The sequence below is a fragment of the Ahaetulla prasina genome, chromosome 12 (assembly GCF_028640845.1).
Source record: "Ahaetulla prasina isolate Xishuangbanna chromosome 12, ASM2864084v1, whole genome shotgun sequence".
NCBI lineage: Eukaryota > Metazoa > Chordata > Lepidosauria > Squamata > Colubridae > Ahaetulla > Ahaetulla prasina.
The window spans coordinates 14533908-14678086 of record NC_080550.1 but is presented as its reverse complement, the minus strand read 5'-3'; positions in this window follow the sequence as shown (position 1 = coordinate 14678086).

Here is a 144179-nt window from a genome sequence, read left to right as displayed (position 1 = left end):
AAAGATCATTCCCAACTGATGGGTTTCCGACCTTTGTTTCAAAGCTTCCAATGATGGAGCATCCCTAACCCAGTATTTTGAGTTTGGGTCACTCTGAAAAGCTTCCATCCCATGGTTCTTGTCATATCTTTGGGTATTATGGAGAATATATTCCGCATAACAGCCCTTCAAGTCCTTCAGCCCTTCAGATTTCGAAATCTGCTATCCTCTTTCCACTCAGCCTTCTCTGCTTTGGCTAAAGGTGCTCAGTTCTGTAGCTTCAAATTTATAATGCCTTGGTAAGGCCACACTTGGAATATTGCATTCAGTTTTGGTCGCCACGATGTAAAAAAGATGTTGAGACTCTAGAAAGAGTGCAGAGAAGAGCAACAAAGATGATTAGGGGACTGGAGGCTAAAACATATGAAGAACGGTTGCAGGAACTGGGTATCTCTAGTTTAATAAAAAGGAGGACTAGGGGAGACATATAACAGTGTTCCAATATCTCAGGGGTTGCCACAAAGAAGAGGGAGTCAGGCTGTTCTCCAAAGCACCTGAGGGTAGAACAAGAAGCAATGGGTGGAAACTGATCAAGGAAAGAAGCAACATAGAACTAAGGAGAAATTTCCTGACAGTTAGAACAATTAATCAGTGGAACGATTTGCCTGCAGAAGTTGTGAATGCTCCAACGTTGGAAATTTTTAAGAAAGTGTTGGATAGCCATCTGACTGAGATGGTGTAGGGTTTCCTGCCTGGGCAGAGGGTTGGACTAGAAGGCCTCCAAGGTCCCTTCCAACTCTGTTGTTATATTATTATATTATAAATTCCTTGCCAGTTTTGTTGCTCTTCTCTGCATTGTTTCCAGTCTCTCAACATCCATTTGATGATCCATTTGATCCATTTATATTTACATTTGATCCATTTACAGACCCTTCTCATCCTGGACATAAACTGTTTCAACTCCTACTCTGAAAACGATACTACAGAGCACTGCACACCAGAACAACTAGACACAAGAACAGTTTTTTCCCGTACGCCATCAATCTGCTAAACAAATAATTCCCTCAACACTGTCAAACTATTTACTAAATCTGCACTACTATTAATCTTCTCATCGTTCGCATCACCAATCTCTTTCCACTTATGACTGTATGACTGTAACTTTGTTGCTTGTATCCTTACGATTTATATTGATACTGATTGTTTCCTGATTGCTTAGTTGTAGCCTGTAGTGTTAAATTTGTACCCTATGACTATCATTAAGTGTTGTAAGTGTTGTACCTTGTTGAAGGTGTATCACAGTGTCTTTTATGTACACTGAGAACATATGCACCAAGACAAATTCCTTGTGTGTCCAATCGCACTTAGCCAATAAAATTCTTTTCTTTTCTGTTCTGTTCTGTTCTATCCTTCTTAAATTGTGACAACCAAAATTAGACACAATATTCCAGGTGCAGTTTAGCCAGATTAGCAATGCAGAGCAGAACTATCCTAGAATCCCCACATTAAACCTACCAGTGGGTCATATCATTTTCCTCCCTCAGTGAATTCATGTGCACGAGCTTCATACCTATGGAAGCCTTATTAATAGCTAGCGCCAACTTAATTAGGGAACCATTTGTGAATAGGTCAAACTATTCCATCCAGCATAGTGTTTTGAAAATGGACTGGGCCCTAGGATACAGAAGTTTATATATGCTTAGCTGTAAAATTAATAAAGTAAATTTCCAGATTCATATTTTGACCCACGTTCCGATTTCAGCGCAGGATGAATAATGATGTTGACTCCAAAAACCTATTAACCACTTGATAACCTTTGGAATTGCTAGTCAGTTTAATCATTTACAGCATATTGGCAATTATTCTAAACCAATCATGTGCAAGCATCAATTCTTATTCCATGCCCCTCTCTCTTTCCCACTGCCTTGGGTAACTATTTTTATTTTTGCAGTGGCTAATAAATAGTAAAAGAGTTAATAACTTCTCATAGTTCTTATCTTTCCTACAAAAAGTAAAGGTTCCAGCAAGTTATATTGACTTTTTAAATCAGTCGGACCCAAGACATTTCTCAATATTTAGTAACTTTGCTGCAGTCCCAGCAAACACATCTGTACCTGATTTGAGAATAAGACTATAAATTCTGGGCAGCCACAAAAAAAAACAAAAAAAACCCCAGCAGGTAGTAAATGCTGCTATCCAATTTTCAACTAGGTGCAGATCCGAAAGGTTTGTTCTCTGATGTCTTGATGATTTAAATGGAAAGGTTTTAAGACTGGTTGATTGTTTCACTCATCAAATGGAACTAAAACTCTATCTGGCATCTATAAAATGTGTGCAGTAGGTGTATTCCAAAATATGTGGGAGTTTTTCTCAATATGTCTGTAGAACAGGAGAGGTCATGTTGATGGTTATAGGAGAATCTTTTTGGCACTGAGTGCCAAAACAGGAGTGCGCGCAGTGGGGGGGAATGCTGGAAACTGGAAGAGCAGCTCCCCGGCACACATAGTATAGAATAGAATAGAATAGAATAGAATAGAATAGAATAGAATAGAATAGAATAGAATAGAATAGAAAAGAAAATATGGAGTGGAGTGGAGTGGAGTGGAGTGGAGTGGAATGGAATGGAATGGAATAGAATAGAATAGAATAGAATAGAATAGAATAGAATAGAATAGAATAGAATAGAATAGAATAGAATAGAATAGAATAGAAAATATGGAATGGAATGGAATGGAATGGAATGGAATGGAATGGAATGGAATGGAATGGAATGGAATGGAATGGAATGGAATGGAATGGAATGGAATGGAATGGAATAGAATAGAATAGAATAGAATAGAATAGAATAGAATAGAATAGAGTAGAATAGAATAAAATAGAATAGAATAGAATAGAATAGAATAGAATAGAATAGAATAGAATAGAATAGAATAGAATAGAATAGAATTCTTTATCGGCCAAGTGTGATTGGATACACAAAGAATTTGGTGCATATGCTCTCAGTGTACATAAAAGAAAAGATACATTCATCAAGAATCATTCGAAAAGAAAAGAAAAGAAAAGAAAAGAATTCTTTACTGGCCAAGGGTGATTGGATCTCCATGGTCATGTGGCCGGCATGACTAAATGCCAAGGCACACAGAACACTGTTACCTTCCCACCAAAGGTGGTCCCTATTTTTCTACTTGCATTTTTTACATGCTTTCGAACTGCTAGGTCCCAGAAGCTGGGACAAGTAACAGGAGCTCACCCCGTTAGGCACTAACTAGGCACTAACTGCTGGACTGTTGACCTTTTAACTGACAAGCTCAGTGTCTTAGCCACTGAGCCACCACATCTAAAAAGTTGCCAATCTATATATTATTAGGATGGACAGTTTAAATAAATGTGCCCTTGGTCGCTACCTAAGGAAGTCAGAGTCTGATGAAAATCCCACCTCGTGTTTTGAAAATACCTGAAACGCTGTATATTAAATTGGGCTCTCTGGTTTTATTTCTTTTCTATCTACTGCATGCTCATTTACCTGCTGTTCATTCTATCTTCATGACTGTTGGAAGAAGAAGAATGTTTCCCTGCCAGCTCTCTCCAATACTCTTATTTCACTCTGAATTAAATGTCATAATTTGCAGGGAGCTCCCTGTTGGGAAACTGCCAGACAAGAAGGAGAATCAAGTGGGGAATTAGCCTTGAATCATTGTGCAGCCACAATAAACCTAAGGCTTAACTTCATCCTTTCTTCAGCCAGTTGCGCCCCTTTCTAGACCGGGATGCCTTGTGCACAGTCACTCACGCCCTTGTGACGTCTCGTCTGGACTACTGCAATGCTCTCTACATGGGGCTCCCCTTGAAGGGCATCCGGAGGCTGCAGTTGGTCCAGAATGCAGCTGCGCGGGTGATAGAGGGAGCCCCTCGTGGCTCCCGAGTGACACCTATCCTGCGCAGGCTGCACTGGCTACCTGTGGCCTTCCGGGTGCGCTTCAAGGTGTTGGTGAACGTCTTTAAAGCGCTCCATGGCATAGGGCCGGGTTACTTACAGGACCGCCTGCTGCTACCGAATACCTCTCACCGACCCGTGCGCTCTCACAGAGAGGGACTCCTCAGGGTGCCGTCGGCGCGACAGTGTCGTCTGGCGACACCCAGGGGAAGGGCCTTCTCTGTGGGGGCTCCCGCCCTCTGGAACGAACTCCCCCCAGGACTTCGTCAACTTCCGGACCTCCGAACCTTTCGCCGCGAGCTCAAAACTTACTTATTTATCTGCGCTGGACTGGGTTAGTTTTTTTTTTTTTTTAAGTTATGGGTTTTTAATGGGTTTTATCTCTAAATTTTAATTGTGGCCAATTCAAATAAGTTTTTTACTAGTATTTTAATTGTATTTATAATGTATTTTCATTTTTTACTTGGCTGTGAACCGCCCTGAGTCCTTCGGGAGAAGGGCGGTATACAAATTTAAATAATAAATAAAATAAATCCCCCTTTAAATTCCATGGCACCTTATCTGTTTGGTCACAAGAGAAGGCAAGCAGTCTGGGAAGATTCTTGTATTATAGGCAGATACAATACAATGAAGTATTTAGTTTGAACCCTACAGGTATGGATCTGACACCTATTCAGCATAGCCTCATCCACATTACAACCGGTCACCACCCTTACACTTTCAATGATGTTATATGCTTGTTGGGGAGGCCCTGCATCCTTTCTTAGAAATTTTATTTAAGAATCAACCTTGTTCTTAAGGCTTGACCTAATTGACTCCAAACTGCTACTGCACACAGGCTATACCACTGCTTCATAATTAGTACTCAATTGGTCTCTCCTGGCAATATGTATCTTGTGACCTGTTCCCAAAGGGTCAGCCCATATAAGTGGATCTTAGAACAGTGGCAGCATATCTTCCTTGAATTACAATTAGACCCAACAGCAGCCTCTTGGGTAAAGTATGCTAAAATGGAAGAAAGGAAGATGAAGGCAGGAGAGGAGGAGAAAGAAAAAAAAGAAGTAATTAAAGAATCTTGCTAATCTCATGGGAAAGAACCGGACCATCTTCAAGTTGTGTGATGCATTGCATTCATTGGGAGCATTCATTGATGCAACGTCCCATTGCTCCCTTCTATTTCTATCAGCCTCTGCAAATCTTTTTTTTTTTTCCCCAAGCAGTTTCAACTTTTGGCTTAAACTTTGTTGGCTTTATCTTGCAATCCCGATTGCTGTCCAGAGCTATTTGAAAGGTTAGCTCCAATGTCAATTTTCCATTTACGGAAGAAATTGAATGCCAGCTTCAGGCCATAATGAGACTGCCTGATTGTTAAATCTCATCAATATTTTCCCTCCTGTAATTCTCTTCTCCATGTATTTTGCTATCTCTTGCTATAATCGTAAAGGCTGAAAGAGATTTAGGAAAAGAAGTGCATCAGAAAGTCAATCCAAGGGACTCTGTAGCATTTGGAAATGACAGATGGCAGAGGTTAAAACTTCTTGCTGTGCTGCTAGAGAAAAGGCGTGCAACTTTTGCTATGGGCCTTGGAAGGAGGATGCGGATGGCCCACACTCTAAGAATAAGCAGGATGAAGACAAAGAAGAATGGAGGTTGGATTTATTTATTTAATTTAATTTAATTAGTTTGTCAAACAGGTAACAGGTATAAGTATAACAGATAACAGGTATAAGTATAAACATGGATATGGACACAGGAAATGAGTACAAGTAAATGGGGACATTAGGACAGGGACGGTAGGCACACTGATGTGTGTCATGTCCCACTCCTCCGCTGACGACCGGGTCAGGAAAATCCGAATCAGGCGTGCCTCTGCAGCTCTGCCAAAATCCTAGCAAAGTTCTCAAGGCAGGCAGGAGACCAGGAAGTGACTTCAGCAAGATAAGGTAGACTTTGCCTGACTCAGAGAATGCCAGAAAGCAGATCCTTTATATAGGCCATGGGGTGTGGCTCCATGACTCAGCACTTATCCAGGCCTGCCCCTCCCTTCCTTCTGTTGCCGCCGCCTATCAATTCTCCTGAAGCAAGGGTCACTCCAGCCTGCAGTTGTTGGTAATTGACCTTCCTCAGGCTCACATGCTGTGGGGGAGGGGGAGGGGGAGGGGTCTAGTTGCTCCATTTGCCTGGGCATGGAGCCAGAGCTGGGGGATGGAGGCACTTCTTCCTCCTCGGCCTGTCTGGGCATGGAGCCAGGGCTGGGGCCGGGAGGCATGCTAGGACATTCCTCAGCGTTCGGAAGCAGATAAGATGGGCCCGGCTGCAGGGAAAGCGGACGAGGCACAACAGTGTGCTTATGTATGCCCCCTTATAGACCGCTTAGGAATGGGGTGAGGATAGTTTAAGGTTGAAGCTGTGAGGGTTTGAGGATGTACCAACGGAGTCAGGTAGAGCATTCTAGGCGTTGACCACTCTGCTGCTGAAGTCATATTTTCTGCAATCAAGTTTGGAGTGGTTTATCTTGAGTTTGTATCTATTGTCTGCCCGTGTATTATTGAGGTTGAAGCTGAAGTAGTCATTGACAGGTAGGACATTGTAGCAGGCAATTTTGTGTACTGTGCTTAGGTCAGACCATAGGCTGTGTAGTTCCAGGTTGTCCAAGCCCAAAATTTCAAGCCTGGTGACATAAGGAATTCTATTGTGAGCAGAGGAATGGAGGACTCATCTCGTGAAATACCTCTGGACCCGCTCAATTGTATTAATGTCCGATATACCATGTGGATTCCAGGCAGATGAGTTTTTATAAATTAAATTATAAATATAAACAGAGTTTTTATAAATAAATTTATAATTTAGATTAAAGTATTTAACCTAAATCTAACTCATTGCAGGTGCAATAATTCCTCAGGTACCTCAGAAGTTCTACTTTGTTACATTTAATATCCCAAATCAGAAATTTGTTGAAAGTGTCTCCGAAGTTGGGAATTCAAGGGATTTGGGAACCCAAATTCACACATAAGGAATTTGGGAACCCCAGATATGGACCTGAATTTCATGCATGGAGAACTAGCTAAAAGCAATGTTTATGGATTTGTGAAATACATCTTGAGTCCTTGAAGCATCCTATCTCTTTGTCAGATCATCTTAAGAACAAGAATGGATTTCTGTAATATAGTCCCACTGTGTGATTTACATTCAGATTAAATGCTCCCGGTTCGGATCGGATCACCCGATCTGGTAGCGATGGCGGCAGGTGGTTCGGAGCAAAAATCCTTGCCCTCCCCCCCCCATGCCAAGCTGAGCCGCGTGATCATCAGAGGCTTTTTTTTTTACTTTTAAAAGCATTTTTCTTCAGCTGAAAAAGTGCTTTTAAAAGTAAAAAAAAAAAGCCTCTGATGATCGCGCGGCTCAGCTGGGATCGTCAGAACCCTTTAAAAGCATGTTTTCTACAGCCTCTTCAGCCAAAGAGGCTGTAAAAAAAGTGCTTTTGAAGGGTTCTGGTGATCAGGCAACTCAGCTGGGATTGTCAGAACCCCCTAAAAGCATGTTTTCTACTACCTCTTCGGCCAAATAAAAAATGCTTTTAAAAGTAAAAAAAAAAAAGTTGGCCATGCCCACCCAGTCACATTACCACCCCCACCAAGTCACACCCACAGAACCGGTAGTAACAAAGTTTACATTTCACCCCTGCATGGGACCCTATCTATGCCAGAAAGAGGATTACTGAAGAAATAGGTTGAATATGCATAACATGGTTTGTCCAATTCTTAACAAGCCCTTTTCTATCCTTTTCCACACACACACACACACACATGAAGAGCTTTGTCTAACCTAGATTCCATCATCTTTGTTGGATCACAAATTTTTAAAGTCTTAATTATATGTATTCCTCTGGTCTTCTGTAAATATTTTTGATTTCCTTTGTCTTCAAGCAGCAGGAAGCAAGAGTAGTCAAAATAAGGTTAATTGACAATTTAGAAGATTTGAATAATACAAATGATGCTTGATGTGTTTTTGCTCTCTGTTCTTGGCATATACTGATGGAATATTGTCTCTATTTATCCTAGCAAAACATGATTGCTTGAAGGTGCTTTTTCCAAGTGCAGCTGTTCCATCAATGCCATCAATATGTAGGTGTTTTATGAATATCCTAGAAACCTGCATGGGATTAGAGAATTTAGAACTCCGCCAACTCCAACAAGACCTGTGTTTAACACACAGAATCATCTATTGCAATGTCCTTCCTGTTAAAGACTTCTTCAGCTTCAATAGCAATAATACAAGAGCAAACAACAGATTCAAACTTAATGTCAACCGCTTCAATCTTGATTGCAGAAAATATGACTTCAGTAACAGAGTTGTTAATGCTTGGAATACACTGCCTGACTCTGTGGTCTCCTCTCCAACTCCTAAATGCTTTAACCAAAAACTGTCTACCATTGACCTCACCCCATTCCTAAAAGGACTATAAGGGGCATGCATAAGTGCACAAAAGTGCCTACCGTTCCTGTCCTATTGTTTCCTTTCAATATATGTTCCTGTATATAATGTTGTGACAAATAAATAAATAAATGAACATTTCCAGGGCTTATTTAGAAGTACCATTCTAACACATGTTTATTGTAGCAATTTTGGACCATGTTAAGTTTATTGAAATATTCAGGAGTATGGCATAGCCACCTGTACCTGAAATCAGATTAACATCACTTTAGAAACTCATTGCCTATGGAGATTGGCAATCATCCACATCATGGTTGTCTCCAAGGTGCTTTTCCAAAAGGCAACTGGATTTTCTTCTTCTTATTTTCTTTGAAAACTTTTTGCTTCTCATCCAAGAGGCTGAACTGAAAAATGCCCCTATTTTGCCTAAGGAAGGTGAGATTGCAATGATTCATCACCATCATTTAAATAGATCCTTTGAAACCAAATCTGTGTTGTATGATGGGAATTGTTTTCATGTAGATTTTGGTGAATAGAATAGAATAGAATAGAATAGAATAGAATAGAATAGAATAGAATAGAATAGAATAGAATTTTTTTATTGGCCAAGTGTGATTAGACACACATGGAATTTGGTGTAAAAACTCTCGGTGTACATAAAAGAAAAGATACCTTCATCAAGGTACAACACTTACAACACTTAATGATAGTCATAAGGTACAAATAAGCAATCATACCGGTACTTGTTCTGACCCAGCCTTCGCAAGAAGTGATAAGATGTTTACTTGTGAGTAAAACAACACCTTTTTTTATAACAGAACAGTAACAGTCTCTTATTCACAGGGATAAACAAAAAATCAAATGTAATTAGTCTCAACAAACCTGGATTTATCCAAGAAATCCGAATTACTTGCTGTATATTAGAAACGAACAGTTATCTGCGACAACCAGCCACTCCCAAACCCCTACTATTTATTCCCCAGCATGGGAGGGACTGGCTAGCGTCTACATCTGCTTTTCCCTGAGACCAGGCTCATTGTTTTCCTTTGCTCTCCTCTCCTCTCTACGCATCCACGCATCTGGGATGGGCCCCATCTGTTCCTCCTCCTCACTCAGCTCAGGGCCCGAAGGCAGCTGCTTCTCCACCTGGGGGAGGACAGAAGGCCCCAGCTATGTCTCTGTCTCAGATGCTGTTCCGAAGCTGGCCCAGGCTCTCCCTCAACCTCCTCCTCGTCTGACTCTGCAGCTAGCTCTGCTGGCAGCCGACGGGCCACAACAATACTTATTTTGTTTGTAATTTCAAAACGTAATGTAAAATAACATGGTTTTATGCTGAAAACAATGTAGAACCTTGTAGGTCAACACTGTAGCTCAAACAAATGCATATATTACTGTATTTTCCCGAAAATAAGACCCTGTCTTATATTTTTTGAACCCCGAAATAAGCGCTTGGTCTTATTTTCAAGGAGGTCTTATTATTTTGGGGCACATGGAGCAAGACGGGGCCCCTCTTGCCATCTTACCTAATTTCCAGCTCTGTCTCTCTAACCCTAACCAGACAAAATGGCAGGGATCAGCTGTGCCTGCGATTAAATATTTTGGGGGAGGGATTATTTTCAGGGGGGCTTATTTTAGCACATGCACTCAAAAGCCCGATTGGGTTTATTATCTGGGGAGGTCTTATTTTGGGGGAAACAGGGTACACGTGCTAGGAAAATGAGCATACTAAGAAAAATATGTGCAGATATGTACGTATTAAGAGTCAGGCACATGCCACTTCCTACAGATCCGCCTGGATTCACTTGCATGCTGATGCAAAATGGAACCATATTGTTAGGGAAATACTACCCCAAGAGAAACTGACAGTGGCTTTCCCCCATTCCGATTAATAGCTTCCTCCAACAGAAGACATGTATTTTTGCTAGGTTATAATCAATGGCAAGCCATATGCTCTTGTAGCCTCTCGCTTTGTAGCTCATTCATTAACTCTCCTCAGAAACAGCAGTAAGGAAACAATTATGTAATAGGTTGCTGACTTTATGTGGGAGGGGGGGAAATCCATTTCACTGTACATAATCTAAAACAAATAAGTCAAATATATGTCAGCTTAATATACATCATAATCTATTATTGCAAAGGTTTTTTACAATCTGACAGAAGATTAACTGGGTATAAAAGCATGCCTCAGGGGAGAATGTAATGAGAGGTGGGACAGAATCAGAGTGTACAGTCCCTATTAGTCCTGCCAGAAAGAAATATGTCAAAAGAAAACCCTCTTAAATTGGTGGAACTGCTTAAAAAAAAATCTTATTTTACAAAAACTGTTCAATGCTCCTTCCTATGATCAAGGGTTAGGCTCAAGGACTGAGCTTTGTAGATGATGGTATGAGAACATCACGGATTGCCTGGACAGCAAGGAAATGAATTGTAGAACAAATCAAACCAGCGTTCCCACTTGAGGTACAAATTATCAGCTCAGATTGTCATATTATGGACAACACTACAGTATCTATAGATAAGTGATGTGGTGGCTCAGTGGCTAAGATGATGAGCTTGTTGACTGAAAGGTCGGCAGTTCAATAGTTCGAATCCCTAGTGTTGCATAATGGGGTGAGCTCCCGTTCCTTGTCCCAGCTTCTGCCAACCTAGCAGTTTGAAAGCACGTAAAAAAATGCAAGTAGAAAAATAGGGACCATCTTTGGTGGGAAGGTAACAGTGTTCTGTGCACCTTTGGTGTTTAGTCATGCCAGCCACATGACCATGGAGATGTCTTTAGACAGCGCTGGCTCTTCGGCTTTGAAACGGAGATGAGCACTGGTCCCTAGAGTCGGGAATGACTAGCACATATTTGCGAGAGGAACCTTTACCTTTACCGAGACCTTGCACCCTTAAGAAGTCCATAATGCAGGAAAGGTGCAAAGAAGGAGAAGAAGAGGATGACCAACAGAAAGATGAAGATGAACAGTAAGATGACAGTGGTGATAAGTGCTTCATTGAAAGACCTAAAGGGCCAGATCGGTGACAGATCATCTTGAAGAAGATCTATTTATACAGTAACCAAGAGTGACACTGAAGTGATGGCACTTGGTAATCATAAAAAAGAAGATGGTATAATTCACAATGATCTGAGCCTCAGAGGCAGAGAAAGTTAGTCAGATGACCCTCTTGCACAGGGATTGGCAACTACGGCCCCCTTACGATGTGTGGAGTTCAGCTCCCAGAATTCCTGAGCCACTTAGCTCAGGAATTCTGAGAATGGTTGGCTCTAGAATTCTGGGAGTTGAACTCCACACATCGTAAAGGGGCCATAGTTGCCTACCAGTGGAGGGTTGCCCCTGGTTTGGACTGGTTCCATACACCGGTAGTAAAAGGGGCCTCTGGTGGCTCAAACTGGTAAGACAGTCTGTTATTAACAGCAGCTGCTTGCAATTACTGCAGGTTCAAGTGCCACCAGGCCCAAGGTTGACTCAGCCTTCCATCCTTTATAAGGTAGGTAAAATGAGGACCCAGATTGTTGGGGGCAATAAGTTGACTTTGTATATAATATACAAAAGGATGAAGACTATTGCTTAACATAGTGTAAGCCGCCCTGAGTCTTCGGAGAAGGGCGGGATATAAATGCAAATTTTAAAAAAAAACGGCGGGAGGCTCCACCCACTGACCCAAACGTCATCAAAACTCTTCTACGCACGCGGGCACGATGCGAATTGATAGTAAAGGTAAGTAGAACCCACCCCTGTTGCCTACCCCTACTCTTGCAGATGGGGGTGGAAAAATAACGATCCGGAGACCCTGTCAAGCCTACCCAGCCTCCCTTGAGTGCCCACAGAAACCTCAGTGTGAATCTGTAAAACATTCAAGCCCCACTCACCCCCATTTTTGCATTTGGGGGGGGGAATTAAGTGGCAAAAGGGCATCCAGAGACTTACAAATATTTCAGGCACCCAGTTTACTCTGTGTAATCCCTAAACTCCCTCTCATAATACGACACAGCCCTTCTGCTCCTTTATAGACGGCAGCCATCAATACCCTCAGCAGATCTGAGGCAGTCCATGGGCTGTCAAAGCCTTGCGCCCTTGATAAAAAGGAATAGTGGCTAATTAACACTGTTGGGGAGAATATAACACTCTGAGAGCATTGATGCAGCAAGAGAAAACTTCTACCTGGCTCATAATTCATGCTAATATCATTATAAATGTTTCCAGAGAGATAGCCATAATGCTCTTTTGCAGCAAAAAAAAAAAAAAAGAGGAAAAGCTTTGTGTTCCCTTTAACACTGAATAAATTTATTACCCTTCATGCTTTCCTATATCAGGTTGAGGTTTTTTTCTTTCACTTTCTTGTTTTCTACTTTATCTTTTTTTTTGTCCATTATTTTCACCCATAATACCGACAGCTTGGGTGCAGGGGTCCAAGTCTGCAAATGATGGATCATTCAAAATCCATCCCTTTTCTGTAGATGCATACAAAACAGATGGATGTAGGGTTCTGAATAACACCCCCAACGAAAGAAGACTCCGAGGTCAGCAATTCCTCAAAGTTCCATTTTATTAGAGATGTCATATTGGCACATCTGGGAACATCTGGGAAAATCCGAATCTGAAAGTCCCTGGTGTTTCCCCACCCAAAACAAAGTCAAAGTCCCATCCTCTGCACCCACATTCCGTCACATGATCTAATCAAATCCACCGTCCCAACTGGGGATGATCCCCAGTCATGCCTATCCAGGTGCAGGCTAAACGTCCTTGACTCCCAGAGAAAAGAATGTTGTTATGGCTATATATCTCCACCAACTCATTGCAAATCCCCCTCCCATTTTCCCAGACCACTAAATGTGGCAGCCCTGAAGCATGGGGACTCCTGGGAGGGGAGGGGAGGGTAGGTGCCAGGAGTGGGATTTGGGGGTTGTCTGAACTGCACAGAATCTTAGCTAGAGGTCCTCCCGAACCCCTGCGAACCCCAAGCAGCCCACCCCTGAATATGGATATATATCTAAAACAAACACATGGAAAATAGCATACTGTGATTCCGAATGTGCCTCAGGGTCAGCCAATTACATTCATAGGTCTTGCTTCATGATTCTCCTTCATGAAGATTCACAGGGTGACAATTTTATTTCTTTTCTGTTATCACACTGTTTCTATTCTCCCCAATCCTTCAAATCTTGCATAGTTCTTCTACGGCTGCTGTTAGTGTTACGGTGCTTTACTCTTTGTTAACATCATCCTTTTTAATATCCATGATTTTAATTCATCTGTCCTGGCAGGCAACAACTTCCTCTTTATATATTTATTTAGGCAAACAAGCTTCATAGAGTTGGCTTGAAATTATATTTGCTCATTTCAGTCCTCTAATTTTTGGACCACTTGCAGTGGTTTCATTGCATTTCAGCTGTTGGTACTATATTATTTTATCTTTATCTGCACGATAGCTGGAGAACTGGTTTTGATGGAATTTTGGACGGATGCAATTAAATAAATAAATAAATATGGCATTGCCTCTGTCTTGGTTGACCCATAAAAGCAGACAGGCTCTCCATGCTTGTGGGCATGTGCCATCATTTCAGAATTTCCTAAGCAGAGTGTACTGATATTGCTGTACTACAACTTCCGTCATCCCTCACTCTTTGCCAGCTGAAACCTTCTCAGAGTTACAGTTCAGGAACATCTGGATAGTCCCAAGTTCCCCATATATGCTCTTCCCTTGACAGTCGCAGGGTGGACCGCCAGATCTATCTCTATGGCTGACGACATGGTGTGATATTGTGTAGGCAGCGACGTTAGATTTGAGAATTGGCAATCTGCACGTACCAAGCACCACTCTGACCAGCAGCCTGCCTTTTCAGCTGTACTCTACATCTCATGCAGCTTTGATTAGAACTCATGCAGTGAAATGCTACCCTCACTGCCAAGATGACTGCAGCTAATTTAAGTTGATCCAATTATTTCCAATTGTTACAGTCTTTAAGATATAAGGCTTATTTAACTGCTGTTGTTCTGCTGCTATTCGTTTCCAGTTTCGTAGTCTTTATTTTTAAAATAGTGAAATACAAAAGAAAAAAAAGTCTACACTGAACAGTGATGATATGGTGAAGGGAAAGAAAAACCTAAATATATTGCAATGGTTAAATGAACTAAACATAGGAAAAAAATAAGAAAGACATTAATTAAGCATAAATACCTATAGGGAACTACCGTATTTTTCGGAGCATAAGACACTCCGGACTAGAAGATGCACCTACCTTTTTTGGTGAGGAAAACAAGAAAAAGAAATCTGCCTCTGCCTCCCAGCAACTTTGCCTCATTGCAGAAAACAGCAAATAGCCTGCTTTACTTTCATTTTCATTTGCAGCATAGCTTGATTAGCACAAGAAAAAGAAAATCTGCTCCCAGCAATTTACCTCCTTGCAGCAAGCAGCAGAGCCCCGCGCAGCAATAGGCAATGGGAATCCCTGTAGCCTGAAACAGCTGAGAGTCGGGAGGCCGATCCAACCGACAATCAACTTGTGCTAATTAGGCTGTGCTGAAGCAGAAATGGGCTGTTTCTTCCGGCTGCTTGCTGCAAGGAGGTAAATTGCTGGGAGGGAGAAGCCAAAGGGTGGGGGCCAGTGGGTGGGCGGGGCTACATTCGGTGTATAAGACGGATCCAAATTTTCACCTCCTTTTAGGGGGGGAAATGGTGTGTCTTATACTCCAAAAAATACGGTAATTGTCAGGCACAAGAAATCAGGAGCCAGGATAGAGTTCAAAAGCACTATAAGTTTATTCCATGCTATCTATACACAAGAATCTGAACTATTAATTGGCACCAGATAAGGCAAATTGGCACCAGATAAGAATCAAAGGACTTTAAAGGGGCTAGACTTAGGTGTCTTAAGGAAACATAGTAACTCCAAACTAATGATGTGTTTGACCCCACCCTCATGCCCTACTACACATCACCTACACTACTTCAGTAATTGAGCTTATTATTAAATCCACGTTATATCACAACACAATGTGCTAAGCACAAAGACTTTTTCACAAATAGGTGACAAACATACATCCCAAGTCCATTCCTAAATGTCAGGAAAGTGCTTTTCTTTCTCATTATATTTTTATTATTTATTTATTTATTTTGTCGCACAGTATATATAAGCATAAGCATGAAATAACTATACAATATATAAGCATATATATAAGTATAAGTATGTAATAACTATATTAATTGGATATAATGAAAAGGAACAATAGGACAGGAACAGTAGGCACACTTGTGTTCTTATGCACACCCCTTACAGACCGCTTAGGAATGGGGTGAGATCAATAGTAGACAGTTTTTGGTTGAAGCTTTGGGGATTTTGGGAAGAGACCACAGAGTCAGGTAATGTATTCCAAGCACTGATGATTCTGTTATGGAAGTCATATTTTCTGCAATCTAGATTAAAGTGGTTAACATTAAGCTTAAATCTATTGAGTGCTCATGTGTTGTTGCAATTGAAGCTGAAGTAGTCTTCGACAGGAAGGACATTGTAATAGATGATTCTATGAGTTAAACTTAGGTCATGTCGAAGGCGGCGGAGTTCTAAGTTTTCTAAACCCAGGATTTCAAGTCTGGTGGCATAATTATTCCTTTCTCATTCTCAGCTTTATCCCCTTTATTGTTTTATTGCTGTATCTCAAGTTTAGAAAGCCAAGTTATCCATAAGAAGGCAAATGTCATATTTTATCAGTCAGCATCACATTGCAACCCTTAATTGGGAAGTATAATATTTCCTCCCAAAGTTATATTGATGTACATGTTAATTTGAATCCAAAACAAAACTATAATGGAACAAGACCAGACTGCACGAATTAAAAATCCTTCAAATTTTGTACGTCTCCAGCATAAGCAGTCTAATGTGCATTCCTTTAAAAACATTCTGTGTTTTGGTTTTTTTTGTTATCATTAATATTGTGCTTTGTGTATATTTTTCTTCATATTTTATCTCTTTTGGTTTTAGCCTTTTTTTTGGGGGGGGGGGGTGCCTAGAGTTACTGAGTTGTGAGATGGGGATTACATAAATTGTATGTATATCTAGTGTCTACCTGTCTGTCTGTCTGTTTGTCTGTCTGTCTATCACCAGGATGAAAAGAAAACAGAACTGAATTCATATAATCACTTTGTTCTTTCATTAAATGGTATAAATCGGCTTCAATCTAATCCAGTGATCATTTAAAGTTCAATATTGAAGAACCTGAATTAAAGGGTCTAACTTAGATTGAAAATGGAGACCTATCACAAAATATAACGCAGGCAAGCCTCATAGTGGTACAATTCAAATATTATACCAGAAAGATTTTTTTTTCTGAAATCTCTCCACCCAGAAACAGCTTAATACTAGATTTATTTTATTGCAATAATGTTTGATTTTGGGAGTGAAGAGCATAAGGAGATAAGGTTGAATAGTACATTTAATGTCTACAATCTTTGTAAAGCATTTTTCACTTCAACCAAAAACCTAGAAATTAAGGAACTGTTTTATACTCAGATTTTGTGTCATAATGACTCCCAGCCACTTTTCCACACTCTTTGTAATATGCAAGAGAAAAGGTTTCAGATATTGTATATTTGGTACCTTAACGTGTACCTTTTCTGTGCCTGGAAGTCAATAGAAGAGGTCAATAGAAATGAATTTTAGTCATGGTTGCCAGAAGCAATAAGATCTTTAACACCAATGGACCCAAAACCATTGTACTCTTTTTTATGGTATGTTATTCAGTCACCCAAGTATATAGAGAAACAATTCTGTTCTGGGTGCAAAGGGCACTATTGGTAAATCACACTCATGGGATTATTTTTATTTATTTATTTTATTTATTTATTTCGTTGAGTACATATTAGATAATATATATAAGCATGAATTGAATACATAAAATGAATACAATTAAAGGGAACATTAAGACAGGGACGGTAGGCACGCTGGTGCTCTTATGTACGCCCCTTACAAACCTCTTAGGAATGGGGTGAGGTCAACAGTAGACAGTCTTAGGTTAAAGTTTTGGGGATTTTGGGATGAGACCACAGAGTCAGGTAGTGCATTCCAGGCATTAACAACTTTGTTACTGAAGTCGTATTTTCTGCAATCGAGTTTAGAGAGGTTTACTTTAAGTTTGTAACTATTGTGTGCTCGTATATTGTTGTGGTTGAAGCTGAAGTAGTCATTGACAGGTAGGACATTGTAGCAGATGATTTTATGAGCTGTGCTATTTTATGGTATGCATAAGAGCACCAGTGCCTACCGTCCCTGTCCTAATGTTCCCTTTAATTGTATTCATTTTATGTATTCAATTCATGCTTATACTTATATATATTATTTAATATGTATTCCACAAAATAAATAAATAAAAATAAATAAATAAATGCTCAGGTCATACCAAAGGTGGCATAGTTCTAAATTTTCTAAACCCAGAATTTCAAGTCTGATGGCATAAGGTATTTTCTTGCGAGCAGAGGAGTGGGGGACTCTTCTTGTGAAATATTTCTGGACGTGCTCAATTGTATTACTGTCCAATATGCAGTGTGGGTTCCAGACAGATGAGCTGTATTTGAGAATTGGTCTAGCAAATGTTTTGCTTAAATGTTTAACAAATTTTGCTGTTAGTTGCAAAGTCGCGTCCGACCCATCGCGACCCCCTGGACAACTTTCCTCCAGGCCTTCCTGTCCTCTACCGGACAGCCTTCCATGACGACTTCTTCAGTGACTCCATCCAGCCACCTCGTTCTCTGTCGTCCCCTTTTTCTTGTGCCCTCAATCATTCCCAGCATTAGGCTCTTCTCCAGTGTGCCTTCCTTCTCATTAAGTGGCCAAAATAATTCAGTTTCATCTTCAGGATCTAAAGAACAGTCAGGGTTGATCTCCTCTAAGACTGACAGGTTTGATCACCTTTGACTGGTTTGATTGCCTTCATGGGACCATCGTATACTATAAATGGCTGTAAATGCCGTCCAATTATTGAGCAATTAAGAAAGCAATCATGTGGCCATGGGAAAGGGCATAGTCATCAAAACTTCAAATATAGTCCTAGGTAGCCTTGGGGAAGTCCACTGTAACTTCAAATGATTACTAAGTCGTAAGCTGGGGACCACCGTTGAGGGAGCTTGTAAGTTCTATTCCTGTAATTTGTATGCACCAAGATTGTTGTGTCGGATGAATGAGGAGGCAGGAGACTGGTCATTAGCAATGACAGCTCTTTATTCTATGGTGAGAACCCAGCGACTGGAGCAGTCCTCTTTATATACCATTCTGGCTGAGGCACCAGCCAATCACTAACGTGCATTTTCCCTCCAAAAGTTCCCTCCAAAATTCAAATACATAACAAAGATCTGGACAGGTCTTAAAATTAATATGCTGTGTCTAAACATATGAAGTTCAAGGATCCGTGAGTTCAATTTCCAATAGAAGGTTTGAACTCCATAGAATAACACCTGGCTACCTGATGGTGACAACTCCCAATAAGAATGAAAGCGTTACTATGGCGCTTTCTGGTGGCCACTTGAAATATTCCTGAAATGTGTGGAATTGCTTTGTGAGATCCGTGATTTTCTTCTCAGCCCCCATCCTCAGCAAAATTCTCAGAGATTTCACATGGGACTGATTTCATTCCTATTCATTAACTAGATGAAGTACAAGTCAGAAAAGCAAATATTTTCTTAATGGTATCTGACAGGCCATGAAAAGTGCCGAATAGACTCTGTTCTGAAAGCTCAGAGGAAAGTCCACTGAGACATGGTGGCTTTCGACATCATCAGAGATATACATTTTAATCTATCAGAAAAGTTTTCATGCACATCCTGATCTCCATATTACAACTGAAATCACATCCACTCATCATTTCAGCTTTAATTCAAATGACTCTATTTTTATTTAGTTAAAAGTTCTATACACCTGGAAAAGTAGGTTCACTTTTATTCACTCGAATACCTACATGGGTTGTGCATGTGTATCACTGGTGTTTTCTCACCTGGAAGTCTGAGTGCGAAATATGAATGTGGAACATATAGATAGCAGGGGTGAAATGTAAAATTTGTTCATTTTACATTTTACAAATTTGAGCCTCTGGTGGCTCAACAGGCTAATCAGTCTGTTATTAACACAGCTGCTTGCAATTACTGCAAGTTCAAGTCCCACCAGGCCCAAGGTTGACTCAGCCTTCCATCCTTTATAAGGTAGGTAAAATGAGGACCCAGATTGTTGAGGGCAATAAAAAGTTGACTTTGTATATAATATACAAATGGATGAGACTATTTCTTAACACAATGTAAGCCGCCCTGAGTCTTCAGAGAAGGGCGGGATATAAATTCAAATTTTAAAAATAAATTGGCTAAGCAGAAGCACCTCACTGAGGACTATGAGTATAGGCTTTCAAGTAGAGGAAAGACCTGCAGGAGTGCAAGGCCAGGTACCAGCACCTGGAGGCTCAGCAGGCTGAGATGGTCAGCCAGTTCCAGACCACAATGCAGTCCCACTAGAGCAAGGCCCTCCAGCTCTTTCTCTCCAGCCTTCGCCCAAAGCCCAGCACCAGGAGGCCGAAGCAGACCCCAAGTCAGAATTTCTGCCCCCCTCTGACCCATACAAAAAGACCCCGAAGGGGGAGACTCTCTACAGCAACACAAACATTCATTACACGTATCTGTCCCAGGCCTTTTGTCTGAGGATCCCTGATTTAGTGCAATATTAAAAATGCAAATAATTTTTCTGCGGACCACCAAAATTTTCTCATGGTCCATGGACCACCAGTTGTTGACCACTGGACTAGAAGACCTCCAAGGTCCCTTCCAGCTCTATTCTACTCCAATCCCAAGCAAAAACTTCAGCATACAATACCTCTAATGGAGAAGTTTGATAGTGGTACTATTGTCACTGCTAAGGAGACTATGTTTCATTGGGTATAAGAGAAATTTTCAAACAACTTTTCAAGACAAGTTGTCTATATGACTTTTCTGGTAGCACAATGGACAATATTTATGTTCTAATCTATTTTAAACAAGAATACTTATTCCACATTGCAGTCATAGCTAAACGTCCTAGATCCCTCATTTCACATCACCGGAACTATCATTTGTGTTTTTAAAGCCATCACTCATGCCATACCTTCACCCTATGGAATGATTCAGGGCTCCACACTCCACACTTTTTGCCACTGTTTATCATGAGAAGTGCTACATAAATACTTCAATCCATCAATCCATACAATTTTGCGGTGATGAAATCTACAACATCCTCACTTGGTTAAGTGATAAATGCACCTCAACAATTCCGCCTCTTTTAAGGAGAGTAGATCCCTTTGGAGAGCCAAAGAGCGCCTTCTGCACTATCAAAGAAAGGAAATCCATCAACTGATAAGATCATATCCTCTTTTTCTCTCCGTTCTTTTTTTTTTTTCCAGAGCGTTAATAAAAGGACAAAACAAACAACAATAGATTGCCCTCTTCTGGATTGAGGTATAATTAACACAGGAGATATGCTGTCTTGCCATCTGCTTTTCTTCTACAGTACTTGCTATTATGTGTACAGGAGGCGGAGGGAGAGAGGGGAAAGTATCTGAACGGGTTTTAAAAGCATCGCTTGCTTTAGTGGGTTGTCATTTCCAGGTCAGCCGGGGTCAATCTATACGCCCGATGTTTTTGAGCTGCTCTTATGTTATGCAATCATCTGTGGCTGGTTGAGCCTCCAGCCATTTAATTTCTAGAGCTCGGTGCTTAGATGACTAAAAAGCAAGCATTAAAAAAAAAAAGCCAGTTCGCAGGAAGAGACCCGTTGTTACCAAAGATGTAGCTGAATTTATAGAAAGCTTGGCTTTCGCCAATCAGTTGAGGTCACACATAAGAAAAGGAACTAAAAGGAGCACCACTCTTTTCTAAAATTGCTGATGCTGATTGTTCAGCAATTTACCTCTTCACTTCACTACTTCACTCAGGGGAAGTAAATTGCCAAACTATCATCATAATCAATTTTAGAAACCCTGTTCATGACAACATTTCCAGCTTTTCTTCTTCTTCTCCTTCTCCTTCTCCTTCTCCTTTTCCTTCGGAATTAGGATTGTTTCATCACAATCCTCTGTGGCTCAGACTGCTAATGTAGTCTGTTATTAACAGCAGCTGCTTGCAATTACTGCAGGTTCTAGTCCCACCAGGCCCCAGGTTGACTCAGCCTTCCATCCTTTATAAGGTAGGTAAAATGAGGACCCAGATTGTTGGGGGCAATAAGTTGACTTTGTATATAAATATACAAATAGGATGAAGACTATTGTTTAACACAGTGTAAGCTGCCCTGAGTCTTCGGAGAAGGGCAGGATATAAATGCAAAAAAAAACCAAAAAAAGAACAATCAATGATGGCGATGAAGACGACAACGGTGTGCATGGAGTCTCTCCTTTCTCCCTGCCTCATCTTCTCCCCATTTCATCACCATATACGATGCACACCTGGTAAATGAATCACTAAACACGATTTCACTTTTCCCAACCAAGTATTTTCTAGGTGTTTTAAAACCTTCAGAATTCCCTGTCAATGTGGCAGAAAGCAGGAAGTCAAAATGAAAGGAGAAACATGTATAGAGTCTTACATTTTTTCCATAAAAGTTAGGACGCTTTTTTAAATTGAGTCGTAAGTGAGTATTGGACTCCTGAAGTTCGGTTGGTAAGATTTTAAAAGTGGTTTGCCATTGTCTCATTCCTAGGGTTTAGTGGAAGTGACTGACACAGAGTCACCTGGCTGGCTTTGTTCGTAAGGTGGGACTAGAACTCACAGTCTCCCAGTTTCTAGCTTGGTGCCTTAACCATTACACCAAGCTGGTTCTCTATAAATGAAATAAAGTACCTCTGTCTCAGTGGTGGGATTAAAATAATTTAACAACCAGTTAAATGCCCTAATGATTTCTTCCAACAACCAGTTCACCAAACTACTCAGAAAATTAATAACCGGTTCTCCCGAAGTGGTGCAAACTGGCTGAATCCCACCACTGCTCTGTCCACTCTGAAGCTGGCCTGACTGAGGCCATTTTGGAGGCTTCAGGGCTGCCACACTGGTGATGAGGGATAGGGAGGGGAGAATAGAGATAGTTGGGGTTTTCTAGCCAAAACAAAATAGTTTCCCCTGAGAGCCAAGGTCATTCTCACAGGTGGCTGATGAGAGGAGGAGTGAAGTTTCCCAGCAACAGGACAGTGATTGGACAATGTGACTGTTTATGAAAGGGGGCAGTGGTGGGATTTAAGTAATTTAACAACCGGTTCTCTGCCTTAATGATTTCTTCCAACAACCAGTTTGCCAAACTGCTCAGAAAATTAACAACCGGTTCTCCCAAAGTGGTGCGAACTGGCTGAATCCCACCACTGGAAGGGGGGGTACTTTTAATTAGGTGAAAACCATGGGAACCTTTAGAGACGGTTTTCACCAGTCTGTGCCAATATGATAGATCCAATAAACTTGTTCTTTGAGGAACCGACTTGCCTGGGAGTTCTGTTTGCTATGGGTGTATCACTTGGAACCTTGACAGTATCTTTAAGCCAGTCTAACATGGACACATTTGTTTTAGGCTTAATTGTGTTTAGAGTTATCTCAGAAAATCAATGGGATCTAAATCAGGGGTCTCCAATCTTGGTCACTTTAAGACTTGTGGACTTCAACTCCCAGAGTCCCTCAGCCAACAAAGCTGGCTGAGGAACTCTGGGAGTTGAAGTCCACAAATCTTAAAGTGACCAAGGTTGGAGACCCCTGATCTAAATAATATGATCTGGGTCAACTCTGTGTCTCACAGATCCAAGTTAAGTGGATTTTCTTTGCCAGGAAAAAAAGAAAAATCTTGACTGGCAAAAAAAAAATAGTATAAAATGTAACAAACAGGTGGGAAAATGGGAAGAGGTGACAGAACTAATCACTCTGATCTTCCAGAACTAAGGCCTGGTTTGCACTAGATGAGAAAGTATGAGGGAACCCTGGGGAAGAAAGCTAAATTGGGAAGTTTAAAAAAAAAACCACATTTTAGAAGGCAGCTGCCATGAAAATCACATGGATATCTCTCTGAAATCAAGCTGAGCTCAACTTGAGAGAGATTTTTCCTCTAAGATGTGTTTGGGTTGTTTAGAAAAAGAATACAAAAACGTCCTTGCATCTAGAGTTGGGGGGGGGGGGGAACAACCCTCAACTTGAGTACATCCAATGAAGCTTGAAGTACAGCTGCCTCAAAGATAAATTGCCTCATACTCAGCAGCAGAATGTTATTCCAGCTTTCCAGCTTCTCTTCCCTTCCAGTTGGCTTGTCCTTTTTTTTTCCTTCTTTTTTTTTCTTTTTTCTTTTCCCCCCAACCTGAATATGAGGTTGTAGGATCAAAAGGCAAACCTTGGGAGAGGGAATATGGAGATTTGATCCAGATCGACCTGATTTCCTCTGTTTTCATAAGAATAATGTTCGGAACTTTTGCGATGCATTCAGTTTTCTAATGTTTGTAAGAATAGTCCACCACTCACAACAGTTCATTTAGTGATTTTTCAAAGTAACAATAGCACTGGAGGGGGGGAGTGAACTATAAGGTAGGTAAAATGAGGACCCAGATTGTTGTGGGGGCAATAAGTTGACTTTGTAAAAATATACAAATAGAATGAGACTATTGCCTTATACACTGTAAGCCGCCCTGAGTCTTCGGAGAAGGGCGGGGTATAAATGTAAACAAAACAAAAAAAACACAAAAAACCATTTTTCACCCTTACAGTCCCATTGCAGCATCCCCAATGCTGCAATGGGATTGTATGTGATCAAAAGGGGTATGTGATCAAAAGTCAGATGCTTGGCAATTGACTCATCTTTACGACGGTTTGCAGGGTAATCCGGGGATCATGTGATCCCTTTTTGCGATTTTCCGACAAACAAAGTCAATGGGGAAGCTAGATTTTCTCTATAACCATGTTACCAATTTAACAGCTGCAGTGATTCACTTAACAGCTTCTGGCAAGAAAGGTCGTACAATTTTTTTTAAATTTGAATTTATATCCCGCCCTTCTCCGAAGACTCAGGGCGGCTTACACTGTGTTAAGCAATAGTCTTCATCCATTTGTATATTATATACAAAGTCAACTTTTTATTGCCCCCAACAATCTGGGTCCTCATTTTACCTACCTTATAAAGGATGGAAGGCTGAGTCAACCTTGGGCCTGGTGGGACTTGAACTTGCAGTAATTGCAAGCAGCTGTGTTAATAACAGACAGACTTAGTCTGCTGAGCCATCAGAGGCCCCCAATGGGGCAAAACTCGCTGAACGTCCCGCTTAGCAACCAAAAATTTGGCCTCAATTATGGTTATACGTTGAGGATGGCCTGTATTTCCAAAATGCCAGTCTGGATTGGTATCTTTTCCCAACTATGGAACCATTGAATCTCAGTCATTAAATATTTCTTACACGTATATCTTCTGAGAAATAGTTGTACGTTAATTCTGCTGATGCTCTCCTTTGTGATGAACTTTGGGAAGGCCTGTACCTTCTACAAATTAACAGCTGGGGGGGGCAGTGGTGGGTTTCAAAAAATTTTACTATCGGTTCTGTGCGCATGGCTTGGTGGGCGTGGAAGGGGAAGGTTACTGCACAATCCCCATTTCCTCCCAATCAGCTGGGACTCGGGAGGCAGAGAATAGATGGGGTCAGGGCCAGGTAGTATTTACCGGTTCTCCGAACTACTCAAAATTTCTGCTACCTGTTCTCCAGAACTGGTCAGAACCTTCTGAAACCCACCTCTGGGGGGGGGCAGTCCTGGGCTGTTGTTTTTGCAGATGTTTCATTACCCAAACTAGGTAACATCATCAGTGCTGGCAAAGATCTAGCAACGAAACAACATCTGCAAAAAAGCAACTAAGCTTTTTAAGAACGTTTCCAGAAATATTTTACAAGAAGAGTTTGCCACTCCTCTGAATACAACAAAATACCTTATGCCACCAGACTTGAAATCTTGAATTTAGAAAACTTAGAACTCCGCCGCTTTCGACAAGACCTGTGTTTAACTCATAGAATCATCTATTGCAATGTCCTTCCTGTTGAAGACTACTTCAGCTTCAATCATAACAATACAAGAGCAAACAATAGATTTAAACTCAATGTTAACCGTTTCAATCTTGACTGCAGAAAATATGACTTCTGTAACAGAGTTATTAGTGTTTGGAACACATTACCTGACTCTGTGGTCTCTTCTCAAAATCCCCAAAGCTTTAACCAAAAACTATCTACTATTGACCTCACCCCTTTCCTAAGAGGTCTATAAAGGACGTGCATAAGAGTACCAGCGTGTCTACCGTTCCTTTCCTAATGTTCCCTTTGGTTGTATCCAATTTCATATAGTTATTACATATTTATGCTCATATATATGCTTGTATATTATATAGTTATTTTCATGCTTATGCTTATATATTCTGTTGTGACAAATAAATAAAATAAAATAAAAATAAAACTCAGAGAGCATCAAGGACCCTTCGTTTCAACCCTGAGCTACAAATATTCTCCTTTAAATTAACAGTTTCTTCTACAAATTTATGGGGAACAAGGAAAGTCAGAGAATTCTGTTTAATTCCACCCTTTTAGTTGCATTCAGGTCTATTTCAGTCAATGCTGCAATTCTACGCTCATCAAAATCTGTGGTGCCTTTTATTCTTTAGCCAGGACAAAATAAGAACAATGATTAAAGAGAAATGAGACAGGAACTTCCTTTATACAGACAGACAGATTTAAATATATAGGTCTTGGTTTTTATTGACCGTTTGGGCTTGTGATTCAGAAAAAAAAAAAGATTCTGTGAGTCAAATTTGCAGCAAAATATTACAAGAGTTGCATTGTTTTGTCCCAGATCCACCCAAAGATTCTAGTTTCTAAGCCCTTCATCTCCTTCCTTAACATGTACCAGTTTTTATATTTCTTTATCCTTAATAGTCCTGTCCCCTGAATGTATTTTGACTCAATCCACTTTCATTCCTTGAGCTTGTTCCATATTTTATTTCTACAAAGCTCTGAGTCTCTTCCAGATTTTGTATATTTTTTCTCCCGTGCATGGATAACGCCATATTGGCTACATCAAGAACAAAATACAGGAACTTAAGTTTGGAACTCATACAAAGGCTATATTATATGGCTCAGAAGTTGTTCAGGATTCCTATAGATATTTAAAAAAATAATAATCACAGAGCCAAACAAGCAGCAATGGGTATTTTATGTGCCCGCTATAATACCAAGCAGAAACATGAAAAGACTGAAGGATACATGGCAAGCATTTGCACTTTCTATTCTTTGTACTCACTGAAGAAAAAATACCTTTTTCACCAACGTGAGACCATGCATTACACTGCAGTATCAAAGACTGCAAGCAATGGATAAATAGCCAAAGCAATTGGCAGCATCTAGACAGCCTTAGTTGATCTAAAAAAATAAAATAAAATCCTAAATAAAATCTTTTGTGTTTAGTATTTTGATAGGAAAGTAGGGAAACACCAGGACTGTAGGAGTAACTGGGTATTGTTTTTACTAAAATACCAACATTAATGGTAAACCATTCCCATATGGTTGCTAAGAAAACCGTAAGCATCTGTGTAAATGTATGTGAATTGCTCAGCAGTCAAACTTGTCTCAAGAAAGGTTTACTTGACCAGACAAATAGCCGTATATACTCGAATATAAGCCGATCCGAGTATAAGCCGAGGTCCCCAATTTTACCCCAAAAACTGGGGTAAACTGGGGACTCGAGTATAAGCCGAGGGTGGGAAATGAGGCACCTACCGGTCGTGAAACCTCCCTCCTCGGCCGAGAAGGCTGGCGGCTCCCCGCCCGCCCTCTCACTGCACCGCAGGGCTTCCCAGCTAAAGCAAAAGCCCGCCAAGTTCGCGCCGGCCGGTATAATGTGAAAAAAACGAAAAAAAAACTCGAGTATAAGCCGTATATACTCGAGTATAAGCCGATCCAGTATAAGCCGAGGACGTTTTCAGCACAAAAACGTGCTGAAAACTCGGCTTATACTAAATATAGGTTTACTTGACCAGACAAATAGGTACTTTTCTAAATAGAAGAGAAGAGAATTCTTTATTGGCCAAGTGTGATTGGACACATAAGGAATTTGTCTTGGTGCATACGCTCTCAGTGTACATAAAAGAAAAGATACATTCGTCAAGAATCATTAGATACAACACTTAATGATAGTCACAGGAATCAGGAAACAATATCAATATAAATCGTAAGGATACAAGCAACAAAGTTACAGTCATGCAGTCATAAGTGGAAGGAGATGGGTGATGAGAACGATGAGAAGATTAATAGTAGTGCAGATTTAGTCAATAGTTTGACAGTGTTGAGGGAATTATTTGTTTAGCAGAGTGATGGCCTTCGGGAAAAAATGTTCTTGTGTCTAGTTGTTCTGATGTGCAGTGCTCTATAGTGTTGGTTTGAGGGTAGGAGTTGAAACAGCTTATGTCCAGGATGTGAGGGGCCTGTAGATATTTTCACAGCCCTCTTTTTGACTTGTGCAGTATACAAGTCCTCAATGGAAGGCAGGTGGGTATCCACTGTTTTTTCTGCCGTTCTAATTCTCCTCTGATGTCTGTGTCTGTCTTGTTTGGGTTGAAAGCAGCCTTTTGGGTCTGTTTCTGAATTCAGTTGGTGCAGATAAATTCTCTTCTTAATCTCATTAAACAGAAGGCGTTTTTCATGGTGACATCACTATTCTTGAAGCTTCAGAAGCTGATACATCATTTCAGATCAGTAATCTGTAGATGTAGCAGGTGGAAGAGCTGCCTTAGATCCTAAGCTGGTTTCTGGATCCCTGTGCCAGGTAGTTCCCACAGACTCAATCCATAACATCCTTCTCCATATCCATAGGTGATAGTGATCAATCCATAGCCACAACTATTGGTGGTGCAAGTATAATTATCTCCCACTTCACTTTTTAGAAGCAAGGCAATACAATAAATGTGTTTAGATTTCTAAGGTGTTAAATTCAATTATCAAAGTCCTATAGTGTAAAAACATTTTAAAAAAAAAAAAAAAGGAGTAAACATTGAAGTCCTATCTCTTTCAATGTCCTTCTTGAATTATTTGCTAATGCTTGCAGGCCAGATCTTGTAAACAAAAAAAAAAAAAAAAGCAACTATTGATAATGTGGATAACTAAGCAGGAAAAAGATTGTCAAGTTTGCCTTAAGATATGGATACAGAATATTATATATATATATATATATATATATATATATATATATATATATATATATATATATATATATATATATATATATATATAGTGAAAACCTACGAAAACATATATATATATATATATATATATATATATATATATGTATGTATGTATGTATGTATGTATGTATGTATGTATGTATGTATGTATGTATGTATATGTATATGTATGTATGTATATGTATGTATGTATGTATTTGGGAACAAAAGGAAAATTTTGAACAGTCAAGGCAGAAACTAGACAATATTGAGAGCAGTGAATATGTAGAAAATAGGCACCGAGAATTTAAAAAACAGATCTTAAACTTATCTGTGATTTTTTTTTACCTCTCCTGCTACCATGTTCTTCTATCTCTTTGAAGATGGAGCTGAAGGCAAAGCAAAGAACACATGCAGAGCTCCTGAAACTTCACATTGTACATCTATACCTTCGGAAGTGAGGAGGCGGAAAATCATTCTTCTTTCATTTTTCTCAGAAGACACGTGGAGTTTCATATGGGCAGTAAATTAGGAAAATGTCCTTCCGTTGAAATATGTACAACTGTGTCCGGGCAGGCAGGCAGGCAGACAGGCTGGCTGTTGTGTCTGGCCAGCGGAGCTGGCAGCAGATTCAGATAGTGAGGAGGTTGGGGAGGAACATGGGCCAGTCCTGGAGTTTGGGGAAGGCTCTGATGGGGGCTCTGCTTTGGAGGCAGAGAGGGGGCCATGGCCAGATGCCAGTTATCAGTTGCCTTCAGAGTCAGACATCAGTGAGGCAAGTGAACGGATGGGGCCTGTTCCCAGTGTGCACATGCACAGAATTGCTAGATGAAGGGAACAGCTAAAGAACAAGGGTCGACTCAGGAGTAAAGTCACAGGTGGACGGTGAATGGCCCCTCTCTTAGGGAATAAAGAGGAGGGAAAGGGGAGTGGAGTTTGCAGGAGACAATTAGTTTGCTTAACTGGTTTGTGACTCTCCAAGGCTCCTTGCCAAGTTTTGAAGATATCGGCCTGGCAGCTCTCCAAGCCAGATAAGGTCCATGACTATAAATTCTCCCTTGAAAGACTTTGCTGAGTGTGAATGAGAGACATTCACAGTAACTTAATAAAAAGGGATTTTTCTCGGGATAAGGAGTCTGCTTCGTGGTTTGGGAACGCCTAAGTCAGAACACAGGCAGGCAGGCAGGCAGGTGAATGAATAAATGAATTTATTTATTTATTTAAATTTTTATACCGCCCTTCTCCCGAAGGACTCAAGGCGGTGTACAGCCAAAGATAAAAACAATAAAGTATACAAAGTTAAAATATCAATTTAAAATACATATTCAATAATGGCCGAATTAAAACCGTCAATTGACCTAACCTAAAATACCCCATATAAAATTACAAATTAAAATTTAAAATTTAAAAAATTTAAAAATCAGGCCAGTCCCGCTTGGATAAATAAGTAAGTTTTTAATTCCCGGCGAAAGGTCCGAAGGTCAGATATTTGGCGCAAACCGGGGGGAAGTTCGTTCCAGAGGGTAGGTGCTCCAACAGAGAAGGCCCTTCCCCTGGGGGCCGCCAGCCGGCATTGCTTGGCGGACGGCACCCTGAGAAGACCCTCTCTGTGTGAGCGTACGGGTCGATGGGAGGCATAAGGAAACAGCAGGCGGTCCCATAAGTACCCGGGCCCTAAGCCATGGAGCGCTTTGAAGGTGGTAAGCAGAACCTTGAAGCGCACCCGAAAGACCACAGGTAGCCAGTGCAGACTGCGCAGGAGCAGTGTTACCCGGGAGCAACGTGAAGCTCCCTCGATCACCCGCGCAGCTGCATTCTGGACTAACTGGCTAACTGAATGAATGAATGAACGAATGTCTTGAACAAGTTGATCTTGCCTATAATCCACAAGTGAAGAGAAACAGGTGAAACTTCCCTGTTCTGTTTCCCTCCCCCCAATACTCCCAGCAAAGAGTCAGTCAGAGGCCTCCTTTTCTCCTTTTATTTACATAGATATATGTCCTGGCCACGTCTACCCACGGGCCTGCCAAGTTTCTGGAGATAACGAGGAAATTATAGATAAGGCCAGAATTACTCACGAATATATTCTTCCCTCTATTGAAATAGTTTGCCCGCGCAAATTCATTGCTTTGTCCAAGACAAAAAACCAGGAAGTCCCGCCTCCTATTTATAGTCTCTGCAGATGTCACTGCATGACAATTATGACTTGGCTTTATCCCAACACTGCTTCTGCTGCGCGCGCCGGTCACGCCTGCGCAGCCTTGCATCACTCCAAAACTGTTCTTGGGGCATTGCCAAATCAGAAGGCGGCTCCAGGGAATCAGGTCTTGCCGGCCCCTCCTCCTCCCTTTGAGTGGGTGCCAGGGAGGGAAAGGGCTCAAGAGAAGCAGGGCTTGCCAGGTCTTCTCCCTCACTTTCTGAATCATCCGAGTCCAGGAGTCCGGGTCCAGGAACCTGGGTCACAACATTCCCCTTCCTCAATATGACAATGTTGTTGGCTTATTGTGTACTGCCTTCTTAATGGTAGTACTTTGATTATGGACCTCTCTCCTAGGTGACTGCCAGGTTGTCTTACTTGAAATGATACCTTTGTTCTTCCAACACTTTTCAAGGACTGCATCAGGAACAAGACTGCCAATAAGACTGGGTGGTGGTGTGTTTTTCTTTTAAAAAAAATTCATTTGCAATCTTAGTATTTTTTTTATTGATTAGATTTACAGGTTTTATTTTTGATCGTTGGCCTGTTTCTTCTGTAGTTATTTTTCTCCATTGCTTCTTTGGGAAGCAAATGTGTTGTAAAAGCAAGCAGATCAAGAAACAAACTGTCATCCTAGTCCCCACAATAGGAGGATGGGATGAAAAACAAAAAGTAAAAGAGCAACTGATGCTCGGCCTGCTCTTTGTGTGAGATTTTATCTCATGGTTGGGGGTGGGAGGAATGGTTGAAACATCAATCAAGGGAGTCAAACTATTCTCCAAAGCACCTGAGGGCAGGACAAGAAGCAATGGGTAGAAACTCATCAAGGAGAGAAGCAACTTAGAACTAAGGAGAAATTTCCTGACAGTGAGAACAATTAATCAGTGGAACAACTTGCCTCCTGAAGTTTTGAATGCTCTAAGACTAGAAGTTTTTAAGAAGAGATTGGATAGCCATTTGTCTGCAATGGTGTAGAGTTTCCTGCCTAAGCAGCAGGTTGGACTAGAAGACCTCCAAGGTCCCTTCCAACTCTGTTTATTCTATTCTATTCTATTCTATTCTATTCTATCCCATCCCATCCCATCCCATCCCATCCCAACTCTACTCTTATTCCATTCCATTCCATTCCATTTCATTTCATTCCTTCTATTCTATTCTATTCTATTCTATTCTATTCTATTCTATTCTATTCTATTCTATTCTATTCTATTCTATTCTATACCATCCCATCCCATCCCAACCCATCCCATCCCAACCCAACCCAACCCAACCCAACCCAACTCTATTCTTATTTCATTCCATTCCATTCCATTCCATTTCATTCCTTCTATTCTATTCTATTCTATTCTATTCTATTCTATTCTATTCTATTCTATACCATCCCATCCCATCCCAACCCATCCCATCCCAACCCAACCCAACCCAACCCAACTCTACTCTTATTCCATTCCATTCCATTCCATTTCATTTCATTTCATTATTTCATTCCATTCCATTCCATTCCATTCCTACTATTCTATTCTATTCTATTCTATTCTATTCTATTCTATTCTATTCTATTCTATTCTATTCTATTCTATTCCATTCCATTCCATTCCATTCCATTCCATTGTATCATTTCACTGTGAGCATATGGACTTCTTTAACCACACCCTGAAGACACTCCAAAAAGAACAGAAGGGTGTTCCCACTTCCCACTTCAGAATAACAAGAGACCAATTAGCAAGCCTCACACTGGGCCGTGCATGTCGACACGGTGTGGGCCCATCCTGATTTGCCTCATTCCTGCTTCATGTGGCACAGGGATTCTGTCTGCCCCTGTTCCCATGAAGCTACTGAAGATGGTGGGAATCGATGATTGCTACACCTCGGCCAGGGGCTGCGCTGCTAGCTTGGTCGATTTTGCTAAAGCCACCGTTGATGCTATCTCTGAGACCTACAGTTCTCTGACCCCTGATCTCTGGAAAGAAACTGTCTTCACTAAATCTCCTTATCAGGAGTTCACTGATCATCTGGTGAAGAGCCACACTGCCAGAGTGTCTGTGCAAAGAACTCAGGCAGCTGCTGTGGTGACCACCTATAGCCATGATGGCGAACCTATGGCACGCGTGTCAAAAGCCCCCTTTCTGTGGGCATGCTTGCCATCTCCAACTGCTATTCTGGTTTCCTGTGCCCACAAGCATGCCAGCCAGCTGGTCTTCATGTGCGCGCCAGCCACCTGGTCTTTGGGTTTGCGGTGCCCACATGCACACCAGCCAGCTGGTGTTCTGGTTTCTAGCTTTCTGCCTCACACATGCGCATTTTGGTTTGGGCACTCAGTGCTGAAAAGGTTCGCCATTACTGACCTAAAAGATCCGGTACATTATCAATAAAGCAACCTTTAAATTTTAAACAAAAAAAGAAAGAAAGAAAGAATAACAAGAGACCAATATTCATAATGACAAAATAGGTTTCAAGGTAGGCACCAAATGAATGTTTTAAGCACCCAAGAGAATGACAGAAAGAAAAACAGAAACTCCTTTTCAAAGGAAAATTGGAGGCAGCATTAGTCTTGTGATATAAACATTTTGACACTTTGGAGCCCTGTTACCAGATTTTTATGCATTTCTCTTCCATTTTCATACCACCCACTCCTGAATGGTTTTTTACTGCTTACAATAGATATGACATTGATTGAACCAGCCACTTGTTGCAGAACTGTGAGTATAAACTGAGTATACCTTGACAAAGGAAGATACCATGCTATTTGTGAATAGACCTGTCTCCCAGGATCACACACAAAAAAAGCCTCCAGAATGATGACATGGTAATTTGTTGATTCCCACTACCCACTCTTCATATTAAAAAAAAAAGACTTTCTTAATTGTTTTTTCTTTCTCCTTGCTCCTAATCAGCAAGAGAGCCAATTATAATCTTCATCTCACGATAAATTCTTTATTTTTAACGATAAGTCCCATTTTACCTTTTCTTTCCCAATACAGAACGGCACAAATGTTCCAATTTTCAAAATAATCTTTTAAAGAGGAAAAGAAATCACTGCTCACATTCTTTAGTTTAATGGAATACACATTTATAGCTTGCCACTTACCAAGGTATATAGTTTGCAATTTTATTGTAATAATATTGAGGATAATTTTATTGTATACCACCAGAGTCCTTCTGTGAGGGAAATAGGTAGCTCTTAACTACAATCAATCAATCAGTAGTAACTCCAACAAGATTAAGCTTACACATTTAATTTTCTTCCTAAATTTGTTTCATCATCCATAGTTAAACTTAATATTCCTTTTACGTTTCATATGTTTAACTCTTCTCCTCTACATACTGCAGCTATATGTACTATGGATTTAAACTACAACTGTTTCACATTAATTCGTCACAAGAATTAATTAAGAGATGTTCACGTTCATGAAATAAACTTGAATACCACAATCTTGTCTTTAAAAAAAACCAATTTTGTTTTTAAACAGCATTGCTTTAATAGGACTCTTTCTGGGTCCAAGGGATCAAATGATGGCACTTTATTATTATCCACAGCTGCGAAAACCTGCTGAATAATTTTGGAGCAGTCACTTTGTCTCTCTTCAGTCTATCCCACAAGTTTATTATGATGAAGAAAGAATGGAGAAATATCTACATATATGCCAACTTAGTTCCCATTCTAGATGGAAAAATGGGATATTGTGATGGGATGTGTATCTACACAGTCAGTGGGGGAGAGTTTTGGGAAAACAAGGCTTTTGAAGAGAGAGGCCCAAAGTAAGAGATTGTATAATCCCGAGCTGGATGGGAGAGAGGGGAAGAGTTTCAGGATAACCACACCTTAAAATCCCTCAGGATATATCAATAACTTAGAATATATAGCTTTAGTCTGGCAAGATTCTGTCCTTTAGCTGAAAGCAATAAGGGAACAAACTTGACTGGATTTCACAGTCTCATCTCTCGGCTTGGATCTGACAGATATAAAATTAATGACTTCATAATATCTGAAACATTTTCAGTTTAAACAGTTTCTTTTATTATTTACAATTATGGTCTGAAATGGGATGTCAGATATCTATTGGTAATTTTTCATGTGTAGTCCTTTCCTTTGCATCTCCAAATCTGAACACCTTCCCTAACTGACCACTTTCTTTCTGGCCACAGCCCCTATCCTAAATCCTATCTTCAATTGCAGCAAAATATTTTTTTTGCTTATTTAAATAAATAAATAAATGAAACAGGCAAGCTAATACTTTCAAACATGCTGATACATGATTCTCATTCTTGCACCAAGTGAAAATGTGTGTTTCCATTAAATTGCAGACAAGATGCTTTTGGAAATAAAATTTGTTGCTTTGCCATTACATATATCTCAAGAAAACCAGTATGCAAATAATAATAATAATAATAATAATAATAATAATAATAATAATAATAATAATAATAATGATGATGATGATGATGATGATGATGATGATGATGATGATGATGTAATAATGATCCCAAATGCAGACTCTGCAAAGAAGCAGATGAAACCATTGATCACATATTGAGCTGTTGTAAGACAATAGCTCAGACTGACTACAAACAACGTCACAACACAGTTGCTCAGACGGTCCACTGGAACTACCATCTACCTATAGCAAAGAACTGGTGGATCATAAGCTTGAAAAAGTGATTGAAAATGAGCCTGCAAAACTACTGTGGGATTTCCGAATACAGACTGATAAAGTTTTGGAACACAATACCCGATTGTGGAAAAGAAAAAAGTGTGGATAGTCGACATTGCTATACTGACAGCTGATAGCAGAATCAATGAGAAACAACTTGAAAAAGTCACCAGATATCAAGATTTGAGAATCGAGTTGCAGAGACTCTGGCATAAACCAGTGCAGGTGGTTCCAGTGGTACTCGGCACACTGGGAGCTGTGCCTAAAGACCTAAGCAAGCACTTAAAAGCAATTGGTGCTGACAAGATCGCCATTGATCAGCTGCAGAAGGCCACCTTACTGGGATCTGCTTGCATAATTAGCCAATACATCACGCAGTCCTAAATGCTTGGGAAGTGTTCAACTAGTGATCCGTGATACGAAATCCAGCATAGTTATCTCGTTTGCTGTGTATACTGTCATAATAATAATGATGATGATGTAATGTAACAGTGACACCCATTGTCATCAGGGCACTTGGCACCATGTCCAAGAATTGTATAAGGTACATCAACAAATTGCAGCTTCCTGCAATAACACCTGTGGAACTGCAAGAAACTGCGTTACTTGGAACATTGTACATCTTAAGAAGATACTTGGTTGATGCCTAGGACACTGGCAGCAACCCATATCAACCATTAGCACCAGTCAGTGGTATTTGTGATGCATTTTTGAATGTTCATTTGACTAATTTTCATATTTAATGAATAATGTAAATAAAGCAAGAGAGTCTACAATCAGCATGTATACAAAAGGAATGAAGTGAATTCCTTTTTTCTATAATACCGAGCTGTGAAAAGGTCCTGTCTGGGCTACTGATGTGAGTGTAATTAACAAGTAACACCTGGAACCAGTCTGACATTGAGCCTGGGAGGGCACAACTGTCATGCGACATGATGGAATGGCAGCAGAGCTGTGACAAAATTCCTTCTACCAAGCCATTGTTCAGTGCACAGAAATCTGTGGAAATCTCTTTAGCCTGCCCTCCAGTCAAAGCACAGGAAGGAAGCCTCAAGTGGCCCCGCACTGCACACACTGCCTATGAATCAAAGAGCCACATAAGGAAATATTAATCATCCTGCTTACCATGGAAATGCATTCAAATCCCTTCCCCAAAGAGCAATGAACCATCCTCAAAAGGTGACACTTGCATCTTAGATCATGGCCCCAGAGATCAGAGTGACCACTTCTGTGGCTGTTCCCGAAATAATTGTTGTCACGGGCCTCATGTTCTGCATTTTAAAGCAACTTACTCTTAAACACAGTGGGTAGCCATCTAGGTGAAGTTTGATGAAAGCCAGCTGGGATCGTTGATCAAAGAGAAACCTTGTAAGAGGGTGGTATCGTATCAAGGAACCGGTATATTTGGCCGGAAGATAAGAAAACAATCTTATATTTTGAAAGTTCAGGACCTAGTACCAACTTACAATATCTTAGACCCTTGTGCCTTTGTGTAGTTGCTAGTGGTACGTATTTGTGTCTGGAAAATAAGAGTTCTCCTGTGCTCACAGAGTTTTAAAGGCTTTAAGGTTTTTCCCTGCATTGTTATGCAAGTTTTGCCCATTCCTTTTTGAAAACTGTCTGCTGCCTTTCAAAACTGGATTTTCCAAGGATGTCTTACAAGACACCGAAGTCATACATTAAAGATGCAAGATAATTAAAATACTTAATTAAAATATAATAACATGATAATTAAATACATGATAATATAAGCACCCAAACAATAAAAGCATCAATCAGAATAGTTTAAACATTTCTAAGCAGCATAAATGTTTAAAATTAGCATATTAATTAGATGCAATGCCAGAGAGACTCATAACATCTTTGCTGATGAAAAGACAAAGGCTGGAATCAGATATACCTTTCTGAGGGGAGGGCTTCCTATAGTTCCTATAGAGGGAACTGCCACTGAATAACCTCCTGGGAAACCTGCATTTGATCAAGGAAAAATCTTCAGAGCAGGCCTCCAAAGATTATTTTAACATCATGAGTTAAAGGATAACGTGTTGCTTCAGACGCTCTATGGAGACCGAGTGGCCAGTTTTAAGTTTCTGGGTGTTATCATAAAAGAGGACCTAACCTGGGGCCCTCACATTGCAACACTGGTCAAAAGATCCCAGCAGAGATTATACTACCTGAAACTTCTCAAGAAACAACAACTGAATGGTGACCTTCTACCGCTGGACTATAGAGAGTATCTTAACTTACTGCACCTGTGTATGGTTTGCCAATTGCACAATGGCAGGTAGGACAGCACTCCAGAGAATCAACGTCGTTGCCCAGAGGATCATTGGTTGCCTTCTCCCCTCTTTGGAAGAGCTTTATAGCCCCCGCTGCCTTAAGAAAGTTCTATAACTTTCTATAACTCTATAACTGTCTGGTTTGGTTATGCAACCCAACAAGACAGACACAGACTTCAGAGGATAATTAGAACTGCAGAAAAAATAATTGCTACCAACCTGCCTTCCATTGAGGACCTGTATACTGCACGAATCAAGAAGAGGGCCGTGAAAATATTCACAGAACCCTCACATCCAGGACATAAACTGTTTCAACTTCTACCCTCAAAATGACGCTATAGAGCACTGCACATCAGAACAACTAGACACAAGAACAGTTTTTTCCCGAAGGCCATCACTCTGCTAAACAAATAATTCCCTCAACACTGTCAAACTATTTACTAAATCTGCACTACTATTAATCTTCTCATTGTTCCCATCACCCATCTCCTTCCACTTATGACTGTATGACTTTAACTTTGTTGCTGGCAATCCTTATGATTTATATTGATATATTGACCATCATTTGTGTTGTAAATGTTGTACCTTGATGAACATATCTTTTCTTTTATGTACACTGAGAGCATATGCACCAAGACAAATTCCTTGTGTGTCCAATCACACTTGGCCAATAAAAAAAATTCTATTCTATTCTATTCTATTCTAAAATATTCTTAAAGATCCATCTCATCCTGGGCACCCCTTTTTTTTATTATTATTATTACCATCTGGCAGATGGTACAGGATAATTAAAACAAGGACAAATAGGCTGAAAAACAGCTTCTATCCCAAGGCAATAACTATATTGAATTCTACTGTATAGTGCAATACTAATGCAATATCGGGTTTTCAATTCAATTGTATAGAACGTGAAGGATGTGTGTTTGTGTTTTATTTTTATAGTTATAATGTACACTGAAGATGGCATTTAATTTCATTCTATGAGGTACAATGACAATAAATTAAACTAAACTAAACTCTTAACTGTAAGCCACAAAGTGCTTTATTTACCCAATTTTTTGAACTAGCCCAGAAGATCCTAGGAACCAATTAAAGTCATAAAAAAAGGAAGAAAACCTAGCAGCAAATAAGCTTAAAATGCCCTGTTCCAGGTAGTTATCTTAATACAGTAAATTGTTCTATCTGCATTTTCTACATCATCTTCAAAGACAGCCCACAAATGGAGCATTGCAATAATGAGTTATGAGCTTTGACTACTTTATTGAATTAGTCATTCTTTAAAACTGTGTTTTAAATTAAAAGTCTTAAATGAATTGCAGCCTCAGTCTGGGATTCCTAGGAAAAGTAATAATGGCATGGATTTTATAAATCCATATATGATACAATATAATGCTCCAACACTGGAAATTTTTAAGAAAATGTTGGATAACCATCTGACTGAGATGGTGTAGGGTTTCCTGCCTGGGCAGGGGGTTGGACTAGAAGGCCTCCAAGGTCCCTTCCAACTCTGTTGTTATGTTATGTTATGTTATAAATTCATCAAGTTTGGTGGTTAGTGAATCAATCAGACCTTCCATGATAGTGAGATGGTTTCTCAAATTTCCCTTAAATCAGGGAAGAAATCAGAAATAAACCTTTGGACTGAGAAAAGTAGAATTGGCTGGAGAGATGTTGCAAAAATACCAACAATCAAAGTAAGCTCAAATATTCAAAAGAAATTTCCAAGAACTTGAGATTCTAGAATTGTAGAGTAGGGAAGAGAGAGAGAGCCTTCTTTAGAGGGAAGAAATTACAAGGCAGATCTTGATTCCTACTAATATTTTGTTAATATCATTGTTGTTGCTGTTTCAAGGAAAACAGCAACTAATATGCTATGCTAACTCATGAATATGCTAACTAATCAGAGACAAGAGTTGATTAAGTCTTTCCCAATAAGCTGTTGATATGTTTCCTCTCTTACATAACAGATCCAGGATTCAAAATCTACTTTGTTTTAGCTCTCCAGCATTTTACCAGTGCTGAAATTCAATACAAAATGATTGACTTTTTATCTGTTTTCGTCATTCAGAAGAGTTTTAAGGTTGGTATGGTTTATCTTCATAAGTGTTAAACGTTTGGTGTGGTTTGCTGGTTTCCATCATCATTCCTCATTCCTCCAAAAGTCCAATACATGTCCCCCAAAAGTTCAGTGATAGCCCTCCCAACCATATCACTTAGTGACCAGAGGGTGTGCTGCCAGCATCCAAAACCTGAGAGACCACTCAAAGGACCCCAGCCCTTTAAACTTTGTCCTCCTTTCTCCAATTGAACAGATGAAAGATATTCATGTCCACAACATCTTTTCTATGCACAATCCAACGAAAAATCCCATAGTTGATACCTGGATAGCTTGCAGCCATAAACCAGCTCTCTACAAGAACACATTGATCATTAGACAACTTAGAACTATGCCACCTTTGGTGTGACCTAAGCGTAGTACATAAAATTATCTGCTACAATGTCCTACCTGTCAATGACTACTTCAGCTTCAACCATAACAATACATGAGCACACAATAGATACAAACTCAAGGTAAACTGCTCCAAACTCGATTGCAGAAAATACGACTAGTGGTCAATGCCTGGAATGTGCTATCTTACTCTGTGGTTTCATCCCCAAACCCCCAAAACTTTAATCTTAGACTGTCTATTGTTGACCTCACCTGTTGTGCCTCGTCCTCCCTCCTCTCCTCAGACGGGCCCCTCCCATCTACACCCGGGCCTGTTATCAGACTCCGAGTCTGATAATGAAGATGAACGGCCTGTCATGCCTCCAGCCCCCGGCCCTGGCCTCATGCCTGGAGAGGATTCCAGGAATGAACAAACAAACCTGATAAACCTCATTCCTACAGCGTGTGAGCAGGAAGCCAGCCACGTGCTAGAATTACTGACAGCAGATCCAGCTGAAGAGAATTCACAGTGGGAGGATCCTCGCTTCCGGAGATCTGAGAGGCGATGCCAGCAGAAGGAAGGGAGGGGCAGGCCTGGATAAATGCTGAGTCATGGAGCCACACCCCACAGCCTATATAAAGGACCTGCTTTTGGCATTCCAACCTTGAGTCAAGCAAAATCTCATCTAGTTTGCTGAAGTCACAACTTGGTCTCCTGCCTGCCCTGAGAAAACTCGGAGGAATTTGGCAAGCTGCAGAGGCTTCATTGCCACGTTTGAAACGGACTTCCTTGACCCGGTCATCGGAGGGGGAGTGGGACATGACATCACCCCATTCCTAAAAGGTCTGTAAGGGGCGTGCATAAGCGCACCAACGTGCCTACCGTCCCGCTCCTAATGTCCCTTTTTATTCGTATCCATTTCATGTATTCATAATCATGTTTATACTTTTATCTGTTATCTTATATATGCTTGACAAATAACAAATAAATAAATCTGTTTTGCAGGCCTTCATTGAGCGGCTCCCAAACCAGGGAACGCTATGCATATTGAAGACAGTAAGAGCATTGCTAGCCAACACACACTTCTTTATCAATATCATGGTTGTCATCTTGGCAATTAAATGCTTGTTCTTTGTTAGCATTTCTTCTGACCCTAAGCCTGTTCCTGTTATGCCATTTTCATCACTGCAGTGTGAAAAGCACTGATAAACATGTTTGTGGTGTGCGAACTTAATCAAGGATGCTAATTTGCTATAAATGCTTTTAAACACTCTTTGTTGGTAATAACACGAATTGGCAACAAGGCAATACAAAGATTCGTAAGTCAGTCTTTCTTGCCTTCTTTTTCTTCATCTTCTTGTTCCCTATTTACTGGTCTCTTTAAAAGAGGAAATTGGGAACATCAAAATTATTCTCCACTTGTCTTAGTAAAAGTTTTAATTAGGTAATAATTCCCTCCCCACGGCATTTTTTTTAATGCCCAGAGTGAATGAAATTAATTTGCAATTGAGTATTTATGCCATGTTGGTTCATGCCCTCTTGGCACTAATGAAAGCAACATGCCTTTTTAGAATAGAATAGAATAGAATAGAATAGAATAGAATAGAATAGAATAGAATAGAATAGAATAGAATAGAATAGAATAGAATAGAATAGAATTTTATTGGCCAAGTGTGATTGGACACACAAGAAATTTGTTTTGGTGCATAGGCTCTCAGTGCACATAAAAGAAAAAGAAAAAAAATACATCAAAGGTACATTTACAACACAAATGATGGCCATAGGTTGCAATTTAACCCTTAATGATAGCAACAAAAAGTTACAGTCATACAGAAAACGATGAGAAGATTAATAGTAGTGTAGATTTAGTAAATAGTTTGACAGTGTTGAAGGAATTGTTTGTTTAGCAGAGTGATGGCATTTGGGAAAAAACTGTTCTTGTGTCTAGTTGTTCTGATGTGCAATGCTCTGTAGCGTCGTTTTGATGGTAGGAGTTGAAACAGTTTATGTCCAGGATGTGAGGGATCTGTATTTGTATTTGTATCTGTATCTGATTTTTAGTTATATTTCACAAAAGTGTACTTTTACTTCAGTGCTGTTACCATTATCACGCGGGCTGCCAAAACCTGAAGAAAGTGGAAAAGTTGGAATTTGAAGTTTGCAACTTTTAGTTCTTAACTAAAACCTGGATTGAGCCCTATCCTGGTTTATTTTCTGATTTGGATCATGACCAGTGGTGGGATTCAAAAAATTTTCTACTGGTTCTGTAGGCGTGGCTTGGAAGGCATGGCAGGGGAAGGGTACTGTAAAATCTCCATTCCCAACCCTCTCCAGGGGAAGGTTACTGCAAAATCCCCATTTCCTCCAGATCAGCTGGGACTTGGGAGGCAGAGAATAGATGGGGGCGGGGCCAGTCAGAGATGGTATTTACTGGTTCTCCGAACTACTCAAAATTTCCGCTACCGGTTCTCCAGAACTGGTCAGAACCTGCTGAATACCACCTCTGATCATGATGTTTAGGTGGAACATTCTTTCCCACTCTGTACATTTGCTTCATAGCCCACAACCTGATTGGTGAAAAGTACCATTATTAAAAGAGACCAAAGTATCTCAGAACCCTTTATTCCTCTCCAATATATTGGAATATTGGAACTCTGATATCCCAGATACCAAAGCCCATTGGAATTTGATTATTTCCAGGGCTTCTGAGCCAAAATCCACCCCCTCAAATTCATTTCTTCTTAGTTAATATGTATCTTATCCTATAACTATTGTATTTTACCCTACTCTTATTTTAAATTGTTTGTATAAGATTTTATTGGCGATACGTGTTTGCAGCTTGTGCTTTGATATGGCCTATAGGCCAACCCTGGCAACAAAGTGCATATAGCCCAGGTTATGGTGTTCCCAGGTACAATGTATGGCTGTGAAAGTTGGACCGTAAGGAAAGCTGAGCACCAAAGAATTGACGCCTTTGAACCCTGGTGCTGGAGAAGACACCTGCGAGTCCCTTGGACTGCAAGGCGATCAAACCGGTCAGTCCTAGAGGAGATCAACCCTGACTGCTCTTTAGAAGGCCAGATCTTGAAGGTGAAACTCAAATACTTTGGCCACCTAATGAGAGGGAAGGCTCACTGGAGAAGAGCCTAATGCTGGGAAAGGTTGAGGGCAAAAGAAAAAAGGGACATCAGAGGATGAGGTGGCTGGATGGAGTCACTAAAGCAGTAGGGATGAGCTTAAATGGACTCCAGAGGATGGTAGAGGACAGGAAGGCCTGGAGAAACGTTGTCCATGGGGTCACAATGGGTCAGACATGACTTCGCAACTAACAACAACAATAAGTTAATCAATAAAGCTATCATATCTTTAGTTAATATGTTTTTTACAAAGATTATCATGCACTTTAAGGAAGAGTCAATTCTGGGTTGAATCTCATGTTTGTCATATGGCTTCCCTTCCCCTCCCCCATGTTGGCTTCTCATTTTGGGCAGCTAAATGACAGATAGGTACAGTACAGCTCTTTCCATGTTCAAAATATTAGTATTTATTTTATCTGGCCAATAAGGTGGGTGAGAATTTTTCTATGCATCACTGTTTGAGAAACACTTTGCCATTGGGTGGGGGGGGGAAACTGAGATGGAAAGATGTGAACATGTTTGATTTTAAATGCAGTGCCAGTTAAGATCTAAAGGTTCCTAAGAAGACATTCACATTTTCATCTGCCACACACTAAAAAAATTAGTTTATGGAAAGTGAAACGGATGTGCATGAGTGTGTGTGTGTGAAACTAACCTCATCTACATTTTAAAGCACTCTAGCCTGAATGAATATTCGCTTTTGCACATGTATAATATGAGAGGATCATTCAGAGTCATTCATGAAAATGCCTTGAGTCAGACGTAGAATTTTTTTTCTTTTCCTTGAAAAAAAAATGATTCTGTCTAGCAGCCCCATCCTTCTGTCTCATTTTCCACTCAGTTGTGCACCTGCTCTCTTTTCATTTGGTCTTACAACATCAACACAAAGCAACACATTTCACAAAGGTGAAAAAAAAATTGCCTTGTTCTCTAGAACCATGACTGAAAACTGATATTTCAAACCATTTCTACTGGAAACTCTTTTTTTTGGTTGGCATGTACAGATCTATCCTTACTTCCAGTACGAATATCCTGCCTAAAGACAATAACAATAGCATTTAGGCTTATATTTACTTATTTTATTCATTTATTTAGTTTGTCAAACATGTATAAGATAACAGATATAAGTATTAACATGATTATGAATACAGGAAATGGATACGAATAAAAGGGGACATTAGGACAGGGACGGTAGGCACATTAGTGTGCTTATGCAAGCCCCTCGCAGACCTCTTAGGAATGGGGTGAGGTCAACAGTAGACAGTCTAAAGTTAAAGTTATGGGGGCTTGAGGATGTAGCAACAGAGTCAGGTAGAGCATTCCAGGCATTGACCGCTCTGTTGCTGAAGTCGTATTTTCTGCAATCGAGTTTGGAGCGGTTTACCTTGAGTTTTTAATGTGTGCTCATGTATTATTGAGGTTGAAGCTGAAGTAGTCATTGACAGGTAGGATGTTGTAGCAGATAATTTTGTGTACTACGCTTATATAGCATTTTACAACACTCTCTGGACAGTTTACAATGTATTGTTATTTACATATTGCCGCCCAACAATCTGGATCCTCATTTTACTGACTTTGGAAGGATGGAAGGCTGAGTCAACCTTGAGCCCTGTCAGGATTGAACTGTCAGGACTGAATATGGCTGAAGGATCTGATTGGCATTATTCTACTTGGAGTACCCTGAATAGGCTAAGAGTTGAAGTGCTAAATGTAAAACCAATATACACAAGTGGAGACTCTTAACAGATAATAACACACTATGTGAATATGGAGAGACATAGAGCCCGGCTCATCTGCTGGTATGTCGGCTACTACTAGAAACATGTACTGATAATGACTTAATGTCAAAGCCAAGAAGATGGCTTCATTCTAGAAGTCTAAAGTTTGGTCTAGAGACACAGAAAAAGAAGGATTGAACTCAAGGCTATGGGCAGAGTGTGCCTGCAATGCCTGCACTTTAAGCACTGAGCCACCAGGGCTCTTTGATGCAATGATTGTACTATGTATATGCAAACATTCATACACAGAACATAAAATAATGTCAGCTACCCCTTTTAACATCAATTTCTTGCTTTCTTTAACTTCAACGTGAAGTGTTAATACCACTTTATAATGCCTTGGTAAGGCCACACTTGGAATAGTGCATTCAGTTTTGTTTGCCACGATGTAAAAAAAGATGCTGAGACTCTAGAAAGAGTGCAGAGAAGAGCAACAAAGATGATTAGGGGACTGGAGACTAAAACATATGAAGAACAGTTGCAGGAACTGGGTATGTCTGTTATGATCTGCCTGAGAATCATAATATGTGCATGTAGCAGAATGGTTGCAGGAACTGGGTATGTCTAGTTTAATGGAAAGAAGGACTAGGGGAGACATGAGAGCAGTGCTCCAATATCTCAGGGGCTGCCACAAAGACGACAAAGTCAAGCTATTCTGCAAAGCACCTGAGGGTAGGACAAGAAGCAATGGATGGAAACTGATCAAGGAGAGAAGCAACTTAGAACTAAGGAGAAATTTCCTGACAGTTAGAGCAATTAATCAGTGGAACAACTTGCCTCCATAAGTTGTGAATGCTCCAACACTGGAAGTTTTTAAGAAGATGTTGGAATAACTATTTGTCTAAAATGGTGCAGGGTTTCCTGCCTAAGCAGGGGGTTGGACTAGAAGACCTCCAAGGTCCCTTCCAACGCAATTCTATATTCTAACTCCAAATGTTGTTGAAGTTGCTGGTTTCAGAATACATCTAAGCATATGCTGTGGTATCTGGTTCACATGATTCCACACACACACACCCTACCATTTTCATGTATTTTCCTCTTTGGTCCACAAATTGCAATTCTCAAGGCAATGTTATTTTCTTATGAAAGGTTTGAGGTTTTGCTTCCCGAGATGAGCTTTTCATCTTTTTCATCTTTTATTTTAAGAGGCAAGTCAAGAGGACTGAAAGCCACAAAACTGTGGTGTTCCTGCTAGAATTCTAAAAACCAAGGCTAGCTGATGGTTGAAGCCTCCCACATGAGAGGCTGCGAACACCACATCTTTAGAGGCCGCAGAGGAAAACCTAGCAAGTCACTCACATGCTCTTTTGGATACGCATTCATTCTTCAGATCTTTACCAGTATTTTACAAAGCAAGAATGTGCGGGTTTTGTTTTGTTTTTACCGGTAGACTAATTCTGAATTTATCAGTGAGATGCATTGCAAAGCAAAGGATATGGCTTCAGATAAGGCATTCATTCTTGAAGTTCTGATCATCTCCAAACTAAATTACTCCTACTACATATGGTGTTAATTTGCATTATGATTCTGAACTTCAGTACTGCATGATTTGCTAACTGGGAGGGGATGGAATAGGCGCATCAGGCTTCCTTAAACGTCACTTATGTACCAAGACAAGAACCTGAGATCAAAAATCTTTCTACCAGACAAGGAAAGTCCTATGTCTATACAAGACAGTTTGGTTTGGTTCTGTTCTGTTCTGTTTTTGGAATTGAGATCCCTAGGTTCAGGTTGCCAATCCATAATCTATTTGAAGAGTGGTATACTCCATGTCTGGAAGGTGACTCAGTGGCTGAGCTTGTCAGCAGTTCAGTGGTTTGAATCCCTAGTGCTGCGTAACGGGGTGAGCTCCTGTTACTTGTTCCACTTTCTGCCAACCTAGCAGTTCGAAAGCACATAAAAAAATAGAAATAGAAAAATAGGGACCACCTTTGGTGGGAAGATAACAGCGTTCCGTGCACCTTTGGCGTTTAGTTATCCCGGCCACATGACCATGGAGACATCTTCAGACAGTGCTGGCTCTTCGGCTTTGAAATGGAGATGAGCACTGCCCCCTAGAGTCGGGAACGACTAACACATATGTGTGAGGGGAACCTTTACTTTTTATACTCCATGTCTGGTTGAAGACTGAGCAATGCTTGAACAGTTAATTATCTAGCAGCGCTACTTATAAATTTAATTAAACTCTTTTACATTGCATGGCCATATCTACTACATTACTCTTTCAACCTAATTCTAACTCTATACCATAAAACATGCAAGTTTTGTAGGGCTTAGTCAGCCTCCTTGTTGTGTGACATAGTACATTTTTGCTGCAGCTGCAGCTGCTGCTGAATATCAACATACACATTTTACACAAGACAACATTTCTTCTCCATTACACAGCAGTACATATTAGGAATCTATTGCTGTGGAGGAAATAGGTCATTCAGATGAACTCTACGTAGGAAGCAACTTTTCTTAGCCACAGGCCTACATTACTCAGAAAAGCTCCTTGGGGGATAATGAAATAAGTTTGCCAGAAATACCTGCTGTTTGTCTGCCCTGCTTAAAAACCTCCTTGAAGGAAACTGGCAGCCATCTCTGAGAAAAAAAACGACATCTGCAGAGATTCTTTGGCTCTGCAGACAGACATTTGCAAATACGTATTTGTGTGTCTTGAGGCACTCTTAATAGTCAAGGAAGATGCCTAAAAGCCAACACCATTTTAACTTTCCCTAAATCGGCCTTTCCCAATCTGGTTATTTCCCAGATGTGTGGACTTCCAATTCCCAGAATTTTCAGCAATGGTATCCAGACTGGGGAATTCTGGGAGTTATTTATTTATTTATTTATTTGATCATATTTATATACCGCCCTATCTCCCGAAGGACTCAGGGCGGTTTACAGGCACTTAAAAAACACATAAATACAATATAAAAACAATTAAGAAACTTATTCTAAAAGCCCGATAATTAAAAATATAGAAATAAAACCCAATTTAAAACCCATAAATTAAAATCTAACTCAGTCAGTTGAAGTTCATGTTTTGACCGAGGCCCATGTAGTGATTACCAAACACAATTCAGTCCTGAACAAACATATTTTATTAGAACAGCTGAGAATTAATTAATTCTCAGTTTAGTCCAAAACAAATTCTTCATAAACAGTCCTTCGGCCTTATCACCAACCTTTGATGTCTTGGGCAACCTGCCAAAAGCTTTTCTTGGCAAAAACCCCACAAAGTTCAAGAGACACTGACAAGAAGCAATGGAATCAATGTTGCTTTTCTACAAAGAACCCAACAGCTCGTTGCTACTCTTTTAAGCCTTATGGAAGGGCCCAATCATCTCCTGGCCTTACTCCCGAGTCATCCTTTTTGCTTCAGCTGCTCTTGCCTGCACTAGGAACAGGCTCCTCCAGTTCCTCTGCCTCTCTGCTGTCTGCCTCTGGAGGCTCTGGAGTCTGTGCATCGCTCCCAGATGGCCCTGGCCCCGTCTCTGCCTCTGACGCAGAGCCCTCGTCTGGGCCTTCCCCTGAGTCCAGGACTGGCCCATTGTCCACCCAGCCTCCTCACTGTCCAACTCCACTGCCAGGTCCGCAGGCTGCTGGCAGACCACAACACTTATCTGCAGGGCACCCAGTTTAGGTAAGGCTGCGCTAGATTTTTTTTCATTAAAAAAGATCAGATGAACTGATCTAATTAAATGCCAATCAGTCAGTTATGCACGTTAATAGGAATGAGCAAATATGCCTTACTTCCTAATAATTCAACCCACCTTGGTAAATATCAGTCCCACCAGTTGTCCTTCTACAGCCATGATGATGAACCTATGGCACGTGTGCCGGAAATGGCATGCAGAGCCATCTCTCCGGGCATGCCAGCCATCATCTGTTACACTTCCGGTTTCGCAGATGTACACTGGCTAACTGGTCTTTGCACATGCATGCGTGTCAGAAACTGGAAGACCAGGTGACCAGTGCGCATGCGCATGCCAGAAACCGGAAGCACAGCTTCCCAGTGCGCACATGCATGGTGGGGACCTGCTCTTCCGGTTTCCAGCACTCCCCCACCCGTTTCAGCACTCAGTGCCATTTACACATCATTTTGCTATGTTAACCTACTCTGTATAGTAGCAGATGGTAGATGTGGCCAGGAAGGTCTTTACACAAATTTATTTAATGAACCAGTTGCGCCCGTGCCTAGGAAAGGCTGAAGACTTCTCAGAAGCTGAAACAACTATCCTCAGTTTCATCAGATGAAATACACACACTGTCAGCATTCCAGAAAACCCCCTCTTCTAGTAAAGACTCCTTAGCAAGCATCTTTCAAAGTTCTTTTACTAAGATAGGTAAACTGGCACAACTGGGGAATATCTGGATCTGGGAGATCCAGGTCTTCCCTCAGAGAAACACACTCCAAAACCGCCAACCGTCCCATCTCGAGACATCACTCCAACCACTCCTTCTCCAGATGCAGTCCTGGCCTGACCTTGACCGGCAGGAAGAATGTTGCTATGTCTAATGGCCCCTTCTACTAAACCACCCCCTCCTACTTTTCCACACATGAGAAAGTGGCAACACGGAAGCTTCTGGCCTAGTATGGCTTCCAAAGCACACACACACACACACACACACACACACACACACACACACACACACAAACAGAGCTCCTACAGTCCTATCCTATATAGAATATACACTTGCCTTATACACTGTAAGCCGCCCTGAGTCTTCGGAGAAGGGCGGGGTATAAATGTAAACAAAAAAAAAAATATCGCTGACTCACCTTTCACATTCAGCTGCACTCCCTTTTTTTATTCTTTAAACATAACAATGGTATAATGCATAATGCATTACCTTGACCTTTTCAGTATACCATTCAAATGATTGGGCAGCCCTTCTTCTGTTTCTTATGTTAATCCAAGGATCCCACGGGGAAATGTGCAAAATGGCAAAGATATTTCAAAAATGTAAGATAAAAATGCCACAATAGTTCATACCTTAAAATTAGCAAAGGGTTTTTTTTTAAAAAAAATGGTTCCAATTAAAAAATAAGAACCTTGGAAAAGACAAGCATCTTGCAGCACAATAATTCTGCAACGTAATGGGGGTGAGATGGATTCCTTCATGTTTTAAGCATGGAAGGGTCTCCTTTCATAGTCTGCTAAGGAGTGCTAGAGGTACCTCCATATTATAAAATCAAACCATTGATCAAAGTCTGCACAAAAGCCTCAAGTAAATGCACTGGATGATGCTACAGAAACATAACCAGATAAATTGTGCCTTTATTGCAAGAGAAACATTTAGAGGGTGTCAGTTTAAGAATAATGCACAATATGCCAGGTGTTAAAAAATATGTTGCAGTGTTCTCTGGGGAAAAGTTTGTAAGAAAGCGAAAAATGTCAGCTACATGAGTTCCATGCACAATGAAAAAATAAAGGAAAGAAGGAAGGAAGGAAGGAAGGAAGGAAGGAAGGAAGGAAGGAAGGAAGGAAGGAAGGAAGGAAGGAAGGAAGGAAGGAAGGAAGGAAATTTCTATTTTGCTCATCTCACTATCCAAAGCGAATCTGGACAGCTTATTTCTTTGGGTAGGAAAAGAAATTTCTATGAATATTAAATTGGGGTTTTTTTTGGCCCAGTGTAATTTCTTTGCAACATGCTTGTTACCTGCCAATTCTTTTTATCAATTCATGACATGCTAGGACTGAAGATCTGTTTCTCCTAGTTACTGTGTTAGAGATCAGCCAGTGATTTAAAAAATTGCTGATCTGAATTGATTGACCAAACCAAAAACCAAATCTTTTGTTAAATGCAGACAAATAAAAATACCTAGTCCTGGGCAACTCAATATAAGAAGCCACTGAAGGATTCAGATGTGGCTTTAGAAACTTCCAAATGTGATTATCCAATTCTGTTTTTAGAATAGAATAGAATAGAATAGAATAGAATAGAATAGAATAGAATAGAATAGAATAGAATAGAATAGAATTTTTTTATTGGCCAAGTGTGATTGAACACACAAGGAATTTGTCTTAGACATATGCTCTCAGTGTACATAAAAGAAAAGATACGTTCATCAAGAATTCTAAGGTACAACACTTAATGATAGTCATAGGCTACAAATAAGCAATCAAGAAACAATCAATATCAATATAAATCGTAAGGATACAAGCAACAAAGTTAAAGTCATACAGTCATAAGTCGAAGGAGATGGGTGATGGGAACGATGAGAAGGTTAATAGTAATGCAGATTTAGTCAATAGTTTGACAGTGTTGAGGGAATTATTTGTTTAGCAGAGTGATGGCGTTTATGAAAAACTATTCTGTGTCTAATTGTTCTGGTGTGTAGTGCTCTGTAGCATCGTTTTGAGGTAGGAGTTGAAATAGTTTATGTCCAGGATGTGAGGATCTGTAATATTTTCCCAGCCCTCTTTTGACTCGTGCAGTGTACAGGCCCTCAAGGGAAGGCAGGTTGGTAGCAATTGTAATATTGCTATGTTTTAATATGCATAGTCAAAACTATGGTTTTCCAGTAGTACCGTATGGCTGCAAGAGAACTGTAAGGAAGGCTGAGTGCCCAAGAGTGATGCTTCCTAATTGTGACGTTGGACAAGACTCTTGAGAGTCCCTTGGACTGCAAGGAAATCAGATCAGTCCCACCAGTTGTCCTTCTACAGCCATGATGATGAACCTATGGCACGTGTGCCGGAAATGGCATGCAGAGCCATCTCTCCGGGCATGCCAGCCATTATCTGTTACACTTCCGGTTTCGCAGATGTACACTGGCTAACTGGTCTTTGCACATGCATGCGTGTCAGAAACTGGAAGACCAGGTGACCAGTGCGCATGCGCATGCCAGAAACCGGAAGCACAGCTTCCCAGTGCACACATGCATGGTGGGGACCTGCTCTTCCGGTTTCCAGCACTCCCCCACCCGCCCGCGCTCCTGTTTCAGCACTCAGTGCCATTTACACATCATTTTGCTATGTTAACCTACTCTGTATAGTAGCAGATGGTAGATGTGGCCAGGAAGGTCTTTACACAAATTTATTTAATGAACCAGTTGCGCCCGTGCCTAGGAAAGGCTGAAGACTTCTCAGAAGCTGAAACAACTATCCTCAGTTTCATCAGATGAAATACACACACTGTCAGCGTTCCAGAAAACCCCCTCTTCTAGTAAAGACTCCTTAGCAAGCATCTTTCAAAGTTCTTTTACTAAGATAGGTAAACTGGCACAACTGGGGAATCTCTGGATCTGGGAGATCCAGGTCTTCCCTCAGAGAAACACACTCCAAAACCGCCAACCGTCCCATCTCGAGACATCACTCCAACCACTCCTTCTCCAGATGCAGTCCTGGCCTGACCTTGACCGGCAGGAAGAATGTTACTATGTCTAATGGCCCCTTCTACTAAACCACCCCCTCCTACTTTTCCACACATGAGAAAGTGGCAACACGGAAGCTTCTGGCCTAGTATGGCTTCCAAAGCACACACACACACACACACACACACAAACAGAGCTCCTACAGTCCTATCCTATATAGAATATCGCTGACTCACCTTTCACATTCAGCTGCACTCCCTTTTTTTATTCTTTAAACATAACAATGGTATAATGCATTACCTTGACCTTTTCAGTATACCATTCAAATGATTGGGCAGCCCTTCTTCTGTTTCTTATGTTAATCCAAGGATCCCACGGGGAAATGTGCAAAATGGCAAAGATATTTCAAAAATGTAAGATAAAAATGCCACAATAGTTCATACCTTAAAATTAGCAAAGGGTTTTTTTTTTTAAAAAAAATGGTTCCAATTAAAAAATAAGAACCTTGGAAAAGACAAGCATCTTGCAGCACAATAATTCTGCAACGTAATGGGGGTGAGGTGGATTCCTTCATGTTTTAAGCATGGAAGGGTCTCCTTTCATAGTCTGCTAAGGAGTGCTAGAGGTACCTCCATATTATAAAATCAAACCATTGATCAAAGTCTGCACAAAAGCCTCAAGTAAATGCACTGGATGATGCTACAGAAACATAACCAGATAAATTGTGCCTTTATTGCAAAAGAAACATTTAGAGGGTGTCAGTTTAAGAATAATGCACAATATGCCAGGTGTTAAAAAATATGTTGCAGTGTTCTCTGGGGAAAAGTTTGTAAGAAAGCGAAAAATGTCAGCTACATGAGTTCCATGCACAATGAAAAAATAAAGGAAAGAAGGAAGGAAGGAAGGAAGGAAGGAAGGAAGGAAGGAAGGAAGGAAGGAAGGAAGGAAGGAAGGAAGGAAGGAAGGAAGGAAATTTCTATTTTGCTCATCTCACTATCCAAAGCGAATCTGGACAGCTTATTTCTTTGGGTAGGAAAAGAAATTTCTATGAATATTAAATTGGGGGTTTTTTTGGCCCAGTGTAATTTCTTTGCAACATGCTTGTTACCTGCCAATTCTTTTTATCAATTCATGACATGCTAGGACTGAAGATCTGTTTCTCCTAGTTACTGTGTTAGAGATCAGCCAGTGATTTAAAAAATTGCTGATCTGAATTGATTGACCAAACCAAAAACCAAATCTTTTGTTAAATGCAGACAAATAAAAATACCTAGTCCTGGGCAACTCAATATAAGAAGCCACTGAAGGATTCAGATGTGGCTTTAGAAACTTCCAAATGTGATTATCCAATTCTGTTTTTAGAATAGAATAGAATAGAATAGAATAGAATAGAATAGAATAGAATAGAATAGAATAGAATAGAATAGAATAGAATTTTTTTATTGGCCAAGTGTGATTGAACACACAAGGAATTTGTCTTGGCGCATATGCTCTCAGTGTACATAAAAGAAAAGATACGTTCATCAAGAATTCTAAGGTACAACACTTAATGATAGTCATAGGCTACAAATAAGCAATCAAGAAACAATCAATATCAATATAAATCGTAAGGATACAAGCAACAAAGTTAAAGTCATACAGTCATAAGTCGAAGGAGATGGGTGATGGGAACGATGAGAAGGTTAATAGTAATGCAGATTTAGTCAATAGTTGGACAGTGTTGAGGGAATTATTTGTTTAGCAGAGTGATGGCGTTTATGAAAAAACTATTCTTGTGTCTAATTGTTCTGGTGTGTAGTGCTCTGTAGCATCGTTTTGAGGGTAGGAGTTGAAATAGTTTATGTCCAGGATGTGAGGGATCTGTAAATATTTTCCCAGCCCTCTTTTTGACTCGTGCAGTATACAGGCCCTCAAGGGAAGGCAGGTTGGTAGCAATTGTAATATTGCTATGTTTTAATATGCATAGTCAAAACTATGGTTTTTCCAGTAGTACCGTATGGCTGCGAGAGAACTGTAAGGAAGGCTGAGTGCCCAAGAAGTGATGCTTCCTAATTGTGACGTTGGACAAGACTCTTGAGAGTCCCTTGGACTGCAAGGAAATCAGATCAGTCAACCTTAAAGGAAGTCTACCTTGACTATTCTTCAGATCCTGAAGCTGAAACTCAAATACTTTGAAAGGACTCATTGGAAAATACCCTGAAGGCAAAAAGAGAAGGAAGACGGCAGAGGATGAGAAGGTTATATGGTGTCATTGATGCAATGAACATGAATTTGGGCAAACTCCGGGATACAGTGGTAGACACAGGGCTTGGCATGCTATGGTCCATGGGGTCTCTAAGAGTTGGACGCAACTTAGCCACTGAACAATGAACAACTTTTTAATATGATAGAAAACATGACCAAAGACATTTAACTATATTTAGTACTATTAATAGTAAAGAAAATCGAAGTTCAGTAAAAACACCATGTAAGATTTACACTGTGTAAAAAAAAACTTTAAAACCCTTCCCTTCTAAGCGGGAGTGGAAACTTTTTAAAAACTCTTAAAATAAGACCATGACATAATGTAATACTTCTCATGAGGACAGTATAGGCCATTCTAAAGTTAGATTCCAAATTAAAGTTAGTTTTTGGCATTGGCTACTCATAGATCCTTTGAAGGGGAGATGTGGCCATCAGGAAAATGTACATCACTGGGTCCTTTACCTGAGCTAGTCAGGAAGCTTAATGTCTTGCTTCTGACTTGAGCCCACCAACTCAATCAAGTCACGTCATGATATTTTCTGAAGTGTATATATATATATATATGTTTTCTGATATATATATGATATATATATATATATATATATATATATATATATATATATATATATATATATATGTAGATCTTTGGTTATTCGGGTTTTCTCGCGCGTAAAATTGGAAGTGTCTTGGCGACGTTTAAAGTCTCATTCGTCATCTTCAGGCTTCAACCGTGCTTCTGGGAGCAATGTGTGATCGCAGCTGTTTCTTCCTTTTAACTGCTAGTGGGGGTTTGAATTGATTGGGTGGGAGCTTGGCTGTGCTCTGATTGGATGGGGGTTTTTTTGTGCTCTGATTGGCTGGGGGTGTGTCCTGTGTTGGTGGGGGCTTGCTTGTGCTCAGTTTAGTCTGAGTTGCAGGGGGATTTGAGCTGGTGAGCTGCATAGCTGTTGTTTGGCTTTGTGGTCGTGCTACATCTTCATAGTGGGTGTCAGTCTGCTGCATGTATGGATTGGAGGGGTTTGAAATGGCTAATGTTGCAGCTGCGGTCTGGCTTCTGGTCCTTGGTCGTGCTTCATGATCAGTGTGGGTTTGGGTCTGCTTTCTGGGTGGATGTGCGGTGGTGACATCCTGTGTGGACCTCGTGAGTGTGGGTCTGGTGTCATTCCTCGTGTTAGGGACTCGTTTGTCAATAAGGGCGGGTTTCCAAACGAGTCCCTAACACGAGGAATGTTAGAAAGGGCTAATCCATCTTCTGAATAGTCCAAATGCATTTTTATCCCTTAGTTGGTTATGTGAGCTTCCCAGTGAATGTTAAATCTCACGTCTGCATTGACGAGCACATGTCAACTATTCTAATGTGACAGACTTTAAATGTCAGGGTGGTAATAATTTGCCCTTCAGATATTGTTTCGTCGATTTCCTTGTATCACATTCTTTTTTAAAAAAAAAAAAACCAGTTAATTTCATATTTTTCAACTATCTTCCCTGAGTAATAGAGGTATCTGTGGAGACTTTGAAAAGACAATATGGCTGCCAAAACCATACAACTGAAGAACTGTCACTTTTTATTTCCATAGGACCATGATGGTGAACCTATGGCATGTGAGTGTTGCTCATGGAGCCATATATGTGGGCATGTGAGTGTTGCCCTAGCTCAGCTCCAGCACACATATGCGTGCCGGCCCGCTGATTTTTGGGCCTTTTGGTCCCATTGGAAGTTGGGAAACGGGCTGTTTCTAGCCTCTGGAGGCCTCTGGGGAGCGGGGAAATGCTGTTTTCATCCTCCCCAGGCTCCTAGAAAGACTCTGGAGCCTGGGGAGGGCAAAAAAGGGCCTTCTGTTCCCACCAGAAGTCAGGAAATGGGCCACTTCCAGACTCCAGAAGCCCTCCGGGGATGGGGAAGGCTGTTTTTTTGCCCTTTAAGAAAGCCTCTGGAGCCTGGGGAGAGCAAAAAACGGACCTTCTGGCACCACCAGAAGTCATGAAATGGGCCATTTCCGGCCTCCGGAGGGGGTGGGGAAAGCCTCTGGAGGCTGGGGAGAGCAAAAAACAGGCCTTCCGGTTCCACCATGCATTGCATGCCAAAAGCCGGGGGAGAGCGGAAGGGGTCACACACGCATGTGCATGGGCAGGGCTCATTGAATTAATATTTTACAAGAAGAGTTCTCCACTCCTCTGTAAACAACAAAATACCTTATACCTCCAGACTTGAAATCCTGGGATTAGAAAACTTAGAACTCCGCCAACTCCGACATGACCTGTGTTTAACACACAGAATCATCTATTGCAATGTCCTTCCTGTTAAAGACTTCTTCAGCTTCAATAGCAATAATACAAGAGCAAACAACAGATTCAAACTTAATGTCAACCGCTTCAATCTTGATTGCAGAAAATATGACTTCAGTAACAGAGTTGTTAATGCTTGGAATACACTGCCTGACTCTGTGGTCTCCTCTCCAACTCCTAAATGTTTTAACCAAAAACTGTCTACCATTGACCTCCCTCCATTCCTAAGAGGACTATAAGGGGCGTGCATAAGTGCACAAAAATGCCTACCGTTCCTCTCCTGTTGTTTTCTTTCATTATATGTGCTTGTATATACAAAATAAATAAATAAAAATAAAAGTGCCTACCGTTCCTGTCCTGTTGTTTTCTTTCATTATATGTGCTTGTATATACAAAATAAATAAATAAAAAAATAACTGCCATAGGAGAACACACAGGGATTTTTTAAAAAAAAGTGAAGATAGTGGTCACAATGATGCAGTTGGAGTTCTACCTTTTTGCGTGTTTGTGTCACAGACACGAATCATAAAAAAGATGCCACCATTTTGACTGATTTAACCATTCCCAGCCCACATTAAAAGGGTGGGGGGCATGGGTTTGATCACATAGTCAGGATCACCTCATGGCCATTTATGACCCTTCTGCAGAAGTCCCTGCCTCAGAATTTCATCTTTATAGTTTTATTTTTAGTTTTCTTTGTTAGAAGACTAAAATTATATTTAATCACCCTTTACGATGGTAAAATATGCTGTGTATGAAACAACTTTTCCATCGTGCATCCAGTTTTTAGAAACAGAAAGTTGCAAAGTTTCTAAATTTAAAGACCTATGCAGACAAGCAGTCCTTAACTGGTAAATGTTGCTCCTTTAATACAAGATTAATATGGCCCACAACATGAATCATAGGAGCATATTTAAACATATATAAAAATAATAGCCAAATTTAACATGTTTTTCTACGGATTTCTGGAGATCACTCAACTTACCAAAGTAAGGAAAAGATTGTGAGGTTTCTACCCATACCTCCTCCAAACTCAGAGGTGAATTTTAGGAACAGGTTCCCTGATTGTGAGCTCTGTGCCTTGCTTTTTTTTTTGCTTTTTTTTTTCTGCCTCCGAAATTCTGTTTCAGAAAAAACTTTTTTCTGCCTCTGAAAGCCTCCGAAACAGAGCTTCAGAAAAAAAGCCTCTGAAGCTCTGTTTTGGAGCTTCTTTTCTGAAGCTCCGTTTGGGGCTTTTTTTCCTGAAGCTCCGTTTGGGGCTTTTTTCCTGAAGCTCCGTTTGGGGCTTTTTTTCCTGAAGCTCCGTTTGGGGCTTTTTTCCTGAAACTCCGCTTGGGGCTTTTTTTCTGAAGCTCCGTTTCTGATGCTTTTTTCAGCCTCCGAAACCTCTGTTTGAGAAGCTGGGTGGGGCTCCATTAGGAGTAGAAGATGCACCCAGATTTTCACCCTCTTTTTTGGGGGGAAAAAGGTGCATCTTATATTCCGAAAAATATGGTATGTAATCCAGGGGTGTCAAACTCAAGGCCTGCGGGCCGAATGTAGCCCACAAAGTGCTTAGATATGGCCCGTGGGATTGCCCTGAAAATATTTATTTTATTTTTATTTATTTATTTTTGTCACACAGTATATATAAGCATAAGCATGAAACAACTATACAACACATAAGCATATATATGAGTATGAGTATGTAATAACTATAAAAATGTAATAGTGAAGGATCAGCCCGCATTGCCTCTGCCAGTGAAAACAGAGTTTGCGAGGGTTTGTTTTTGCTGTTTTTGCTGGCAGAAGGTTGCAGGAGGCTGTCATGGCCTCCTGAGCTCCATTTTCAATGGCAGAGGGTTGCCGGAAGTCATCACAGCCAGAAACTGAGCTCAGAAGCTCATTTTCATTGGCAGAGTGCTCGGGGCTACCACAGGCGCGACACGAGTGAGGTAGAGCTGGCCACGCCCACCCCAGCCCCCTGAGGTCAAATACAACCCTGATGCGGCCCTCAATGAAATCGAGTTTGACACCTCTGATCTAGTCCAACTCACTTATTTCAAGAACATAAAAATGCTCCTTTGCATGGTGCTAACCGTGCTAAGTTTTTCATTGACCATAGTGTCCACCATAGCTTAAAGTGGTGGACACTGCTTAAAGTTTTTTTCCTCCAATATTTGGAGGAAAAGAATTCCAGAAGCAGAAGAACCTCTCCAATGGATGACTGTCCATTGATAGTGTTGTGTCTCGTCCGATCTCACCACAGCCGGGGCCTTCTTATCTGCTTCCGAACATGGAGGAATGTCCTAGTATGCCTCCCGGCCCCAGCCCTGGCTCCATGCCCAGACAGGCTGAAGAAGAGGAAGTATCTCCAGCCCCCAGCTCTGGCTCCATGCCCAGGCAAATGGAGCAACTAGACCCCTCCCCCTCCTCCACAGCATGTGAGCCTGAGGGAGGTCAATTGCCAACAGCTGCAGACTGGAGTGACCCTCGCGTCAGAAGACTTGATAGACGGAGGCAACAGAAGGAAGGGAGGGGCAGGCCTGGATAAGTGCTGAGTCATGGAGCCACACGCCATGGCCTATATAAAGGACCTGCTTTCTGGCATTCTCTGAGTCAGGCAAAGTCTAAACATATCTTGCTGAAGTCACTTTCTGGTCTCCTGCCTGCCCTGAGGACTTTGCTAGGACTTTGGCAGAGCTGCAGAGGCACGCCTGATTCGGATTTCCCTGACCCGGCCATCAGCGGAGGAGTGGGACACGACAGATAGCTTTTAGTGAAAGGAAGAAATACTTTCCAGTCGTTTGCAATACATACAGTCTTTCTGACTATTTGCTTTAATGCTCACTTTTTCCTTCTACATGTGATTGAGATAAACCATACAGATCAAATATAGATACCTTCGCCTAACAACGCTGCCCAATGTTATTTTTTTTATTGATGCAAACTTCCAGACATTTCTGGGCCTTCCATAACCTTTCCGTCGAGATCTGTAATGTAGATCTCTAATGTAATTACAATGCGCAAGAAATATTATTAGATCTGGAGATCTGTAATGGAGATCTGTAATATAATTGCAATGCACAGGAAAATCTGTAGATCTGTAATGTAATTGCAATGCACAAGCAATATTATTACTCTGACAGTTACATTCACCGAATGAGAATTAAATTGAAAAAAAGGGGAAGGAATATGCTCTTCAGAGAACAAGTATAAAAAGAGTGAATGAAGACTTAATTTTAACCAGCAAGACAGACTTCTTGATAAACTTATTTTTACTCACCATGGTTAGCTAATCCATGATATATTGAATTAACCCAATTGCCTGCCTTCTTTAGAAGCTGAATAAGCTGGGCATAATAGACTGTCCTTGGCTTCAAGGTTGTTATAGATATTTTTTTTCATGTAGGTGGTAATCTGCATCAATTAAAGATTAGGTCAAGATATTGAAACCCCATAATTTCTTCTAAATATCAGAAACACTTTAATATTTTTTTTTTGTTCTTGTTCTATTCACACATGTTCTTCAGCAACATAAAGACATGGCAATGATAAATTTCAACAGATCTCGTGACAATGGAGATGATAAATCTCAAAACACACACACACAGCAGTGGTAGGATTCAAAAATTTTTACTATTGGTTCTGTGCGCATGGCTTGGTGAGCATGGCATGGCTTGGTGGGCATGGCTTGGTGGGTGTGGCAGGGAAAGGATATTGAAAGGATATCCAGGGGAAGGTTACTGCAAAATCCCCATTTCCTCCCAATCAGCTGGGACCTGGGAGGCAAAGAATAGATGGGGGCGTGGCCAGTCAGAACTTTTACTACCGGTTCTCTGAACTATTCAAAATTTCTGCTACTGGTTCTCCAGAACAGGTCAGAACAGGTCCAACCTAGAACTAAGGAGAAATTTCCTGACAGTTAGAACAATTAATCAGTGGAACAACTTGCCTGCAGAAGTTGTGAATGCTCCAACACTGGAAATTTTTAAGAAAATGTTGGATAACCATCTGACTGAGATGGTGTAGGGTTTCCTGCCTGGGCAGGGGGTTGGACTAGAAGACCTCCAAGGTCCCTTCCAACTCTGATATTATTATTATTATTATTATTATTATTATTATTATTATTATTATTATTATTATTATTATTATTATTATTATTATTATTATTATAGAATCTGCTGAAACCCACCTGTGTCACACACACACACACACACACACACACACACACACACGTTTGTTTGTTTGTTTGTTTGTCTATAGGCCATATCAACGTACAGGTTCAAACACATATTACCAATAAAATTCTAAACATTTATCTTTGTTTTAATTAACAGCAGATAGATAAGTCGGTAGGTAGGCAGAAAATCAGAAGCTGACTCATAACAGAGTTTGCTATTTAAGACAGATATATGAAGGTTGAAGCGACATGACTTCTTCTAGAGTTAATGTCTCCTCCACAAACTTTGCCTGTCTTAGCTTCTACGGCCTTGTCTCCTGTAATTGCCATTTTCACTCTCTAAAATGTTTTAAAACACATCATTGCTCTAAAACAACTGCCTGTTTTTAAGCCACTCAAGAAAGCCTTGGTGTGCCATAAATCACTGCTTGAAGCTTGATCAAAGACAACCTCTCTCACTTGAAAAGGCCCCTTCATTGGTAGATATATTATACTGCACTTTTTGTAAAGAAAGTAGATGCCTTTATTTTTAAGTCACCTAAGATTTGCAGCCTGGTGAGCACCTACATTTCAGTCTCTAAACTTCTCAGTCTGGATATTACAGAAATCTGGTTCTGCTAAGATCAGGATATCAGTTGGAGGTCCAGAGACCTCAGCAGTAGCAGCATGAAGGGCTTCCAAATTCTGCAAGACTTAACTTCTGAAAAAGTAATTCAGCAGAGATTCAGTCTAACTTCATCAATCTCCCCCTAGAGCAGGGCTGTCAAACTCGAGGCCACGGGGCTGGATGCGTCATGCACTGGCCACCCCCACGCATGGTTTAGCAAAGGAGGGGAAAGTCCCAATACTTAACGTGAGGGTACCATGATGCTGCCATGACAATGCGAGTTTGACAGCCCTGCCCTAGAGAAAGAAACATGCTAGGTGCTATACCCGTGCTGCAAGGAAGCAGCTTGTGACCAATAATATAAAGCGATGTTGAAGTTGTTTGCAAGGAATCAGAAACAAAATTGCAAGATTTGATGAAGCCACAAATTCAAGAGGCAGAAGCTAAGAAACAGTGGATGATGCCCATCAGGGCTTAGTTCTTGGAAGAAGAATACCAGGTGCATTAATTCTACAATAGTGTTGCTACATTGAACAACTGAGCTCTTAAATATAGCAGATGGTAATATAGACATTTCCAGGTGGGAAGCTCTTAGATCTTAAAGAGTCTTCACATTTAGCTTCAAGCATTGATTTATGACATGGCTGACTGAGTACCTGAAGTCTGGAGCATCTTACTCTCTGTTTCTAAAACTGGAGAAGAAATATTACAGGGTTCTGACCATAGTGATCATTGATTTCCAGACCATCCATTTCATCTGAGTCAGAAATTAAAGAATCGGAGTCTGAGAGTTCATACAATACACTAGTCTAGAATGTGTTTGGGTTGCTTGTGGTTTGTCAGGTTGGGTGAAACAAACCATTTTAGGGTTCTATTTATAAGCATTAATTGAATACATAAAATGAATACAATTAAAGGGAACATTAGGACAGGGACCGTAGGCACGCTGGTGCTCTTATGCACACCTGTTACAAACCTCTTAGGAATGGGGTAAGGTCAATAGTAGACAGTCTAAGGTTAAATTTTTGGGAGTTTTGGATGAAATCACAGAGTCAGGTAGTACATTCCAGGCATTGACCACTCTGTTGCTGAAGTCATATTTTCTGCAATTGAGTTTGGTGCGGTTTACCTTAAGTTTGTATCTATTGTGTACTCGTGTATTGTTGTGGTTGAAGCTGAAGTTGTCATTGACAGGCAGGGCATTGTAACAGAAAATTTTATGAGCTATGCTTAGATCATACCGAAGGTGGCGTCATATGTCATGTGAACCCAGGAACTGGATTTAATTTAGGAAAGCATAGTCCAGTGAATGGATTAGCATTTTGCACAAAGATGAAAGACTTATACAAATAATCCGCCATCACTACCGGATCGTGTGATCGGGTCCAAACCGGGAGCATTTCACCCCTGGGTTGGACTGCCATTTGGCCGTAGAGTTCATGGGATGACTTTTGGCCAATTATTTTAGAAGATGATCTACGTTAGTCTTTGATAGAAAAAAACAAACATACAACTACTGCCCCCAATTTAAATCCTAGCTCAGTTTAACCCAGGGGTAAAATGCTTCCGGTTCAGTCTGGTTCACCCGAACCAGTAGTGATGGCAGCTGGTGGTCCAGAGAACCGGTAGTAATGGTGGCGCGAGGCTCCACCCACCCACCCAGTCATCGATACTTCCTGGTTTTAACCAGGAAGTAACCTGTTTTTTACCTTCTGTGCATGCTCAGAAGGGTTTGCGCATGTGCAGAGGGTCTAAGTGCGCACGTGACACCTGCACTTCCAAACTGGTAGGGAAGGTAAGTAGATTTCACCCCTGGTTTAACTGTTTTATGCATCTGAGAAAGTAAGCTACAGATCTCAAAAGGTTATGCCTCTATTTTTATTTATTTTATTTATTCATCATATTTCTATACTGTCCATTGCACTTTATTATTTGTTGTTTTTTGGGGAGGGGGGAATTCTACCAGAGTCCTGATTTGAGGATTAGTTAGCAATTTACAGTCTAAGCTGCCTCCCAAAATTGTTATAAGATAAAGTTCTAGAGTTCCGTTGGGAAAAAAATATATTTTACGCTATAGGACTTGAACTGAATAGAATTAAAATAAGTTGACCCCTAAGTTTATTAAAAATCATTTTGCACTTCCACAAGACATTCAAAAGTAATAATGAAGAAAAAATTAAAATTAATGAAACCATTAAAATGGTAAAATCAAACAAACAGACCCAAAACATTCAGTCAAATGTGAGAGATAATAGAAAGGTGTTAATCTAATCCCTGAGGGATATTGATCTCGTAACCTTGCAAAGCTGTTTAAAGAATATGTTGTCACTTTTGCCAATCATTACCACTATCTGCCTTATTTTGAACGCATTTTACTTTCCACAGTCGGTTCAAAAATGTAAAATCAGGCAAGCATTCATTCCTTGCAGATTAAAATTCCCCTCATGGCTACCATGTTCTTTGTTATAAAGCTTCATAGACACACTTGTCATCGGTCATGACAAAACTTTGCTGTTCGATTGTGCCAACTTTATTTCAAAGCGTGTTCATTATTTTTCAGAGGGTTAATTATGTGATAGATGTGGAAAGGTTGGGGTGTTGGGGACAACCATTTTCCCGAACTGTGCTCAGCAACCTTTTGAGAATGTGAGAAAGAAAGACATTCTTGGCCAATTTCAACCTAGATGTTAAAAGGCTTGAGCCATCTTTTGTTTTACTGTCCAGAATTCACTGGAAAGTCAAGTAAGAAGTGTACCAGAGGTGAGCTTCAAAAATTTTAGCAAGGGGTTCTCTGCCTGGTTGCTGGATGGGCGTGGCCATGTTTGGGCATGGCCTAGTTGGCCTCCTGCACCACACTGGGGCTCCTGAGCCTTTCCTTGAGCCACTGGGAGGGCAAAAACAGCCTCCCCAGGCTCTGGAGGCCCTCTGGAGGCCAGAAATGGGCCTGTTTCCGGCCTTCCCGAACTTCCAGTAGGCCCATTTTTCGCCCTACCTGAGCCTCCGTGCACACTTATCTTCATCCAAAACGGGCCGCGTGGGGATTCCTGGGAGGGGAGGGGTAGGGTGGGCAGGGCCAGCCAGGAGTGGGATTTGGGAGGGGGTCTCTGAACTGCACAAAATCTTAGCTAGAGGTTCTTCCGAACCCCTGCGAACCCCCAGCAGGCCACCGCTGATACATTTCTTTGGTAATGAAGGAAAGACTATCTGAGGTGTATTTCAAACCCTGTGGAGATTCTCAGTCAACCAGGCCATAGTTATCTCAAATGTGCTTTTTTTTTTCTTTAAAAGACAACTGGACTGTTGGGTTTTTTTCTTCCTTGCAGTAGAAGAAGAAAACATTTTGCTTCTCATCCAAGAAGCTTCATCAGTTCTGACGGCAGGGGTAGTAGTGGAAGGATATGTTCTGATAGGATGTGAGGATTGGAAGGATTTATTTCTTCGCAGTCATTTGGTCAGCTGGTTGTTAGCACGGGGGCCATTTGGGGTTTATCTGTGCCCTCAGGGTCATCTGAATCAGGGTGCAATTGGTTGTGGAATCTTCTTGGAACTGAGGAAAGGGCTACGTTGTAGACTGGAGATAGGCCGTGTCTAATTCTGTGCTTGGTTGAAGCACAAAGAAAATATGTGTCCAGAAGCTGGAAATGAAAACAGCTTTAATGGATCCTTTTGAGCAAACAAGATGATGCCTTGGAATAGCAAAAAATATTGGCATCAGATAATCTTTAAAGTATTCTGCAAAGCAAATCCAACTATCGGGCCTTCAAAATAATGACTGATTTAACACATCAAACCAATAACTTTCATCAACAATGATGCCTTTAGTGAGCTTACAGACCAATTGAAAGATTAAGGGCAGCTCAGGAATGTTTTATCAATCCACCAAACTACTCTGGTCATGATTAGTTGAGAAATAGTGCCATAACTAATATCCCTTAGGGGATTGGAGAAAATTGCTGGGAAATCTTATCACACCTGAACAGAAATACAGGAAAGGAGGAAATTGGTAAGATTCTTCACCTGACACCATGAGAATTTAAGCTTTGTCAATCAGATAACCTACTTTACAGATAAGAACTTTAGAAGGTACTTGCTAGGTCAAACTAAGGCCGAGATTAAATTTTTCCAAAGCTATAATTCTGAGAATAGTTCTGATATATTTTTTCCCTCACCCTTCCCTCCAAATGTTTTTAAAAAGTCAGTTTTCACTCAAATATTCCTCACCCTTACTTCATCATCAAGTTCATCATTAAAGTAAACCCATAGAATATGGCTTAAAATTACTAAAAGGATTACCCTTTCTGAACATATCCAAATCCATTAGCATATTTCACACCCATCATTCATATAATTATATCTTGTCTAAAAAAAAGTTCTGAATTCCAGATCAATAAAGAATAGTGTCCAATTTAACAACTATCTTGGTACCAACAATCATTTTGCCACCTTCAAACATTCATCATCTCATATAAAAGGAGTCCCTGCAGATTTTACTTTGCCAGTCATTGCCGACTATAGGGGGCAGGGCTTATCTCCATTTTCAGGCCATTGAACCAGAGCTGTCCGAAGACATTTCCATGGTCAGGTGGCCAGCATGACATCATGGAGCACTGTTTACTCTCTACCAAAGTTGTACCTAATTATCTACTCGTATTTGCATTCTTTCGAACTGCTAGGTTGGCAGCAACTGGGGCGATGGAGCTCACCTCGTCGCATGGCATTCGGGTCTCAAACCTGGGCTGCTGGCTTTTCAGCCAAAAAGCCCTGCTGAGCCCCTGCATTTCCCCAACCATTTCAAGATACCCTTACATTCTTGACTGACAAGTAATAACATGTGCTAACTCTGAATAGATATAATTGTGTGGAGTTTTTTTCCCTTTCCAGGCACGTATCGTGGTATTTGCAACCACACAAACCACACAAAAAAGAAATTGGAAACAATTATACCCACACTTTGAAAGGCCTTGCTTGTCATTTTCCACTCAGTGTAATAACTCTCCTCTGAGCTTTCATTGTTAACCTCCTACTTCTTTAATTAATTGCTTCCCTACCCCCTTCATTGCTAATACTGGAGATATTGAGAAGGTGGGGAGGGACCACAAACCCAACAACATCTACCAATTAAATCATCTTATCAAATTTGTGTAGGCTATTAATTAAAGGTCAATTATTTTTTTAAAAAAAATAGAAGGAGAGAGATTATTTTCTCTGGAGGCCTGGAAGAAGATATACTGATGTAGGTTCAGCTCAGTGAACAACTTCTTAAAACTTTGGAAAGCTTAACACAATGGATTAGAGAATTTAAAAATGACAACTAAATAGGTGTAATGGACATTCTATTTTACTCCAATGAAGACTGTCACCAATTCAGAAGAACTAAGGCTAATTCATATAAGCATTGTTACACTCAACTTTTCCAGCTAAAGAACCTTGATTCAAAAAGACAGGAAAGAAATTCAACAGCAAAAATATTTTCTTCCCGATATCTTCAGCAACTCTCTCATCCCCCTCTTTTCTTTTTCCCCATTACGTTGTCTGGCTTATTACATTTTATTTATTTATTTTATTTATTTATTTGATTTTTATACCGCCCTTCTCCCGAAGGACTCAGGGCGGTGTACAGGCAAGATAAAACAATACAATATACAGATTAAAATACCATTTAAAAAACTTATTTAAATTAGCCTAAAATTAAAAAATTCCCATACTAAAAACCCCGTTTAAAAATTGATAAAAAATAAAATTCAATTTAAGACAGCCCCACGCAAATAAAAAGATGCGTCTTCAGTTCGCGACGGAATGTCCGAAGGTCAGGTATTTGGCGTAAACCCGGGGGAAGTTTGTTCCAGAGTGTGGAGCCCCACAGAGAAGGACCTTCCTGGGGCCGCCAACCGACATTGCTTGGCGGACGGCACCTGAGAAGTCCCTCTCTGTGAGGCGTGCGGGTCGGTGGGAGGCATGTGGTAACAGCAGGCGGTCCCGTAAGTACCCAGGCCCTAAGCCATGGGCGCTTTAAAGGTCGTAACCAGCACCTTAAAGCGCACTCGAAAACCACAGGCAGCCAGTGCAGTCTGCGCAGGAGGCGGTGTTATATGGGAGCTACGCGGAGCTCCTCTATCACCCGCAGCTGCATTCTGGACTAACTGAAGCCTCCGAGTGCACTTCAAGGGGAGCCCCATGTAGAGAGCATTACAATAATCCAGGCGAGAGGTAACCAGCGCATGAGTGACCGTGCACAAGGCATCCCGATCAAGGAAGGGGCGCAACTGCCGAACCAGGCGAACCTGGTGGAAGGCCCCCCTGGAGACGGCCGTCAAATGATCTTCAAACGACAGCCGTTCATCCAGGAGGACACCTAAGTTACGCACCCTATCCTTTGGGGCCAATAACTCGCCTCCAACAGTCAGCCGCGGCTGCAGCTGACTGTATCGGGGTGCCGGCATCCACAGCCACTCCGTCTTGGAGGGATTAAGCTTGAGCCTGTTTCTCCCCATCCAGACCCGTACGGCTTCCACGCACCGGGACAGCACTTCAACAGCTTCATTGGGGTGGCCTGGGGTGGAGAAGTACAGCTGGGTGTCATCAGCGTACAGCTGGTATCTCACCCCAAAGCCACTGATGATCTCACCCAACGGCTTCATATAGATGTTGAACAGAAGGGGCGAGAGAATCGACCCCTGCGTTTTCACTTTCCCATGTAGGTTTGTACAGTGGTTGACTCCGTAAAAGGCTAATTAAAAAAATTAATTGGAAGAATAAGGTAGAAAAAGAGGGAGGGGGATATTAAAATTTAAAACAAATTCATTAGAGTAGTTCAAAAGTATTTGCTACATTTCATTTTAAAATGGCAATAGAGACGTTCATGTCTGAATCAGGCTGTGCATAGGTATAGCAGAAAGCTCTTTCTATGACCATAGCAATTCCCTCCTCCACCCCCTTCAATATTTGGATGGGTTTTGCCATTGCCACTTTAGTGGATTTGAATTTCCCTACGCTGGGCATTTTAGCTTTGTCTTTCAATAATGAAACAATTACTTGTGAATTCCCAAGACTCCTGTGCTGCGTTTTAAAATTCACTGCCTTATGGGTTTTATGTCATTTTTAAATCAAGACTGTTTTTGCCAGCTATGGACTGTAGAATTAATTCTAGCGAGTGAGAGCTAAAATTGAATTGAAATCTGTCTTGAAAAAAACTTTTTTCCAAAACAAAAGATTATGGCTTTCTGCCTTGTTCCCAAGATGTTTCTGAGTATATTTTGCCGGTACAGTAGAACCTCTGGTCACGATCATAATTCGTTCCATAACTTTGGTCGCAACCCGATTTGGTAACCTAATTTTGGAAATTTGGGGCTTACAAAAAAAATGGCATGGAAGGGGAAATCGGCAGCAAAAAAAAAAATGTACATTTTTTGGTTGGAACCTGATTTTGTTGTGGCCAGAAACGTTCATGGCCAGAAGTTCTACTGTATATTTTATTGCAGTTTGTTCTGACCTAGGCTTCTTGAGTCAGTAAAACACACGAGCAGTCCCAAAAACCTGTTTTATTTTAACAGCTGTGAATTCTGTTCATTCACAGATGAGTCCCAAATAGTTGTAAAGAGTCCTTCGGGATAAGGCTGATAATCGCCCATCTTATTTCCCTTGACACGCTGCCAAAGACCTAATTGGTAAAGCCACACGGAGTCCAGAATCAAACAGAGCTTCAGACTTTAAACTGCACGGAATTAACAACGTTGCTTCCTGCAAAGGCCCACGTGCCTTTGCTCCTCTTTTAAGCCTTATGAGAGCAGCCAATCATCTCCAAGCCCTACTCCTGAGTCGTCCCTTTTGTTTTAACTGTTTTTGCCTCCTGGCAGCTCTGCACATGCGCACGCTGGGAACAAGCTCCCCCTGTTCCTTTGCCTCGCTGAGGTCCGACTGGAGGCTCTGGAGGCAGCACGTAACTCCCAGATGGCCCAGCCCCATCTCTGCCTCCGACTCAAAGCCCTCATCCGAGTCTTCCCAGACTCCAGGACTGGCCCATGTTCCTCCCCAACCTCCTCACTGTCCGACTCTGTTGCCAGCACCGCAGGCTGCTGGTGGACCACAACGCAGTGCTGGATCGCTCTATCACTTTGCCTTCCCCTTTAGACCTTAAAAAACACTATATCTTCCCCTGGAAATTAATTGAAGCATGGGAAGGCAGTGCAGTTGCAGATTATGGAAAAGATTATTGAAGAATGAAAGATTCCCAAAGACAGTTTGGTCACTTTGTAACTAAGCATAAGAAATCCACGTTTTACTCATGAGAACTTTGCTATTTTTTCCTCCCGTAAAGTGAAGAACAGTGAAACTGCAGTGAAAAATCCACAGTATACTATATTACAAGATGAAAATGTATGAATGCTGTTGGAACAGACCAACATTCAATTTAGTCTTATCATAGAAACTGTAGAGAGATATCTAGAAGCTTCACAACCAGATATTAAGGAAAATAGCATAGGTAGTCCAATACCACCAAACATGGAGTTTCCATACATTAACAATAGAGGGATTTAATTGTTAATAACATTTGCTAAATCTCTTTTCAAGTCATTTACAACCCACCAAGCAGCCATCACAACATTTTGGGATGAAAAGAAAGGTGTGTTTCTTAATTTTTGTTCCTTTATCCATTCCACCCACCTGCCGAACTGGAATAATAAATATTTCATTAGAATATTGGTGCTTCTTAACAGCATGTTAATATAAAAAGGCAGAAGTCGGGTGTAAATTTGATTTTTCATCAGAGCTAACTCTTAACAGAGCACTCAGCTTATTTAAGTGGGGGAAATTAGGTGAACAAATGAGAGCCACACGTTTGGTGATTATTGCAGAAAGAAAAACTCAATTGTTGATAAATTCAAGTGCCAGCTTTAAAAAAACACCGAATCAGATGTTTTAGAAAACACTCAAAACCTATACAATCTATTTTGTTAGAAGATGTTCATGACTTTATTTGTGGTTACGTCTTAATGCAGTGAGGGGGAAGAGAAGAAAAATGAGAACTAAAGTTGGTAAACATTATGGTTGTTTACTTAGCCTCCCATCCATAAATAGATTAAGATGTAACAAATCTCAGAGCAATTTAACATTAAATGCATTCAGTTCAGTTTATTAGTCATCTTTACTAAATGCTAGACATAAAAATAGAGAAACTTGCTTCTGCAAACACGGTTCATCTTGTCAACTATTCTCAGCGCAGAGGCTCACATAAGTTTATAAAATGATCAAAATTAGAATTTTGTGGGAAATTCTCCCACTACCCTGCCAAAACACACATACACGCACAAAACAACCACTGAAATATTTGGTCCTCCAATGATAATAATGCATCCCCCTGGTATCTCTCTATCTTTTGAAACTTGGAAAAAATACAATTATGTTCCCACATCTGCCTAAAAATTGTCTTGCACTAAAACTACCTGTAGGAAGTTAGCACCCACCCCTTCCATTAAGGCCTGGGCCAGTCTATTCTATATAACAAAGATCTACCTCCTTCAAGCAGAGCCATAATAGGAATTGCCCAAAGCCCTTTCATTACGTCATCACCCAGCAAGAGTCAACCAAGCTTGGGACTCAGGACAGCCTACAGAGTTGCCCCTGCATGGCCCAATAGGAGTCTGATAGCCAGTCAGAATACTGTTGTGACCTAGGCCCAAGTAGTTATTACCAGACACAATCAGTCCTAAATAAACATAATTTATTAGAACAGCTGAAAATTACTTCATTCTCAGCTTAGACCAAATTAAATCCAAAACAAAATCCTTCAGAAAAAGTCCTTCAGCCTTATCACAAACTTTTGTCTTCTTTGGCATCCTGCCAAAGGCTTTTCTTGGTAAGAACCCCATGAAATTTAGAAACAGGAGACAATTGTAGAAAAAAGAAACAATTGTAGCAACGTTGCTTTCCTACAAAGAACCCAAGAGCCGTTGCTGCTCTTTTAAGCCTTATGGGAAGGGCCAATCATCTCCTGGCCTTACTCCTGAGTTGTCCTTTTTGCTTTAGCTGCTCTTGCCTTCTGGCAGCTTTTTGCATGTGTGCACTAGGAACAAGCTCCTCCTGTTCCTCTGCCTCTCTGCAGTCTGCCTCTGGAGGCTCCGGAGTCCGCCCATCACTCCCAGATGGCCCTGGCCCCATCACTGCCTCCAATGCAGAGCCCTCATTTGGGCTTTCCCCTGACTCCAGGCCCATTGTCCTCCCCAGCCTCCTCACTGTCCAAATCCTCTGCCAGCTCCGCAAGCTCTGGCGGACCACAAAAAATACAAGCTCAAATTCAAAAGCCCAACAGATGGTATAAATTTATCTCTTTCTCTCACCCATGTGCTTTTTTTTGCCCAAGATCTCAAGCCATGTGATTCTGTCCACCATTAAACCATCTTTCCAAGAAGTTTCCATGTTTCCAGTGTCTTTTTCAACACTTGGAACTGAACCCAGATGGACATTTTTTCTAACACACCAATTCATCAACCCACCAATAATAGGACTTACTTCCATTTTGAAAAGATGCTTTGCAGAGCAAAGAAGTACAAACATATCATCTGTGCACATTTCTTAAAAGCAAAGGCACCTGCAGGAGTTGATGCTTTGGTTAAAGTGATGAAAGTAGTATGGCATCACCCAACGTACAATCTGTGCCTTTTGTGCATGTTTGCAACATCAGAACGCACACACAAAAGGGAGGAGATTATGTTTGCCACAGTACCGTCCTCTTTCCAACATTCTTCTCCCCATCCTGAATGCTCAGGGCAGATATTTCTGCTTAAAAGTAGCCTCTGTTTTTCCTAGGATTGCCCATTTCAAAGTCATTCAGAGTCAGAGACTCATTTAAATTGGCTTGAATCTCTGATTTTTTTTTTCAAAAAAAAAAGAACAGATTTGATTTTATCATGCTAATTAACAAACAAATGTACATATATGAAATAATATAGCTTCAAATGTCGTGTCAAAGTTCTCTTTTAAAAATGAAGAAAAGTAATAACAGCAACAACAACAACAACAACAACAACAACAACAACAACAACAACAGAGTTGGAAGGGACCTTGGAGGTCTTCTAGTCCAACATCCTGCCCAAGCAGGAAACCCTACACCACTTCAGAGAAATGGTTATCCAACATTTTCTTCACGGTGTCCAAACAACAACACAAAGCCATACATTGACCAAATTTGCAGCTTACATCAACACGGTCTGCAGTCTATTAATAGAATGTTCAAACTTACCTTTCGTTGTGACATGTTGTGTTTCACTGAAGGAAACTTCATCTATTCCAAATGAGCGACCTGCGTAGGAAGAAAGAGACTTGGATAAAATTCTACTCTTCAGTTTCAAGAGATAACATTGAACCGTTGGAATAAGGGCCAACCCAAGTCTAAATCACATGGGTGAAGTATGCCCACCCAGTTCATGTGTACAAGCAATATGAGATGGTAGTTAAACTATTGCCTCAGTAGTACCACTAGAATAAAATCCTTCCCCAAAGTGAGATAATAGTCTTGTTTAAAGGGATGGCAGATCATGCAATATATACAACTCCATAAAAAAAAAGTTCCCTCCAAATTTAGAATAACTGAGGGATTGTCACCATTCCCCTCTCAGCATCTCCCCTGGGGTGCTTGTCTCAATGCAAAGAATGGAAGAGTTCTGACAACATGCTATAAACAGGTCACTGCAGAAATATGTTTACAGATGACTCTGTAAGTCTAAATATTTATTTATTTTATTTATTTATTTTATTTGTCGTAACAATATATACAAGCATTGCATAAAGGGTTATATAATATATGAACGTATATATGAGGAGAAACGAGGTACTATAAACATATATATACATAGGGAAAGAAACAATAGGACAGGAACGGTAGGCACGTTTGTGCTCTTATGCACGCCCCTTAGAGTCCTCTTAGGAGAGTGGTGAGGTCAACCGTGGACAGTTTTTGAGTAAAGCCTTTGGGGTTATGAGAAGAAACCACAGAGTCAGGTAATGCATTCCAAGCATATACAATTCTGTTACAGAAATCGTGTTTTCTGCAATCTAAACTGGAGCGGTTGACATTGAGTTTAAATCTGTTGGTAGCTCTTGTGATATTGTTATTGAAACTAAAAAAGTCATTGACAGGAAGGACATTACAATGGATGATTTTATATGCTAAACCCAGATCCTGTCGAAGGCGACGAAGTTCCAAGTTTTCAAGACCCAGGATATCAAGTCTGGTGGAATAAGGTATTTTATTGGTTTCGGAGGAGTGGAGAATTCTTCTCGTAAAATACCTTTGGACACACTCAACTGTGTTGATGTCAGATATATGGTATGGGTTCCAGACAGGAGAGCAGTAATCAAGAATTGGCCTAACAAATGTTTTATATGCTCTGTATGGATAGTATGGATTTCTGTCATTCTTCTGCTAATCTACATATTTTGCTCTCCAATTTAACATGTTTACAAGGCAATTTCCCTAATATAATATGTTTTGGAGAGCAACGTTCTGCTCAATGCAAAAACCTTACAAATGCCTTGTTTATTACTGAATTGCATCCTCTCCAGTTTCTCCTGAAATGCTCCCATTGATGAGGGTAGCTTATTCAGTCAGATTCCCAGATAGAACAAGAATTCATATTTGAAACAAATTGAACATTTCATTTGATTACAGGTGAAAATTCAACATCCTGGTTTACAAAGAATTTAATTCGCACGTCGCTATTTCACACTTCATTAGCGTTTAGTTTTCTCTAACAGTTATGACAAATCACTTTTTGTTGTGAGCAAAAAAGAAGAGTGCAATATTATTTTTGGTACACCTCGGAGGAAAAAATAGCAAAAGGGAAAAAAAGAGATCAGGCTTTCAAGAAAAAAAATTATTTGGCTTGTTTGTTCTACAAAGTCAACATTGAGATGCATTAAAGATAGAATAAAAATAAGAGGGAGGGAGGGAGGGAGGGAGGGAGGGAAGAAGGTAGGAAAAATTGGAGCTTGGACTCACTGAAAAATCTAGTGCAAATACCCTTAGTCATTGCATTGGGAAAATCGTAGTGATTCTTTAAAAAAATACTTCTGAACAGAAGAAAATGTGGCATCTATCTGCAAAGATTCTTCCAGGATGATAATCTATCATTGCAACTCATACTCATATTTCTGTGAAGCACGTGTCCACCATCACCATCTGGTTTCTGTGAAGCTCCTGTCCACCATCATCGTCTGGTTTCTGTGAAGCTCCTGTCCACCATCACCATCTGGTTTCTGTGAAGCTCCTGTCCACCATCACCATCTGATTTCTGTGAAGCTCGTGGCCACTATCACCGTCTGATTTCTGTGAAGCTCGTGGCCACCATCACCATCTGGTTTCTGGGAAGCTCCTGTTCACCATCACCATCTGATTTCTGTGAAGCTCGTGGCCACTATCACCGTCTGATTTCTGTGAAGCTCGTGGCCACCATCACCATCTGGTTTCTGTGAAGCTCCTGTCCACCATCACCATCTGATTTCTGTGAAGCTCGTGGCCACTATCACCGTCTGATTTCTGTGAAGCTCGTGGCCACCATCACCATCTGGTTTCTGGGAAGCTCCTGTCCACCATCACCATTTGGTTTCTGTGAAGCTCCTGTCCACCATTACCATCTGGTTTCTGTGAAGCTCCTGTCCACCATCACCATTTGGTTTCTGTGAAGTTCCTGTCCACCATCACCATCTGGTTTCTGATAAGCTCCTGTCCACCATCACCATCTGGTTTCTGTGAAGCTCCTGTCCACCATCACCATCTGGTTTCTGTGAAGCTCCTGTCCACCATCACCATCTGGTTTCTGTGAAGCTCCTGTCCACCATCACCATCTGGTTTCTGTGAAGCTCCTGTCCACCATCACCATCTGATTTCTGTGAAGCTTGTGGCCACCATCACCATCTGGTTTCTGTGAAGCTCCTGTCCACCATCACCATCTGGTTTCTGTGAAGTTCCTGTCCACCATCACCATCTGGTTTCTGATAAGCTCCTGTCCACCATCACCATCTGGTTTCTGTGAAGCTCCTGTCCACCATCACCATCTGGTTTCTGTGAAGCTCCTGTCCACCATCACCATCTGGTTTCTGTGAAGCTCCTGTCCACCATCACCATCTGGTTTCTGTGAAGCTCCTGTCCACCATCACCATCTGATTTCTGTGAAGCTTGTGGCCACCATCACCATCTGGTTTCTGTGAAGCTCCTGTCCACCATCACCATCTGGTTTCTGTGAAGTTTGTGTCCACCATCTGATTTCTGTGAACCTCGTGGCCACCATCATCATCTGATTTCTGTGAAGCTCCTGTCCACCATCACCATCTGGTTTCTGTGAAGCTCCTGTCCACCATCACCATCTGGTTTCTGTGAAGCTCCTGTCCACCATCACCATCTGGTTTCTGTGAAGCTCCTGTCCACCATCACCATCTGATTTCTGTGAAGCTCGTGGCCACCATCACCATCTGATTTCTTTGAAGCTCGTGGCCACCATCACCATCACTGCTTCTTGTGAATTTCAACAATGAACTCTTAAATCTGCTCAGTGAAAACTTCTAGTGCATGACCTTGAAGATACAACAACTAACTCCTGAGGAAGAAAGAACCTCTACATGTTCCCAAGGTCAAGAATTCCATCAGTAGGGAAATGAAGCAGGACATTTTTTGCTGTTATGAATTCAGAAACTAAAATCCATACATGAGTTACAATAGCCGATTTGTGATGCTTTTAAGTCTTGTTATGTGCTCAACAGGTGGGCTTTCCAGATAGATCATAGTGGGGGGGGACTTTTGATACATGCCTGTGTGGGGGCATGCTTCTGTTCGTCCTTTCAAGAGCGTTCCCTTTATTCTGCTGAGCTGACACCTTCTCGTGCAGCTGAACAACTTAATAAGCTGCAAACATTTGATAAGACAGTTTAATTGCCAGCTTTTATACAGTTTCTTAATATAGATGCAATCTTCAGAAAGGATTGGTTGGGATGCAAATCCCCGCAAACATAATTCAGCATCTCTAGAGTCATGGAATTTGCCTGGGAAGTAATGATGTTGAGGCTTCGGGTTTGAGAAAACTCGGATACTGAGAGACAAGAGTCCCGGTACCACAGCATGAAATTAGAAGGCGTTTCTCTAAACCTTAAACTCACAAACTATGGTTTGCAGAGGTTCATTTGTGGGACCTGGCAGTGAAGTCCTAGGTTAAGATGTTTCTATTTACCTTGAAGATGACTCAGAATAAATCTTGAAGTACAGCATGTAATCCATTTGTATGGGGGGGGGGAGGGAAAACAACTATTCGGTAGTAAAAGTTCCCCTCGCACATACGTGCTAGTCATTGCTGCTTTCAAACTGCTAGATTGGCAGAAGCTGGGAAAGGAACGGGAGCTCACCCCGTTACGTGGCACTAGGGATTCGAACCGCTGAACTGCCGATCTTTCAGTCGACAAGCTCCGTTCTTAGTCACTGAGCCACCGCGTCCCTAACTATTCAATACTACAGCTGAAATGAAATTATACTCTTGGCATTTCACCACGGAGAATTCTACAATTGGGCAGATGTAGAATGTGAAACACTCACTTCCTACCTAGAGATCCTGGAAGAAGCATATAGCAAAACCACATATGAAACTCAATTATTGCCCCTAGAAACAGCAACTGATGTTCTTCCATGCCACGCCCACCAAGCCACATCACAGTTCTACAGGGACAGTCATCACCAATTGATTACCCCTCTTTTATTTCTGGGTCACTCTGATAATTTGTGTTTGTCCTACCTGTTCAACAATCAAGATAAATGTATTTCTCTAAAAGTGGCTAAATTTTTGCTACATTATGTCTAAGCTTCACCTACAAATGGTTGCCAATGGTTCTTTCTGTTAAAGGATAGTTTTGCATTATTTGCTTCATTGAATGTACCTTTATAGCTCAATGACCTAAATAACTGTTGTCTTTCTGTCGACAGTACAGATACTATGTTCAAACAAATTCAGTACATTAGTGCTTAATGCCATGGCTTGGTTCATACAACAAGCTAATGACACCATAAACCACAAATTACCTAACCCCAACTGAGCTTAATTTCGCACATAGTCTGGTCCCAGATTAAATAGCAATAGCACTTAGATTTATATACCACTTTGTAGTGCTCTCTAATAAGTGTACAGAGTCAGCATATTGCCCCCCAACAATCTGGATCCTTATTTTCCTGACCTCGGAAGGATGGAAGGCTGAGTCAACCTTGAGCTGGTCAGGATCAAATTCCTGGAAGTGGGCAGGATGAGCCTGCAACAGAAGTGGGTTTCAGCAGATTCTAACCAATTCTGGAGAACCGGTAGCGGAAATTTTGAGTAGTTCGGAGAATCGGTAGTAAAAATTCTGACTGGTCCCGCCCCCATTTATTCTCTGCCTCCTGAGTCCCAGCTGATCAGGAGGAAATGGGGATTTTGCAGTAACCTTCCCCTGCCATGCCCACCAAGCCACATCCACCAAGCCATGCCATGCCCACCAAGCCACACACACAGAACCGCTAGTAAAAAAAAATTGAAACCCACCATTGGCTTGCAATACTGCATTCTAACCACTGTGCCACCAGGGCTCATCAACTTCTATCCTATCTCATCTAAATAGCTCATCTACATCTATCCTATTGATGGAATGATAGGATAGCTTTTCTTTAGAATTGTGGTTCAGTTTAACGTTGATGCAAGACTTCGTTATCTGGAGTCTTATTGAAGCCAATTTAGCTGTCTTTCAATTTCTCTGTTAGTAATTTGTTAGTGTCTGTGTGTTTGCTTTATAATTTTGGACTGAATGTCAAATGTTTCTTACTGGCCATATCTGTACTGAATTCAAAAAATGGTGCTATATGCTTTGATATAGGCAAAACTTCTTGTTTTAAAATAAAAAGATTTTAAAAAACAAACACAAGAACATCTCTGTCCCATCATAATTCTACCTATTTCATGTTATCTCTATGTCTACTCCAATTTTCACTTTCCTGCAAAAAATAATTACATGTCGCTCATCCACCAGACTTCTGCCAACCTAGCGATTCAAAAGCACATAAAAAATGCAAGTAGAAAAAAATAGGGACCACCTTTGGTGGGAAGGGAACAGCGTTCCGTGCGCCTTTGGCATTGAGTCATGCCTGCTACATGACCACAGAGCTGTCTTCGGACAGCGCTGGCTCTTCAGCTTTGAAACGGAGATGAGCACACACACCCCTAGAGTTGGGAACGACTAGCACCTATGCGCAAGGGGAACCTTTACCTTTAGCTTTACATTCACCAGAAGAATTTTTACCCATTGCCAAGATCATAGTTGCTAGCGATAGCCACCATAATTTAACAGAAGACTTTGGGGGAAGGAAGCTCACATAAAAAGAGTAGAAAGTGGCGGATAGAGAAAAACACAGCTGTAACAGCCCGGAAACACCTGGTGTTTTAAAGAGAAGTCAGTTTATGCAAGATACATGATCTTCCTCATACCATAGATTCACAAAAGCTCTAGAAGAAACAGGAATCTTGGTGTGTTCTTTCCCAATTGCCAGTTTCTGACTGATGAATTGAATAGAGACAGAACTGTGGCTATAAGGTGGGATTTAAGATGACTAACTGGATTACTGAATACTGATTGGCAGGTATCGGTGGAATTGGTAGTCTGTTGGAGAAGGGACTGGCATATTTGAGCCAGGAGCATATCAGTTCATTTAAAAAGAAGCCTAAAGGTAAAGGTAAAGGTTCCCCTCGCACATATGTGCTAGTCGTTCCTGACTCTAGGGGGCGGTGCTCATCACCGTTTCAAAGCCAAAGAGCCAGCGCTGTCCGAAGACGTCTCCATGGTCATGTGACCAGCATGACTAAACACCAAAGGCGCACGGAACACTGTTACCTTCCCACCAAAGGTGGTCCCTATTTTTCTACTTGCATTTTTTATGTTTTTTTCGAACTGCTAGGTTGGCAGAAGCTGGGACAAGTAACGGGAGCTCACCCCATTACGTGGCACTAGGGATTCAAAACATTGAACTGCCGAACTTTCTATCGACAAGCTCAGCATCTTAGCCACTGAGCCACCGTGTCCTTATAGATGCCTAGGAAGAGATAAATTAGGACATTTACCAGGAGGCTAACTTAACTAGTGTGGGACCCACAGAAAGAAGCAGAGTTAGCTAGAGAGAGATATACAAGTAACAGAAAAAATAGTCTGAGATAAATGATGAAGTCTCCATGAAAAAGAGTAATACATCTCCTAAAGTATGAGCCAGTACTGTAAGAAAAGTCCATGTAAAAAGACTGAAAGTGAAAGGAGTTAGAAGGAAAGGGGGGGGCTCTTAAAAGAGTAAAGGAAGATTAAAAAAGCAGAGAGCTGGACATATAAGTATGTGAGCTGGACAGAGTCCAAAAAACTAAGATAAATTATTGAAAACGCCCATTAGTAAGTTAATAGGCTTATGAGAAACTCTGAAAGTAGGTTAAGTAAGAGTAGGATTATTACTTTATCTTAGTACCACAGTAGTTAACTTCTTACCTGTGTATCTGTAATAAAAGAAATAAAAACTCTTCAAGGGTGAAATCTGTACCTACTCATGCGCCTTGCCGGGGTTTAAACAATCATAAATGAACCTTGAACAACTTGAAAGTTGTCTCTGTTTAGGATGTCTTCTAGATACACAATGAATGAATGAATGGATGGATGGATGGATGGATGGATGGATGGATGGATGGATGGATTGGCCAAGTGTCGTTGGACACACAAGGAATTTGTCTTTGGTGCATATGCTTTCAGAGTACATAAAAAGAAAAGATACATTCGTTAAGAATCATAAGGTACAACACTTAACGATAGTTGTATGGTACAAATAAGCAATCGAATCATATTAGTAAACAATCAATATAAATCGTAAGGGTACAGCAACAAGTTACAGTCATAAGTGGGAGGAGATGGGTGATAGGAACGATGAGAAGATTAATAGTAATAGTAATGCAGACTTAATGAATAGTTTGACAGTGTTGAGGGAATATTTATTTAGCAGAGTGATGGCGTTCAGGAAAAACTGTTCTTGTGTCTAGTTGTTCTGGTGTGCAGTGCTCTATAGCATCGTTTTGAAGGTAGGAGTTGAAACAATTTATGTGCAGGATGCAACATGTCTGTATATATTTTCACAGCCCTCTTTTTCACTCGTGCAGTATACAGGTCTTCAATGGAAGGCTGATTGGTAGTAATTGTTTTTTCTGCAGTTCTAATTAGCCTCTGAAGTCTATGTCTGTCTTGTTGTTGTTGCGGAACCAAACCAGACAGTTATAGACCCAATAATTCCTATAGAACTGAATCAGCAGATCCTTGGGCAGTTTGAGCTTTTTGAGTTGGTACAGAAAGAAAATTCTTTGTTGTGCATTTTTGATGACGTTTTTGATGTTAGGTGTCCATTTTAGGTCTTGTGATATGATAGAACCTAGAAATTTGAAGGTCTCTACTGTTGATACTGTGTTGCCTAGTATTGTAAGAGGTGGTAGCATGGAGGGCTTCTCCTAAAGTCTGCCACCATTTCTACAGTTTTGAGTGTGTTCAGTTCCAGATTGTTCCACTTGCACCACGAGGCTAGTTGTTCAACCTCCTGTCTGTATGCAGATTCATCATTGTCTCGAATGAGACCAATCACTGTTGTGTCATCTGCGAATTTTAGTTGTTTAACAGATGGATTGTTTGAGATGCAGTCATTGGTATATAAAGAGAAAAGAAATGGAGAGAGCACACATCCTTGGGGGATCCCAGGTATCCGATGTACAGGAATCCAATGGGAGAGTTGATACAGCAAGTTTTTAAATTGTGGTACAACAGCAAGTTTTTAAGTTGTCCAGGGATAGAAATAGAATGATCAACAACTCTGATAAAAATTGGTCATATGAAATAGAACCTGAACTCACTAATGGATAATGGCTTTAGAGGGCCTTCTGAACAGTATTCACAATCTGGATATCCTTGCCAATTCTGAAAACAACATAACATTCCATACGTCATTCATGGTGAAACTGATTTCAAATTATGGAAAGAGTTTGAGTTTGCCAGTGCATTTCCCCATATGTTCTCTCTGTCAAAAAGTGACACATGTCAATGAGGAATAACGTTAGGCAGATAGTGAATTTATTGGAATATTTGGAAAAGAAAAATCAGATTCCGGCAGTGTTTATATTCTTGGATGCAGAGAAAGCTTTTGATCGTTTGCATTGGGAATTTTTATTTAAATTAACAGACAAAATGCAATTTGGAAATGGTTTTATACGAATACTTAGGGCAATTTATGGAGAGCAAACAGCTCAGATAATAATTAATGGTAGTTTGACAGATAGTTTTAAAATTGCGAAAGGAACAAGGCAGGGGTGTCCTTTATCACCTTTATTGTTTATTTTATCTTTGGAACCTTTATTGGATAAGATAAGAGAGTTAAGGGAGATAGAGGGTATTAGAATTAGAAGACATGAATATAAAGTCAGAGCATTTGCAGATGATTTGGTTGTTATGTTGACTCAGCCTATAAATTCGAGTGTATATTTGTTGGAAGTAATTAATCAATATGGAAGGGTCTCAGGGTTTAAAGTGAATCAAAATAAAACAAAAGTGTTAACCAAAAATATGATTAAGAACCAGAAAGAAAAACTAGAGGAAATAACAGGATTTGAAATTGTAAAAAAGGTTAAATATTTAGGAGTCTTTCTTACTTCATCAAATGTAAAATTGTATAAGAATAATTATGATGTGTTATGGAAAAAAATTCAGAAGGAAATGAATACTTGGAAAAAATTATAATTATCTTTGTTGGGGAGAATAGCAGCTATAAAAATGAATGTTTTGCCTAAATTCTTGTTCTTGTTTCAGATGATACCAATAATTAAGAAAGATAAAAATTTGGATGAATGGCAGATTGGAATTAATAAATTTATATGGGAAGGGAAAAAAGCGAGAGTCAAAATGAAAATAATGCAAGATACACGGGAAAGAGGAGGATTAAAAATGCCTAATTTAAAACTGTATTATGAAGCAGTTGTTCTTTCGGTAATAAGTGATTGGTTTAATTTGACGGAGGAAAGGATTTTGAATATAGAAGGTTATGATTTATTATATGGCATGCATATTTATTGTATGATAAGAAAGTAGATAAAGCTTTTAAGAATCATGTGTTGAGAATTTCTCTTCTGCGTGTCTGGAAAAAATATTATTATAAGTTAAATTATAAAATTCCTATATGGGTAAGTCCTCGGCACGCAGTAGAGAATATAAATATAGAACAGGAACAAGAAATGATTACTTATAAAGATCTTTTATACAATGAGAGGGGAAATTTACAACTAAAATCTTTGGATACATTAAAAGAAGAAGGGAGGAATTATACTTGGTTTCAATATGGACAGTTAAAGGCTAGATGGAAAGAAGATCAGAAAATTGGTATCATTCAAAATGAAGAAAATTTGGTTAAACAAATTAGAAATCAAACTCAGGGGCATATAAAGAGATTGTATACTGTGTTGATAGAAATAGATTCTGAAAGAGATTTAATAAAGGATTGTATGATAAAATGGGCACAGAATATTCAAGAACCAATAATGTTGGAAACATGGGAAAAATTTGTTAGAAATGTTAAATTTACGCAAGCGCAGAATTTAAGGAAAATTTTATAAGATGTTTTATAGATGGCATTTAGATCCTAAGAAATTATCATGTATGTATCCAGATATGCAAGCGAAATGTTGGAGATGTAATTGTGATGATGCTACATATTTTCATGTATGGTGGACTTGTAAGAAAATTAAGTCTTTCTGGATAAGAATTTGGTGGATTATGCAGAATGTTCTGAAGAAGAAGATAAAGTTCCTACCGCAATTTTTCCTTTTGGGAATAACAACGGACTGTACAGTGATTGAGACTAAGTTGATTTTGAACTTAATAACAGCAGCAAGACTGTTGATTGGACAATATTGGAAGAAAAAAATTATCCACAATAGAAGAATGGATATTGAAAGTTTCCAATTTGGCTGAGATGGCTAAAATCTCAGCCTTCTTGAAAGACAATACTCAAGAAAAATATTTAAATGAATGGAAGAACTGGATTGATTATATTCAAAATAGATATCAGATTAAGAAATTTCGGATTGCCTTTGAATGAAGGATGTTGTTTTTGATTTTAATGGAAGAAGTCAGGTTATGTGAGAGAGAAGGATTATAATTGTGTTAGATTTTAAAAATTTAATGTATGACTGTTTTGTTTAATGAACTATACCTTGTGTTTGCTCCGGGAAGTCCGGGGGGGAGAGGGGGGTTTTGGAGGGAGGGGGGGAGGGGGAAAAATTTAATTGTTGTTGTAAAACTTTTTCAATTAAAAAAAAAAAGTGACACATGTCAGAAACATGTTGAAACTCCACAGATACTCTCTTTGCTGGAAGGAGTGAGACAAAACACAAAAACAGGAGGCATTGATTCACAACATGTGTAGCTGCACTCCTGACATTTTGAAACAGTATGGCTAACTTTAGTGATTGAAACTATGCCAGAAAGTTTCTAAAGAAATTATGTGGTAGTTCAGTAACAAAGCAAGTACTTATTGTTCTATGTGCTAACAGTTTTTATGACAAGTGGAGCTCAATCATCCTTCACCAGATTTTAAAGGTTAGTTTCCTTTCCAACGAAGTTGGAGTCGATTCCAAGACCATTTTTTTAGGATCCCTTCTTAAACTTTTAGGATTCCTTCAAAATGGATATATACTATAACTTCAAGCAAATAAATCACACAATTGAATACTACCCAACAATCGTTTATAATACCATTTAAAAGAACTGAAACTCTATTATTGGAAAAAGTTTGAGATACTTTTTCTGATCTCCTCCCAATCGCTAGAAGTTCTCTGCAAAAAAATAGAAATCCATCCTTCCTTCCTTCCTTCTCTTTTTTTTCTTTCTTTCTTTCTTTCTTTCTTTCTTTTTCTAGATTAAGGATTTTAAAGAAAGTCAAATATTTCCTTTCCTACTAACAGAATGACTGACTCAGATTGGACTCACTCACCTAAGATAGAACAACAACACAACAATGCAGGCAGATGTGTTGATTTATATGCAAGTGAGGTTTCAGTTACAGATTACAAAGACACAGACATAAGACTTGGCCTTTTTTTATCAGCCATTAAGCCAATTGGTTGACTGTGAACCAGTTACTGTGTGAACCAAAAATTAGAACAAAATAAGAATAGACAAGGAAGTCCTATCATGAAAATTAAAAGAAGCCAAATAATTTTAATACTTAAAAGAGAAGATTGAGATGGAATATTAACCACTAGGTCATACCCTACCCTACCCTACCCTACCCTACCATACCATACCATACCATACCATTCTTCTATGAATGACACAAATATTTATGTTTTGCTATAAGGCAGAATTGACTCTCATGAGCTTAATTATAGAATAGGTTGTTTTGGTTAACATTAGAAATGAATTCTGAATAATAACAGAAGTTAAATGAAAACAACATGAATGAGTAGAACGTTCTCCTTTATTAGAGATATTTAAGCAGGACAGAAATGAATGGAATGAATTATTATTGTGCAAAAGAAACACTGATGTAAACCCAGCAATGAATAGAATTTTCATTTGTTCTATTACTTATTTACATATGGAAATAAAGTGCATCTCTAAACCAGACACAAATACAAGCAGACTTTTATTAACTCATAATCTAAGGCTAACATTTTCCCTACAGGGTTTAGATTTTTCAAAGGACAGCTTTCAACAGAATGAATCTGATCCATTCAAAAAGATAATCTCAAAATGTGGAAGACATAAAGCAGCCAAGAAAATCAATTATTTATAAAAAGTTTCATCTTGAAATATTAAACGTCACCAAAATTATGTATTCCCAAGCAATTATTTGAAAGAGGTCTATTTAAATATTTAAAGTATATTAAGAAAAGAAAAAAAGAAAAAGTAACAGTGCGGACTAGAAGGGAAAAATAAAAACTTTATAGAGACAAAAATACGCAGCAATCCAATGGGGAAAAAAATGTGATTTTGAAGTTGGCAATCCTTTGGGAGTGCCCTTTTCTAAATGTGGCGGGATTTATTTTCAGTCACTATTTTTAAGATCAAGATGCAAGTAAGATATGTTGTCACTTACTTCTTGCTTCAAATTATTGCTAAAGGGGAGGATTCATTTCCATACTGTTTTATATAAGAACTTCTGTTCAATCCCTATTTTGATTGAATGTCATGTTTTCATATATATGAGAGGAAAAAAAACACTTAGTGTTCAGAGAGAAGCCTCAAACCCAAATAGCACAGTTGGAACACTTTAGTCAAATGCTGCTGAATAATTTTTTCTTCATCACACAGGAACTTAGTATGGCCTTGGGATGAAATACTAATTAATTGCCATCAGAAACCTGCCATTAATCAGCTCCATTTTAACGTACATTTTGGCTGACATTTAAATTATAAATTATACTGGGATAATCTTAATGCTTACAAATTACCTCTTTAGAAAAGCCAGAGTAAATAGAATAAGCACAATAGAACTTTTATTACCCTCCTGTTTGGGAGCTATATAGTACTTTGGGGTATGGAGTATCTTTTTAGATTATTTAAATCTATGCATATGAAAAGTCTTGGAACTAAACTTCTTGGAAAAAAGTCAACGCCATTTTTATTTTCCTTCGTTTCAGGTTGTGATGCTCATAAATTTTCCCAAAAGGGGTTCAAAAAAATAGCCGTCAGGAGCTCATGGTGGACAAAGAGAATTGGGTACCAAACAAAACCTAAGGAAAATGTGTGGAAAAACAGAGGGAGGGAAGGAGGAAAGGAGAGAGGCAGAGAGAGAGATGCAGTAATTGCTTTCCAGACAAAAACCAGTTTGAGTGACCAACCTGTGAAAAGACTAAGGAAGATGTGAGGTCAAGACAAGCCAGGTGGACATGACCTTGTAGATGACCCTCACTCTGTCAGGGACCTTGGAGTACTCATATCAAATGATCTAAGTGCCAAAGTCCACTGTAACAACATCCACCAAAAAGCCATTAAGAGTTGTAAACCTAATCTTGTGTAGCTTCTTCTCTGGTAAGATTACACTACTAACCAGAGCATACAAAACATGTGCTAGACCAATTCTCGAATGCTGGATGGAGTCACTGAAACAGTCGGTGTGAGCTTAAATGGATTCCAGGGGACGGTACAGGACAGGAAGGCCTGGAGGAAAGATGTCCAGGAAGTTGCGATGGGTCGAACAGCAACTAACAACAACAAAAATTGTTAAACATTTAAACAAAATATTTGCTAGACCAATTCTCGAATACAGCTCGTCTGTCTGGAACCCACACTGCATATCGGACATTAATACAATTGAGTGTGTCCAGAAATATTTCAAAAGAAGAGTCCTCCACTCCTCTGCTCACAACAGAATACCTTATGCCACCAGACTTGAAATTCTGGGTTTAGAAAATTTAGAACTACGCCGCCTTTGGCGTAGTTTAGCTCATAAAATCATCTGCTACAATGTCCTTCGTGTCAATGACTACTTCAGCTTCAACCACAACGATACATGAGCACACAACAGATTCAAACTTAAAATGAATCGCTCCAATCTTGATTGCAGAAAATATGACTTCAGTAACAGAGTTGTTAATGCCTGGAATGCACTACCAGACTCTGTGGTCTCATCCCAAAATCCCCAAAACTTTAACCTAAGACTGTCTACTGTTGACCTCACACATTCCTAAGAAGTCTGTAAGGGGCATGCATAAAAGCACCAACATGCCTACCGTCTCTGTCCTAATGTTCCCTTTAATTGTATTCATTTTATGTAGTCAATTCATGCTTATACTTATATATATTATTTAATATGTATTTGACAAAATATATAAATAAATAAAAATAAATAAATAAATAAGACCCAAGTCAAGCTAAAGGGGCGAAAAACCACAACTGCATTAGGGGATGGGATACATTTTTAAAAAGGAGCTAATTCAGGCAACAAGATAATTTCCATGGGGAGGGTGTGACACCGTCCCATTATTGGATGCCTTCCAAAGGCAATTCAACCCTCTCTCCAAATGCTGCCCTTGAAGGCTGCCATGATCACTGAGCCAATACATTTGGAGCACCATGCACATGTATGGAGAGAAATTGACCTCTTCCTGTGGTGGGGGGAAAAAAAAAATTTCTATCGTTTTCTGTTTTTCATCTGGGCATAAAGATTATATCTCAGAATCCATGCCAATTTTAAAGCATTTTCCTAATGAAGACTGCTAGGGAGGATGTGCTCAGTAGGATCTAATGAGCCTACAGATTCCCCAAAAGCGATAGCAGATGTAGGCATCCATTTATCTTCAAGAGAATCAATAATGTTATTTGCTCTACTGCTCTAAACATTTGTCTCAGTTATGCTTGTCTTCTCTACGCTTTCCAAATCTGTCAATGTGAGAGGTCCTGATTGGGAATGTGATAGCGGTAGGCATAGTAGAACCTAAGGGGTGCCATCAATTATGGAAATTCCAAGTCAAGATTCCCTAATGGTTTCCAGTATACGAAGAAGAGCCAGTTGGACTCATGAAGTCATCAGCATGAAAGATTTAAGATCTTAAGAACCAGTTTCAGCCCTAAATACACCACCCTGAGTCCTTCGGGAGAAGGGCGGTATAAAAATTTAATAAATAAATAAATAAATAAATAAATAAATAAATAAATAAATAAATAAATAAATCCACTGGAGAGAATCTCCCTTACAAGAAAATGGGAAGCTTGGTTATTGTGAGGGGAGAAGTATATTAGAATTTATGGTAGAGGTATGGTTGGAGAAACTTTTGGCCCTTAAGCCTAATGTGGCCCCATCTAAAGTAATGTCAAGAATCTAAAGGATAAAGGTAGAGGTAGAGGTTTCCCTCATACATATGTGCTAGTTCAGGGGCTGGCAATGTTAAACACTCAGAGAGCCATTTGGACCCATTTCCCAGAGAAAAGAAAACACTGGGAGCCACAAAACTCTTCCCATGCCTGACTATTTCCTAGCGGCCACAAAACTAGCGTATATAGTTGAATTAAAGATTCTGTTTCCTTCTGAAGCTTTTCTTTTCTTGGATTTATCCATGATTGGTCTACCAGGGGTCAAAAAGCTTAATAAATTGGGGGTGTCACACATTGGCAGTTGTGACACATATTTTGAGTGACAGGGAGCTGCAGCAGAGGGCTGAAAGAGCCACAAGCGGCTCCAGAGCCACAGGTTGCTGACCCCTGTTCCCGACTCTAGGGGGAAGTGCTCATTTCCATTTCAAAGCCGAAGAGCCAGCATTATCAGAAGACATCTCTGTGGTCATGTGGCCGGCATGACTAAATGCCAAAGACACATGGAACGCTGTTACCTTCCCACCAAAAGTGGTCCCTATTTTTCTACTTGCATTTTTTTTATGCTTTCGAACTGCTAGGTTGGCAGAAGCTGGGACAAGTAACGGGAGCTCACCACGTTATGCGGCACTAGGGAGTCAAACCGCTGAACTGCCAACCTTTCGATCGACAAGCTCAGCGTCTTAGCCACCGTGTCCCATTCATCTAAAGGATAACCTTGTCTAAATTCCCACTTTTGCCCTTTTTTTTTGTACAGACAAAGAGGCAAGAAGTTATTTTATTACTGCACTTAGCAATGAATAGGAACTCTTCCATTTTGGTCTAAGGGAAGAAAAAATGCCTGAGGAGGTGGGCCTTTGGAAGGGACTCTTCTCTTTTCCTTATGCTCACCTCCTGTTGACATCTAATACACCAAGAGTGGGGAAAGCCTTTCTCTTGGACTTTATTGAGTTATCTGCCCTCTTCAAGGCCTTCAACTTCTTGAGTAAAGGACAGAGCCCAGAAGGGAAACCAAAGAGAACTGCTTTTACCATTCTTTGCTCTTTAACTGGATCAAGAGAGGACACTTCAGGCCCTTCCTGGAATGAAAGAGATTGTAATACAAGCCGGCAGTCCTTATTCTAAGTGAGATGGAAAGGGACATCAGCAATGGTGGGATTCAGCCAGTTCGCACCACTTCGGGAGAACCGGTTGTTAACTTTCTGAGCAGTTTGGCAAACTGGTTGTTGAAAGAAATCATTAGGGCAGAGAACCGGTTGTTAAATTACTTGAATCCCACCACTGGACATCAGCCTAATTTATAACAATTACTTGGGAGGGAAAGTAGGTTAGCAACAACCTGCTAACATCTGCAGAGAGACTTGACTTGTGTGAATGTCTTCTCATAGCTCAGCTTCCTCAACCTAAGCGTCCTCCGGAGATAACAGTTTTAATTTCCCAAATTCTTCAGCCTCAGTGCCATTACTAAGAATCCTGGGAGTCAAAGTCCAATCGCCCGCTCTAGGGAAGACTGATTTATTCTGTGTGGAAACAGTATTGACTTTCTAGCATTTTTTCTTGACTGCCAGACATTTTTTTAAAAAAAAACCCTATTTTTTATTTGTTCATTCAATTTCGATAGCCACCCATTTCAATCCAATTGACTCTAAGTCAGTAGGAGTCAATAGGTGTATTAGGACAACTGCAAGGTTTAGGTTTTGGGTTGGAGTTGGAGAAGATTAGCGTAGCTCAATTTGTGCTATCAACAAGTAAAGACACTTTTTTCCTGGGTGATGTGAACTTTACAAATATATTATGCAAAACAGCCCTGGCAGCTTCAATAATAAATTGACAAGGCAATTTTTTTTTTTAATTCCTTATCAGTTTGGGCTAAAATCTAGTTTTCTTGAAAGAGAATGAGTCTGCTTCCTCTTCAGGACCAATTCTGAAGCGCCCCTTAGAGGCAAAATCTCTGGTGGCTCAGACTGCTAAGACAGTCTGTTATTAACAGCAGCTGCTTGCAATTACTGCAGGTTCAAGTCCCACCAGGCCCAAGGTTGACTCAGCCTTCCATCCTTTATAAGGTAGGTAAAATGAGGACCCAGATTGTTGGGGGCAATAAGTTGACTTTGTATATAATATACAAATGGATGAAGACTATTGCCTGACATAGTGTAAGCCTCCCTGAGTCTTCGGAGAAGGGCGGGATATAAATGCAAATAAAAAAAAAATATTAGTCTACAGCACTGTCTCATAACAGCCTTCCTGAAATAACCAAGAGCACATGTTCTCAAACCAGCAGCAGTTTACAATACTTACACACTTCCACTTTTTTAAAAAAAGTGAAGACAGTCTGTGGGTACCAATAACTGAATCTAGATCAGCTGTTCCCATTCTAATTCTACTTAAAATATATCTATTTTTAAAATAAACTACTATTATCATTGTCACCATCTGCAAGGTTTTTTTTTAAGGGCAGAAAAAGGTGTCAGAATGAAGTCCTAGCAAAGAATCAATCCTGGCACACTAAATTTAAGTTCATACTTCAAGGATTATGTTCGTTAATTTCTAGCCATTCCTGATCATGTCCAGGGAGAAATGCAATCAGCCAAGAAAATTCTTTATTCTTCCATCTAAAAACGATCGGTCTAACAGACTCACACTTATGCGGAATGGAACAATTCCAAATCGTTGCTAGACAATTAAATTCAAAATCGCACCTGGCCACAAAATATGTATTTTTCTTGAAGTTTATATTGTTTATCCTGTAAGGAAGAGTTTACCTATCCTGAAACAAAGGATAGGTAATTTTATTTAGGACGCCTTGAAGATTTTTGCTATTATTGTTTCTATTTGGTAATGAGCCAAATTATTTTAGTAGGGAGGCTGTGTAGGTAGCCTTATTGTGTATACAAATATGGGTCTGTTTTCCTTCAAATAAGACTTTCATTTAAACACACAGCTCTGCATACAAAATACATGCACACAAGCATGGAACTCGCTAGTTAATCCCTACTCGCTAATTTAAATCTCTAGTATCATTATTTTCAACTGTGTATTGATTATCCTCTATGTATCATCATCAACCACCATATTATTCTGCGTAGGGTTGTATGATTTTTGGCTTCAGAGATTCATTTTTTTTTATCATAACATTATATACAGGAACATATATTGAAAGGAAACAATAGGACAGGAATGGTAGGCACTTTTGTGCACTTATGCACGCCCCTTATAGTCCTCTTAGGAATGGGGTGAGGTCAATGGTAGACAGTTTTTGGTTAAAGCATTTAGGAGTTGGAGAGGAGACCACAAAGTCAGGTAGTGTATTCCAAGCATTAACAACTCTGTTACTGAAGTCATATTTTCTGCAATCAAGATTGAAGCGGTTCACATTAAGTTTGAATCTATTGTTTGCTCTTGTATTATTGCTATTGAAGCTGAAGAAGTCTTTAACAGGAAGGACATTGCAATAGATGATTCTGTGTGTTAAACACAGGTCTTGGTCAGAGTCGGCGGAGTTCTAAGTTTTCTAATCTTGAAATCCCAGGATTTCAAGTCTGGTGGAATAAGGTATTTTGTTGTTTACAGAGGAGCGGAGAACTTTCTTGTAAAATATTTTTGGACTCGTTCAATTGTATTAATGTCAGAGATGTGGTATGGGTTCCAGACGGATGAGCTGTATTCAAGAATAGGTCTGGCAAATGTTTTGAATGCTCTGGTTTGTAGTGTAGAGTTTTTGGAAAAGAAGCTACGCAGAATTAGGTTTACAACTCTTAGAGCCCTTTTTGCTATATAGTTGCAGTGGGCTTTGGCACGTAGATCATTTGATATGAAAACTCCAAGGTCCTTAACAGGGTGGGGATCATCTGTAAGATAATGTCCATCAAGCTTGTACTTAGTGTTTGGGTTCTTTTTTCCAATATGTAAGACTGAGCATTTGCTGGTTGAGATTTGGAGTTGCCAAGTTACCAATCCCATTTTGATGGGATTGTGAACTGATTTGATTTGCCAAGTCAGATCAAGAATTAAGGATCATGTATGGAGAATCATTTTTTTCCCTAGCTTAGTTGGGTAAGCAAAGCAGCCATTGAGTGAGCTGTGCCCAATTTTTATGATCTTTTCCACTATCCCATCAATCACTGCAGTTGTTGAGTGAATCATCTGGTTATTAAGTGTCTTCCCCCACTGGCTTTGCCTTGTTTGAAGTGGGCTGAGAAGGTTACAAATGATCAGGTGGCATTGGGATGCTGCAGTCATTGTAAACACATGTGGATTGGCAAGCCCCTGAATTTTGATCACATGACCATGGATTGGTGCGACAGTTATAAGTACAAGGATAAACCACAAGTCACTTTTTTTCACTGCCATTGTGACTTTAAACCAGGGGTAGTCAACCTTTTTATACCTACCGCCCACTTTTGTATCTCTGTTAGTAGTAAAATTTTCTAACCGCGCACCGGTTCCACAGTAATGCACTGTGTATCGTCGTCTGCGCATGCCTCTCAGGCATTGAGGACTGGGTTTGGGGGGGGGCGGCAGCTACCAGCTCTGCTTGTCTGTTACAGCTGAGCTATTCTGGGATGAGGCTCTTTTGCTTGCGGTCGCACTATAGCGTCGTTTAGTTTCACTTAGATAACATGAACTAAACTTATGCGCGGGCGATACAAATAGTATATTTTCAGAAATTTAAATTGTCACAGGAAATTTTATGAAAACCTAATGACAATGTTTCAATTTTTTAAAAAGTCAATTAAATTAAAAAAAAGGAAAGTGCTTCAGTATCAGACAAAACCCCTACCGTCCACCATGAAAGCTGGAACGCTCACTAGTGGGCGGCAGAGACCAGGTTGACTACCACTGCTTTAAACAAATGCTTGTAAATTGAGAACTACCGCAACCTCTCCCTATTTAAGCATCCAGTACTTGATCCTGAGGCCTAGACTGATTTTTTTTAAAAATGTCTTTATATTCAAATAATAAATCATTCTACTTCTTTGTTGTACTGATGCAAAGGGGAGCAGAGAGTGGTAACTGAAACTCAGAAAACTGATCCCGCATAAAAAAATCTAATGATGGTTTCAGGCTGTTTACTTAAGTCCAAATATGAGGGTATTTTCACTGCCATTCAAAACCTCACAAGAGCTGACAATAACTATAAAAAGATGTAACAGGGATCACTGTTTCGGACACAAGGAGATCTCCAGTGGTGGGATTCAATTTTTTTTTGCTACCGGTTCTGTGGGTGTGGCTTGGTGGGCGTGGAATGGCTTGGTGGGTGTGGCTTGGTGGGTGTGGCAGGGGAAGAATACTGTAAAATGTCCATTTCCTCCCCAGTCCAAGGGAAGGATACTGTAAAATCTCCATTCCCTCCCCACTCCAGGGGAAGGATACTGCAAAATCCTCATTCCCTCCCCACTCCAGGGGAAGGATACTGTAAAATCCCCATTCCCTCCCCATTCCAGGGGAAGGTTACTGCAAAATCCCCATTTCCTCCCAGTCAGCTGGGACTCAGGAGGCAGAGAATAGATGGGAGCAGGGCCACTCAGAGGTGGTATTTACCGGTTCTCTGAACTACTCAAAATGTCTGCTACTGGTTCCCAGAACTGGTCAGAATCTGCTGAAACCCATCTCTGGAGATCTCTGAATTTTCTCAATTATCTTTCTTTTCTTGCAAATACGTTGAAGGTGGGGGTAATGGTGGTGAGAATCTCTTACTCAAACTTATGGAATCTTGCTAATGAAAAAAACCCAGACGACAAAATCCTAAATTTACTTTGGAGAATAAAGCATGTCTGGAAATTTCATAGGATACTGCTGTTAAATAACAAGTATGAGACATAATTCTTTTAAATACTATGAAAAACGCTGCTGTTCTCTGGACAATCCCTAGACAACAACAATCAATCAGGCTTAGAAGGTTATTTTCCAAAGCCGGAGGACTACAGAAAATGAAAAGGATTATCTAAAAAGAAAAATTGGCCTTTCGCAACAACATATTGTTGCAAGTAAACATATATTGCACATTGCAAACGTCCTGAAAATCTGGTTGTCTATGGCAGACTCCATGTCTTTTTATCAAGGCATTTGAAAATTATTATTTTGTACAAAAGAAGACATGCTGTATTAAATGATGGGATACAGATTAAGAATCAGGGAGAACTATGTGTTTCTTCACCCTTCCTTTCCTAACTTTAATGGAGCTGATAATCAAAGTTTAAACTGTGGATGGGAGGAGAGAAAGACATACAGTATGGAGAAGCAACATCCAAAAGCATATTCCACATACAGTAAACTACATACCCTTCAGCATTGTTGTGACAGGAGATGGAGGCTGTGGGAATGTACGCTCAATGAATCTCATACTTTGTTGGTCCTCCCAAAGACACCCTTTTAGCACTACTTGGCGTAACGATATTGCTGTTTCTGTAATGTAACATGATGTCAGGTTCCCTGACATGTTTTAAATTAAAACCAAGCAGGAGTCATTCTGCACACCAAGTCCCTACAGCGTTAATGAGCCACATCTTGTTCTTGGAATCTAATTGTCTCAAGAACAAAACAATGACATTCATTCAGAAAGGTTTATATGCACCAATTGCCACCTGTGCAGCTGCTAAATGGGACAGGTGTTGACCTTCAAATCTACACCAGAAGTAATTTGCTTACAATCCCACAAGAGCTACAGGTGTCTTAAGACGCTTCCCTACTTATTAGAAAAAATTAAATGGATCAGATCCAGTTCAAAAGTAAATGAACTATTTCAGTGTATGTTGGGGTTTTCTTTTTCTTGATGAATCGCAAATTGGTGAGGTGGTTCACCCATCTCACACCACTGAATCCTGAAAAATCCCTCAGTGTTTTTTCTACTACTTCATACACATCCCTACTAGGCAGTGGTGAAATGTAAAATTTGTTACTGTTGGTTCTGTGGGCATGGCAGGGATTTTTGCTACCAGTTCTCCGAACCACCCACTGCCATCGCTACTGGATCGGGCAATCGGGTCTGAACCGGGAGCATTTCACACCTGCTACTAGGCAATTGCAACTTAAAACCTACAAGATATTTATACAATCCTCCATAAAACCATTCTCTAACATTATGCATGGTGTCGGCAAAATAGACAAAATAGACAAATATTTTCTCTTCCTTAATGTGAGAATTTGAGGACACCCAGTAAGATTGATTGTCAATAGTTTCAGGATAGATTAAAGAAAATTGCCAACAACATTTTCATTTGCTTGTGATGTGATATGACACATCACATACATAAGTTCATGGTGGAAGTCTATCTCAGTTTTTAAGTTCAGGTTCAGAGGAAACAAGGCCAATGAAAAGCAGTGGGGAGAGAGGGAGGGAGGGAGGGAGGGAGGGAGGGAGGAAGGAAGGAAGGAAGGAAGGAAGGAAGGAAGGAAGGAAGGAAGGAAGGAAGGAAGGAAGGAAGGAAGGAGCTTTTAAAGGGTCATTGATCTCTTGTACAAAGAAGTCAGTCTGAAAAGGATGTACATCATAAAAACTACTTTCTTTCAGTAAATAAGGTCACGAAAAAGCACAAGATGGGAGTACACTGAATATACTGTGTAAAGTTTACCAAAAGTTGGTAAACAAATGTTTTCTTTCTGTCAGGAGTTTATTTATTGACAGAGAGTTTTTACTATATAAATGGACAATGTTTGATCCGTAGTGAGAGATTTATGAGTTTCTTTCTCAAAATTTATGGAGAACTCGCCTTGCCATTCAGAACCGATACTGGTTCCTCACAATCCATTTCTTCTCATCTTCCTATATTTTGTCATAGCATCTCTCATAATTCTGATTCTGAAAGTTTTATGATTAATTCAACAGGTAGGTAAGAGTCTTGAAAATGTGTGAATCCTGAAATGGAAGAAAGGCAACCCCAAATATATTTCAATATATTAGGATAAAAATTGAAATAGTTAAAAAAAAAAAAGAATGAAAGAGAATGAACATGAAGAAAAATTGAGAAATTAGAACTTGAGGGCGGAACACGATGTGACTTAATAAAATGAGAAAGGAAATATTAAAGGTAAAAGGTAAAGGTTTCCCTCACACATACATGCTAGTCGTTGCCGACTCTAGGGGGCGGTGCTCATCTCCGTTTCAAAGCCGAAGAGCCAGCGCTGTCCAAAGATGTCTCCGTGGTCATGTGGCCGGCATGACTCAACGCCAAAGGCGCACGAAACGCTGTTACCTTCCCACCAAAGGTGGTCCCTATTTTTTCTACTTGCATTTTTATGTGCTTTCGAAACTGCTAGGTTGGCAGAAGCTGGGAGAAGTAACGGGAGCTCACCCTGTTACACGGCAGCACTAGGGATTCGAACCGCTGAGATGCCGACTTTTCGATCGACAAGATCAACATCCTAGCCTCTGAGCCACTGCGTCCCTATTAAGGAAATATTAGGAAATGAATAAAACTATGAAAAAAGAACATTTTTTAATGTTCTAGTAATTAAGTAAAATATATTTGAATATATCGAATTGTATAAGATATGATATGGCCAATATTCTGTTCATAAATTATGTATGTGTGTAGGGTGGGAGAAAACTAAAAAATCAATAAAAACTTGTTAAAAAAAAGAAAATGTGAGAATCCTTCATTCTTATGCCTAGGCAAAATCCTCCTCCTCCTCCTCCTCCTCATCATCATCATCATCTTAACAAGCTGAAGGTGAGGTGGAAGACATCATTCTTTTTTGGATATTTTATTACTTTATTTTTTTAAAAAAAAACCAATTATGATGTACACCACCCAGTCATTTTTTTTTAATTTGCATTTATATCCCGCCCTTCTCCGAAGACTCAGGGCGGCTTACACTATGTCAAGCAATAGTCTTCATCCATTTGTATATTATATACAAAGTCAACTTATTGCCCCCAACAATCTGGGTCCTCATTTTACCTACCTTATAAAGGATGGAAGGCTGAGTCAACCTTGGGCCTGGTGGGGCTTGAACCTGCAGTAATTGCAAGCAGCTGCTGTTAATAACAGACTGTCTTACCGGTCTGAGCCACAGAGGCCCGTTGAGATGGGCAGATACAGAAATAAAATAAGAGTTATCAGACTGTTTTTGAATGATTATGATGTATTATTTTTGATTGCTTTTGGGGGAAGTTAGGAATTGATGATTGTAGGGGTATAATTAAGTTGGGACGAAAACTTTTTAGCATATGTTTGTTTTACTTTTAACTATACCTTGTGCTCGTTCCGGGAAGTCGGGGGGGGGAGGGGGGTTGCGAAGGGAGGGGGGAGGAGGGGGGGAAAGGGGGAAAAAAAATTTTGTAAAACTTTTTGAATAAAAAAAAAAAAAGAGATGGGCAGATACAGAAATAAAATCAATAAAAGTTTAAGTTTTTTTTCTTGCTTTTAATCAAAAGGGCTTTTCAACCAACATCCTTGGGATTTCCAACTATGTCATTGAAAAAAATGTGTACCCTGTTCTCCCCCCCCCCCCCAAATAATAAGGCCAATCGGGCTTTTGAGCACATGGCAATAAGGCCAAGCACTTATTTCAGGGTTCAAAAAAAATATAAGACAGGGACTTATTTTCGGGGAAACACTGTATATGCATTTGGATATATGAACCAATCAGCAAATTTGTGAGCAAGATTATGTCACAAATTTCACTAAAGTTGTAGCTTCCGTCTTCAATCACACTTGGCCAATTACAAAACATTTGTTAGACCAATTCTTGAATACAGCTTGCCTGTCTGGAACCCATTCCACATTTCAGACATCAATACAATTGAACGTGTCCAGAAATATTTTACAAGAAGAGTTCTCCACTCCTCTGAATACAACAAAATACCTTATGCCACCAGACTTGAAATCCTGGGTTTAGAAAACTTAGAACTCCGCCGCCTTTGACAGGACCTATGTTTAACTCATAGAATCATCTATTGCAATGTCCTTCCTGTTGAAGATTACTTCAGCTTCAATCACAACAATACAAGAGCAAACAATAGATTTAAACTTAATGTTAACCGCTTCAATTTTGATTGCAGAAAATATGACTTCAGTAACAGAGTTATTAATACTTGGAACACACTACTTAACACTATGGTCTCTACTCAAAATCCCCAAATCTTTAACCAAAAACTGTCTACTACTGACCTCACCCCATTCCTAAGAGGTCTATAAGGGGTGTGCATAAGAGCACAAACATGCCTACCGTTCCTGTCCTACTGTTTCCTTTCATTATATCCAATTTATATAGTTATTACATGCTTATACTCCTATATATGCTTATATGTTATATAGTTGCTTCATGCTTATGCTTATGTATGCTGTTATGACAAATAAATAAATAAATAAAATAAAATAAAATAAGAATTGTATTCTATTCTATTGTTCTTCATTTGGCAACTAATATTTATCCATCCATAATCTTTCAACCCCGTTTTTGCTTTTCCCATGCTACTTTGGGAAAAATCGAGGGCTAGGGAGGGGAGAAGAAAACAAGAATACAATTACAGGCATTTTTCAGCATTGATTGAAGTAAATAACAATAACCCTCACAATCCTCTGCACCCACACACAAAGACCCACACACAAAGAGATATATATACAAAGGATAATATTTACTTTTCAATTATCAGCCAGGCAGAAGCTGCATAACGCAAGTCTTCACCCCTGGGAAACTTTCAATACTGTCTCTCCAAATATTGCAGTACTCAGGACAGCGGCCTCTTTCTCTGCCACAAGGCTTGGCAAAGAGAAACTGTAATTAAAACATTTATTAAGCCAAACAGAACCCTGGCTCCCTAGTGGACCATTAGCATGTGGGGCAAGGCAGAAAGGGTGCAGCTTCCCTTTAAGTCTTCAGGCAGAAAGTTTATGAGGGCAGCGTGCGCTTGGGTGACTGAAGCAATGAAGTATGTGCAACACAATAACCTCCCCCCCTCCACCACCACCCTGGGCTGGTTCATCCCTCTGGCTTCATTTATTTTATAATGCACTAAGTGAAGCATTCAGCTTTTGTAGCATTTCTAATTTTCAAAGCCCGTTCTCACATTTTATAGCATCTTCAATGGTGTTTGAAGAGTCCTTAAGAATTCAGAATCATCCCTAGCGGAACAAACATCTAAGTTCAGCAATTACGCACTAAGAAGTTTCAGGTTATGATTATGCACGGAGCCTCTCCTGGTCCCACAGAAATAAACCTTTTATTGTTATTTGTAATGTGCTGTTCTAAAATGAAACTCAAAGAAACTCCACTTTTTTTGCCTTCCGGCATCGCTGCAGAGTTTGGAAAGTTGTGAAGTTGTTTTGGAATAGAAGGAAAATTTTGCACATTTCTAATTAATGGTGTGAGAAGATTGTAGGAAGACCGCTAATATCCCCATGCCATCTTTAGTACACTTCAGGGGTGGGGCTGCTGGGGGTTCGCCTGGGGTTCTAGCGAAGATTCTGTGCAATTTGGAGAACCTCCAAAAACCACTCCTGGCTGCCCTGCCCACACCTCCTCTCCCCTCCCTGGAGTCCCCAAGTGGCCTGTTTTGGATGCAGGTAAGTGCAGGCCGCATGCGGAGGCTTGGGGAGGGCGAAAAACAGACATACCGGAAGTTTGGAAAGGCTGGAAATGGGCCTGTTTCTGGCTTGCAGAGGGCCTCCAGAGCCTGGGGAGTCCATTTTCACCCACCCGGAGGCTCAAGGAAAGCCTCCAGAGCCCAGGGAGGGCAAAAACGCCCCTACCATGGTGCAGGAGGTTGAGTAGGCCCCATCCACCATGGCCATCCCCACCCAGCAACCAGGCAGAGAACCCCTTGCTAAAAATTTTGAAGCTCACCCCGGTACACTTCTTACTTGACCTTCCAGTGAATTCTGGACAGTAAAACAAAAGATGGTTTAAGCCTTTTAACATCTAGGTTGAAATTGGCAAATACCAGCAAATTAACTAAATAAAAGAATCCCCTGTAGATACTACAAGTTCCCCGTTCCAAAGGCACATTTCTTCCCCAATGTTGCCATCATTGATTTACAAAATGTAAAGAATGCAAAACCCCTGCAGGGATGAAGAGCCCCCCCCCTTTCTCCCTACCAGACCCTTTGTGCCCTTATCACTCCAATGAAATAATAATGTTACAAATTCCAAAGAAATAATTAGAAAGTGAAATGCAAAGAAAATAATAAAAACAGGAACAAAGAAAAATGGAGGAGATTGATTAAAAAAGGAACTTAAATTGTTGACTAATTTTATGCCTGACATGAAAAAAATCTATCTCTGATACCAAAAATATAAACTGTTATATGTCCTAGAATAGAATAGAATAGAATAGAATAGAATAGAATAGAATAGAATAGAATAGAATAGAATAGAATTTTTTATTGGCCAAGTGTAATTGGACACACAAGGAATTTGTCTTGGTGCATATGCTCTCAATGTACATAAAAGAAAAGATCATCAAGAATTGTAAGATACAACACTTAATGATAGTCATAGAGTACAAATAAGCAATCAGGAAACAATATCAATATAAATCATAAGGATACAAGCAACAAAGTTATAGTCATACAGTCATAAGTTTTATTTTATTTTTTATTTATTTATTTGTCACAACATCATACAAAAAGATTATATAGTATATACACATATAAACATATATAGGAAGAAGAAAAGAAAAACAATAGGACAGGAACGGTAGGCACGTTTGTGCACTTATGCACGCCCCTTATGGTCCTCTTAGGAATGGGGTGAGGTCAATAGTAGAAAGTTTTTGGTTAAAGCTTTTAGGATTATGGGAAGAGACCACAGAGTCAGGTAAAGTATTCCAAGCACTGATGATCCTGTTGCAGAAGTCATATTTTCTGCAATCTAGATTAAAGCGGTTTATATTAAGTTTAAATCTATTGGTTGCCCTTGTATTATTGCAATTAAAGCTGAAGTAGTCTTTGACAGGAAGGACATTACAATAGATGATTCTGTGAGTTAAACTTAGGTCTTGTCGAAGCGACGGAGTTCCAAGTTTTCTAAGCCTAGGATTTCAAGTCTGGTGGGATAGGGTATTTTGTTGTTTTCAGAGGAATGGAGAACTCTTCTTGTAAAATATTTCTGGACACGTTCAATTGTATTGATGTCAGAGATGTGGTGAGGGTTCCAAACAGGTGAGCTGTATTCTAGAATTGGTCTAGCAAATGTTTTATATGCTCTGGTTAGTAGTGTGGTGTTTTTGGAAAAGAAGCTACGCAAAATTAGGTTTACAACTCTTAGAGCTTTTTTTGCTATGTAGTTGCAGTGGGCTTTGGCACTTAGATCATTTGACATGAAAACTCCAAGGTCTTTAACGGGATGGGGGTCGTCTGTAAGGTAATGTCCATGTAGTATGTACTTAGTTTTAGAGTTCTTTTTTCCTATATGTAAGACTGAGCATTTGCTGGTTGAAATTTGGAGCTGCCAATTTTTAGACCAAGCGGTTAGATGGTCAAGGTCGTTTTGAATGATAGAAGTGTTGTCTGTGGTGTTAAATAGTTTGACATCGTCAGCAAAGAGAACACAGTGGAAGGAGATGGGTGATGGGAAGATGCAGATTTAGTAAATAGTTTGACAGTGTTGAGGGAATTATTTGTTTAGCAGAGTGATTGCGTTCGGGAAGAAACTGTCCTTTTGTCTAGCTGTTTTGCTGTGTAGTGCTCTGTAGCATCATTTTGAGGGTAGGAGTTGAAACAGTTTACGTCCAGGATGTGAGGGATCTGTAAATATTTTCACAGCCCTCTTTTTGACTTGTGCAGTATACAGGTCCTCAATGGAAGGCAGGTTGGTAGCCATTGTTTTTTCTGCAGTTCTAATTATCCTCTGAAGTCTGTGTCTGTCTTGTTGGGTTGCAGAACCAAACCAGACAGTTATAGAAGTGCAGATGACAGACTCAATAATTCCTCTGTAGAACTGGATCAGCAGTTCCTTGGGCGGTTTGAGCTTTCTGAGTTGGCGCAGAAAGAACATTCTTTGTTGTGCTTTTTTGATGACATTTTTGGTGTTAGCTGTCCATTTTAGATCTTGTGATATGGTAGAACCTAGAAATTTGAAGGTTCCTACTGTTGATACTGTGTTGTCTAGTATTGTAAGAGGTGGAAGAGTTTCTCCTAAAGTCTGCCACCATTTCTACAGTTTTGAGTATGTTCAGTTCCAGATTGTTCTGGTCACACCACAAGGCTAGTTGTTCAACCTCCCATCTGTATGCAGATTCATCATTGTCCCGAATGAAACCGATCACTGTTGTGTCATCTGTGAACTTCAGTAGTTTAACAGATGGATCATTAGAGATGCAGTCATTGGTATACAGAGAGAAGAGAAGTGGAGAGAGCACACATCCTTGGGGGGGCCCTGTGCTAATTGTACAGGTATCTGATATGATTCTGCTTAGTTTCATCTGCTGCTTCCTGTTTGTTAGGAAGCTTATGATCCACTTACAAGTGTGTTCAGGCACCTGTAGCTGTTTTAGCTTAGTTAGAAGAGTGTCTGGAATGATGGCATTGAATGCTGAACTAAAGTCTACAAAGAGGACCCTTGCATAGGTCTTTGGAGACTCAAGATGTTATAAGATGTAGTGCAGAGCCATATTAACAGCATCATCTGTTGATCTATTTGCTCGGTATGCAAATTGCAAGGGGTCTAACAGCGGATCCATGATGGTTTTCAAGTGAGACAGCACTAGCCTTTCAAAGGTTTTCATGACTACAGATGTTAGAGCAACTGGTCTGTAGTCATTCAGTTCCTTGATGGTGGGCTTCTTCGGCACTGGGATGATAGTAGAGCATTTGAAGCAAGAAGGAACATAGCACATCTCTAGTGATTTATTGAAGATATGAGTGAAGATGGGGGCCAATTGGTCAGAACAGACTTTTAAGCAGGAAGGAGTTATCTTGTCTGGGCCTGGAGCTTATCATATCCTATGATTTAACCTGCATTTTTTTCAAATTGGAAGAAAGGCTGTTTAGACAAGTTCTTCCTATTTATTCTGGTGAGCTGCGAGATAACAAACTTTCTACTCTGTTGTCTTAGCAAGCACCCAATACGTGCTAGACACTTAATCCTCATTAATATTTAGCCTTTCTTTACGGATGCCTAAACTAAGCAGCTCTTAGAGCAAGAGAGAGAGAATTTGAAGGACTTTAAACTTTGCCCAATGAAAACAACATTTTTAGGAGTTGCTTTCAAGGACTGACATCCTCACCACAATTGGGGTCACCAGACTCAGCAACTCAAGGTCAGTGGTACACCAAGGAGTGAATCTCAGATGCTGTAAGTATAAAAGGTAAATGTTCCCCTGACACATATGTGCTAGTTGTTCCTGACTCTAGGGGGCAGTGCTCATCTCTGTTTCAAAGCCAAAGAGCCAGTGCTGTCCAAAGACGTCTCCGTGGTCATGTGGCTGGCATGACTCAATGCCAAAGGCGCACGGAAGACTGTTCCCTTCCCACCAAAGGTGGTCCCTATTTTTCTACTTGCATTTTTTACCTGCTTTCGAACTGCTAGGTTGGCAGAAGCTGGGAGAAGTAACAGGAGCTCACCCCATTACACGGTTACAGGGATTCGAACCGCTGAACTGCCAACCTTTCGATTGACAAACTCAGCCTCTTAGCCACTGAGCCACCATGTTCCTTGCTGTAAGTATGGGGAACCCTTTAATAAAACCTGATTAATTGTAATTAAATGTTCACCTTTTCAGATATCCAACACAAAACTGCACTAGCCAACAACATGTCTTAATGGTAGCATAGTTACACAAAACTGGTCTTCTCCTGATATTGCGGGAAGTTTGTCAGATAAAAGAAAGAAGGCTTTCTCATCAGGCCAGCTTTAAAATTTGACCAGGGTGTGTTTTCGTGTGTGTTTGCCCAATATGTTTTCACGGCAAACCATATTAAAAGGTCAGTTCAATGAAAACATAGATAGGAAGCCTTTGAGTCTATGGAATTCAGTAACTTGCAAAATAATCAGCTGGGGCTAAAAGGTATTATTATGTCTCCTTTGAAAGCATGAAAAACAGGAAATAAACTCTCACCAAGAAGAATGTTCTTCAGCGTGTCCAATTCAGAATGCTTGACCGGTAATTTGCTAAGTGAAATGGTCTTCCAGCCAGCCCATTGAGATAATGGAAGGATAGCATTTCAGTCACTGGAAAGACTGCTATCAAAAACAACGGTTCAGTTTTACACTGGATCCCTCCAAACTAGTGAAATTGGGTACTGAACTGAGAGGACGTGTTGTCTAAGGTTCAATGCTTCTCCTTTTTTTTATTCCCCCCTCTGAGTTGAATTTAAAAAAATAAAAAATAAAAATAAAACTATCCAGGGGAATCAGCGTGGCCAAGCATTTTTTTAGAATAGAATAGAATAGAATAGAATAGAATAGAATAGAATAGAATAGAATAGAATAGAATAGAATAGAATAGAATTTTTTATTGGCCAAGTGTGATTGGACACACAAGGAATTTGTCTTGGTGCATATGCTCTCAGTGTACATAAAAGAAAAGATACATTCATCAAGGTAACAACATTTACAACACAAATGATGGTCAATATATCAATATAAATCATAAGGATTGCCAGCAACAAAGTTACAGTCATAAGTGGAAAGAGATTAGTGATGGGAACGATGAGAAGATTAATAGTAGTGCAGATTTAGTAAATAGTTTGACAGTGTTGAGGGAATTATTTGTTTAGCAGAGTGATGGCCTTCGGGGAAAAACTGTTCTTGTGTCTTGTTGTTCTGGTGTGCAGTGCTCTATAGCGTCATTTTGAAGGTAGGAGTTGAAACAGTTTATGTCCTGGATGTGAGGGATCTGTAAATATTTTGTGACAATCAAGTTAGATCAGAATTTAAGATGGAAAACAGTTCATATGTACCCTTATAAGGGCACTGCCTGATTCCAAACGGAACAAAAGTTTAGGTGCTCCAGGGCACTCAGAAATTACAGCTGCTTCAGTGGATCTGAGATCATAATAGAGGCAAATCTGGGAGTCATAAAATAGAATATTGATCACTTTCTTCTAAAGTTATTAATGGGCACATAACTACCACCTCTGCCCTACTTTTTTTTCCCCTAACATGTTGCTGTCCTTCCAGCCTCTTAGCAACCATTGCAACCAATGTAGAATTTTTTATTTATTTTTTTATTAGCCAAGTGTGACTGGACACACAAGGAGTTTGTCTTGGTGAATACGCTCTCAGTGTACATAAAAGAAAAGATACCTTCATCAAGGTACTATAGAAAGTTAGCACCCACCCCTCTCCTAGAAGGATGAAATATTTTAGAAAATATTAAAAAGGGCAGAATATTATTTTTCCGTGGATGAGAAATGGAGAAACATGTTTTAAGGACAAAGCAGCTCCCTGCAGCTTCCTGCCTCCCCCCATCTTTGTCAATGGGTCAGAGGCAGAAACTAATTCTCCCCACCTTTGTCAATGGACCATCATCTGCAACACAATAGGACCCATCTAGCAACAGAAACTCACCACATGGCACCTGGGAAGATTACATCAGCCAGCAAGGCTAGCTAAGACCCCCACCCCCTGGGAGTCTGACAACCAATCAGGATACTCTTCCTGTGCCCCAAGAAGTTCAAAGCTCAGAGAGAGGATAAAACCAAGGCACACTAAGTATCTCATCCCCTTTTCTGTTCAGGAACTCAAACCATGTGAACCTGTCCTCCATTAAACCATCTTTCCAAGCAGTCTCCATGTTTCCAGTGTCTTTTTCCCCACTTGGAACTGAACCCAGATAGACATTTCTTCCAACAGAACAACACTTACAACACTTAATGGTAGTCATAGGGTACAAATTTAACACTTAATGATACAACACTTAATGATAGTCATACGCTACAAATAAGCAATCAGGAAATAATCAATATCAATATAAATCGTAAGGATACAAGCAACAAAGTTACAGTCATACAGTCATCTGTAGATTTTACTCCACTAGTTGTTGCCAACTATGGGGTGGGGGAGCAATGCTCATCTCTGATTCAAGGCCATTGAGCCAGTGCTGCTCGAAGATATATCTATGGTTATGTAGCCAGCATGATATCATGGAGCTCTATCATCTTCCCACCGTAGTGGTACCTATTTATCTATTCGCATTTGCATGGGTTTGAACTGCTAGATTAGCAGGAGCTGAGGACGGGCGCTCACCCCATCGTGTGGCGCTTGGGTCTTGAACCTTGAACTGCTGGCTTTCCAACTGACAAGCCCAGCATCTTAACAACTATACAATTAATATAATGGTTCAAAAATGTCGCAAAAGCTTGCTCTCCTTCATCTCTCTTTTCCCATGCTCCCAGTTAAGCTGTGAAATCTTAGCCCCATTCTCTTCCCATGTTCCCAAAGCCAATTTGTACTCTTATATTCTCAGATGTCCTATCTTGACAATTCTCCTACTACTAATAGAGCCCTAACCTATCCGACTTTTTTTTAAAAAAATGTCGCTTCCTCATGTACCTCAATTTATTACATTTTATTATCTTAGCTACCTCATGTGCAATCCTTATATTACAACAGTCAGCCTAAAAGTTGAGCAACAACTAAGCTTATTAAATGCAATCATGTTTCTGATGAGTGTTAATAAGCAAAATTTGGAAGCACTTATGGGCTGAAATAAATCCCTCCTTCCACAGGGAGGTCAAACTATTAATAGCAAGCTTATACCTCAAATTTATAAATATTCATATCATCTCCCAGGAGCAAAAAGCAAATAGGTTCAGCAACCTGCTAGACACTATTTTCATTTATATTTAGAATATAGTACTTGCTACAATTCCTGAGATGCAAGTGTTTTCATTTCATTATCAGCAGCTGCTATTAAAAGTACTACTAACAAACTACTTTTGCAGAAATATACCAGTTCTTCAGTTATCAATTGTTGTGGCCATCAAATATGGCCTTAAACCAGTGGTGGGATTCAGCCAGTTCATACCCCTTTGGGAGAACCGGTTGTTAACTTTCTCAGCAGTTTGATGAACTGGTTGTTGGAAGAAATCATTAGGGTAAAGAACCGGTTGTTAATTTATTTGAATCCCACCACTGCCTTAAACCTTAAACTCAGGAGATAGTGAGGGGAGACATTTCAATTTTTTTTTCCTCAGAAAAGCATGAATATATCTTTGTTATTAAATAAATAAATAGAGGGGGGAGGGAGAGAGGAAGGAAGGCAGAATACCTGGTAGAGAAGCTGCATGAAACTTGATACTCTATTGATGGCATTTACAATCATATATGTTTTTTTACCAGCCCAAAGAAAGCATTTGTCATCTAGGATCCCAGTAATATGATTCTGCAATACAGACAGAATTGCCAGGGTAAATAGAAAGGTTCAGCTGTAGAAAAATCCAAGAATAAAAATGGCACACCTGTATGAATAGACACATCACTGAATAGTTTTTTATTCAGGGAGATGCCAAAAAAAGAAAGTATGAAAGGACACGCTTTTAAAAGAAAACATCTCGTGTAAAGAAAAACTCTATTAAATGCATACAATAGTATTTAGGCTTCAATTTGCAGAAGCAGAGGGGGTCAAGAGATAAAAGAAGCAGGGAAGTGTGTTCAATTGACAGTCTCCATTCCACTACTGGATGGTCACAGATGGATCCAACCGTTTGCTAAGATACTGCCATCATTACCAGTGTAGGAAGTTAGCACCCATCCCTCTCCTAGAAGAATGAAATATTCTAGAAAATATTAAAAAGGCAAAATATTATACCTCCCTGGATGAGAAAAGGAGAAACATGCTCTTGGAAAGCAGCCCCCACCTTTGCTAATAGCCGCAGAAAGGCTGGGCCAGCTTATCTGCAACACAAAAGACACGGCCCTCAGGACATGATAGGATTAGCCCTCTACCCATCTAGCAACAGAACTCACCACATGGCACCTGGAGAGATTACATCACACAGCAAGATTCAACCAAGCTTGGGACTCAAGACACTACAAGGTTATCCCTACATGGCCCCATGGGAGTCTGACAACCAATCAGAATACATTTCTTTCACAGGAACAGGAAGCTAAGTTTTTTTAAAAAAAAAAACCTCTGCGGCTCAGCTGGGCATGTTGGGGGGGCAGGATTTTTGCTACTGGTTCTCCGAACCACCTGCCACCATCGCTACCGGATCGGGAGACCCAGTCCAAACCAGGAGCATTTCACCCCTGGGTGAAATGGGAGGAAACAGGTCACCAGTCTGAAAGCAACTGAATCTCTCATTTAAAATATGCAATGGAAAGGATTTCAACTCAATGCTAAATCATAACTTTTTATTCAAAAAAACCTGAGAGTCTACCTTGGGCACTTTCCAAGGTAGGCTAAGAAAGAATCTGCTATGATTTCTTGGTTAGTTGCTGCTAGTTAATACCAACAATACTGAGTTGAACGTAGCAATACTTTGGTTTGGAAAGGTTTCTGTGTTCAAGATACAAAATATATTCAATGCCACATGGGTAAGCACTTCATGCTCAGTCGTGAAAGATTTTAACTTGGTGCAAGTTTAAGTTTCCTCTTAAACTTACCACCGTTCTTACTATGCTGTTGTATTCAAAGGATAATTAGAACTGCAGAAAAAACAATTGCTACCAACCTGCCTCCCATTGAGGATCTGTATACCGCCTCTCACATCCTAGACATAAACTGTTTCAACTCCTACCCTCAAAACAATGCTATAAAGCCTTGCACACCAGAACAACTAGACACAAGAACAGTTTTTTCCCAAATGCCATCACTCTGCTAAACAAATAATTCCCTCAACACTTTCAAACTATTACTAAATCTGCACTTCAATTTAGCTTAAGACATTTTGAAGGGTTTCTGCCAGAAATATTTCTCCCTATACAAGGAAATGTTTTATTTATTTATTTTTATTTTTATTTATTTGTCGAACACAACAGTATATATAAGTATAAGCATGAAATAACCATACGAATTGGATACAATCAAAGGGAACATTAGGACAGGAATGGTAAGGACGTTGGTGCTCTTATGCACGCCCCTTACAGACCTCTTAGGAATGGGGTGAGGTCAACAGTAGATAGTCTTTGGTTAAAGCTTTGGGGATTTTGGGAAGAGACCACAGAGTCAGGTAGTGTATTCCAGGCATTAACAACTCTGTTACTGAAGTCATATTTTCTACAATCAAGATTGGAGCGGTTCGCTTTAAGTTTAAATCTATTGTGTGCTCGTGTATTGTTGCAATTGAAGCTGAAGTAGTCTTCAACAGGAAGGACATTGTAGCAGATGATTTTATGAGTTATACTCAGGTCATGCTGAAGGCGGCGGAGTTCTAAATTTTCTAAACCCAGGATTTCAAGTCTGGTGGCATAAGGTATTTTGCTGTGATCAGAGGAGTGGAGAACTCTTCTTGTAAAATATTTCTGGACACGCACAATTGTATTAATGTCCGAAATGAGGTGTGGGTTCCAGACAGGTGAGCTGTATTCGAGAATTGGTCTAGCAAATGTTTTGTATGCTCTGGTTAGTAGTGTAAGCTTTCTGGAGAAGAAGCTATGCAAGATTAAGTTTACAACTCTTAAAGCCTTTTTGGTGATGTAGTTGCATTGGACTTTGGCACTTAGATCGTTTGATATGAAAACTCCAAGGTCTTTGACGGGGTGAGGGTCATCTACAAGGTAATGTCCAACAAGCTTGTATTTAGTGTTCTGATTCTTTTTTCCAGTGTGTAAGATAGAGCATTTGCTGGTTGAGATTTGGAGTTGCCAAATTTTTGACCATTCTGACACAAAGTCAAGGTCTTTTTGAAGGGTAGCCGCATTGTTGGTTGTGTTAAATAGTTTAACATAATCGGCGAAGAGAACACAATTACTTATAATATGGTCACAGAGGTCATTAATGTATAATATGAAGAGTGTTGGTCCTAGAACGCTGCCTTGGGGGACACCGCTATTGACAGGAGCAGGATTTGATAGGGCGCTGCCTATTTTGACCATTTGTTGTCTTTTTGACAGGAACGCTGATATACAATTATGGAGGGGTCTGGAGATGCCGTAGGATTTTAGTTTTAGAAGTTTGTCATGTACCACTGAGTCAAAAGCTTTACAGAAGTCTATGTAAATTGCATCTATTGCTTTGCCCTGATCAAGATTTGTAGTCCATATGTTTTTGCAGTGAAGAAGTTGTAAGTTACAGGATAATTTTTTTCTGAAACCAAATTGTTTATTAGAGAGTAAGTTATTTGTTTCTAGGTTTCTAGGAGGGTGATGGATTGGTTGATAATTGATTCCATTACTTTGCAGGTGACTCAGCATAAAGAAATTGGTCTGTAATTTTCAACTAGGCTGGGGTCTCCTTTTTTGAATACAGGGATGGCTGTGGCTAGTGACCATAGTTTGGGAAGGGAGTTGGTCCTGAAAGATTTTTCAAAGATTATGCTTAGGGTTTTTCTATAACAGTGGGAAGCTTTTTTAAGAAGTATGCACATAGACCATCAGGTCCAATAGATAGATAAAGATGCTAACATGCTATCTAATCTAGGTAAATTCTGAATTCTGAAAGAGAAGCAGCACACTGTATCTTTTGAAGTCCAGTTGCATATTATCAACCATGATATAATGCAAATTTTCCATTTGCCCCTCTAAAGGAAAAAAATCACTATGTCAGAGTTGACATCTGGTAAACTGCACAGCTCTGTGTTTTCTTTCTTTTTTAGGAGTGTGTTAAATTGTTGGAAGAAAACTGCATTTCAGCAATAGGGACCATGGTACGGTTGAAGGTTTTTTCTGTCCAAAAAGTCTGTAAAAAGCTAGCATGTCAGAGACAAAGGCTTGTACTTTGCTTTTTCCTCTGTGATTATGTCCTTTCAGAATAGAAGTTTCAATTTTACCATTTCCAGTTAAGAGCTTTTAGGTACCAGGTGCTGTGAGACAGCAAAAAAACCTTCCCAGACAAAGCGCAAAAGAGATAATACATAGACCAGAGGTCTTCAAACTTGGCAGCTTTAAGACTTGTGGACTTCAACTCCCAGAATTCTCCAGCCAGCTATGCTGTAGTATACAAGTCTTAAAGCTGCCAAGTTTGAAGACCTCTGACATCGACAAACAAATAGTCTAACTTAAAGCAAGCTCCTATTTTCCTAAATGCTTCGTGAAGGCATTTTGTTATTATTATCATTACTATTGAAGATGGTAGTATTAGTTCATTTTCATTGGATACACTTTAATTGGCTCCATCATTCTAATTATGCTTGTGTATTTCATCTAACTGAGTTAGATTTTAGTTTATGGGTTTTATCTTGGGTTTTAATTTTTATATTTTTAATTAAGGCTTTTGAATAAGTTTTTTAATTGTTTTTAGAATTGTATTTATTGTATTTCTTGCTTTTAAATGCCTGTAAACCGCCCTGAGTCCTTTGGGAGATAGGGCGGTATATAAATATAAACAATAAAATAAAAATAAATAAATCTTGTATTTTAACTTTGCTGGTTGACTTAAGTATTTGCAGTGGAAAGGAAAATTATACATTTCATGAATGAATAAACATTCTATCCTCCCAGTGGAAATAACCAAGGCAGTAAATTTTGCAGAAATGGCATGAGGATACATTTTAATTGTATTTTGGAGATGAGGGACAGGGAGGGGATAAGAGACATGAAAGTGAGTGTCCTCTGAAAGGATGTTGGGCTATATAGAGAAGTCCCAATGTTGAATCTTAAATCTCAAAGTGGTAAACTATATTTGCAACCCAAGCTAGTGTATAACAGGGATGCCAAGCAGTGGTGGTATTCAAATGCTTTTACTACCGGTTCTGTGGGCATGGCTTGGTGGGCATGGTGTGGCTTGGTGGATGTGGCTTGGCTTGGTGGGCATCGCTGGGTGGGCGTGGCAGGGGAAGGATACTGTAAAATCCCCATTTCCACTCCACCCCGTTAACCTGCTTTCCAGCTCTGTTCTCCTGTGCAAGGCAACAAAAGAAGCCCCAGTCGATCAGCTGGGACTCGGGAGGCAGCGAATAGATGGGGCGGGGCCAACCAGAGGTGGTATTTACCAGTTCTCTGAACTATTCAAAATTTCCGCTACCGGTTCTCCAGAACCTGTCAGAACTGGCTGAATACCACCTCTGATGCCAAGTATGAAGGCAAATGAGAAGAGATTTCATGAGCAAATTATCCCAGCAGTCTAAAGAGAATATCCTTAGTAACGTTCTGTTTCCACCATGCATTGAACTACAAAAAAGGAAGCTATAATTCAGTTTGGAGGCTTTGTTCCCCTCTCAGAGTAGGCAGACTATAGGTCGGTTTGTTGAGAATGAGAAATTCAGAAGATAGGTTAGTGGAGTCTACTCTTTCAAGCACCGGGGTAAATGTCAGCATTCCAGAAAACCCCCTCCTGCAGAAAAGACTCCGAGGCAACCATCTTTCAAAGTTCTTTTACTAGCATAGGTAAGCTGGCACAGCTGGATGAACTCCGAATCTGGAGATCCGGGTTTTTCCTCAGTAGTACAAAATCCCAGACCACCCCCCTCCCTTGACTCCTCTGCCGATCATGTGCTCCGATCACCAACCGTCACATCTCTAGGCATCACTCCGACCACTCCTACTCCAGATGCAGTTTTGGCCTGACCTTGACCGGCAGGAAGAATGTTATTATGTCTAATAGCCCCTTGTACCACCAGTTCCCCTTTTCCTACTTTCCCACACAGGAGAAAGTGGCAACGTGTGGAAGCCTTCGGCCTAGTATGGCTTCCAAAGCTGACAGTAAGTGTACCATGTGAACAGTGGTGGACTGCAACTGGTTTAAGAACCGGTTATGTGAGCACGCGCTTCACATGCAGCATTCAAAATACAGCAATTTGAAGCTCAGCTGCTTACCTTCTAAGGAAGCCCCAGTAAGTAGAACAGTGAAGGCGCGGAAATCAGTTGTGCCATGCAAATCAGCTGAGCCAGAAAGAAGGAAATATAGGACAGGATAGGACGGGTGTGGGTGGGCGGGACCAGATGATCGTCAGAATTACCAGTTCGCCCAAACTAGTCTGAACCGGCAGCAGCCCATCACTGCATGTGAATATAGCCATTGTTTCAAAAGGCATTGTGGGATTTACTGGGTTTCTTTCAGGGGTGAAATCCAGCAGGTTCTAACAGGTTCCGGAGAACTGGTAGCAGAAATTTTGAGTAGTTCGGAGAACCGGCAAATACCACCTCTGGCTGGCCCCAGAGTGGGGTGGGAATGGGGATTTTGCAATATCCTTCCCCCAGGAGTGGGGAGGGAATGGAGATTTTGCAATATCTTTCTGCTGCCACACCCACCAAGCCACACCCAAAGAACCGGTAGGGAAAAATTTTGGATTTCACACCTGGTTTCTTTCCTCATTTAGTCCTGTCCATGGTACTGAACTAACCTATGCTAACTTCTAAAGAGACAATCTGAAATCTCTGATTTAGACTTGTTCTGATGCTATCAAAAGATTCATGAATACATCACTTGTCCAATATTGTCAGAATCTTTCCACACCAGGGTCCAAAAAAAACCAATTATAAAGAATAATAGCAGGTATAGGATTGTACAGGTATAGAAAGACCTAAACAAGTACTTCTCTTAATAGTACCAGTCATAGCTTACAATTATATATTAAAATGATATAATATCATTATAAAATCTTGGTAGCTTTGGGCTGTCCATTTGTTTCTGTATAAAATGACAAGTGGTTATTACATATAAGTGGATCAACTTGCCTGCAGAAGTTGTGAATGCAGCAACACTGGAAATTTTTAAGAAAATGTTGGATAGCCATTTGTCTGAAATGGTGTAGAGTTTCCTTCCTCGGCAGGGGGTTGGACTAGAAGACCTCCAAGTCCCTTCCAACTCTGATGTTATGTTATGTTATGTTATGTTATGTTATGTTATGTTATGTTATGTTATGTTATGTTATGTTATGTTATGTTATGTTATGTTATGTTATGTTATGTTATGTTATGTTATGTTATGTTATGTTATGTTATATAAATCTTTGTACAGTTTAAGTCAAAGACAGTTCAGAAAATGACTTCTCCTATTGTCTCCCTTGCCCATTGTAATCATGAGTAAGTTCATTAACAGTGCCTAAAGATTTGTGTTTCTTCTAAGTCTTCCATCTAGACACTCTAGTTTACTCCCAGGTAAATTTGTGGGCCTTTTATAAAGGACTTAACAGCCTTTTAAAGTCTTTTAACTGTTGGATTGAATTGCTTTTCTTTGCCTTTTTAAGAATTGGATTTAAAGTTTCAGATTTTACTTTGGATTTTACACATTACGGTAAATTTCTGAGTAACTTCAGTTGTGGTGGTCTAATAAGTTTAATAAATAAAACTCCACTTGAAGGTTGGGTGTGTTGGAAGAAATATCCATCTGGGTTCAGTTCCAAGTGGGGACAAAGACACTGGAAACATGGAGGCTGCTTGGAAAGATGGTTTAATGGTGGTCAGGATCACATGGCTTGTTCCTGAACAGAAAAGGGCCTGAGATCCTGTGTGCTCCCTGGTTTTATGATTTTTCTGAGCTTTGACCTTTCTGGGGCACAGGAAGAGTATCCTGATTGGTTGTCAGACTCCCAGGGGGTGGGGGTCTTAGCTAGCCTTGCTGGCTGTCTCTCAAGCTTGCTTGAGCCTTGCCATGTGGTGAGTTTCAGTTGTATTGTGTTGCAATTCATGGGGGGATTGAGTGAGCTTGGTTGAAGCCTTAATTGCCCATTGACAAAGGTGGGGAGAATGAGTGAGCTTAGCTGAGGCTTTTAATGGCCCATTGACAAAGGTGGGGGAGTCAGGAAGTTGCAGGAGCTCCTTTGTCTTTAAAATATGTTTCTCCATTTCTCATCCAGGAAGGTATAATATTCTGCTTTTAAAATATTTCCTAGAATATTTCATTCTTCTAGGAGGTGGGTGGGTGCTAAATTCCTACAATCCCTACTTTTTTTTTTTTCAAAACGTGAGTTTTGAAACATGCTCTTGGCAAAAATTAAAATTGATCAAATCAGTGGGTGCTTTTAATTTTCCTGATGCAAAGGAAGCCATTGATAGAGACAACAGAAAAAAAGATTCCTTCAGTGGCTCCCAAAAGCTTTCAACCATGAAGGTCTAGCAGCCAGGGGAAAAGTTCTGGTAAGAATTTTACAGTATCCAATTTTCTATGCCAATTAATTTCAGCTGTTAGATATCACTTTCTGAGAGCTTCCAGTCAGGTCAAGCAAGCACACATCCCAAAATTTTCACAGCCATGGTTTTCCTTTAAATTACAGGCTGTCCATTTCCAAGGGTTGGTTACTGAACCTGCCCTAGCTCTTACTTAAGTCTATCCAAGATTATTTTCCAGTCCAAATTGAGGTTAATCAGTGTGCAATCCAGGCTTTTTCCTTTCTTTTTTTTTTTTTTTAAATTACACACAATGAGCCCTGGGACTTCTACTCATGAGACCACCAGTGCAACATATCTTGCTTTACTGGGCAACTGGGCAGCATCATTTGTGAGTCATAGTCAGGGCTTGGGTTTTGGATATCACTTTTTCTGCTATCTCTTCAAGAGAGGAATTGCCTGAGGGGGATGCCCCTCCCCCATGGAATTAGCAGGGAGATCTGACTCCTTGGGCTTTTAGTGCCACAGAGCAAAAATCAACCTAGGAGAAGCCTTGTGTGGAGGTAAGTGAAGGGAATAGTTTCAGTCTAATTCTGAATGGTGTGTCTCTCTGTGTGTGCCTGTGTATGCAGCTACTTTTACAATTCAGGCAATACAAACAATACAAACATGCTGGACAAATTTCCCTACCATTAGACAGAAATCTCAGGTGTTCAGAACTAACTGTGGTAGCCACTCAAATACAATCCTTACATGAGTACTTTAGACTGATTACAATGTAAATGAGACAAGAAAGAAAACCTTACAATGAATTTTCTACCCTCCCGCCATAGTCTTTCCAGTTGTCTTCTGGGAATTGAAAAGAGTCTTTTAGTCTTTACTTATACATCTCAGGGTCCTTTCTTTCATATCTTTTGGGTGGCATGCTTGTTGGTCAGTCAGGTTTGGAAAGGTCTGCTCCAATCTGGTTGCTGTGATGACTTTCAGTGGGGGCTGGATTCAAACTCAATTCCTGACTCCAACAAATGGAAGGTCTCCTCTGGGGGCAGCATCTGGAACCATGTGCTCTGCTTCCACAGTTGCAGAGTCATCTTTTCAGGGCTGAAAGACATTAGAACAGGATCTCCTCCCCACTTTTGTGGGTAATCTTCTCAGGAAAGGCATTGTAACAGGATTAAAAGGGGGGGGGGGTAGATATCTTGCAGGCAGAGTTTGAAAAGAAACAACACATCAATATTGCAGTTACTAAAAGATAATGCAGTTTCAACAAAATGGAGACACAACTGATGAGAAAGAAAAAAACTTCACATACTTCAGGAAGAGGATGAACAGGTAAAATCATTTAAACACACAGTAAATGCAAGACTGAATTTTTTTTTTCTCTTGTAAGTGAACTTAAAACGTTTCCTCATAAACTTATCTTGTAAGTGAACTTAAAATGTTTCCTTATAAACTTGAGTTGTTACTTTAAGATAGAGAGGAGGAGAAAAAAGCAGAAATGAAAAGTTCTGTATCCTATTCCCGGTGGCCACACGAAAATAGGGCAAAGGCTTTCTTTCTTTTCTCTCTCTCTCTCTTTTCCCTATTTTATTGCTTCAACCTTTTGTTTTTGTTTTTCCCTAACAATTTAAAATTCTTGTCTCTAGAGATCAGATACATTTTACAGTTACAATTACTTCAAGGGCCCACAAAAGACAGACATACACACATAAAAACAAGGAGGACAGAGAGGAAAACAAAACTCTGAGATTTACACACACACTGATCATTCCGCCATAAATCTCAGTTAAATTAGGAAGGCACAAATCTTAACAGACAGACCACGTGGTTCCATAGAAGACAGAGAAAGAGACAAACAAACAAACAAACAAAACCCAAACATTCCTATTTATATATTTCCTTTTCTTTTAAGTACCTTTATTTAGCCAAATTTGTTTCCTATTCTCATCTTTATTACACAATTTCCTCAATTTCTTTTCCATACCAGGTAAAACTGGCAGCCTCCGGGCACTCCAGGCCCCAGCAGGTTTTCCAGGGATTTCCCTCCACCCTCGAGCTACTGCTTCCCATGTTTCCCTCTCCGATGTGAGGTTTTATTTTTCACTTTGGCTTAGCCGGTGGATCCTCCTACAATTTTCAGAAAAAGTTCTGGGAAGGACTTGACTCCTTCTGTCAGTATGGGCACCTTCCTGTTAAGGAGCTTCCGTTTTGGATCAAAAGGTGATCCCAGAGGACCTACTGCCCTGCCAGTAGGTACGAGCACCTCTTCAACACTGCTTCCTGCTTCCTTTTAGCATACCAGGCAGTACTGGCAGCCTCCGGGCATCCAGGGCCCCAAGCAGATTTCCTGCTTCCTTTTTCTCCTTTCTCCTTTTTACTCTCTTAATTGCTTCATTCACACTTACTTTCCTCTCGCTCGGCTTCCGTTCCCAATAAACACAAAGTTCCACGTTTGGCTTCCCCTTGCTTTCTCTATCCTACCGGTCACGGCTCGGTGGAGCTAGCAGTAGGCAGAGGTGCGGCTAGAGGTTGCTCAAAGAGGTGGAATCAGACTGTTTCCTCAGGTGGAATCCCACACACACTTCTTCCTTCCCTAACAGAAGGTCCTGTGCTCTGGCAAACCCCATGCTCTCCAGACTTTTGGTCTTTCTGCGGCTAGGAAATGCACAGAGGATGCAAGATCCAGCTATGATTGGGAGAAGGGCTCTCTCATTCACACACATGCAGGCATACACATATTTCCCATGCTTTTCCATGCTTAAAATTAAAATTTAGAGGTACTCACCTTCTTTCCAAGCAGTCTTTGAGCTCAACACTCAAAACCCCTTTAAAACCTAGTTCCAAATGGCCAAGGTCCAGGAAAACTTACCCACAGACTCAATGGGTCTGTTGCTAGCAGGGAGGCTTACCTGGGCCAGGTCCATTGGTTAGGTTAGCTTGGAGTCCCATCTGGGTCGCCAATTGTTGGAAGAAATATCCATCTGGGTTCAGTTCCAAGTGGGGACAAAGACACTGGAAACATGGAGGCTGCTTGGAAAGATGGTTTAATGGTGGTCAGGATCACATGGCTTGAGTTCCTGAACAGAAAAGGGCCTGAGATCCTGTGTGCTCCCTGGTTTTATGCTTTTTCTGAGCTTTGACCTTTCTGGGGCACAGGAAGAGTATCCTGATTGGTTGTCAGACTCCCAGGGGGTGGGAGTCTTAGCTAGCCTTGCTGGCTGTCTCTCAAGCTTGCTTGAGCCTTGCCATGTGGTGAGTTTCAGTTGTATTGTGTTGCAAATCATGGGGGGATTGAGTGAGCTTGGTTGAAGCCTTAATTGCCCATTGACAAAGGTGGGGAGAATGAGTGAGCTTAGCTGAGGCTTTTAATGGCCCATTGACAAAGGTGGGGGGGAGTCAGGAAGTTGCAGGGAGCTCCTTTGTCTTTAAAATATGTTTCTCCATTTCTCATCCAGGAAGGTATAATATTCTGCTTTTTAAAATATTTCCTAGAATATTTCATTCTTCTAGGAGGGGGGTGGGTGCTAAATTCCTACAGGTGATTCAACATCTTTTGTATGACTAAATCCATTTGCTTTGAATCTGGCCACTTTCAAATGCACAGTCAACAGAAGTGATAAGTCTGTATATTTCTTTGTCCATTTATATTAATGACAACTCTGAAAGTTGTAGATAGGATAAGTGAAGGATGGAAAGGAAAAATATCTATTTAGAAACTAAAGGGCCTTAGAAAACAAAGATAAAAGTGCTTTTGGATTCAAACAAATAGTTATTTTTTTTCTCCTGCCTTTCCATCCTTTGCAACATCGGAAGTTTGGGTTTTGGAAACTTTTGTCTGATTTGTCCAATAGCAGTTTCTAGTCAACCACATCTGAAAATTGACACTAATATGTTTCTTGATCCAATTGACAGTGTTGCATAAACTCATGTTAAAAATCCAATTAAGGCACTTTGAGTTTCTCTTTTCTTGTCCTTTTCCCCCCACAAGTTTCTAAGAACTGAATAATTGCCATTGCCCTTATCCCAGACTACAAAAAACAAACAAAATAATAAGGGAATATTTCCTATTGACTTCAACAAGTCTGGGATCAAGGCCTTTATTAGCATTACAGAAGCTGGCACAAAAGCATAAGGAGTTTTTTTAAAGGATATTTCCATTTTAATGAAGTTTCTTAATCCTGAAAAGCACTTAACCCTAAGAGAGGAACTCAGTGACACCGCTGATGGGAACAGAGAAGGCAGTTGACCTGCTACCCATACAACAATTGCTTGCCAATGAAATTAATCTCACTTTTGAATGCCAAACTACTAGCAAATCGCTTCCATTAAGCTAACAATGGAAAACATTATAAGCAGCAAACAAAGCACTTCCCAACATTATGCTAAACAAAAGACAGGATATCTGAGGAGCTGTCCAAGGCAGACTAAACTCTGTGTTGTGTCAGTTTGTATTATCTTAACAACCCAGTCTCCCAGTTCTAAATACACTGAGCCTCGTTCATGCCTGTTAATGATGTCTGCACCGTGCTTCTCTTTTCCTTTGTCTCTTTGGATGGTACAGGGACTCCTCTCTTGTGCAGTGGGTTGGACTAGAGCAGGGGTCTCCAACCTTGGCAACTTTAAGACTGGTGGACTTCAACTCCCAGAATTCTTCAACCAGCAAAGTCCACAGATCTTAAAGTTGTCAAGGTTGAAGACCCCTGGACTAGAGGACCTCCAATGTCCCTTCTAGTCCTATGATTCTATGATTATAGAGTAGAGTAGAGTAGAGTAGAGTGGAGTGGAGTGGAGTGGAGCGGAGCGGAGCGGAGCGGAGCGGAGCGGAACGGAACGGAACGGAACGGAACAGAACGGAACGGAACGGAATGGAATGGCAGAGATGGTAACTGCCAGGAAATTTCTTCTTAGTTCTAAGTTGCTTCTCTTCTTGATTAGTTTCCATCCGTTGCTTCTTGTCCTGCCCTCAAGTGCTTTGGAGAATAGCTGACTCCCTTTTCTTTGTAGAAGCCCCTGAGATATTGGAACACTGCTAGCATGTCTCCCCTAGTCCTTCTTTTCATCGAACTAGACACACCCAGTAACTGCAACCATTCTGCTACATGCACATATTATGATTCTCAGGCAGATCATAACAAAGAAAGAAAAAAAGCATAAACATAGATCTGAAATATGCAATAAATGCAATCAACGAATATTAATGTAATCTGATAAGAGCCAAACCCTATCTCTGTGTGTTCAATTCTCAAATTAACGTCATAGCCTCTCCCCTATTTCAAATACCTTGCTCCACCAGGATGGGAAAACAGAGTATGTTATAGGTCGATTAGGGATGTACATTTGGTGGGACCACAAAAAGCGACCTTCTCAATGGTGGCTCTTCTTCATGGAACATCTTTCCTCCCTCCCACCACACCCAGGTATGGTTGGACCCCATTCTGTTGCTCCATCTCCAATGGAGATGGAGCTGATCTAATGGCTGAGCTGATTGTGTTGTTGCTGCCATGGGGGAGGATGTGCTGTTTTTATGGGTTTTTATTATTATACTTTATTATATGGTAATTTTTCAAATTTTGTAAGCAACCTATATGTGAGCTAGGCAGCTATATGTTATTATTGTTAGTTGTGAAGTCGTGTCCAACCCATAGCGACCCCATATTTATTCAAGCGGGACTGATAATTTGATTTTAAATTGGGGTTTTATTAATATTCTTAAATATTTTAAATTTAATTTTAATCATTAGCCGTTTTGTAATTTTGCTATGTTTTAATTTGTTTTAATTGTACATATTTTGTATTTTATCTCCGGCTGTACACCGCCCTGAGTCCTTCAGGAGAAGGGCAGTATAAAAATTCAATAAATAAATAAATAAAATGGAAAATGTTCCTCCAGGCCTTCCTGTCCTCTACCATCCTCCAGAGTCCACATAAGCTCATACCGACTGCTTCAGGGACTCCATCCAGCCACCTCATTCTCCGTTCTCCCCTTCTTCTTTTGCCCTCAATCTTTCCCAGCATTAGGCTCTTCTCCAGTGAGTCCTTCCTTCTCATTAGGTGGCCAAAGTATTTGAGTTTCATCTTCAGGAACTGGCCTTCTGAAGAGCAGTCAGGGTTGATCTCCTCTAGGACTGACCGGTTGGATCACCTTGCAGTCCAAAGGACTCGTAGGAGTCTTCTCTAGCACCAGAGTTCAAAGGCCTCAATTCTTTGGCACTTAGCCTTTCATATGGTCCAACTTTCACAGCCATACATTACAACTGGGAACAACATAGCCTTGACTATATGCAGTTTTGTTGGCAGGGTGATGTCTCTGCTTTTTAGTAAGTTATTTAGATTTGCCATAGCTTTCTTCCCCAGAAGCAAGCGTCTTTTAATTTGTTGGCTGCAGTCAATATAAATTTGGCAGCTCTATAAATTTGTTTAATAAATAAATAAACTTAGTAAATAACATTGAAACTTCATGTTAGACCTACAGGATCTTTGAAGAAAAGAGAAGCCTTTGCCTTTAAATAGTTTGGCAGAAGCAGGAAAATAAATAGGGTATGCTTGGTCTTAGGTTTACTGAAGTAATATACTTCAGCTTCAATTGCAACAATACACGAGCACACAATAGATTTAAGCTTAATGTTAACCGCTCCAATCTTTACTATAGAAAATATGACTTCAGTAACAGAGTTGTTAATATTTGGAATGCACTACCTGACTCTGTGGTCTCTTCCTAAAACCCCCGAAGCTTCAACCAAAAACAGTCTACTATTGACCTCACCCCATTCCTAAGAGGTGTGTAAGGGGCATGCATAAGAGCATAAGCATGCCTACTGTTCCTGTCCTATTGTTTCCTTTCTTTATATCCAATTAATATAGTTATTACATACTCATGCTTATATATATGCTTATATATTGTTTAGTTATTTCATGCTTATGCTTATATATACTGTGTGACAAAATAAATAAAAAATAAACAATGTTATACCCCAACTGGAGACAACAGGAATCACTCTGAAGAATCTCATTGAATTCTCTGAGTTTTTGTGCTCAGCTCCTTAATTATAACACTTTAAAATCTGAGGATAGAGATTGTGCCCATATCTGCACGAATGAGAGGATCATATCTTTCAGCTTTAATGAATAGGAATATAACTAATTAGAAATTGTGTTTATGAGATGGGGTGAGGTGGTCACAATCTACAATAGTAATTCTCAATAATGCACAAAGTACATTATCTCTGAAATATAATTAATAGTCCTTGGACAAACACAGAAGTGGAATACTAATGGAAAATTTAATCTCAGGCATAAAAATGTTCCCTCTTTAAATAATGCATGCAGGCATCACTTTTTTAAAATCCACCAGATTAGTTTTAGCTAATCTGTGGCCCTGGGTTCTACCAATTTCCCAGTGTAACCAGTTCAGGCGTTATTTCAAAAAGTTGATTTTTAAGATGATACGTCCCTTTCAAACACAAACATTATTGTTAGAGGCGTTGCTTGATTATTCCTCTCCATCTTCCGTTTGGCATTTGTGAGTGAAAGGCAGCAGTTTTGCGAAAAGCAGACATGACCAAAAGCAAACAACTTGGTGAAGCCGGGATAAAAATGGATTTAAAGTAACTTTTTTTTATACAAGTTGAATTAAATCTAAATGAAATTACATGCATTTGATATTAAATTCTAGGGCTCTGAGAAGTATCCATGTAATGAATCAGTCAAACTGGGTCACTGAAATCATTCCTGAAACAGAAACATACACACCTTTTCACAGGCACACTGCTTCCTTCTGGTGTCCCATTGGGCCCTTTTAGAATAGAATAGAATAGAGTAGAGTAGAGTAGAGTAGAGTAGAGTAGAGTAGAGTAGAGTAGAGTAGAGTAGAGTAGAGTAGAGTAGAGTAGAGTAGAGTAGAATAGAATAGAATAGAATAGAATAGAATAGAATAGAATAGAATAGAATAGAATAGAATAGAATAGAATAGACTTTTTTATTGGCCAAGTGTGATTGGACACATAAGGAATTTGTCTTGGTGCATACGCTCTCAGTGTACATAAAAGAAAAGATCATCAAGAATTCTAAGGTACAACACTTAATTATAGTCACAGGGTACAAACAAGCAATTTGGTCTGTGCATTAACATATCATGCACAAAAATTAGTTGCAAGCTGAGCATACCTTTTCCAAGTTTCCTTTAAGCAGCAAGGTAGATCATGTCATCACCCAAAGTGGGTTTGCATCTACTTTGTCCACTCCTATTAAAGTCTGCCTGAACTTAATAAAATTATTTATTATCAACTAAAGTTTGATAAGAGTTGTTGAAGAACTCTGGGAGATCACATCTAGGAACTCCCATTTTTGCATCTACAGGACTAGAGGTTAGGGTCTCCTTGCAGAAATGATACACATTTTAGTAGTTCTGTTTTCTCTCCTTCACTAGCCCCTGGGTCTCAACCTTGGAGAACTGGAAGGTACTAAAGAGAAGGATTCTGTTAATCCCATTTCTTCTAAATTTCACTGATGTTTTGGACCTGTCAAACTTCCGGCCTCTGGGCCAGATGCGTCACACGTTGGCCACGCCCACGCCTGGTTTAGCAAAGGGGGGGAAAGTTCTGATATGTCATGTGGTGCCGGCGTGACAATGTGAATTTGACTCCCTTGTTTTGGACTATTCTGGAGCCGCATGTGGCTCTTTCATCCCTCTGTCGCTCAAAATATGCGTCACAAGCGCCAATGTGCGACATCCACTGACACGCAATTCATTAAGCTTTTCGACCCCCTGGTAGGCCAAGCATGGATAAATCCAAGAAAAGAAAAGTTTCAGAAGAAAACAGAATCTTTAATTCGACTATATATGCTAGTTTTGTGAATGGTCAGGAATTATTGGGCACGGGAAGAGTCTTGTGGCTCCCAGTGTTTTCTTTTCTGTGGGAAACGGGTCCAAATGGCTCTATGAGTGTTTAAGGTTGCTGACCCCTGATTTAGACTGGAATGGGACTTTTTGCCCTGAACTCTTGATGCTGCTTGTTTCTCCACCACGGTTTTGCCTCTGCATTATTATACCTTGGCACTTTGGGCCACGGCCCCTCTGTCCCAGTCCCTTCGCCATGGCCCATTCATCACAGTACAGTTCGTGTCAGGCTTTTTGGCACACAGGACAGTTCAAAGCCAGCCAACCAATGCAGGGGCTCAGGGGCTTTAGGAGTAGAGCAGGGGCTGTATCGTGTCCCACCCCTCACTCCGACGAACGAGTCAAGGAAGTCCATGGCAAACTTGGCAACGAAGCCTCTGCAGCTTGCCAAGTCCCTTCAAGGTTTATCAGGGCAGGCAGGAGTCCAAGTTGTGACTTCAGAGATAGGGTCCAGTATCAGCAAACTCGATAAGACTTTGCTTGACTCAAGGTTGGAATGCCAAAAGCAGGTCCTTTATATAGGCTGTGGGGTGTGGCTCCATGACTCAGCATTTATCCAGGCCTGCCCCACCCCTCCTTCTGCTGGCGTCACCTCTCAGATCTCCGGAAGCGAGGGTCCTCCGACCCTGAACTGTCTTCAGCTGGATCTGCTGTCAGTAATTCCAGCACTTGGCTGGCTTCCTCTGAAGGCTGAGCCAAAGGAACACACGCCGTATGAGTGAGGTTTATCGGGCTTGTTCGTTCACTCCTGGAATCCTCTCTGGGCATGGGGCCAGGGCCGGGGGTTGGAGGCATGACAGGCCATTCATCTTCATTATCAGACTCGGACTCTGATAAAAGACCCGGTTGGAGATGGGAGGGGCCCGGCTGAGGAGAGGATGGAGGACGAGTCACAACAGGCTGCAGTTCAGAGGGAGGCTCTGTCAGTTCAGACATTTGAACTGTCCTGTGCACCTAAAAGCCCGACATGAACTGTACTGCAATGAATGGGCCATGGCGAAGGGACTGGGATGGAGGGGCCGTGGCCCAAAGTGCTGGGGCATAATAACATGGAGGTGAAACCCTGGTGGAGAAACAGGCAGTGCCAAGAGTTTGAGGTGAACAGTCCTAGACCAGATTTAAACCAATGTCTAACATTAGTTTTTATTCCACCCAGCTTCCAAAGTTTCAGGAAATTAGAGCCATACAGGTTGAGCTGACAGACTTGCAACTCAAAGCATCTGGTAGCAACTTGCCTACCTCCAGTTTAAATGATAGATGCAGAGGTTGTTTGGGAGAGGGAAAACAATTCCGCAAACATTTTTTCTTTTATTGTTAAAGTTTAAAAATACCCCTGACTGGGTTATAAAGAGGACAGATGAGTGAGGGGGAAATAATTCCTTGCCATCTTCGATTCGATCCCCCAAAGCCTGATGTATTTCAGTATCAATCTACCTTTAAAGCTAGACGTAGCCTAATTAGGTACCTGACAACATGGTTGATACCTTTCTCCAACTGACTTTGCGACATTTGAAGGCTAACTGGCTTGGAAGTAACTCAAGTGAGAAAGATATTGACCTGGAAGAAGCTACTGAAGATTGCTTGGTATCTACAACTTATGACGTTCTTCAACCATCTCCCATTACAGTGATAGCTAACTTTTTTGCCATCATGTGCCAAAAGTGGGGGGAACGTGGGGGGGGTGTCACACGAGCACATGCCCATACCCATAATTTTATGTCCCTCATGCATGTGCGTGACACACACACACACCCCGATGCTTCCCACATTTTTGGCACACGATCTCCCTAGACTCCAGAGCCTCTCTAGGAGACTGGGGAGGGCGAAAACGATCTTCCCTACCCACCCCGAGGCCCTACGGAGGCCAGAAATAACCCATTTGCCAACTTCCAGTGGGACTGGAAGGCCTGTTTTTTGCTCTCCCCAGGCTTCTAGAGAGACTCTGGAGCCTGGAAAGAGCAAAAAATGGGCCTTCCTCACCCTCCCCAGGCCCTCTGGAGGCAGGAAACAGCCTGTTTCCCTACTTCCAGGTGGCCCAGAAGGCCCAAAAATCAGCTGGCTGTTGCGTGCATGTGCGCTACAGCTGAGCTCACGTGCCCACCAATATGGCTCCGCATGCCACCTGGGGCACGCGTGCCATAGGTTCGCCATCATGATCCTATTAAATAGGAGGTGCTTGCAAGTGCATTTATTTTGAGTTGAAACCACAGTGTTGTGCCTCGTCCTCCCTCCTCTCCTCAGCCGGGTCCCTCCCGTCTACACCCGGGCCTGTTATCAGACTCCGAGTCTGATAATGAAGATGAACGGCCTGTCATGCCTCCAGCCCCCAGCCCTGGCCCCATGCCCAGACAGGATGTCAGGAATGAACAAACCTCACTCCTACAGCATGTGAGCAGGGAGCCAGCCACGTGCTAGAATTACCGACAGCAGATCCAGCTGAAGAGAATTCACAGTGGGAGGATCCTCGCTTCCGGAGATCTGAGAGGTGACGCCAGCAGAAGGAAGCGAGGGGCAGGCCTGGATAAATGCTGAGTCATGGAGCCACACCCCACAGCCTATATAAAGGACCTGCTTGTGGCATTCCAACCTTGAGTCAAGCAAAGTCTCATCTAGTTTGCTGCTATCGGACTCTATCACTGAAGTCACAACTTGGACTCCTGCCTGCCCTGATAAGCCTCGGAGGAATTTGACCAGCTGCAGAGGCTTCGTTGCCACGTTTTATATGGACTTCCTAGACCCAGTCGTCAGAGGGGGAGGGAGACACGACACACTGCCCACGATAGGCACCTGTCTTCTATCCTAAGGGGAAGAGGAAGAGAGAAAAACACAGGGGGAAAGGCCAATGAAATAGATGACCAAGTTAAAAATAGATTAAGAAGAAAAAAAGAAATGGGAAGCATAACAGTTTTGCGGCAGGTGCGAATGCCTGTTTCTTGGTGTTACATCTCAGTAAACAGAGGAGACGCTTGGTGAAGTGTGACTGCTTTCCAATCAAGGGTGGTGGTGTGCTGTGCCTGATAATAGGATTTAATTTCGACATACTTTTGGGGGGCACAATAGAAAAGGGCAGCAGAAATGATAGGCAGGGATAAAAAGACCATCAATCTCTGTCATAAACCAGGGAAAGTTCACATTTTACTGCATCTGATCCTTATCAGAACTTCCTTTCATACCTGCACACCTAGGACAAAAAAAACAACACATTGAGATGGGAAGAATCTTGGGGATCGAATCATCTATCGAACTTTCACTCAATTATTCCAAAGTTTAATGTGAGAAATAGAAGAACAGCTCACTCTGCCTCCAGATATAAACAATAACCCTTCGCGCTCTGGATTATTCGGAATATATTTCCCTTAACAAGAGCTCCACTGTAGGAATTATGAAGAGCACTATGCCACTATCCTACATTGTAATGCCTTGGTAAGGCCACACTTGGAACATTACATCCAATTTTGGTCACCAAGATATAAAAAAGATGTTGAGACTCCAGAAAGAGTGCAGAGAAGGCAAACAAAGATGACTATGGGACTAAAGGCTAAAACATATGAAGAACCTTTGCAGGAATTGGGTATGTCTAGTCTAGGGGTGACATGACAGCAATGTTCCAATATTTAAGGGGTTGCCACAAAGAAGAGGCCTTCAAACTACTCTCAAAAGCACCTGAAGCAGTGGTGAAATCCAAATTTGTTTACTACCGGTTCTGTGGGTGTGACTTGATGGGCGTGGCAGGGAAGGATGCTGCAAAATGTCCATTCCCATCCCACTCCAGGGGAAGGATACTGCAAAATCCCCATTCCCTCCCCACTCTGGGGCCAGCCAGAGGTGGTATTTGCCGGTTCTCTGAACTACTCAAAATTTCCGCTACCAGTTCTCCGAACTGCTCAAAATTTCTACTACCGGTTCTCCAGAACCTGTCAGAACCTGCTGGATTTCATCCCTGACCTGAAGGCAGGATGAGAAGTAATGGATGGAAGCTTTTCCAACAGAATTTCAACCTAGAATTAAGGAGAAATTTCCTGACAGTTAGAACAATTAATCAGTGGAATTAATCCAGAAATTGTGGGTGCTCAAACACTGGAGGGTTTTTTAAGAAGAGATTGGACAACCAATTGTCTGAAATGGTATAGGGTGCATAGCTAGTTTTGGATGTTAGTAGGTTGGGGGTTGTGTACAACAGATGGTTGTATAGATGGTTGGATGGTAATTTGGTTGTTTGGATGGCTGGTTGTTTGGATGGCTGGTTGGGTGGATTGTTGGGTGGCTGTTTGGATGGCTGCTTGGATGGCTGCTTGGATGGCTGTTTGGATGGCTGCTTGGATGGCTGCTTGGATGGCTGCTTGGATTGTTGGTTGAATGGCTGGTTGGATGGCTGGTAAGATGGTTGGTTGAATGGGTGGTAGGGTGATGGGTACTTGATTGAATATTGGGATGGCGGGTTGATTGTTATGGATGATGGGGGATTTGGAGGTGATTTTTTGATTGTAGGTTTTATTTTTTATGCAATCAGCACGGTAGTCGATGTATAGGTTGGATTCACCATTGTCTTGTCTTCTTTTAAGTTCTGTGCAAAGTTCACAAGAACGTATCCGTTGTAGAAAGGATAGATCAGGACGTGATCTAAGTTTACTGTAGGCAGGGTTGGTCTCCTGATTCAACAGGAGGTTGGACTAGAAGACCTCCAAGACCCCTTCCAACTCTGTTATTCTGTTACCTACCTCTGCTCCTAACCCTAAAACTAGAATAATTTTATCAAGTCAATAATTTATACTCTACCCATTTTCAAGATGAAGCAGCCAGTGGCTACCCCTGATTTGTGTAGAGCCCTGGTATTGGGAAAGACATGCTAACAATTTAAATTTCCAATGAAGCTGTCGTTTATCCCAATGGATTAACCATGATATTCTCCGCTTGCAAATTGAATTGGTAGTATTCCAGGAGGGCTATACCACATCCAGCTTTCAATTCCTTCAAGCAGCAATTTGCATTAATGATAAAGTAACTCTGCTTATCATTTGATTTATTTTCATGGGATGATTATCAGCTGAATACGTTAATTGGTTGAATTATAATCTTTGGGATCTGATGTTACAATTAGCAAATGAGGAATGTATGTACGGTATATAAACTAGATATAACATTTGACAAACAGATTTCAAATTCAGCCCTAAATTTTATGGGACAACCTTACAATGTAAAGAATTGATTGGCACAAAGAGCTTTTGTCAAAGAACAATTGTGGCACACAAATCAGGTCCAAGAAAGGAAGTGAAATTTGAACTGAATATGTTAATTTTGTATCAACTGAATACCCAGGACCAGTCAGGCACAAAATATCAGGATCATATGTTAAGTTGCAGCATAGAATTCAAGCCTACAATCACAAATGTAGTTAACTAATGGTCAGCACTAAACTGGCATTAGATATGGGTCAGTGGAATTCAAAGGGGAATGAATTTGGATTGTTTGTGGCAATGTAAAGATTCTAAGCTGATGACACACTTATCTCTGCACACACACACACACACACACACACACACACACACACACACACACACCCAGCAATATCTGCTCTTGGGATCACCCAAAATATATGGGCATAGCAAAATTTGCACCATTGTGACACGCTGTAATTTTTTTTTAAAAAGAGAGATACAAAAATGCATACATAATTATCCCCCTTCCCACACTTCACATGCACAGAAGGGGAAACATATGCACAAATATGCATATTGGAAAAACTGCATAACAGGAAAAACGGGCGCAAGAAACAGGCATGTTAGCAATATGCCCCCAAACGAGTAGGAATGTTCATTGAAATGTTTTCAGATTAATTCATAAACAATAATTTGGCAAATGGAATTGGTTGAAATTGACCATTTGGTGGGTGAGGTCAATAGTAGACAGTTTTTGGTTAAAGCTTTGGGGATTTTGAGAAGAGACCACAGAGTCAGGTAGTGTGTTTCAAGCATTAACAACTCTGTTACAGAAGTCCTATTTTCTGCAATCAAGATTGAAGCGGTTAACATTAAGCTTAAATCTATTGTGTGCTCGTGTATTGTTGCGATTGAAGCTGAAGTAGTCTTCGACAGGAAGGACATTGCATTAGATGATTCTATGCATTAAACATAGGTCCTGTCGAAGGCGGCGGAGTTGCCACCTTTAACGCTTCATTTTCTCTCTCTACTGGCTACCTGTGGCCTTTCGGGTGCACTTTAAGGTTTTGGTTACGACCTTTAAATCGCTCCATGGCTTAGGGCCTGGGTACTTACGGGACCGCCTGCTGTTACCGCATGCCTCCCACCGACCCGTACGCTCTCACAGAGAGGGACTTCTCAGGGTGCCGTCCGCCAAGCAATGTCGGCTGGCGGCCCCCAGGGGAAGTGTGGGGGCTCCCACACTCTGGAACGAGCTTCCCCCGGGTTTACGCCAAATACCTGACCTTCGGACCTTCCGCCGCGAACTGAAGACACATCTTTTCATTCGCGCGGGGCTGGCTTAAATTTTATCGATTTTAAATTTTCTATTATTAATTTTAATGGGGTTTTAGTTTTATATATTTTAAAGTTTTTTTTAGGCCAATTATAAAATAAGTTTTTTAATTTGTATTTTAAATTGTATATTGTATTGTCTGTTTTTTACTTTTGGCTGTACACCGCCCTGAGTCCTTTGGGAGAAGGGCGGTATAAAAATCGAATTAAATAAATAAAATAAATAAATACTGATGCTTACCAGCAGAAGAAATAAAAACACGAAATAAAAGCCACTCAGTCTTACCTGGGCCACATGACGATTCAAAGATTTTTTTTGCTCCTTCAAATAGAACCAGGCATTTGACCTTTTCAAAGCCCAGTTACAGACACAACCTGGTAAGCAGACTGCTGACAACATTCTTGTTGCAAAGAAGATTGACATCCCTTTTCTTTTCTTATTCCTGTTTTTCATTATTTACTGCCTCATCCCCTTTAGAATTCATTGAACTGAAACATTTAATACGAGTTAGTAGCCCAGAAGCAATTTACATATACTTATAAAAATGATGCGGTTAAACTGCCATGGAGCTTGTCCTGCCCCCACTCAAAATCTGATGTTTGTTGTTGTTTTTGACTTTCTTTTTTTATCTTCTTGTGCTGTTTCGGCTCATAAGCACCTTATTTTTATATATGAAACAGAGGCAGAGGCTGTGATCAGAACTGGAAATTGACTCATCTCCGTCTATTACTTGCAATAAAACAGATCTAATATGAAAAAACGGGGCGTCACTGGGGAAACCATGTCTCCAAACTAAATCTACAAACATTTTCTTTTCCTTCGAAGTGCAATAGAAAGTGAAAATGACCAATAAGTCAATATTTACAGAAATCTAGTTTATAATTTACCAGCTTTATTGTTAGAACTCTGAGATAAACCAGATTATTTTTTTTTAAAGGAAGTCCAGATGATATCAATAAAGCCATGCTGAACTATTTTTTTAAAAAAAATTATTTTTATTTTTCATCAAGCATGTATTTTATAACAGATACAAGTGTAAACATAATTATAAACACATACAAAGGGTATGAATAAAAGAAAACTTTAGGACAGGGACGGCAGGCACGCTGGTGCGCTTATGCACACCCCTTACAGACCTCTTAGGAATGGGGTGAGGTCTACAGTAGACAGTCTAAGGTTAAAGTTTTGGGGATTTGGGGAAGAAACCACAGAGTCAGGTAGTGCATTCCAGGCGTTGACAACTCTATTACTGAAGTCGTATTTTCTGCAGTCTAGTTTGGATCAGTTTACCATGAGTTTGTATCTATTGTGTGCTCTTGCATTGTTTTGGTTGAAGCTGAAGTATTCATTGGCTGGTAGGACATTGTAGCAGATGATTTTATGTACTGTGCTTAGGTCAGACCGAAGACGATGAAGTTCTGAGTTGTCTAAGCCCAAAATTTTGAGTCTGATGGCATAAGGTATTTTGTTGCAAACAGAGGAGTGGAGGACTCTTCTTGTGAAATATCTCTGGACTTGTTCGATTGTACTAATGTCCGATATGCAGTGCGAGTTCCAGACAGATGAGCTGTATTCAAGAATTGGTCTGGCAAATGTTTTGTATGCCCTAGTTTGCAGTTCAATATTACCGGAGAAGAAACTACGCAAGATTAGGTTAACAACTCTTAATGCTTTTTTAGCAATGCTGTTACAGTGAGCTCTGGCGCTAAGATTATTTGAGATGAGTACCGCAAGGTCTTTGACAGAGTGCACTGAATATAATTTAATTATTTATTAAATTTCTCTGCCGCTCATCTTCCCTACAAAGTGACTTGTGGGAGGGGGCACAGAAATTTAATAAATGAATAATAAATAATAAACTAAATGATAAATAAATAATGAGAATGCTAGGCCTACAATAAGCATATCAGCAGAGAACAAAAGGTGCAAAATAGTTCCCTTTCACTTGGCTCTAAATCCTTAAAGGCAGAATACTTAAATATTTAAGACAGAAGTAAAAATGAAAATGTATATGTGCAAGCCATATACACTGTAGATAAAATGGAAACAAAACCAAGGAGTCTGCATTTAGGGACAGCTGTTGCAGCCCCCACTTTGGAAACAAACAAGGACTTGAGGGTCTAGCACATGGATTATGGACAAAATGATTCTTGTGCATATAGGACCATTGGTCACAGTCAGGGTCTTCTCCTTGACTATGATTCTTCTGAGACATGTACAACCCTTGTGGTGCATTGCCACCACAGGTTCTCCATTCCAAAAAACCAGGTAGTCATGTCATCCAAAATATTCTTAGAGATTAAATTCTATCTGATAGTCATTGCTTCCAATTCCAACTACAGTGTTTTGACCTAGACTTCCTGAGTCAGTAAAACACACGAGTAGTCCAGGGGTGAAATTCAAAAATGTTCCCTACCGGTCCTGTGGGCGTGGCTTGGTGGGTGTGGCAGGGGAACGATTCTGCAAAATCTTCATTCCCACCCAATTCCAGGGGAAGGATACTGAAAAATCCCCATTCCCTCCCCACTCCTGGGGGAAGGATATTGCAAAAATGTCCGTTCCCACCCCACTCTGGGGCCAGCCAGAGGTGGTGTTTACCGGTTCTCCGAACTACTCAAAATTTCCTCTACTGGTTCTCCAGAACCTGTCAGAACCTGCTGGATTTCACCCCTGGAGTAGTCCCAAAAACCTCTTTTATTGCAACAGCTGTGAATTCTGTTCATTCACAGATGAGTCCCAAATAGTTGTAAAGAGTCCTTCGGGATAAGGCTGATAATCGCCCATCTTATCTCCCTTGACATGCTGCCAAAGACCTAATTGGCAAAGCCACACAGAGTCCAGAATCAAACAGAGCTTCAGACTTTAAACTGAACAGAATTAACAACATTGCTTCCTGCAAAGGCACACATGCCTTTGCTCCTCTTTTAAGTCTTATGGGTGGGCCAATCATCTCCAAGCCCTACTTCCAAGTCGTCCCTTTTGTTTTAACTGTTCTTGCCTCCTGACAGCTCTGCACATGCACGCACTGGGAACAGGCTCCCCCTGTTCCTCTGCCTTGCTGAGATCTGACTCTGGAGGCTCTGGAAGCAGCACGTACCTCCCAGATGGCCCTTTCTCTGCCTCTGATGCAGAGCCCTCGTCTGAGCCTTCCCCAGACTCCAGGACTGGCCCATGTTCCTCCCCAACCTCCTCATTGTCCAACTCTGCTGCCAACTCCACAGGCCACCGGCGGACCACAACATACAAGTTGGAAGAAGTATTTGCAAGTGAGCGGAAGATGGGTACTGGGGAACACAGATGAGCATGTAGGAAGTCACTCTGCTTTAGATACTGCCTCTGGCTATTTCCATACTTGTGTGCAACAAAAGTCAAAAAATTTCAAAGCATATTCTGAAATGTGGAGATTCCTGGCAGCTGTACAACTCTGAGAAATGACATGACGCTTTTCAGGGGCATTCACAGGGGTGTGGTTAATGAGTCAAGATTGTGGCTGGGGCAAAATGATTGAAACTTTGCCATATTTTTATAGAGTAATGTATTGTATTACAAAGTAATGTATTACAGAGGTGTGATACACACAAAATCAGGCAGAGCTTCTATCTTTTTTTTTTAACTCTTTTTACCATGCCTGACAGATGCCCTGTTTCAGATACACTTCCATATTTGCAAAAGCAGCTCTTTCAATGGATTTGTCAAACTGTATGAATGGATGTTTTTCCAAAGAATCACAAACCATAAAGCCACTAAGCACTTAAGAAGTGGAAGAATGCTCAAAAATTAGATCTTAATAACTTAAAATGGCTTTTTCCACATCTCCTAAATTAATGTGCAGATAGAACACAACTGTCTTTCAGATTTTACATTTAAATTCCCAATTCAATCAGAAATGTAGCACATTGCACTTTAAAAATAGTTTAAGTTAAATCCATGCAAATATACATCAACTAAGATTTTTAAATGTTCACAAATGCACTTAAATGTATTTCTAAATATTTATTCATGTATGATTTTTCAATTATATTTTGAATATATTATGTAAAGACCCTGCTCTCTGGAAAAGGCTCAAATGCTGAGGAAGGAAGGAAGGAAGGAAGGAAGGAAGGAAGGAAGGAAGGAAGGAAGGAAGGAAATCAGATGTTAGAATAGGCTAGGGAGAGAAAGGAAGGAAGGAAGGAGGGAAGGAAGGAAGGAAGGAAGGAAGGAAGGAAGGAAGGAAGGAAGGAAGGAAGGAAGGAAGGAAGGAAGGAAGGAAAGCATCAAGATGGATAGATTCGGTTGGAAGACCTGAAAAGCCAGGTTAGAAATAGATTGTCATGAAGTAAATCTATTTATTTGGTCACTAAGAGTTGACATCTATTTGATGTCACATATAATGTACATCCACACATATTAAAGTTGCCAAGGTTGAGAAACACTGTTTTAATGCATAAATGTGTCAGAACAGGAAAATGAAATTGATATAAACCAAAAATAGATTGATTTACCATTCCCAATATTATGGCCTGCTTAGATATGGGTAAAAAAATTCAAGTATGAGAAACAGTACTCAAATTATAAGTAGTAGTATCGTTATTTGTAGATTAATATTTAAGATCTGGATGCAAACATTGTCTTCTTCAAGCTGAGTGTAGCCTCTCTTCAGAAACAATTCTATAAGTGAGTTTTTCAAATTTTCTGCCCATGCCCTATTCTGTTATTTCTCTATTCTTAAAAGAGAAGGGAAAATAAAATTATTCATAAACTAAACATGTAGAAACTGCTTTGTATAAAACAGAGAATCTCTGGTGTCATGCTAATTAAAAAGTAACTATTACATTACTTCCTCAAGGGTTCATTTTATAATACATTAGGATTATGGCGTTTTGATTAATTTATACCCATTTTTCATCCACTGGTATTTAATAAAATCAAGAATCTTGGAAGCATGTGTATATAATTTAAATCTGAATAATTTTGTTGCATTAGTAAGAAAGTTGAACCAGCAATTTTTTAAATCGATGTAGGAACATGGCCAGTGATGACTACATATATTTTGTGTTTAAGAGTCTGGTCTAGAATCTAAGCTCAAAGCATCCTGTGTCCCAAAAAATACACTTTAAATGAGCTTTCTACAAGAAGAATAAAAATGACCATTTTCAGGACTTTTCTTTGAGCCTGCAGATAATAAGTCTTCATTATGGCCATAGACCACTTGTCTGTTAAATTAGCATAAGGCGGTAGGGTAAAGTCATTAAAAAAAAAAAACGCCTAATGGAGAGAGAAAAAGATTCGCAAATCATTATAAAAAGCTAGATTTGGAAGCGGGAAGCTGGACTAGCATCTGCACAGTTTTCTTTGTAGGATTTCAGAAGTGGTTTGCCATTGTCTCCTTCCTAGGGTTGAAAGAAAGTGACTGGCTCAAGGTCACCCAACTGGTTTTCTCCCTAATGCAGGACTAGAATTCACAGTCTCCCAATTTCTAGCCTGGTGCATTAACCACTACCCCAACTGGTCCTCTGAAAAGAAGGTGTAGGAGCATTAAGGAAGCTAGATTATATCTATCAAATTAGAAAGTATTCAAATAACGCAACCTAAGCCCTCGTTATACCTAGTTTAGAATAGAATAGAATAGAATAGAATAGAATAGAATTTTTATTGGCCAAGTGTGATTGGACACACAAAGAATTTGTCTTGGTGCATATGCTCTCAGTGTACATAAAAGAAAAGATACGTTCATCAAGGTTACAACATTTACGACACAAATGATGGTCAATATATCAATATAAATCATAAGGATTGCCAGCAACAAAGTTACAGTCATACAGTCATAAGTGGAAAGAAATTGGTGATGGGAATGATGAGAAGATTAATAGTAGTGCAGCTTTAGTAAATATTTTGACAGTGTTGATTATTTGTTTAGCAGAGTGATGGCCTTCGGGAAAAAACTGTTCTTGTGTCTAGTTGTTTTGTTGTGCAGTGCTCTATAGCGTCGTTTTGAGGGTAGGAGTTGAAACAGTTTATGTCCAGGATGTGAGGGATCTGTAAATATTTTCACGGCCCTCTTCTTGATTCGTGCAGTATACAGGTCCTCAATGGAAGGCAGGTTGGTAGCAATTATTTTTTTTATGAAGGTAAGTCTAAAACACAAATCCTCATCATGAATTCTGAGCATTCTGGGAATTCTGTATGTTATGGCAAGGTTGTCTATGGAGATTCTCAGTCATCCAGGTCATGGTTGTCCCAAAGGTGCTTTTTCAAGAGGTGAATGGACTTTCTGGTTTTTCTTTGAAGACATTTCACTTCTCATTCAAGAACTTCTTCAACTCTGGCTGAAGAAGGCGGGAGGGGATAATAACACCTTTCAGACACAGTACAGAATATTTAAATATGACTCATATTTAAATGGTTGCCCACTAGGACTCCAAGATCCCTCTCACAGTTACTACTATTGAGCAAGGTACCACATATACTGTACCTGTGCATTTGGTTTTTCTTGCCCAAATGTAGAACCTTCCTTTTTTCACCGTTGAATTTCATTTTGTTAGATAGCGCCCAATGTTCAAGTCTGTCAAATTCCTTCTGTATCTTAAGCCTATCTTAAGACTAGACATTCCCAATTCTCACAACTGTTCATCGTATGTTTTAGCCTCCAGTCCCCTAATCAATCTTTGTTGCTTTTCTCTGAACTCCTTCTAGAGTCTCATGCTACATCTTCTTTTCAGCATGGTGAGATTTTTTTTTTAGACCCAGAGACTCAATTTGCTTTAGGCTGTTAATTATAAAAGGCATATTTCCATCACTCCCCACCTCGCGCCACTCCTTACGTATTTTATGCAGACCAGGCATAATTTATCCTCAATAAGAGTCATTTTAAATATTGGCGCTGCCATTTTATTTTAAAAAAGTACCTTTTCTTTTCAGGCACCATGTTTGCAAAGGGCAGATAATTAATCAGCAGGCGGAAACCTCCTAGCGAAAGAGGCGGGCAAAAAAGTGGTGTTATTTACTTGGACTCCCCACAATTACACACGTTTCCTAAATATTTTTTGAAGAAAAAAAATTGATTGGCCTGTCATGTTTCCACTTCACGCAGTAGAATATGATTACAGTATGATTAAGAGGCGCATTTTTCTTTGACAGTGAAGTGCACAGTTTGAAGAGAGCGCTAATTATTGGCTCAGTTTCTTGGAGAGCTTAAATATAACACATTGAATTCTCTGACAGGGTCTTTATTGTAAGTCCTTTTAATTGCTGTCTCAGAGAGCAACATGTAATTTGTGGTGTTAGTGCATGTGTGTGTGTTTAGTGTCACCAATTTATTAGATTGTTCTCTTTATCCTCCCATTTGTAAAGAAAGCAGGAAATACGATGCAGTCACGATATACCGAAGCAGTAAAGGGAGAAAATATCTAAGACGCCTCTTAATCCTCTTTTGCCTTTTAAGAGACAACATGGTCACCAAAATATGGCCAGACATCCCTGGGGTTTTCCAAACTCTTCACCTCACCAGATTTTCCAAACATTCATTTCATGTTTTCCGGGGGATTCTGAGATTTGGAGTTTACACATTGTTGTGGTCCGCCAGCAGCCTGCAGAGCTGGCAACAGAGTCGGGCAGTGATGAGGCTGAGGAAGAGCATGGGCCAGTCCTGAAGGCTGGGGAAGGCCCAGATGAGGGCTCTGCGTCGGTGGGGCCAGGACCATCGGGGAGTGAAGTGCGGACTCCAGAGCCTCCAGAGACTGATAGTAGTGAGGCAGAGGAACAGGAGCAGCCTGTTTCTAATGCACGCATGAGAAGAGTTGCCAGAAGGCAAGAACAGCTCAAGCAAAGAGGATGACTCGAGAGTAGGGCCAAGAGATGATTGCCCCTCCCATAAGGCTTAAAAGACCAGCAACGACGTTTGGGTTCTTTGTCGGAAAACAACATTGATAGACTTGCTCCTTGTTTTGCTGCATTTATTTCTTGTCAGCGTCTTCTGCTTTTGAACCTTTGCCAAGAAAAGCCTTTGGCAGTTTGCCTAATTAGACCAAGGTTGGTGATAGGACTGAGGAATTTGTGTTGGGAGGAATTTGTTTTAATTTAGTTGAACTGCGCTGAGAATGAAGTAATGAATGAAGTTTGTTTGTTTTTACACTGACTGAGTTTCCTACTATCTATTGGGGCCTGGGTCACAACACACATCCTTAAAGTTGCTGAGGTTGAGAAACACTGGATTAAATAAATAGGAAGCATGACATGAGCTTCTAGTATTGCTTCAAATTCCCCCAAGTATTCACTCAGAATATCAGTTATTTGTTTTGTAAATTCTAACAATAACAGAGTTGGAAGGGACCTTGGAGGTCTTCCAGTCCAACCTCCTGCTCAAGCAGAAACCCTATACCGTTTTAGCCTCTAGTGGCTCAGACTGCTAAGACAGTCCGTTATTAACACAGCTGCTTGCAATTACTGCAAGTTCAAGTCCCACCAAGGCCCAAGGTTGACTCAGCCTTCCATCTTTTATAAGGTAGGTAAAATGAGGACCCAGATTGTTGGGGGCAATAAGTTGACTTTGCATATAATATACAAATGGATGAAGACTATTGCTCAACATAGTGTAAGCTGCCCTGAGTCTTCGGAGAAGGGCGGGATATAAATGCAAATAATAATAATAATAAAAAAACAAATGTTTGTCCAATCTTTTCTTAAAAATCTCCAATGTTGGAACACTCACAAGTTCTGGAGGCAAACGATTCCACTATAATTGTTCTAATTGTCAAGAAATTTCTCTTTGTTTCTCCTAGATTACTTTCCATCCATTGCTTCTTGTCCTACTTTTAGGTGCTTTGGAGAATAGCTTGACTCCCTCTTCTTTGTGGAAGCCCCTTAAATATTGGAACACTGCTATCATGTCACCCCTAGTCCTTCCTTTCATTAAACTAGACATACCCAGTTCCTGACATTGGTTTTTATATATTTTAGCTTCCAGTCTTCTAATCATCTTCGTTGTTCTTCTCTGCACTCTTTCTAGAGTCTCAACATTTTTTTTTAATGTCGTGGTGACCTCGATGCAATATTCCAACTGTAGTCTTACTAAAGCATTACAAAGTGGTACTAACACTTCACATGATCTTCCATAAGTATTAGTTACCTTCTGATAATCCACTATGACTGATAAAGCCATCAATTTTTTGAATATTAGTTGAGTGCATCCACTCATGCTGTCGTTAGTCGTGAAGTTGTGTCCAACCCATCACGACCCCATGGACAGCGTTCCTCCAGGCCTTCCTGTCCTCTACCATCCTCTGGAATCCATTTAAGCTCACGCCTATTGCTTCAGTGATTCCATCCAGCCACCTCATTCTCTGCCATCCCCTTCTTCTTTTGCCCTCCATCATTCCCAGCATTAGGCTCTTCTCCAATGAGTCCTTCCTTTTCATTAGGTAGCCAAAGTATTTGAGTTTCCTCTTCAGGATCTGGCCTTCTAAAGAGCAGTCAGGGTTGATCTCCTCTAGGACTGACCGGTTGGATCGCCTTGCAGTCCAAAGGGCTCACAGGAGTCCTCTCCAGCACCAGGGTCAAAGGCCTCAATTCTTTGGCACTCAGCCTTTCTTATGGTCCAACTTTCACAGCCATACATTGCGACTGGGAAAACCATAGCCTTGATTCTTGTTGGCAGGGTGATGTGTCTGCTTTTTAGTCTAGGTTTGCCATAGCTTTCCTCCCCAGGAGCAAGCGCCTTTTAATTTCTATGCTGTAGTCCCCATCTGTAGTGATCTTGGAGCCCAGGAAAATAAAATCTTTCACTACCTGCATTTCTTCCCCATTTATGTGCCAGGAATTGAGAGAGCCGGATGCCATGATCTTAGTTTTTTTAATGTTGAGTTTCAAGCCAACTTTTGCACTCTCCTCCTTCACCTGCATCAAGAGGGTCTTATACCACTCATATAACAGTTCAGAAAATGTCAGTTATGGTAGGCATGGGTAATCACAAAAGATTGCCCTATCAGAAGGTAGACTTCTATGCAACCATTCACTTCATTCCAAAGCTGCTCTCAGCCCCCAAAACGAGAGCCAGCTTGGTCTAGTGGTTAAGGCCCTGAGCTAGAAAGCAAGAGCTATGGATTCTAGTCCCCCTAGACCATGAAAGCTCAGCTGGGTGACTTTGGGCCAGTCCTTCTCTCTCAGACCAACTCACCTCATAGGTTATTGTTGTGTGAAAAATAGAAGGGGTACTGGCTATATGAACTGTCTTGAATTATATAAAGATAAGATTTTTGAAGATTTTAAAAAATACAGTTCCATACATTTGACTTATCTTATCCTGAATGAGATCATCATGAAAGATACTGTTGAGCCCAGATCATGGAACTGAAGAAGTCCTGTGGCTTAGAAAGGCTGGAAGACTTCCATGTTGCCCACTCCAGCATTAGAAAGGGTGCCCTTATCTTACAGCATCAATTCAACAACCATGAGTTGCACTGAAGTTAATTTGCTCTGGAATTGTAGGAGCCACCTATCATATTAAATATATACAGTTTTGCATTAGCGACTTATGGACTTGTGTAAGTAGCTAACTAGTCATTAGTATTTTAGAGATTATAAAACGTAAGATTATCTGCATATTAGTTCTTGTGTGTCGTGGTATACCGTTTTGGGAGGCGTTTGAGGATAAGTGGGTCTCTTCTGTAGACTTCCATGCATTTAGCATTTCTGCACGCATTCCCATGTAGAAATATAAAAGACATTTTCCTTGAGTTACACATTTCCTCCTGATTTCAAAGATCTATCCCTGTTTACCCAGCAACAATATGGAAGCAGTTAGCCATTTCTTACTTCAGAGTATTTTTTTTCCCATCCTCTCAGTACATTGCTTGAAATGTTGCCATTTTGTGTTCCATTGAACCTCCTTGATGATTTTTATTTTAATCAAGATAAGCAGAGTTACATACTGCATCACAATATTCTGAGTAGCATGACTTTTCATTCACATCTCACCCAGGTCTAGACTCCAGTTGCAAAAATTACATAAAATTTTAAAGTATGATAATTAGACCTAATTTCTATTCCTTCTGTCTGCCACCATGCTTATTTTGCATGCGTTTCAGCTTTAATGCCACTGTAATAATCTTGAATTTTGCACTTCATTTTTATCAGATGTCAATGTTTATAATTCTCTATTCCCTTGATACTCAAATCCACCAAGGTTACTACATAATTTTTGCTGTTGCTCATGATTCCTTGTTATTTTAAAATTCTTTTATTGTTATTTTAAACTAATTATCATTTTTAAAGGTTGTGATTGCAAGGAGCTATTATTACTGGTGCATTGTTTTGGAGGAAGCATGCGTGCGCGCGCGCGCACACATACACACACACGTTCAACAACATCGTTGTTTCTTTCTGAGAGTTCCTGTATGTAAGTACAGTCCCTAAATGATTCATGAGTGTCTGAATCAATAAGAGGAACCACTGATGCTGAAAATACCTTTTGAAGTGAAGCATCTCAGACTGTCTTTACGGTACCTGCCTAAAGTTCAAAATAAGCAATGAGTCAAGAAAATGCAGAATTCATTCCTGGACATCTTATTCTCCTGAGTGCTCCAGAATTTCCTGTAAAGGCATCTTTGGTTAGATTTATATGGAGTTTGTCACCTGGATTTGGAGATCAGCCACCTAGTATCACAAATTTCTATTTACATAGCAAAGATGAAGGGTCCAAATAACCTAAGTGATCAGCTGAATCAGGCCAAGAGCCCATTTAGCTCAGCATTCTACATCGCAGAGAGGTGAACTGCAGTACAGGTTGTCCTTGAAATACAATTAGGATGGGAATTTCCATTGCTAAGTGACGGGGTTGTTAAGGGAATAACGGTCAATTTTTCAAAGCTTTTTTGCTGCAGTCCTCCCAAAGGTAATGGGACTTTTTGTTGGTTTGTTTTTCCTTGAAGACGTTTCAACTTCTCATCCAAGAAGTGTCAAGACCTGGCTTGCCATACCTGGGGGGTTGGGGAAACTGCTGCAGGGATGGTGTGATGGCTGCGGGAGCAGCATGGCTTCAGCAGTTGGTGTTCCAGGCGCTCCCGATGGCTTCCTGCTCCTTTGGCCGGTGTGCTCATTTCCATCAGCTGTTCGGCATTGATGGAGGTACAGCTGATGGGCGGAGGACTGTAAATTGCCATTTACTATCCACCGCAGTTCCCAACGACTGCGAACCTGGAAGGAGGAAGGAACACCGCCGAATGCTGGCTACAGGGGTGGCCTGGGCCGTGGGCGTGCCTATGTTAATTTGGAGGCTCTTTACAACGCTGGTAGGCAACAGCTCCCAGCGCTGACTTTGTATCTGTTTGAACTTTAGCCGTGCCGGATTGTGGCCATATTAAATCCTGCAGCAAACAAACCTGTTTCTGCATTTGATTAGCTGGCATATGGACAGCTGAGAAGAAGCTTCTTCCTTTTTGACTGAATGGTGGAGGATGGAAGGATTTATACTCCTTTGCAGTTGTTGTGGTCCGCCAGCAGCCTGCAGAGCTGGCAGTGGAGTCGGACAGTGAGGAGGCTGGGGAGGACAATGGGCCAGTCCTGGAGTCAGGGGAAGGCCCAAATGAGGGCTCTGCGTCGGAGGCAGAGATGGGGCCAGGGCCATCTGGGAGTGATGCACGGACTCCGGAGCCTCCAGAAGCAGACTTCAGAGAGGCAGAGGAACAGGAGGAGCCTGTTCCAAGTGCATGCATGCGAAGAGCTGTCAGAAGACAAGAGCAGCTGAAGGAAAAAGGACGACTCAAGAGTAAGGCCAGGAGATGATTGGCCCCTCCCATAAGGCTTAAAAGAGCAGCAATGGCTCTTGGGCTCTTTGTAGAAAAGCAACGTTGCTACAGTTTTTTCTTATTCCTGTTTCTGAACTTTGTGGGGTTCTTGCCAAGAAAAGCCTTTGGCAGGGTACCAAAGAAGACCAAGGTTTGTGATAAGGCTGAAGGACTTTTTCTGAAGGACTTTGCTTTGGATTTAATTTTGACTAAGCTGAGAATGAAGTAATTCTCAGCTGTTCTAATAAAATATGTTTGTTTGAGACTGATTGTGTCTGGTAATAACTACTTGGGCCTAGGTCACAACAGCAGTCATCTGGTCATTAGCACTCTCTCTGAGAGTCATTTGAGGCCACTTGGAGGTTTAACCTGTGCCCTGGGGGGGAGGGGGTCACCTGAATAGTGCAAATGGGTGTGGAACCTTCTTGGAACTGCTGAAAGGGCTGTGTTGTAAACAGGATGAGAAGCAAAATGTCTTCAGGGGAAAACGAAGAAAGGC